The sequence below is a fragment of the Ambystoma mexicanum genome, chromosome 13, assembly GCF_040938575.1.
Source record: "Ambystoma mexicanum isolate Mex_15411 chromosome 13, UKY_AmexF1_1, whole genome shotgun sequence".
NCBI classification, from domain to species: Eukaryota; Metazoa; Chordata; class Amphibia; order Caudata; family Ambystomatidae; genus Ambystoma; species Ambystoma mexicanum.
The window spans coordinates 635,445,121-635,589,299 of record NC_090938.1 but is presented as its reverse complement, the minus strand read 5'-3'; the positions used below and the strand labels follow the sequence as shown (position 1 = coordinate 635,589,299).

At 48.6% G+C, this 144,179-nt stretch overlaps 1 long non-coding RNA gene across 2 annotated transcripts; it reads left to right on the top strand.

Annotated features, from left to right (window-relative positions):
* The first annotated feature begins 38,034 nt into the window (after positions 1–38,034).
* On the top strand, positions 38,035–139,214 carry LOC138520651 (uncharacterized). 2 transcript variants are annotated; one of them, XR_011282838.1, is made up of 4 exons: positions 38,035–38,346; positions 76,816–76,909; positions 86,162–86,394; positions 138,978–139,214. It is a non-coding gene; the product is annotated as an uncharacterized lncRNA (long non-coding RNA). The 2 variants fall into 2 exon arrangements; XR_011282837.1 differs by lacking the exon at positions 76,816–76,909 and having other exon boundaries at positions 38,042–38,346.
* Positions 139,215–144,179: the final 4,965 nt, after the last annotated feature.

The window sequence follows — 144,179 nt, the reverse complement described above, 5'->3', positions numbered from 1 at the left end:
AACAGTATGAAAATTGATGTCCTCAGTAACAAAGTCTTTGCTTCGGGGAGCATGGCCCTCAAGGGTAGCCATGCCGCCTACGCGTTAGCGAGGTACTGGCACATCTTAAGGTCTCTTATTTCAGAAGCCTCAGTGTATCAGCTGGAGGGGAACATTAATAATGGTTTCATGGAGTTGATTGCCAACAGTAAGGGAGCGGCGTCCCAATCACTAGAAACTGGTTTGTGTGCAGCTGACTGTGGCAGTAGATCTATGGGACCGGCATCTGTGCTACAAAGGATTTTGAGGATGAAACTACCATGGTTTACCTTGGATGTGCAGTCCAAGGTACTAGACATGCTATGTGTTGGGATCAATCTGTTATGTGCCATTGGCCTATGAATTCCCCAAAATCTTCACCGAGTCCAAGGTCACAGCCAAATTGCTAGGCTTGGTGGTTCTGAAAACGTCCTGCCTCGCTTCACCCTTAGCCTCCAGTGCCAGAAGTCGAGAACTCAGATATTTTACATCCTTTGTTTACAAAGATAGGAGGCAATTTGCCTCAGGAAACCCATATCAGAGGAGGTACATCCGCCATGGCATGAGTAGGGGGCACCCAGAAGAGCCATACCGTGACGCATCAGTGACTTTCACACCATCTTCGTCCAAACCTCTTGTGAGGTTTCCTCCCCTCATTCTGGTCCCCCTGGAAGTCGTATATCGCCAGGTTTGTCAAGCAGTAGCAAGCCATTTCTCCCTACACCTGGGTGCTTCTCTTGGTTCTGGAGAGTTATTGCCTTCCTTTTATCATAAAAACCTCCAAATTGTCCTCTTTTGATTTCTGATTGGGGCCTGGAGCACGCACTCATAGTGGAGCTGGCTTCCCTCCTAGCCAAGGCAAAAGCTGAAGCGGATTCCCTGTTTGGAGGTGGGGACGGGATGGTACACTTGATACTTCCACGTTCAATAAAAGGTGTAGGATTGTGTCCCATCCTGAACCTCAACGTCTTGAACAGGTTCCTGATGAAGGACACATTCAGGATGGTAACACTGAAGGAGATACTCCGGGCTCTGCAGAGCCAGGACTGGCTGGTGTCGATAGTCCTTCAGGATGGTTATGTCCAGGTGTTAAAGTGGAGAATGTATTATAAAGCTTCCGGTTTGCTTTTCTCACTCTTAATAAATGTTACACGTCCATTCTTTTTATGTTCAACACATTTTTGATCCACTGTTTGGATCCATTCTGTTCTAAATGAAAGAACCCCCTACCCCCCAAAAATCTGGACTTGCTTGTACTGTGAAAAGTAGGGCCACTTTGAAAAACATTTCCAGGGCCAATGTAATTCCCCGCCCAACCCTGGTTACGAGCATGAGATACAGGGACTGGGAGCTAACTGATGAGGTCCTCGAGCTGCTGCTGTCTGTAAGGCCTTGGCGCGAAGTCGAGCTATGCCTACAGCTCGGGGAAATTGGAAGGCTGGGGCAGCAGTAGGAGTCTGTACCATTGTCAGGCCCTATTTCTTTTGTTGGAATGTTTGCTGTCTTTGGCTAAGCAATGGCTGCCAATGGGTACGGTTAAGCGACTTCTGACTGACATTTCTGTTTTTAAGAGAACTCATTAACAAGGTTAGTTTTTTCTATTCATTTGGTGGCCCATTTGTTGACGGGGTTGATGACTATGTTTCCGCCCAGAAGGTTTGGGGTTCTGCCTTGAGACCTTAACCTGGTCCTGACATTTATTATGGGTTCCCCGTTCGAGTCCATGCAGTCATGATCTTGGGCTACTTACCTTGAGATGTCCGCTTTAGAGGCCATTACGTCGGCTGGACGTGTCAGTGAGATGCAGGCGCTCTCTTCTGAGCCCCCTTATGTACATCATTCAAAATGATGCAAAGGAAAATGTCACTCTTAGAGTGAGGTCTTTTGGTTTAAATGCAAGTATTGTTGGAATTCCAGGTTAACTAGAAAACTCAGTTGCCAGGCATCTTCCCCCTCCTCATCCTTCTAAGGAGTAGGAAAGGCTGCAGAGGTACGACCAGACGTCCCGCTTTTCCCGGGACAGTCCGGGGAAATCACCCGACGTCCCGGGAGTTTTTTTATTTTATAAACCCTGTCCGGGTTTTCGGCTATGGTCCCTTTTTTTTGCCAGGACCCGATTTTGAAATCCCGAAACACTTCCCCTCCCTGTGCTCTACTCCAATGAGAGGAGTGTGCATGTTAGCACAACGCCTCCCCACCCCCAGCAACAGGCCAACGACATAGAAGTAGGACTAATGTCGTATGTGTATTTACCTTAGTCCTACTTCTGTTTCGATGGCCCGTTTGGGTTTCTTTCTTTTTTTTTTTTAATCTGGTCACCTTATGCAGAGGTGAGAGCAAAAGATGACTTCCTTCCATTGAGATTAACCCATTGTTGTGACCTTTGCTTAGGCCTAGTTGTGGGCCGCTGTAAGTAAGCAGACCATCTTGAGCTGGCTAGTGCTTTGCATTTCTGAATGCTATGAGAACGCGGGCAAAGCGATACCTCAAGAGCTCAGGGCACACTCTAATAGAGGACTGGCAGCCATCTTGGCCTTGCAGAGAGGGGTGCCATTGATAGAGAAATATCAGCAGCAAAATGGTTCTCCATGCATGCATTTTTTCAAACATTAGTGCTTTGAATCGCTGGCTGGTCAGGATGCCCGTTTTGGGAGAGCTTTTCTTCAGAATATTCTTTGGTAAAGGTTTCTGCTCCCTACACTCCTCGCGTTGTCTGGTATTGCTTTGGGAGTCTGACATTGAGCGTTAGCTATGCTGGCTGGCCCCATGTGAGGTGTGTAAGTTATGTTAGCTATGTTGGCTTGGCACATGTGAGGAGTGTAAGCTATGTTGGCTTGGCACATGTGAGGAGTGTAAGCTATGTTGGCTTAGCACATGTGAGGAGTGTAAGCTATGTTGGCTTGGCACATGTGAGGAGTGTAAGCTATGTTGGCTTGGCACATGTGAGGTGTGTAAGCTATGTTGGCTTGGCACATGTGAGGAGTGTAAGCTATGTTGGCTTGGCACATGTGAGGAGTGTAAGCTATGTTGGCTGGCCCCATGTGAGGAGTGTAAGCTATGCTGGCTTGGCACATGTGAGGAGTGTAAGCTATGTTGGCTTTGCACATGTGAGGAGTGTAAGCTATGTTGGCTTGGCACATGTGAGGAGTGTAAGCTATGTTGGCTTAGCGCATGTGAGGAGTGTAAGCTATGTTGGCTTGGCACATGTGAGGAGTGTAAGCTATGTTGGCTTGGCACATGGGAGGTGTGTAAGCTATGTTGGCTTGGCACATGTGAGGAGTGTAAGCTATGTTGGCTTGGCACATGTGAGGAGTATAAGCTATGTTGGCTGGCCCCATGTGAGGAGTGTAAGCTATGCTGGCTTGGCACATGTGAGGAGTGTAAGCTATGTTGGCTTTGCACATGTGAGGAGTGTAAGCTATGTTGGCTTGGCACATGTGAGGAGTGTAAGCTATGTTGGCGTGCTCTGTCACTTTTGGCCTCTCACCCTTTCCTTCTCCAGACTCCCTTGTCCTGATCTTCTGCCTCTCTCTCTCTCTATGTCTCGCTCCTCGGCCCTGTCTCCCGCCCTCTACGTCCATTCCGTCCCTTCCTACTACTGTTGTGCTTCTCCCTGCCTCGCTGTCGTGCTCTCTCTCCTCCCTCTCCCTTTTTTCTCTCAATCTCACCCCTTGATTCCAACGCCCCTTGTTTCACTTCCTCTCTGTCCATTCCTTCTCCCTCTCTCTCTGGGTTTTTCCTGTTCTGTCTCTCCCTCACTCTGTCTGCCTCTCCTTGGTTCCGGCGCCCCTGTCTCCCTCACTCTCTGTCCATTCCTTCTCCCTCTTTGGTTCCATTGTCCCCTGTCTCCCCCTCTCTGCCCATTCCTTCTCCCTCTTTCTCTTTCTTTAGTTCCATTGCCCCTTGTCTCCCTCCCTCTCTGTCCATTCCTTCTCCCTCTTTCTCTGGCTTTTTCCTGTTCTGTCTCTCCCTGTCTCCCTCTTTCTCTCTCCTTGGTTCCATTGTCCCCTGTCTCCCCCCTCTCTGCCCATTCCTTCTCCCTCTTTCTCTCTCTTTGGTTCCATTGTCCCCTGTCTCCCCCCTCTCTGTCCATTCCTTCTCCCTCTTTCTCTGGCTTTTTCCTGTTCTGTCTCTCCTTTCCTCAGTCTCCCCCACCCCGCTCTCTCCTTGTTTCTATTGTCCCCCATTTTTTCTCTCTTCTCTCTCTCTCTCTCTCTCTCTCTCTCTCTCTCTCTCTCTCTCTCTCTCTCTCTCTCTCTCTCTCTCTCTCTCTCTCTCTCTCTCTCTCTCTCTCTCTCTCTCTCTCTCTCTCTCTCTCTCTCTCTCTCTCTCTCTCTCTCTCTCTCTCTCTCTCTCTCTCTCTCTCTCTCTCTCTCTCTCTCTCTCTCTCTCTCTCTCTCTCTCTCTCTCTCTCTCTCTCTCTCTCTCTCTCTCTCTCTCTCTCTCTCTCTCTCTCTCTCTCTCTCTCTCTCTCTCTCTCTCTCTCTCTCTCTCTCTCTCTCTCTCTCTCTCTCTCTCTCTCTCTCTCTCTCTCTCTCTCTCTCTCTCTCTCTCTCTCTCTCTCTCTCTCCTTGGTACCATCGGCCCCTGTCTCCCTCCCTCTCTGTCCATTCCTTCTCTGGCTTTTTCCTTTTCTGTCTCTCCATGTCTCTCTCTCTCTTTCTTGGTTCCAGCGCCCGGCTCCCTCCTTCTCTGTTCATTTCTTCGCCCTCTTTTCCTGTCTTTCCTGTTCCCTCTCGGTGTCTCCCTCCCTCGCTGCTTGATTCTCTCCCCCTCCCTGTCCTTTCTCTTCGCCCCCCTCCCTCTGCCCTCCTTGTTTTTGTCCTGCCTGCCCCCACCCTCCGCCCCCTCTTGTACAGTAACATGTAAGCCCCGTGTCTCTCAGCGCTGACCTTTTGCCAAGTTGGCTGGAAGTTTGAGGGCGGGGAGGATTTTGCGTTCCGCAGGGACTGGCCCTAAAAATATGCTTGCTTAGTATCCCTGAGCTAGGCAGAAGGACTTCGTTACAGGGGCTTATCTCTTCCCGAACCAACACTTGATCTTTCAATATGAGATACATATTTTCAGCCTTGGCTGGCTGGGAGGAGAGGCCGTGCTGCTGCAGGAGGGGGCTGCGCCGCTGCGGCTGCCGTACCTGCCCCCTGACACCCTCCTCTCCCCGCCTTGTTGGGGGACCCTCTGTTTACAATCCCGTTTTCCGTGACAGGCTGGAAACGGGAGTTTGGAGGTGCGTGTGCTAGAGTTCCACGGGGACTTGCTGTGCCAGCTGCCGGGCAGCAGCCCTCTGGACCCTGCCTTACTTCTCCATAGGTTTACAAGAAGAGCCAAAGCACGTGACTCCAGCCTCCCAGGCACAGCCGGAAGCACACCCTGCACACCGGAAGGAGCGGGATATTAATTCTACAAGGGGTATCCTCCTGTCTGCCATTGCCCCGTGAATGGATCCCCATAGCTGGCATGGTAGACATTCCCGGCTGCCCGCTGTGTCTCAGGAACGACCCTCCGGAGTGGAGTGGTCTGGGGAATTCACTTCCCCTGTTCCCCCTAACAGTGCTGCTGAAACCCCCGCTCATGTGATGTACCCTACCTGTTCTCTTGATGGTTACCGTTACTTGGAAAGCCAAGCGTTGGAGGACGATGTGATGGGCACCTACAAGTGCACAGCCCCTCCTAATTCTGGGTACTCTGAGGGCTTCTGGGAGGAGAAAGACTAGGGGCAGAGAGCGAGTCAGTCACCTGCCCGTCCCTGGTTTGCTCTCAGACAGGGCCCTCTTTTAAAAGCAGGCAGCGTGGCCTAAGATTCCAGATGCCAATGGCCGGCCCTAGGCTGCTTGAGTGTTCGCTGTCCACTGGCCCCAATGGGCTGCTCTTACTCATGAGATTGAGGAAGCCTCGAGCTAGTTTGTGTGTAGGCCTATGTACAGCAGCTGCTGCAACAAGCATTTGCTGTATGTCTACATCGGTGCCTGCTATAGGTGGCTCAGTGCATGGTGGGACCATCCCCTACTATGCCCCCCCCCATATCCCCCACACATAGATACAATGATTACCTTCCCAATCATAATAACCACGGAAACCATGTATATTTTTTGGAAACAAAAGATCACATTTATTGGAGTAAGGCAAACAAATCGGGGGCTGTCCCAACCCCAACACCATAAGCAAAGCAATGCCCTACAGCACCTTCCAAGGTAGCCCTTCAGATTTCCCAGGCTTGCGGCAAGATTTATTGTCCATGGGTGACATTTGTCTCTTCCGGTCTGCAAAGTAGCCGACTTCCTCCTCTGGTTAGCAACTGCCAGGCAGTAGTAGACCTGGGCCCACTGCATTCAGTTGACGAGGAGTCTCAAATGTCTGTAAGTGAGTCAGTGCTTGTCGAGCCCGAAACTGGCTGGAGTGCGGCCATCGGGTACCACTCACAGCCAGAACCGCAGCGTCAAAGCTCCTCCCCGGCTAGGACCGCCCCGTAACTCTGTCACGCTTTGGGGGTGGCTGCCCCAAAAACAGTAAGTCATACTCGCCAGTATTACTGTGAGGAAGATGTCCAGCCCCTTTGTTGGATGGGTACACACCATCGCCCTCAAAAAGGGACGGGAGCTGACCAAAACAAAAATGCCTAATAAATCCCATGCCCTCAGATTTTGCAAATTATTCTATGCTCCTGTTTAATCTTCGTCTAGATTTTTCCATTCCAGCGATGGAGGAGGCTCCATGCCACTGCTGGCGGGGGCGTAATTTCAGGCCAAATTATTTCTCTGCCCGGCAACTCTTGTGCTAAGATCTGCAGTGTCACCTACATCGGTGCCAACAGGCGACCCCTTGCTAATGTGGCAAGGTCATTCCCATCCAAGTGCAAGACCATAATTCGGGGTGCTGCCCTCCATCGCAGCTGCCTGTGCACTGCGGGCAACAATGAATGCCACCCCATGACCAATGTGCTCAGCCAAACCGCTTTCGTCTTGCTCAATCCCAAATTGGGACCGCTATTCCATTGTTGTGCTTTTTTCTCAGCCCAAACAACAAACAAATACCCCATAAACCATAATGCGTCATCTGTCGATATAAGAAAATGGTGTCACAAACTATCAAACAACAAGGATAACAAATAGCAGCATGTCGTCAGTGATCCTCAACATTATTTACAAATTCAGATGTCCCTCCCTCTGTTCCTTTTAACAAGGGAGGTTAGGGTTACCCTCTGGCGTCACATATTTTTGGTAGTGGTCAGAATCCCATCTGCCTCTCCTCTTAATTGCAGGTGCGGTCATCCCTTGTAAGAACGCCATGGTGGCAACCCCTATCCTAAAGCTGTGTGAGGACCAGCCCTTGCCGTGTATTCCCACTTTCCCCGGGAGACTGACAGATTTTCCCAAACTGGAAAATGGTCAGAGATGTTCCGCTGCCATGTATTAGCAAAGGCCTCCTTCTGGGGGGCCCGATTGCCAGGAAAAACTTCAATAGCTGGACAGGGTAGCTGTCCTTGTCAGGGGACCCGTACAAATTGACCCACTTTCCATTTCCCTCCTGATCGGTCTTATATTTTCTCAACGTAATCCTTAACTCCTCTCCTGTGCCGTTGGTGACTTTGCAAACATCTCCCACTGAGAGGGCTTTCCCTGACTGATCCTCTTTGCTGGCTGCGACTAATTCGCGGACTCGGAAAGCCTAAAGAAATTCCAGCACAAAAGCAACTGTAAAAAATGACACCTCATAGGCATCGGAGCATACCTTGGGCAGGGCATCGAGTAGTGTCTGCAATAACTCAAAATCAATTGGCTTGCACGTGTATGTGTGTTTATAACTTTATTCGGAAGGCAGGCCTCCATCAAGGTACAGTTTACAATACAAAACATAAAAACACAATATTGCATTGATATCTACATTTATCTCAATAGATAAGAACATTTTGTTTAAAATAGGCATGTGATAATAAAACCAATGTCCATTTGTAAAAACCACAGCGTGGGCACGTCCCACCCGGCCTACTGCTTTCCCATTTGTGCGCTCATAATAGACCCCAGCGTTCTCTTCTTAAGTGCGGATCTTAAAGGTTTTGAGACTAATAACACATGTTCAGGCAGGGTACAACATTTCAGGACTAGGATGGTTAAAGGAGCTGGAAAGTGCACTAGGTGGGTCCAGACCGGGGCGAGCCAACGCCTCCGTGCCAGAGAGTGGGCTTTGCAAAAAAAGAAAAGATGCGCCTCATCTTCACGCCCTCCTTGGCAAAGGGGGCATGCGGGTGAGGAACTAGGCCCACTCTTCCACTTAGAAGACTCATGGGTCAATGGGAGTATGCCTAATCGGGACTTGGCAAACCAGGATTTTAATTTTGCGGACATCGCGAGGTCCAAGTATACCTCCGACCCCCACACATCCTTAAGCAGCAGGTAAAACCTCTCTTTTTTCCCCTTTAGGCAGTTATCAATAATCATACTTCATGCCCATTGTTAGGAAAGATTTCGTATTTGTAGGTAATTTTCCTTCCATGTGGCAACCCCTAAACTTTTTGCTGTTGTTTTTCACCTTGTTCTTGACTTTGCCAGAGAAGTGCAGCCTTCTGCCGCACTCCTCTGGGCTTTCGCTCCTTTCTTACGGGGAAACTGACATGCCCTTAAGACAGTCAGTACCGGGGAACGCTGTTTCCCGTAGTTTCTTTTATCATGTTGCGGCTTTCGTGCAACATGACACAAGAGGGCACTGTAAGCTAAGTTACAGCTCTCTTGGGTCTCTAGCCTTCTACGGGCCCTAGATACTTGTTTAGGATTGTATCTGATCGGTGCAAGTGATTCAGGGACGGGAATGGTGGCAGCGATCGTTTCTTGTGTTTTGAGCTCCTTTTGGCGTTCTAAGAGCGTTTCTCGCGCTTAACCCAAAATGGTGGCCTGGCTCCCAAAATGGCCAGACCACGAGGCTCCTTTGTCCTGTCCGCTGACCGTCTTGCTCCCTTCACCTTCCCCAGGTCGAGCCGACCCGGGGCCTTCCTTATTTGGGCATGTACTTTCCCGCGAAACACGGATGCTTTCGCGGGCTTCTACACGTCTTGTGTGTGCCTCCAGGATGTGGGCTGGGATGTCTGGTCCCAATACACATCCTGGGTGCCAGAGAGTCTAGGGTGGTGTGAATGCCTGGGACCACCGTGGTCCGTGATTGGTCCACGAATGGTGTGAGTGTTGATGAGCGGATCTCCCATTGGGTCCCCTCCGTTTTGGCGCGAAGGGAACCGTGGATAAGAGGGGGCTGGAAACACCACTACCATGTCGATCTCCTGAGTTCTCACGAACGAAGGAATACAGGAGCCATGTATCCTGCAACCAAGAGGCTGGACCGAGGAATCGCTGGTGACCCGCTGAAGGACTTCTCCTCTGCAATGCTTTCGCCTTGGAAACCCTTTTCACCTTTGATCGAACCAGAAGGCCTGTACTGGTACTTCGACCCTTGGAATAGCAGGAACAGCTATTCTCGGCATCTTCACCATCTCCTGCCAGTAAGCCTTCGGAAGCGTCTCTGGGCCATCCAGCTGACTGACCAGCTTACACGGGAGTCTTGCTCTGTAACCGCCGCCAGGTTGTGTAGTATTTCGAGCCCTTGTCACTCTCACACGCTTTGTACACTTGGCGCTCCCAGGTCTGAAGTGAATAGTGTACATTTGGCTCAGATACACACGGCCGCTCCGTTGCCCTGCTGTGGTAACAAATTGTGCGAGTTTCTTCGATTGGGACGTCTTTTTACTCAACACGACGACGAGGCGCTCCCTGCTCTTCTGAACCTGCCAGCTACTGAAACGGACGCGGAGAAGCCTGGGTCTGCTTGCATCGGGGACCAGTGAGTAGCATAGCTAGGATCTGGTCGCCCTCCTGCAGGAGCCCATTGCTTTTCCCCGCTGTGTCAAACAGCACCCTTTTCCGTACTCGCGCTCTGCTTCTGCCCACTGTGGAGGCTGCGCTTGAGTCGCGGAACTTGTTCTTCTTCTTTTGTGCACTAAACTGAACTGCCTGATTTCCCTTGAAGAGCTTCTCCTTTTGCCCGTTGGCACCAGCGCGTGCAGGTACTTTTGAGCACAAGGCTCCACTCTTCGCAGGGCTCGGACTTCCATCTAGTTAGGTGCCTCTGAAGGCGAACTGGGTCTAAGCGTTATTTCGCACCGCCTGTCTTCCTTCCCTTTTAGGTGGACTACCCATTTCGTGCATCTAACGCTTGAGATTGTCGTATTTGTATATATATTGTGTTGATATGGTATGTGTTGGTTTACTATCGTTATATTGTGATTTTCTCGCTACGGTCATTGTTTTAAAGGCCTTGAAATAAATGTGTATATATTTTTAATATAACAACTGTTTGGAGTAGTTTGTAAGTGATCTTGCTTTGTGTGCTCATTGCGGGCTTTCAGTCACCCTCACCCTTCTTGAGACCTAGTCTTGACCGCCGCGATCGCTACCTTGATTGGTCTGGCTCGTCCAGAGGTTACCCTGTTCCAAGTAATTAGGTTGGCCTTCTGAACTTCTGCGCCACCAGGACAGAGTTCAGAAATCCGTCTTAACAAATTGGTGTACAGCGGTGGGATACGACTGAAGGTATCCAGTGTTGCGCACGAACTAAGGCATTTCAGGTTATTCCAACCAGGACACGTAGTGAATTGTCATAGTATAACTTTAAAAAGGCCATAGTCCTATCTAACAGTATGGAAACAAATACCTTGTTAACTTTAAATGCTTCCAAATCAGAAACATTGAAAAAGATGTGTGCGGAGAGAGGTGTTTCCTCTCAAGGCACGAAATTGGAAATGATCCAAAGAATCGTGGCGTGGCAAGAAGCGCAGCTTGACGCTATAACTTCTGAGGACAGTGCGGAAGGAGGTGGGGCTGCTCTCACTGGTAGAACCGACGGTTCTGCCGCTGCACTGATCCATCGCAACCACGAGGACAGGGAGGACGAGATGTCTAATGTTTCCTCTGCAAGTGCTGATGGGGAGGCTATGCTTGAATTCAAGAAGCAAGAGCTGCGGTTTAGGCAGCAGGAGCTTGAATTCAGCATAGCCAAACTAAAAATCGAACAGGCAGAAAAACAAAACGACAGGGATCACCAGTTGGAACTGGCCAAGCTTCAGTTTGCAAATGGGTCCAAGGGGCCTGGACATGGGTCTGGGGCCTCCTCTCATCCACGGTTTCCGAAAGATCTGCTCAGTGTGTATGAAGAAAGGAATGACATTATGGACTGGCTGAATGCGTTTGAGTATGCATGCGAAGTTCAACAAGTTGACAATGCTGATAAGATTGCCTGGTTACTCAGCAGACTGCCCCATTCTGGCTGTAGTGCCATTATGGAAATGTCGAAGGCTGAGCGAGCTGATTTCGCAATGTTAAAGCAAACTCTCATTTTAAAGTTTGGGAAGACTCCGGCCCAATATTTGAAACGTTTAGGAGAGTATAAGAAAAAGGAAGGTGGTACTTGGGTATCTTATGTCACTGAATCCTTGAAAAACTTAACTGGCTGGGTCGAAGGTTATAAGGTTTCTACCTTCGAAGGCATGATAAATCTTGTCATGCTGGAACACATTTTTGCATCTTCTTCCCCGGAGCTTAAGCAGCATTTGGCCGATTCGAAGGAGATAGATCCTAAGAAGCTGGCCATTGCAGCCGACTTATGGGTGTCACATCGAGTGTCCCATAAGGACAAAACTCATCCTGGTAAGCAGGAGGAAGGGAAAAAGTCCAAAGATATGGAGGGTGGAGAATCTGATAAATCTTCTTCTCATAAGGGCCACAAAAAGAAAAATAAGGGTAAGACACAAGAGAACTCACACGGTAGTGGAGGTCATCCTCCGAAACAGAACTCTGGTTACAATAAGCCTCCCTATGTAAACAGACCCAATGGATCTTGTTTTGCTTGTGGAGCAACTGACCACGTGAAGGGGGATCCCCGGTGTAAGGTTAGACCTTTGGGGGTCCACTCCGCTAATCTGGCCTTCTCCTCCTACGAGGAAGAAGAGATTACAGGAGCATCCTTCTCCTCAGACTCATTTCCCAGCGGGATAGAGGCCGAGGTAGTTTTAGTGTCCCTGGGTTCCTGGGAGCCTAAAGTCGCAGAGGCTTATGCTAGGATTCCGGATAATACCAAGCACTACTTTAAAGACAGTGTGCTGATCAATGGAGTAGATACTCTAGCTCTTAGGGATAGTGGGTGCAGTCGCACTATAGTGGATTCTACGTTGGTAGACTCAGAGGAAGTTGCCAGAGCTACTCTGATGCCCACTAAGTTGGCTGACGGCCCACTCCGTATGTTCCCAGTAATACCTGTAAATCTTACTTTAAATGGTACAGCAGTTAGGATTCCAGTGAGCATTCAGAGAAACGTCCCGGGAAAGGTCTTGTTAGGTAATGATCTCAGAGCTTTAGGGCTCGTAGGAGACACTGCCGAAAGACCCTACACACGGTCTCAAGCACGGGCAGCATTGGCCAAGACCAATACGCCGCCCCAGCCGAAGGGGAAACCCAAGGCAAAAGGAGTCGACAAGTCAAGACGAGGGAAAGAGAATATTCCCCCGAGCTCACCTACCACTGCGGTGGAGGAAGTTGGTCAATCGCCCGGGCCTGACGAGGAGGTGGCGATGCCTGAAGTATTTGACCCCAACGATCATCCTGAACTAAAAGACTTGTTAGTTGAAGGAGGTCCTGATAGGGACGAATTCAGTAAAGGCCAACGTGAGTGCCCATCTCTGGAAGGCCTAAGGAGACAGGCCTGCTCCCAGCTTGAGGGTGAACCTCCTGGGACGCATAGGATTTATTGGGAAGGTGGACTCCTGTATAGTGAGCCCACAGAGTCTACAGAAGGAGACCATAGGAGGTTGGTGGTTCCCCTTGCTGTTAGGCCCTTCCTCCTGCAGTTGGCGCATGAAGTTCCCCTTGCTGGTCACCTTGGTATGAAGAGGACCAAGCAAAGGTTATCCATGCACTTCTACTGGCCCAAGATGGGGGTGCAAGTAGAAAGTCACTGCAGGAGTTGTGCCTCCTGCCAGTTGTCTGGTAAGGTTGGTGCGACAATCCAAGCTCCGTTGGTACCGCTCCCAGTTGTGGGGGTACCATTTGAAAGGGTAGGGATCGACATCGTTGGTCCCCTTGACCCGCAAACATCCTCGGGCAATAGGTTTATCCTGGTGCTGGTCGACCATGCAACCAGATATCCTGAGGCCATCCCATTGAAAACTGTAACTGCCAAGTCAGTTGCAAAAGCTTTACTTGGCATATTTACTAGGGTTGGCTTCCCTAAAGAAGTTGTGTCGGATCGTGGCAGCAACTTTATGTCGAAGTATATGCAGGCTATGTGGAAAGAATGTGGGGTCACCTACAAGTTCTCTTCTGCATACCACCCCCAGACCAATGGTCTGGTGGAACGTTTCAACAGAACGTTAAAAAGCATGATTGGGGCTCTGGAGGAACCTCAGAGAAGAAAATGGGATCTTCTTTTACCATGCTTACTGTTTGCCTACCGAGAGGTACCACAGGAGGGTGTTGGCTTCAGCCCCTTCGAACTTCTGTTCGGTCATCCCATACAGGGACCCTTAGCCATCGTCAAAGAGGGATGGGAGATGCCCACTCCCCCTGTTACTACCAACGTAGTTGATTATATGCTAGGGCTCAGAAAACAGATGGTACTTCTGATGGGTTTGGCTAGTGATAAATTGAAGGCAGGACAAGCGCTGGTGAAACATTGGTACGACCAGAAAGCTTCCCTCATCAACTTTACACCTGGTCAGCAAGTCCTGATCATGAATCCCATAAGGCCTTGAGCTTTACAGGACAAATGGTCAGGCCCTTACACAGTGGTGGAGCTCCTGGGTGAGGTTAACTATTTAGTGGACCTTGGAAGGCCTGGACAGGCTCCAAAAGTGTTTCACGTGAATAGGCTGAAGGCTTTCGTCCCAAGAGTCGAAATCGCAGCACTGCTACTGGCTTCAGATGTTGAGGAAGATGAGTCTGAACCTCTCCCCGACCTGTTCCAAAGCGGTCCTTCAGATAGCTCCTTTGAGGGTGTCCGAGTGGCCCCTCACCTGACTTCTGATCAGCAGGCTGAGGTGAAAAGTTTGCTTAGGCAGTTTTCCCCCCTGTTTTCACAGTCGCCTGGTTTGACACCTTGGTGCAAACATAACATTGACACAGGAGACAGTGTACCTACCAAAAGTAGGGGATACAGGATGTCAGACAAAGTACGGTCTTATATTAAGACTGAGGTCAACAAGATGTTAGACCTTGGGGTGATTGAACCCTCTAGTAGTCCTTGGTCCAGCCCTGTGGTTTTGGTTCCAAAGGCAGGCACTTCTGAATTGAGGTTCTGCGTGGATTACAGGGCTCTGAATGCTGTCACCAAGACAGATGCACACCCCTTGCCTCGAATAGATGAGCTGGTGGATACTTTGGGTGCCTCCAAGTACATCAGCACGTTTGACCTCACTGCTGGCTATTGGCAAATAGCTTTAGCAGAACATGCCAAGGAGAAGACAGCATTTTCTACTCCAGACGGCCTTTACCAATTCCGGGTAATGCCGTTCGGGTTGAAGAATGCACCTGCCACTTTCCAGAGGCTTGTGAATCATGTGTTGAATGGGTTGGACGAATTCTGTCTTGCATATCTGCACGATATAGCAGTTTTCAGTGCCACCTGAGAAGACCATGTGAAACACCTCAGGATTGTGCTCCAGGCACTTCAGAAAGCACACCTGACCATAAAGGCTAGTAAATGCCAGATTGGACAAGGCTCAGGGGTTTACCTTGGACATGAAGTAGGTGGAGGGAGGATACAGCCTCTTCCCAGTAAAGTACAAGCAGTACAAGACTGGCCTACCCCCACTACGCAAACCCAAGTGAGAGCCTTCTTAGGACTCACGGGGTATTACCGCAATTTTGTGGCAGACTATGGCACGATAGCTGCCCCTCTGACTGCCCTCACAACTCCGAAGAAACCCAAGAAGGTAACTTGGACCGACGAGTGTGAGAAGGCCTTCAATGGCTTAAAAGACTCCTTGTGCCAGGCCCCTGTCCTCAGGGCCCCTGATTATCAAAGACCTTTTATCGTGCAGACGGACGCCTCTGACACTGGGATAGGAGCTGTACTATCCCAAGTAGATGAGAAGGGTAAGGAACACCCTATTGGTTTTATTAGCCGCCAGCTTAAGGACAGAGAGCTCAGATGGTCCACGGTAGAGAAAGAATGTTTCTCTGTCGTGTGGGCCCTAAGGAAGCTGAGGCCCTACCTCTATGGGACCCACTTCACTGTGCAAACTGACCATAAGCCCTTAAAGTGGCTAATGAACATGAAGGGGGAGAATCCAAAGTTGCTTAGGTGGTCCATAAGTCTACAAGGCTTCGACTTCACTATTGAGCATAGGCCAGGTGTCCAACATAGCAATGCTGATGGGTTGTCCAGAATGTTTAACCGACCTGAACAAGAGACTCATCCAGGGGTGGATTAGTTCCCCCTGTCCATAGTCTGGGAGGGGCGAGTGTTAGGAAAGATTTCGTAATTGTAGGTAATGTTCCTTCCATGTGGCAACCCCTAAACTTTTTGCTGTTGTTTTTCACCTTGTTCTTGACTTTGCCAGAGAAGTGCAGCCTTCTGCCGCACTCCTCTGGGCTTTCGCTCCTTTCTTACGGGGAAACTGACATGCCCTTAAGACAGTCAGTACCGGGGAACGCTGTTTCCCGTAGTTTTTTTTATCATGTTGTGGCTTTCGTGCAACATGACACAAGAGGGCACTGTAAGCTAAGTTACAGCTCTCTTGGGTCTCTAGCCTTCTACGGGCCCTAGATACTTGTTTAGGATTGTATCTGATCGGTGCAAGTGATTCAGGGACGGGAATGGTAGCAGCGATCGTTTCTTGTGTTTTGAGCTCCTTTTGGCGTTCTAAGCGCGTTTCTCGCGCTTAACTCAAAATGGTGGCCTGGCTCCCAAAATAGCGAGACCACGAGGCTCCTTTGTCCTGTCCGCTGACCGTCTTGCTCCCTTCACCTTCCCCAGGTCGAGCCGACCCGGGGCCTTCCTTATTTGGGCATGTACTTTCCCGCGAAACACGGATGCTTTCGCGGGCTTCTACACGTCTTGTGTGTGCCTCCAGGATGTGGGCTGGGATGTCTGGTCCCAATACACATCCTGGGTGCCAGAGAGTCTAGGGTGGTGTGAATGCCTGGGACCACCGTGGTCCGTGATTGGTCCACGAATGGTGTGAGTGTTGATGAGCGGATCTCCCATTGGGTCCCCTCCGTTTTGGCGTGAAGGGAACCGTGGATAAGAGGGGGCTGGAAACACCACTACCATGTCGATCTCCTGAGTTCTCACGAACGAAGGAATACAGGAGCCAAGTATCCTGCAACCAAGAGGCTGGACCGAGGAATCGCTGGTGACCCGCTGAAGGACTTCTCCTCTGCACTGCTTTCGCCTTGTGAAACCCTTTTCACCTTTGATCGAACCAGAAGGCCTGTACTGGTACTTCGACCCTTGGAATAGCGGGAACAGCTATTCTCGGCATCTTCACCATCTCCTGCAAGTAAGCCTTTGGAAGCGTCTCTGGGCCATCCAGCTGACTGACCAGCTTACACGGGAGTCTTGCTCTGTAACCGCCGCCAGGTTGTGTAGTATTTCGAGCCCTTGTCACTCTCACATGCTTTGTACACTTGGCGTTCCCAGGTCTGAAGTGAGTAGTGTACATTTGGCTCAGATACACACGGCCGCTCCGTTGCCCTGCTGTGGTAACAAACTGTGCGGGTTTCTTCGATTGGGACGTCTTTTTACTCAACACGACGACGAGGCGTTCCCTGCTCTTCTGAACCTGCCAGCTACTGAAACGGACGCGAGAAGCCTGGGTCTGCTTGCATCGGGGTCCGGTGAGTAGCATAGCTAGGATCTGGTCACCCTCCTGCAGGAGCCCATTGCTTTTCCCCGCTGTGTCAAACAGCACCCTTTTCCGTACTCGCGCTCTGATTCTGCCCACTGTGGAGGCTGCGCTTGAGTCGCGGAACTTATTCTTCTTCTTTTGTGCACTAAACTGAACTGCCTGATTTCCCTCGAAGAGCTTCTCCTTTTGCCCGTTGGCACCAGCGCGTGCAGGTACTTTTGAGCACAAGGCTCCACTCTTCGCAGGGCTCGGACTTCTATCTAGTTAGGTGCCTCTGAAGGCGAACTGGGTCTAAGCGTTATTTCGCACCGCCTGTCTTCCTTCCCTTTTAGGTGGACTACCCATTTCGTGCATCTAATGCTTGAGACTGTCGTATTTGTATATATATTGTGTTGATATGGTATGCGTTGGTTTACTATCGTTATATTGTGATTTTCTCGCTACGGTCATTGTTTTAAAGGCCTTGAAATAAATGTGTATATATTTTTAATATAACAACTGTTTGGAGTAGTTTGTAAGTGATCTTGCTTTGTGTGCTCATTGCAGGCTTTCAGTCACCCTCACCCCTCTTGAGACCTAGTCTTGACCGCCGCGATCGCTACCTTGATTGGTCTGGCTCGTCCAGAGGTTACCCTGTTCCAAGTAATTAGGTTGGCCTTCTGAACTTCTGCGCCACAAGGACAGAGTTCAGAAATCCGTCTTAACACCCATTCTCTAAAATTGTTCTTAAGTACCACCTTGTAGGCACAACCCAGCCTTGTGGGGTCATTCCAATGATCCCCAGTCCGATGTTAAAGAGCATAGTTCTTACATGCTTAAAGCAAGGAAGTTTCCTACCACCTGGCGTCGCAAGAACCTTCACCAAGCCCTCCCTAAACAAAGCCAAGGCTTCATTATTCCAAATACGCAGACAGTAAAACACTGGCTGCATCATAATGGCATATTGGATCTCAATCAGGACAAATTTGCATCTTATCACTGGTGTTGATGGCGCATTGTAGGGTAGGCCCGGCAATGCTTTCAAAATTGTATTTTCTGCTGTCTAAATTGTAGTGCAATCATTCGCTCCCCATCAATCAGCACCATATATTATCCCTGGGATTGTCTGGGCCTGATAAATCTTTAGGGGCACCGAGAGAGCCTCGCCTGCCAATCTTGTCACCAGATTTCTAAGTAGGCCACACTGACGCAAATGCAAAAGTGAGGACCTTGCTATCTGTTCTTGCCATTTCAAATTGTTTGAGAAGATCAGCCCCAGGTATGTGTATGAGTCCACAGACTCCAGGGGCTGGCCACTCAGGTTAAAGTCTGCCCATGCTCGGGCCTTTTTCCCAAGCACCCTCCACCTACATGGTTTTAGTTTTGGAAGAATTCATTCTTAGGCCCTTTGCAGAACAAAGCTTGTGAAAAACGCCCAATTGATTTTGTAGGCCAACCCGAGTGTTTCACAGTAATACTGCATCGTCCGCAAACAATAGCAGGATCCATTTTCTGTTGGCCAACATTGGGGCGTCTCTCGCAGCTTCTAGGAAACTAGGGACCAGACTATTGATGTATAATAGAAATAGCAGAAGCGCTAAAATGCAGCCCTGCCTAACCCCTACGTCTATAGATACTGGATTAGATATCCAGACCCCCAGCTTATACGTGCTGTGTTCCCAGAGTACAATGTCTTGATAGCATTACTCAGGGAAGGTGGAATGCCTAATCCCTCTAACACAGCCCAAAGAGAATCCCTCAGGACTGTGTCAAAGGCCGCCTGTAGGTCCACAAATGCCAGGTGTAGACATTTCTGACATAGGAGGTTCAACCTCATAGTATGATCTACTGTGGAAATCCAGGCTCTAAATCCTGCTTGCACTTCAGAAAGGATACCTTCTCTGGCAACCCAGTCCTCCAGGTGGTGCAAGAGCACCCTGGAGTAAAGTTTTGCCAGTGAGTTGATCAACGAAATTGGCCTATAGTTGCTTGGGAGATCCCGGTCACCCTTCTTGTGTATTGGGACAATGATTGCCTCCCTCCAGTTGTCTGGTAAGTAATTACTAACAAAAATATCATGAAAAAATGTTGTTAAAAAAGGAACACAGAGCATCGGTTCACTTTTAAAAGATCGACAGGAATGCAACCCGGGCCATGGGCCTTGCCCTTTTTCGCTTCAGACAGAGCCTGTGCGACCTCAAAAGTTGAAAACGCAATGACCCTATCTTCATTGGTGGAAAAAAGGGATGCCCAAACCTGCCCAGACAGCTCCCTACTGCCCTGGTCAGACCGGCCTACAGTGTATAGCTCTCTAAAGTGGTCATGCCAGGCCTCCGGGATAATATTACTTGTCGGTCCCGATTGGTCCATTTTAAGTTTTATTTTCACCAAGAGTCAAAATTCTTTAGAATCATTCGACCCGGCCGTCCTTTGAATAGCTGACTACGTACGTTTGCCTTGTTCCCTCTTTTTTACAATAAGCAAAGATTTATAATCATGCCTATGTTTTTTGATCACCCCCGGGGGAGTACGTACCCCGGACTTGAGTGTTTTAATTAAGGCGGACTTGGACTCCCGGCAGTCATGGTCATACCAACCCACAGATTTGAACGTATCTTTCCTGGGCTCTTCCACCCGGCCCATCCTTTTAATGCAGTTTGTACTATAAAACCTTTCGTAGGGTCCCCTTCACCCAGTAACTTGCTGTAGAAGGCTGTTGCTGCCAGGTGCCCCACAGCCCAGCCCCTGGACTTTCCCTCGCTGTGTGCCCACACTACAAACGAGCACACCTGCTCTTCCAGTGCACTTTCTGGGTCACCCAATGCACCTGACACACTCAGACACTTACCGTAGCACTGCTGGTACCTGGACCTTACGCCTGGTGTGAGCGATCACTCCCTTAAGTCCCAGGGCCTAGCATCAGCTGCCACCACTCACTCTTGAACTGTGCCCCCTTTTCCCTGGCGGCAGGATGGGTTTTCCGGAACTTGTTCCACTGAAAACGAGAAAGAACGACAGCAGCAATAATAACAAAACCCTGTACATGGTGAGCACTGAACTGTATATTCAGGTACAAGCAGATCGCTACCAACTTTCTCAAGAGGCTCAGCACAGCAGGGCAAGATGTTGATTGTAAGTTCATGGCCTGAAGCTCTGCCTTATTGTTAGACCAAAAGCATAGCCTTCTGTTCCCCAATTCCTTTGGCCAAAACAACATGAGTGCTACCACAATAGGGAAGAGCTCTAGAGCCATGCTATTCTTGGTCCTACCCTTCTTGCACCAATGGATCTGAAATTTCTGCGTACACCATTCCTGCCCCAGGATGACCCCAAAACCTTAATTTCCTGATGCGTCGGAATACTTCTGTAGCTCCCCACTTGTTTCCCACGGGTTTCTCCATAACTGCACCCCATTTAACCCTAGCAGGATTGACAGCCACATTTGCAAGTCTTCTTTTCGAGCAGAACCGAGCCGGATATGATGGTGCTTCTGCGTAACCCCTGCTGTTGCCCTTGCCAACTGGCGTGCAAACGCCCTGCCCGCAGGATAGCCTTGGAGACAGAATTCAACTTGCCGGGCAGCTGTTGGACCTTTTCCAAAGTGGTCTTGTCTTTCGATATGTTGCTCTCTTTTATCTCGGAAATCAGTCCCTGTACTTTATCAGGGGCGCAACCTGCAGATGCCCTCTGTTGTATCGATTTTGATACCCAAAAATGTTATCAGCTCTGTGGGGTCCTGTGTTTTTTCAGGTGCCAGCGGGATTCACATACTGGCCATCAGGTTCTGGAAAGAAGACAGCGCATGAGCACAGTCAGCTGACCTTTTCCTTCCTATGAAAAGGAAATCATCCAGGTAGTGGATGATGCTTCCCCGCTGTTCCTCCCTGCGCGCATCCCATTCCAGGAAAGTACTGAAAGCTTCACATAGTGCGCGAGACACAGAGCAGCCCATGGGCATACATTTGTCAATGTACAACCTGCCCTCCCACTGGAATCCTAACAGGTGGAAACTGTCTGGGTACACTGGCAGTAGCCAAAATGTAGCTTCTATGTCTACTTTGGCCAGGTGTGCCCCCCTGCACATACTGGCCACCAAAACCATGGCTTGGTCAGTGGAGGCGCAGTGCACTGAGCAGTGCTCAGGGTCGAGCCAGTCATTGACAGAAACACCTTTTGGGTATGACATGTGGTGGATCCATATGAACTTGCCCTGTTCCTTCTTGGGCACAATGAAATTGGGTGGGGAGGGGGGTGCCATGTGGCCTGCCACGCTGCCCGGTACTAATTCCTTTTTTATTTTTTAGCTGACTACTTTTGGCTGTTTAAGGGCAGAGGGTATGTTTTTTGCAACCCGGACCGTCAGCGGACCCACATAAGGAATCTGGAAACCATCACTAAAGCCTTTAAATATTAGATCACGCTTTCTCTGTCTTTTGGACACTCATTTAAATATTCCTGCAGCACCAGTCTGTCAACCGGGGAGAGTCCTTTTTCCCACTTGGATCTACGCAGCACCTCTGTGTTGTCCTCTAACCCTGCCCCACCCCCCTCGGATTTGTAACAATTTGCAGCTGGGTGTCCCCCACCACATTTGGAGAATGCGTGGGTAAATTGTCACTTTGTACCCTTGCTGCACGACCCGCTGTTAAACAATCTGCAGGTGTGCTCAAGAGCTTCTGTTCCATCTGTGGCTCTTGCCCCCTGACCTGGACCATTATTCTTGTGTGCCTGTTCATTTCCCCTCGGTAATGAGGGGACTTGACGAAAGGGCCTCCAGTTTGTTTTTTGGTTTGGCTCATACTTACCATACCACGGTTTCTGTGTGACACTTACCATTTCACCAGTTGCCTGACTGGCCCAGTCTTTCCCATCGATGTAGGACACCCAGACCTCCATGTCCTTCAGATCCCATGTCATTTGAGGAACCATTGACATCTTGGATCTAAAATACTGGTCATAATCTATGCATCCTGTGGACCCACAAGGGCTATGTGTCTCTCTCTCTCTCTCTTTTCTCAAGGCCTGTCTCCCCCCTCCTACCTCTTTTGCACCCTCTATGGTGCTTGCTGTTTCTCCCATCTTTTCTAACTGCTACTCTGTCACCTATCCTATCCTTCTCACTAAGTCTGGTAGGAAGAGGTTCAAAAGGGACATCCTGGTCTCCAACACAGGCCTCCTTATCACTGATATCTACACCAGCGCTTCCTCCAGACAGACCCTTACCAACATCCTCTTTGTTGTTCCGTCTCCAGGTCTATGGACCCTCCATATGGTCTCTGTTCTCTCCCCTTTTTCCTCCTCACACATTAATGGTACACTCAGTGGGAGGTCCTCCTGGCGCCCTTCCACTCCTCCAAGACCATCATTAGTGTCTATCTGAATGGCACCGTCTTGGTCCAGGGCCCCAGCCCAATCTCCCCCTTTTCAATAGGTGTTTCCCACGTCTTATCAACTTCCTTCCTTCTCCTGCTACTCTCACCTACACCCATCTGGCTACTTTTCCACCTTCTTCCTTCACCACCTCCCTGGCACCCTCTCCGTTCTCTCTGTCTACACTGCCATCTCCTTCTTCCTCCTCTGCTTACTCACGGGCCCCTCTACCACCTCAGTAGGGCGTATCTCTTGCCTGTACCCCTCCACGGAAGTCTTTCAAATGCAGCAATCTGCTCCACGTTGCTACTCTCAACTCTCGCTGTGCTGCCAAAACTCCTCTGACATCTGCCGACTCATCAAAGAACTTGATCTGGATGTCCACCTCTCAACTTCTCCTCCTTGAAGATCTCAACATCCTTCTGGATGCCTCTTATCCCTCCTCAGGACTCATTCGCAATATCTGCGACTCTCTCTCTTGTTCTATTTTAACCTCGTGCCCGACACACTCCACCGGGTACACCCTGGATGTTCTCATCTCCTCTGACATCCTGCTCTCAGACCCTCTCACCACTCCTCTCTCTAGGACTGACCACTTCCTTCTCTCTTCCCACATCACACTCTCTGTCCCACAGGTGAAGCCGACCCAAGCACTGCCATCTACCTTCTCGTCCATCCGGCCCATGAAGTGTATGTCAGTGGAGGCTTTTGCCACTACTTTCTCGTCCTCTTCATACGCCTGCGGCTGACTCACACTCTGACACAGCCCCCTTTAACATGCATCACTCTATCACTAACACTCTTGATGTCCTCGCCCCTGTCATGAGGATTTGCTTAAAAGCTCACTTCTTTGGGCAACTCTTGGTATGACTCCGATCTTGCCATCCTCAAACGCAAGTGCCGGGTGGCCGAGAGAAAGTGGAGGGCATCAAGCGCATCCTCTGACTAACTGGCCTGTCGCCTGCTCCAAAGGCAATACAGACACTCTGTCCTTTCCAAGAAGAGAGCCTACATCCAAGCCTGCATCTCTGCGGCCTCTAAAAACATGGCCAAACACTTCAAACTCTGCACGGTGTTGGCCAATCCAGCTGCAGTCTCTACCTCTCCTGTTCCCTCCCAGGCCCTCTGCACAGCACTGGCTTCTCACTTCACCACTAAAACTCAGCACATTCTATCCTCTCTTTCCTCTTCCTTCCCATCTACCTCTCTCGGCCCCTCTCCGGCCACCTCTCCCTCTTCTCCTCAATTCTCCTCTTTCCCCATTTTCACTCCTGATGATGTTTCTAGCCAAGTCTGATCTATGAAAGTATCACCCAAACAGGTGCTCCCCTGCTCCTGCAGAACCATCAAGGACCACATCGATACCCTTGCTCCAGCCTTGGCCGATTTCTGCAATCACTTTTTTGCCACTGGAACTTTCCCCTCCCCCTAAAGCACTCCCTTGTGCACCCTCTCCTGAAAAAGCCTTCTGGCGATCCTTCTTCTCTGGCAAACTTCCACCCAATCTCTATCACTCCTATCCAGGGCAAATTCCTGGAAAAACTGGCCATCTCCCAGCATACTCTCCATACCAAATCTGTTCGTTGTCTCCATGACTATCAGTCTGGATTTAGAGCAGCCAGAAGCATGGAAACTGCTCTCCTGAACACCTGTGAAGGCCTGCTATCAAATCTTGACTCTAGCCTTCCTTCTGTCCTCATCCTTCTTGGTCTTTCCTCTGCTTTTGACACGGTCAACCATGCCATACTGAACAACTGTTTCTGTGACAACCTGGGCAACGCGGGCCAGGCCGTAGCGTGGTTGACCTCCTTCCTCTCTGATAGACACTCCTAGGTCCAACTTGGGTCCTTTCTCTCAACCACCTCTCTCTACATGTGGTGGGTGTTCCCCAGGTTTCTAACCTCTCTCCCTGGCTCTTCAACCATTACTTGGCACCTCTGGCCCACCTCATCTCACCCTTTTCTCCTAACTTTCAGTGTTATGCGGATGACACTGAGCTCTCCTTCAGGTTCCCCTCAGCCTCCTCTCCTCTCTCGCTTCTTCTGATTGTCTATCCGTGATTCAGTAATGGTGTGTCTCTAATGATCTCTGCCTGAATGCCAGTAAGACTGAGATCCTTCTCATTGGGACCCCTGCTCCCGCTTTTCCTCTTGCCGCCCTCCTTGGGCTCTCTTCCTGTGCCTTCCTGCTAGCCCAAAAACCTTGGTGTAATTTTCGACTTCGCCCTCTCTTCTCTCCTCACATCACGAACGTCTCTAAGAAGTCCCACTACCAGCTGCACATCCTCAGAGGTATTCTTCATTTGATCACTTTCCCCAGCAGCTCACTGTCTCCAGTGCCCTGGTTCTCTTCTAGGCTGGAATACTGCAACAGCCTATTTCTAAATCTGCCTGCCTCTACTCTTCACCCTCTGCAACTAATCCAGAACAGGACTGCAAGATTTGTCCTTGGCCTCAAGCCCAGCGATCGTATCTCTCCAGCTCTGAAATCTCTCCATTGACTCCGGATGGCTGCAGGGATAAAGTTCAAGATCCTCTGCATTGTCCACAAGGCGTTCTGGGGCTGGGGACCACAGTACATCCAACTCTCTCTTCCTAAGCACTTTCATTTGTGAGGCCTCCGCTCATCAAGCTCCAACTCTCTGAGGGGCAGATGCTTCTCCAGGCAGAGAGTGGGGGGTAGATCTCTCTCCTCGGATGGTGCCTCCCTCTGGAACAGCCTCCCTGCCTCTCTCAAACTTGACCAGGACCACCTCAGGTTCTGTAAGCAAGTCAAGACCTTCCTTTTCGTTCGGCTTTCTCTCTCTCTCCCCCCTGCTGACATTCTTGTCTGCTACACTAACTTGTTACCTGGCCTACCTCTGAACCTTATGGAGATCAGGCTACTTCACGACCAGTAGCACCATTCACTGCCTCTGGGCCTATTGCGCACTAGGGACTGTTTCTGCAACGCTACAGTCCCCTGCCTCATTGCACTTACTTAGAACCGGCCACCCCTGCAGCACTTACTTGAGCTTTGCTTTGATTATTGCACTCTCCCTTTCCCTCCCCCAGGACATCATTTAGGGGGTCACCAGTGGTCGCAACTGCGACCCCTGAGGTTTCCCTTGCTACCCCTGTGGTCTCCCTTGCTACGCCTAAAAAGAAAAAAAGAAAAAAAGAAAAAATAAAAAAAAATAATAAAATATATATATATATATATATATATATATATATATATATATATATATATATATATATTTTTTTTTTTTTTTACATTGAAGCTCCTGGGCTGTGGCCAGTGTCATGTGGCTCTTTGTTTTTGGAGAGGCTGGAATTTATGTTGCAGCCTCTTTAAAAAAAAAAAAAAACAGGGGGTTCCACAAGTGTAACACTTTGAGCAATCACCCTAAATAAGAAAGAATAGGAAAAACAAATGCTTTGTCTTTCTGGAATTCTATACCATAATTTCTAGACTCATTAAAGGGGTGAAAGGTCATGTTCTGTCACTTCCCATGAGGTCACTTCGGGGTGGGATCAAATGACATCACTTCCTGTGATGTGGTCAAGGGTCATGTGATGTCACTTCCGCTACCCCAGGCAATTTGGTGAAATGAAGTCCCTGTCCCTCCCCCTGGCCCTTCTCCTCTCGCTTGCACTTGCACAATCTGAATGACACAAAGCCTAGTAAGATTGTTTGTTCTGATCCCCTTTGTCTTCCCCTTCCTTGTCTAGAAACACTTTTGTACAGGGGCGTTATAAATGACTTATATCATATCATACCTCTTTTGCTCATTAACAATAGTGTCCCTGTACTTCCACAACAGAGCCCTCTGCTCTGGAAACGTTTCCATCATTACTGCTGCAAAGAGAATGCCTTGTTCCAATTACTTATGTACTCTTCAGCCATACTTCTCTTCTGACTCTTCTTATCCTCCTCTTTGCTCACAGTAATATCTGGTTCAGCCGTCACTCTACCGACAGTAATGAAAATAAGTCGAAATACTCCCTCGCCCATATACGCTCCTTAGTCTTCCTGGGAATGTGCTATGCTAGGGTGGACCTGCCAGACAGCAGCTGCACGATGCTCACTAAACGGGTGCCACCCACATCAGATCCACCCTCCCTAGTCACTGTGGGTCCTAGCCCCCTACCAATGCATCTGACTAATGTGGTGTGGGCACCCCTGGGAATAATGTGGCTGCTACCCCTTCCTCCCCTTGTCCCTGCGCACCTAAGTCGCCCAGCCCTGTGGATCCTTGTTGCTGCAATGGTGCCGCCGTGACCTCTGTTGTGCCTGACAGCCCTACTGCAGAAAGAGAGGTTGGTGCCCCCATAATCCCCACGATCGTTGCAGGTTTTGAGAGGCCTTCCCAAACTCTCTTTGCGGTCTCAATGGTGGCCCCCTCCATAGGTGGCTGCACCACTCCCCGCATATAACCTCAGCATTTCCTCCAATGCCATACCAATTTTCCCATTACCCAACTCATTACCTGTTGGAAGCTCCAGTGCCCCACTTACTGCCCCATTGCCCAACTGGTTACCTGTTGGTGGCATCAGTGCTCCACATATTGCCCCTTGCCATAAATCGTGAACTGCTGGCAGCTCGGCCAGCTGCCCTACAACAGGAGTCTGTGCGGGATCAGCCGCAACCTGCAACAACACTTCTTCCTGTAACCAGCCGCAGCTGCCTTACCCCTCGGTTGACGCATTGACCTCTTTCTTTATGGTCGATTTTCGACAGGCATCTCGGTTGGCGGCGGTGTGTCTATCGAGATGGGTGGGCAGACCTGGGAAAGAATTACCCGCTCCTGCATGGGCACCTCGTGCTCCTCCTCCAGCATCTTTTAAGCCCAATTTCTTCACTTCCTGCTCATTTTCTCTTGAAAAAGTGCCCATAACTTGGCCTCATCCTCAATCTCGTGACCACTAAGGCCATTGGAGCAACTCTCGCTGCCAGCGAACTTGTCTGGTGACCCTTCTCCTGACATTCCAAACAGACCTACGATAATAGGTAAGTAAGTAAGTAAATTCTTTATTTCGGATTGAGTAAAAAATCCGTAAAAGATACATCAAACACAACCATTAGACACAAACTATGTCACAATTAGAAAATACCACAATAATTCATTAATTACAATATCATTTACATAGCACAATTTTATACTAACATTACAAACATTACACAACCTTTTTCCCCAACCTAAAACATAAAAACGACTGTTCATTTGTAAAATCACATGTACAATACAGTTTAACATTGTGTGAGTCCCAAAGCGCCTTGACAATCATGGGGTGTATAAAGTCGTGTAATCTAATTTTATCATTACTTCTTACAATTGTATCTAGTCTTTGTCCTCTTTCTCGTGTTCACCAGGCTTTTCATGTGCATAGAGATCAATTCCAGGTTACAGCTGGCGAGGCTGCATTCAGCAGATAATAAAGTGCTGGCCTATGCTGGGCAAAGCCTCTTCCTATGAACAGCGGTAGCAAATACTTTTTCCTTAGATCACAATAAGCTGGACAAAAGAATAAGAAATGTACTAAATCCGTATGCCCAACTTGACACATGGGGCATTTGGATTCAAATTCCCAGCCCGATCTCCGACTTCGAACCTGTAATGGGTGCCCTTTAGTACTTCCAGTTTGACCATGCAAGATATTCCTTTATGTTATTTGACGATATTCTCATCAGTTCTCATTCGTTGGTTTCAATAGCTCCTGTGTCTCTCTGGCCTCATTTAGCCAATCCATTAATTTCTTCGTTAGTAGACGGCACCTACCATTGCCAAATAATAGAGGTTCAATAGTCATACTACTAGCACTCACTTTCCCCAGCATTTTATTCACATTTTCTAACCATCCGATTTTATTGGCACCCTTTTTTTCCCAACAGATCCTTTACCAGTTTCTGTGTAAGCCCAGTCTTTGGGTTAGACCATACATGCAACCATAACCTGCAAAACTTCAAGGCCAGTAGATCTTCTAGAAAGGCCATGCCTATCTCTTTATGTGAAGCAAAATTTGGTGCTGACATGGGTAAGCCCAACAGAGATTTCACAAAGCGATTTTCCTCTTTTTGCAACACTCCATAATCTTGATATCCTCAGATCGCAGCACCATATTTAATTGCCCCTATAATGCAAGCATTATAGATCTTTTCCACAATATAGAGTAGTTGCTGCTTGTGCTGCTTCATGAATCTATTTTTTCATCACTGGGACCTATTTCTGTTCATGTGCATGCCCATTAAAATTCTCATTAAATTGAACCCCGAGATAATCAAATTGGGTCACTCTTGGGATCGCTAACCCATCACACCATATTTTGGGAACTTGCATGCTCTTTTCTTTCCTGAACATACCATTACTGCTGATTTGGTAGTATTAACGTGCAGGTCCAAATCTCTCATTTAAGCGGAAAATGTGTTTACCAGATCCGGCAATGCTCTTCGGGTACTTGCAATAAGTACTGTATCGTCAGCATAAATTAGAGCTGGAATCAGCATATTTCCCAGTCTAGGTACATCAGCATTGAACTCCAGCAAGTTCTCCAAGAGCTTGTTGATGTACAGAGAGAAGAGCAGGGGTGCCAAGACACCCCCTTGTCTTACCCTTGATTCAATCGGAAACCAGGCTGTGCAATGTCCCTCACTACCAGAGCGGATACAAGCCTCATTATCCCTATGCAAAACCTCCAAGGTGTCCAGAATAACAGCTAGGCAATCATATGACCTGAGCACGTCCCGCAAATTGATCTGATTTACTTTATCGAAGGCAGTGCTCAGGTCCATAAATGCTAGGCATATTGGTTCATGTTTGATGCAGAGGGATTGGGCAATTGTCATGTAAACATTCAAGCACTGTTCCATTGTCCCTAGTTTTGGCCTAAAGTTCAATGGAATTGGAGATAGAATTTTGTTGCTTGTAACCCACTCTTCTAATTTGGAGAGTAGGCACTTCCCAAACATTTAGAAGCTGGTGTTCAAAAGGGATATAGGCCAGTATGATTGTGGTCTTTTTCTGCAACCTTTTTTTATAATTTGGAAGAATGATTGCTCTTCGCTATTCCCTTGGTATAGAGTTTGTACTCAGTATCGCATTAAACAATGTTGTTAAAATTGGACCCCACACTTCATGATAAAACTCAGCCGGTATTCCGTCACTACCAGGGCCACACCTTCCTTTTGCATTTTGGATGGCTTTTATCACCTGTGAAAGTGATAGGTTAACTTCACCCTTTACATTGTCCACTTGCCTCTGGTTTTTCAGTGCATCCTGTCTCACATTATTTTCCCCTCCCTGTGCTTGGTAATAGGAACACGATGCAGCTGTTATAGCGTGTATATCGGCATACAGTGATTATATCAAATATAAAATAACTAATGAAATTACAACGAATACAAAAACAATGAAAACGAAAATAACTAATTTGGGAAAACAATAGAAATGTGGTTGGGAGTGGGAATAGTGGTTTTGGGGGTGGGAGAAAAGTATTAGTAAAAAAGGGGGGGCTATGGAGGGGTAACCCCCCCAAAAAGAAAAAAGAAATGTGTTATTTTGATATTAGTTGTTTTGTATTCGTTGAAATTTCCTTAGTTGTTTTTGGATTCGATTAAATCACATGTAACCGTGTATATCATGCACTTCCCCGAAAGGACCAAATGCTCCCGTACTCTACGGTATTATATTACTAGGACGTTACCCAGAGGGCACCTTCTTTACTTTAATCAGTTATGCAGCCACCTCTTTCTGCATGAGTTGCGCACAGAACAATCTTACCAAGATCTTCCAGCTCTTTCCTTGTGTTGTGTATTACCGTGACCCATCTGCCAATGGTCCTCTGCCCTTGTAACATATCCTTCAACCTGTGATAGCACATAAAACATACGTTATCACAAGAATAATTACAATTGTCCTCCACCTGTTAACCCCCCTAGCACTTATCGTGCAACATCGTGTATAGGCGCATTATAAATACCCAATGAATATGTAAATACGTAGCCGCCCGGGTCCTGCCCTTTTCCGGCTAGCAAACTGCACCATTGCACTTTTTGAAGGAACAGTACTTTGCAATGGAAGCTTTTCCTACTGGAGGCGGCCCAGGCACCCACGGCCCCCCAAATGCATATTTTGTAACAACCCAATGGCCTTTACTATGGGCTAGCGGGACAAAGGTTTCCTGATCTACACCCACGTGGAAACTCTCTTTAATGCTGCTTTGGTGTGGCCATACCAAAAGTTGCGGTGTGCTAGGTTTTATTGCCCAAAATTGCATTGATGGGTTGAAACGCATTGGTTGCCCTAAACCTGCAGCGCCTGTTGCTAAAATCTAATCCAATTCGACAAAGTCGGCATGGAACGTGGGCCGCAAAAGCATTGAATATCACCGTAAACCCCAGGAACGCGTGGGGTATTCGGCCACCCGAAATTCCCCGACACGCTGCACATGCAGCGACTGTGCTGCCCCAGCAATGCATCTTTAGATTTTTTAGAATAAATCTGCAATCCGCCCTACAATGCCGCACCTCTATGTTGCGCTATTTACACAACATTGGGCCCAAAAGCCCACCTGTCACTATTACAAGTGCATGGATCTGCAAAAAGGAACTGTATTTTTTTTAATACAATTGGCCCGAAGGCGCCATGTTCCCTACCACAGAACACAGAATATACTGCGCGTTTGGCAATGCACCGTTGCGCCGGCCGCCTTCCTTCTGTAATCACCACTGGTGTTCTACCCTAAATACTGTGTCTACTGCATGCACTGCCCCCCGTAAAGAAGTAATAGTTTTTGTGCGAAACCACTGCCCCTCCCGATCTTTGTGGAAACCACGTGCGTGTGAAAGTCACCACACGGCGTGACCTTCAACCCGATTGTATTCATCCAATGCATGCCAGTTGGATACAGGGATGGTCTTAGCAGCAGCAACGCCCTGGGCGAATTGGCACCCCCCCCTCCCTGCGTGCCCTTGTCAAGAGGAGGGGCGCCACATTTTTTTTCAACTCACCTCTCGGGCACCTGGCAGGCATTTAATCACTAGAACAGGACCCTCATTCTAATGCATGAGTGCCCTATTCCAATGAAAACCGCCTTGCTCCTGCGTCGGAGCGGAGAGGTAATCATCTGAACACGGTGCTGATGCAAAGCATCAGCACCCTATTGTTATTAAATGCACCCACCGCAGCGGGAGGATTTAATAACAAAATGCCTTCTCACCCTACGCCAGCTCGGGTGAGCCCTTGAAAGACTCCCCCGAGCTGGCGTGGCAGGGGGCTAATGGTGCCCTGGGGGGAATGGCGCCCCGGGCGGTCATCCGGCCCACCCTGCCCTGCCCTAAGGCCGGCCCGGACAGCATAGTAAAAAGCTGCACATGATAAAAACAACCCAGGCATGTGCCGACCGCTCTGGGAGCAAAAGCACAGGCGGCAACCAGCTACAAAGGCCTTGTAGGGACATACGACTGCCACCAGTGCCCCAAAAGTAAAACAAGCCGGCCAGTGACCGCCCTGCCCACAACATTAAAATATTACACGCCCCACCAAGGGGACAACACATAGTACCCGTATTTCTGAACTGCCGAGCAGCAGCTCGCTGGATGTTGCCTTTCTTCTCCATAGTTTCACATTAAAAGAAGGCACCTGACTCCAGCCTCCCAGGCACAGAACTGAAGCACACCATGCACACCAGAAGGGGAGGGATATTCATTCTACAAGTGGTATCTTCGTGTCTGCCATGGCCCCGCGAATGGTTCCCCATAACTGGCATGGCACTAGTCGGCATTCCCGACTGCCCCCTGTGTCCTTCGGAGCGGAGTGATCTGGGCAATTCACTTTTGGCTTCCTGCACAAAAACCCAGACTCATTTAAAAGTGGAAAAGGTTGCTTTAATGTGACAGGCCAAAGCTTACAATCAAACGCTTAACTGGCTCCATGGCCTAACAAACTAAAGAAATATTTTAACAACCAATTAAATAAATTAAACATTTTCATTTTTCATTTTCCCCCAACACTTAAATAATTAAATAACCCATTTCCTCCCTAATGATCCCTTGGATCCTACCGTCTCCTTGCCCCTTTTCCAGGCGTCCCGCTTTCTCCCCGGGGCCATGCCCCTCCAGGCTCAATACCTGTTCCCCCGGGGTGACCTGCTTGTGCAAACAGCGCCACCCCCTCCTTTCCCGTGTCATTCCTCCATTTTGCTTCCCTCCCCCCACATCAAAAGGGGCCATGCCCCCGGCACCAGAAAAAACCCTCCCCTGAGGAGTTCTTTCTGCCCCAACCGCCCCCCCCCCAAATTTTTCTACCTCAAACTTTTTATCCAGTCTCCCAGCCAAGAACCCAAGTCCGCCAAGTAGTGATTATTCCCATACACAGACAAGTGTACCCCATCCTCTCTAAAGATAAGAAGACCCTCATATGTTATTTCCTTATGGTCCATGACCTGCACCGCCACCGAGGCACAACATTTTTCCAGTTCCCTGTTTATCCCCTTCCTGGCCCGCTCTATTGCTCCTTCACTTCTCGCTCCCCTCCAAACTCTTCGCGGCAACAACTTAGTCCACACCACCACCGCTTGCGCTTGAGGCCACATTTCCCGCACCCACACTAAGTCCCTCTTCATTTTCTTTAGCAGAGCCACCCCCGTATCTCTCACCAGGTCGTTCTCCCCCGCATGCATCATCACCACCTCTGGAACCCCATAGCGTTCCCTCATCCCTGCCAATATGGGCAGCAGCTGATCCCACCGCAGGCCCCCCAAACCGTGCCATCTCACCACCACTTCCTTGTAACTGCACCCCAACTGCCTTCCAAACACCCTTTTCTCCGCCTCTTTCCCAGCCCACTTCACAATTGAATGGCCAACAATCCAAACTTGCGCCAACTTCCCCTTCTTTCGCGCAGCATCTGAAACAGAAATTACAAAAATCACTGACAAGACAAAAATATTTCAACAACAACAGTTGGCCCAAAAAATCCTCCTCCACCTTTCTTCAACATTCCCCCTTTTCAAAATCCCTGACGTACCCCTTGTATTTCCCAGACCTCCAACGCCCCAGTCCTTTTACCTTGTCTTCTGAAAAACCCAGCCTGGTACCCTCAGATGCTGCGCCCATCCTTAAAGAATGAGTCCCAAAATCCTCTGCCTTTTCTCCCACCGCCACCAGCGCCTTCCGCAATACCCCAAGCACCTGGGCCGCTGAAACCGGCGATCCCTCCGCATGCTGAAAAACCAAGCCTGACTTACCCCCACAGCGCTCTTTCCACACCTTGCCCGCCTGAACTGGGCATAAAACCTCGCTCCCTCGACCCAGCAGATCCCAAGAGCCCCTTCCCTTCTGATCCGTCTTGGACCTTTTAATCTTAATATCTAAACCTTCTTCTGTAATTCGAACATCTTCCCATTGCAGTCCCCCTACCCCCCCTTTCACCCCAACCAACTCAGAAACCCTGAAAGCCCCAAAGAATAACCATGTAAAACAAGTCGCAAACAGTTCCCCTTCCCATACCGACCAGCAAACTCCCCCCACCACCTCAATCAACCTCTGCAGCAATTCCGCCGATATCGGCCTCCTCTTATCCTTGTCCCTCTTACTCTCCCTTGCCCATCCTTCCAACATCCTAATCGCCATCTCCCCCCACTTGGTTGAAAACCCCAAAACCATTTCCCATAAAAGGCAATCCCTGCTAGCTTTCCTGCTATCGTTGCCCTTGACCAGCCCCTGTCCATGCACCTCAGGAGGAAATTCATGACATCATCCCTCCTCCGCTCTTCCGCATCCCATCTACCCTTCCAACTACAAGCTCCTCCTCTAATAAAATCCTCCCAGGCCCTCCTGTATGACTTCTTAGATGCCGCGGCCAATGAACCCTCCACCAGAGCACGCGCTCTCAGCTTCCTATCTTCCACAGCTCCTCCGGAATCTGCTGCCCCTCCTGATCTGCATCTGGAGCAAATCCACGGAATCTCTGCCATTGAAAACAAGATAATGCATCAGCGATGCCATTATCCTTCCCTGGCACACGTGTTGCCTTAAACACCACATTCCATTCCATGCAACGCAGGACAAATTCTCTCATCAGTCTTGCCACCCTCTGATCCCTAGCTGACTGTCTGTTCACCACATGGACCACGCATTCGTTGTCGACATTGAAGTTCACCTTCTTGTTTTGCAACTCCTTCCCCCACAACTCCAATGCCACTAGTAATGGAAAAAATTCAAGAAATGCTATACTCCTTCCTTCCTTCAACCACCTCGCTGGCCACTTTTCCGCACACCATTTTCACCCCCAAAACACTCCAAAACCTCCGGCCCCTGCTGCATCTGAGAGTATCTGAACTTCCCATGTCACCGGGTCTCCCTGCAACCACATTGACACTCCATTGAAACTCTCCAAGAAACGTAGCCAAATTCTGCAATCCTCCCTCACTGCCCCCGATACTCTTATCCGATGATGTGGGCACTTTGCTCCCGCCATGGCCCTTGCCATGTTCCTGCAAAACGTCCGCCCTGGGGCCACCACCTTACATGCAAAATTCAGATGCCCAACCAATCTCTGCATCTCCACCAGCATCATTTTCTTGGCCCCCACCGCTTTTTTCAACAGTACCACCAATTTGCTCACCTTGTCGTGCGGCAAGCGTAAGGTCATGGCCACTGAATCCAGTTCAATTCCTAGAAATGTTAACACCACTGCCGGCCCTTCAGTTTTGTCTTCGGCTAAAGGTACACCCAGCTCCTCCATCAATTCCTGAAACAACCTTAGCATTTCTTTGCAGTCCTCTTCTCTTTCTGCCCCGCTAATGAACAGAAAATCATCCAGATAGTGCAGCACACTCTCCCAACCCGAGCTAAATGAGAAAACCCACTGTAAAAAGGAGCTGAACCGTTCAAACAAAGCACAGGAAATTGCGCACCCCATTGGCAAGGCTTTGTCTATAAAAATGCGGTCCTCAAACTGCAAACCCAACAACCAAAAATCCTCCGGGTGCACTGGCAATAACCTGAAAGCCGCCTTGATATCGCACTTGGCCATGAAGGCCCCTCGCCCTTCCTTCCTTATCAGCTCAACCGCCTGGTCAACACTCGCATACACAACCCCACATTCTTCCGGGGCAATGAAGTCATTAACTGACATACCCTCCGGCCAGGACAAGTGATGAATCAGTCTGAACTCCCCCGGAGCTTTCTTGGGCACAACCCCCAACGGGGATATCACCAAATCACCCGGCATGTCATCAAATGGGCCCACTATCTTTCCTAACTCTATTTCCTTGTTCAGTTTTTGTCTTACCACCTCAACATTCTCTCTCGCCGACTTCAAATTTTCAGCCCACCAACGCACCCTTGGGCCCTGGTACCCTAATCTGAACCCCTGACCAAACCCCTCACTCAAAATCTTAGCCCCCTCCCTATCCGGATAAAATTGCAACCATTTTTCCAACACCCCCACTTTAATTGGAGTAAAAGCCTTTTCCCACAACCCCTTTTCCTGAACCTCTCCCCCTCCCCGTCTCCCTGTTGGAAACATTGGGTGAGAGGGTGTTTTCCACCACACTTGCTACACTCGTGCCTGAACCTACACAGGGACCTTGTGCAGCCGTCCTTATTATACCCCCAGCATGCTGCTGAGGACTGACCCCTGCCTCCTCCCCCACCCCCTCATGGGCGGGGCGACCAAGAAAGGGCCGGAAAGGCACGGGCAGCCCACTTGCTGTGTGCAGTGTCGGGGCAGGCCTCGTTGGGGCCATCCATTGCAGCCAGAGATCCATGTCTATCTCCCCCCAGACCGCCTGACTGTCCTCTGCCATTCTCGCTCTGAATTCCTCATCATACCTTACCCAGGAAAAACCCCCAAAACTTGTGAAAGCCTTCCTTATTACGTCCATATATTTAAGCAGTGCCACACAGCGCTCCGGAAATTTTTCGCAATACACACTGGCATAAATGATAAACGCCGACGTCCAATTCTCGATAGTCACCGGGACCCTTGGGCGTGAGGCCAGTTCCCTCTCTTCCTCCTTAGACCCCTCCTTTGCTCTCACTTCCCTATGGAGCAATTTAAAGACATCCACGAATTCCCCAGCCTGAATCTTCTCCCTGGTTGCTGCCATCAAATGCGCCCCCAATGGCTTTGTTATCCCCATGTATGGCAATTTTACCTCCTTTCCTTTCACTTCAACCTCCTTATCTTTTCCTGCTTGCACTTCGAGCATCAATGGCTCCACCACCTTGTCTGTTTGGACCTCCACTGAGCAAATGCTCTTCTCAACCCTTGCGGCTCCAATGGCCTGCACACCAACTTCTTTCCTTACACCTTGCAGTCCAAACCCTTCCTCCCTTGTCCCCCTTCTTGTGACCCCTCTCTGCCATGCAGATGACCATTCCCTTTCCCGCTCACCTCTTTCCACCTCTGCTGCCTGTGTTCTGGCGTCCACACCGATGCTCCTCATCTCCTTTCTTAGAGGGCTCCTACTGCGGGGACAAAACATGTCAGCACACTCCCCCAGCCAATAGTTCCCCTGACCCCTTACCCCCCGTCCACCCTGCACTTCCCTTTCCAAATCCCACCTCAAACTTCTTCTCTCCTCCCCCTTCCGCCCTATAATCTTCCACTTCCCATTGCCCCACATATTCCTCCCACCCAACTTCATCACCCCTTAAATACCATTGCGGATGCGAGCTCATGCCCGAGTTCAGTTGATGATCTTCTTGCGAGCCCGGGGCGTCCGCCCCGCCACTCCTTTGACGTCTTCTCGGCGGGGTTGTGGAAACCCCTGCCTGGTCCTCTTCTCTCGGGCGACGCGTTCCGTCCTCCACCCTGGAATCCTCATTGCTAGGGGCTGTGCTGCACCCTCTAGGCTCTCCTTGCGCTGACCGAGGAGGGGTCGTACTGAAACCCTCTACCTCCACCTGACCAGCGGGGACTGCGCAGCGCCCTCCGCCCTCACTCCTCCTACCCGAGGGGGCCGTTCCGCGCCCCACTCTAACCTCCTCAAATGCCGGGGACCTCTCCCTCCTTCTCCCACCTGCACTCTTCCGCAGGTATTTACCCCTCTTCCCCTCTGCCCTAACACGCCCCTCTGCGCCCCATCACCCCCCCCACCTTCATTCCCTTGAGCCACCTCCTTTGGAGCACTCCTAGCTTCCCTAGGGCTATCCCTTACTACCTCCTTCACTGGCTGCCCACCCGAACTCAATTCCCCCCCAGACGCCCTCCTGTCTATCTCCCTCCTCATCTTCCTGCCCCTGCATTCCCAAACCTCCCCTCTCGCCGCCACGGGGGTGCAGGCCACCACTGCCGCGAGGGCCCCATCTGCTGCCGCTCTCCGCTGCGGCCTGCCCCCACCCAGCTCCATCTCACCTGTGACCTCCACCACTGCCCCTTCCAGCTGGGCCTTAGACGCCCTGCTGATAATTTCCAGGGCCTCCCTCAGAGCCCTAGCATCCACCAGACCCTTCTTGCCCGCTCTGGGCTATCAAAAATTCCCTAGCACCCAAAGCGTTAATCCAAATCTATACTTACTATATATTTAAATACCGACAACTTATTCTAGGGGGAACAGAATTTTTTTTTTTTTTTTTTTATTTTAACCCCCCCCTTCTTCATAAAACCCTGGCCCTAACAAAGCCCTTCCCCTAAAACTAACCTAAACAAGAGAAAAACCGACACAGAACTGGCCCCAGTTCAAATTGGGCCCAGAAAGACAGTATCACACTGCCCCCCGGTGGCTCAGAGGCCACACCGCGCTTGCCCAGTAAATTGAATGCTGTCCCTTTAAGGGACTGCAGAGCCCTCTATCCCTACCTAACGCTACCGCGTGCAAAAAACAAAACGGTCCCTTTAAATGGACCGCACTGCCTCCCCTGACCAGAAAGAGCTACCGCGTAGCTCGAGCCTGAATGCTCCTGCCCGGGAAACCCCGGCCCACGCACCCCTTCCCCTCGCCTTAACTGCAACAGGGGATTCCACCGAAAGCGAGGAAAAAAGAAAACATCTGACTCCTCCACACGCCGCCGGCCCTCACAAGACGGAGGGAAGTGCCAGAACACGAACTCCCCCCACAGCACCCCCCGCACCGTACCCCCCGCACCAGCCGCAACTGGACCCGCCGGTAAGCAGGCCAGGGGTGTCTTATCTATGGCACCCCTGCTACACGTTCCCCCCTAATTAATAAATATATAAATATTATTATTATTATTATTTTTTTTTTTAATATATCTTACTAACCACTACCTACCCGCCCCACTCTACAAACAATCCCCTATCTCACCTCACTACTCGCACACCTAGGCCCAGCTAATACCAGGGAAGGCTCGGGAGCAGGCAACAGGACAGGACAATCACCAAGTCCTAACCGTCGCCTGGCTCCCGAACCTTCCCTGAGCCCTTAAATACCCCCCAGGAGGCGCTCTGCCCCCCACGGCCACTCGCTGGCCGTGTGCAGCGCCAAAAAACTCCCCGGGGGGAAACGCTTGGCGTTCCCCCCGTGCCCCCCTTTCCCCAGTTCCCCCTCAAAGTGCAGCTGAAACCCCTGCTCACGACTGTTCTCTTCATGGTTACGGTTAGTTGGAAAATCAAGCGTTGGAGAACGATGTGATGGCCCCCTACAGGTAAAAACAGCCCCTCGTCATTCTGGGTATTCGGAGGGTTTCTGGGAGGAGAAAGACTAGGGGCAGAGACGAGTCAGTCACCTGCCTGTCCCTGGTTTGCTCTCAGGCAGTGGCCTCTTCTGAAATCAGGCAGCGTGGCCTAAGATTACAGATGCCAAAGGCCGGTCTTCTTAGGCTGCTTGAGTGTCCGACCTCCACTGGCCCCCAGTGGTGCGCTGGGAACCAAAAGAGGCCATGGAAAAAATGTTCAAAGTGCCATTTTCAGCAAGCCCAACCCTTTCCCTATGAGAACATGTGGAAATAAAATAGGTTACCGCACAAAAGAGGCCTAAGCCGCAGTTATATATGCATTCCGGTGCCAAGGCATCCAGGCAGTGAGCTTTGGGATTTCTGTACCCGCATGGCATGACCTCACCCATATGATGGACCTGTCAGGGGCCGGTGTATGGGCATCCGAAGACTTGCAGCTTCGCTTTTAAAAACTTTTGTCTTCGTTGTTTTTATTTTTGGTCGTGCCCCGTCGGCGCCGCCGAGGCGTATCTCTAGATCTCGCCTCTCTTGTTTTTTTTGTTCCTTTCTCGGACGTGACGCTTTGAAAGCTTGAATGCGTCGCTTTTCTTTTCTGCCTTCTGCCTCTTTGTCAGTCACTCTCGCGCACCTTTGTCCCAAGTGACAGGCGGAAGCGGCCCCGACAGCTCTACCAAGGCAGGGTGCTGGCGCCGCCGCGTCGGGGCACGCTGCCTGACACGGGGAGCGTGCGTCTGCGTGGCGCGTGTCTGTGTAGGAGAGCTAGAGAGAGAGAGAGAGAGCCAACAGGTGTGTGCGGGGGGAGGGGTCTACAATTTAAAGGAAGTTACCACAGCAGCGAAGTCTGCGAGAGATCCTCATGTTCTGCCTTATGCTATGTTGTCTTGCATTTTTGTAGCAGCCCTTGCCGTAGGTTATGGAGTCGAATCACTTTTTATTTTCCTGTCTTCACCCAAGCATACGCCGCAGCCCCCCCATGTGTTCTAAGGTATAACACAGCCCGACGAAGAAAGGCTGAATTTGACAAGCAAGGGCCCTGGCCGCTTCACAGCCATTGACTGGCTACACGGTAATGAGGTATACACGTGCCAGAAGGGTCTCCAATGTGGGGCGCTGCTACAGTGTACCCCAGAACCGGCGGGCGAATGCGCCGCGGGACGCGGCATGGCAGGCGCCGCCCCTTAGTGGGGGCTGCCGGGCCAGAGACCTGCCCCCCCCCCCCCCCCGAGCCTCAGCTTCCTGGCGGCCCACGGGGGGCGAGGGGCCAATTCACGAAGGCAGGGAGGGGGGGGGGGCCGAGGGGGGGGTGGCCGCCCCGGAAGTGGCTGGGGGTACCGGGGATTGTTTGGGGGGGGGGACAGGAAGCCGGGGGGGAAGACCCTACAAAAGGGTAGGATCGTCGTAGGAACGATCTCTTCCTCCGGCTTCCTGCCCCCCCTCCCACGTGTAGCACCAGAAGGATTTTTTGTCGGAGCGGAATTGGTTCCAGCGTTCCTGTGGCAGGGGTGCCCGTGTTCCAGAGGAGAGGATCTCGGCGTGCCCGTGGCAGGACTGGTCGTGTTCCGGAGGAGAAGATCGCGGTTGCAGGAGGGGGGAGCATCGTGGCTACAGTGGCGAGCAATGGTCGAGCGGGTATTGCGAGGTAGGAGGGTGGAGTGATTTTGGCGGTGGGCGTCCGAGGTGGGGAGGGCTGGTGGTGCGGGTGGCCATGATGGGGTCGCGGCGTTTCTGTCCCTGATGTGAGGCTTTCAGGGCGAGGTTCATTGTCGGGAGTGGTTGAGAGACTTTTAGAATTAAGAATTTAAATGCAATTATTTCAACCATGATGGGGTCGCGGCGTTTCTGTCCCTGAGGTGAGGCTTTCAGGGCGAGGTTCATTGTCGGGAGTGGTTGAGAGACTTTTAGAATTAAGAATTTAAATGCAATTATTTCAACCAGGTGTTTTGCATAACACACGATTCAGCACATGGGAGTCGGCAAGTGGCTGCATGTTTTGTTGTGTATGTACAGACGCATCATATGTTTCGACATGATAAACATGCGGGGCTCAGCCAATGACAAAGCCTATGCGGGGGTCGTTAACATTCAAGGCACGTGAACCACTGCGCCGAATGCTCAACCCGAGACACGCAGCGTACAAGTTTCCTTCTAAAACAAAAGCCTTTAAATATTAATAGCGCAGAGGGGCCCTCGTGTACACAGCGGGGTCCGCACGACCAGAACAAAGGTTCCCAGCGACACTAAAAAAGCAGCCCCCTCACCCCGAAATACAACGTTTTAATGGCCAGCGCCTTCTAGGGGGCTCATTACGACGTGGGCATTATCTATTCATTTGAAGAAGGAGGGAGAAGGAAAGGACCCTGACAGGGGAACCTTGGCATAGCCCAGAGGGCAGCAGCCAGGGGACAGGTATCAGCCGAGCACAGGTTTTCAGTGCCGGATGGGAATCGCTTGGAATGGGGTTCCATAGTCAGGGGCATTTGGACAACATGCCGAGGCATGTGTGTCTGGGTTTCTGGTGCGGAGCGGAGGCATGAGACGGGGGTGGTTTGCGAGGAGGCTGCCGTGCTGGGACGCTGGGAGACTACAAGGACCAGGATGCAATTGGCCAGAACAGCATTGGGGGCAGGGACGTTGTGCAGGGAGAGTATAACACGGGCATAAGCCCCCTGAGGACGGTACACTGGCTATGGCTTGGACGCTCAAGTGGCGTAGCCGCACGGGTCATTGGGTGTCTAGGCCGGGGTAGCGTGGTACGAAATGTAGGCATGGCAGGAATGTAGTGGCTTCATGCGTTCACGAGCCTCGGACTCCGGCGACAGTCGCAGGGTTGTTTGGAACGGCATTTGTGTAGGCGGTATTCCAGAGGATAGCACAGGTGGAGCAGCGGCCTGCTACGGGGCAGAGCACTCCCAGCGAGCATATATGAGGTGAAATGTGCATGGCTGATGGGGCGCTGTGTGGTTTCGGTGGGGCCCACCCTTGCATGCCTTTTGCCCGGCGCTCTTGCCAGTGGCGTTTGCTCTGTGCTAATTCTGCATTGTTGGGTGTCGGTTGTTTACCACCACGGTGGTAGTAGCAGGGCGAGTGACACGTGTGAGGGCAGGGGCATGGATTGCGTCCGGGGGAATGCAAGGCCTTCGATGGCCGACGTGGATAATAGTTTGTGTCGAGTACGGGTAGCGGCAGAGAAGGTTTTGTGATCGGGTAGGTTGTTGCGACTTGTCCGCACGCAGCACCATTGGCCACCGCTGCAAGTGCACCCCGCTCTGGTTGGCGGGTCCTGCTGCAGGTGGTAAAAAAAAAAAAAAAAAAAAAAAAAGCTTGTAATATGTCCTCTTTCACCCATGGACGTCCGTCGCGTTGTTCCGGCTGTTTTCTTTATCATTGTGTGGGGGATGGATACACCCATGGACGGCTGCCGCGCTGCATGGGCCGTCTTTCCTTCATGGTGAAATCCTCCGTTACAGCATTGGAGTTATGTAGAGTTAATCACCCATGGACGGTCGCCATCCTGCATGGGGACGCTTTTTCTGTATGCTCATCATTAAGGTTACGTGGATGTAGGCATCCAGGGACGGTTGCCGGGCCACGTGGGCTATGTTTTTAAAGGCTACTCTGTTTAGCAGCCACGGGGATGTGACGTGCATCACCAATATGCACAGTTAAGAAGAAAAGGCATTTCAGTTCGACAAATGGGTTTTACCGATTTATTAACGTGCCATCCTGTAATACCACGGTCACCCGCTGTACAGCTTGCGCGTTTGTAAGGGATGGAGGCAGTGATCTATCTTAACGGCCGCAGGTGTTCTTCTGTACGCGCCCACCTTTTTGGGGATTTCCTTAATGTGCATAACAAATGGCTTCCGGGAGGGTTCACCGGGGACCGGTAGCAGACAAATGCTCGGATACAAAGTATGGGGGATTAATTGTAAACAGTTTTTGTGCCGATCTTGGAAACAGGATGACGCAGAGCAATGAGGGGTTTTGTTTTAGGATGCACCAATTTTTAACCTGGCATTGGTAAACATGTGTATGCTCGTTATTGGCTGGTTATTGTTAAAATAAGGGGAAGTACGGCGGGCGAATGCGCCGCGGGACGCGGCATGGCAGGCGCCGCCCCCTTAGTGGGGGCTGCCGGGCCAGAGACTCGCCCTCCCACGCCCCCCCCCCCGAGCCTCAGCATCCTGGCGGTATACGGGGGCGCGGGGGGGAGGGGCTAATCGCCTGCGGTAGAAAACTGTATGGAACCTACAGGCCATGTGGGGGTGGGACGCAACTCAGACTCCCATCCTTGTGAAATGCCAGATTACTCCTCAGATGGGCACTAGTAGGTTGGTATGTATTTACTTATTTATATGTTCACTGCACGCAAACAGCCCATGTGAGTCGCTTACATGCGAGGAGCTTAGTTACAGGGGCGCCAGGGACACCTTGGAATCAGTACAGGTTAGTTACATACATATATAGTGCATTTTGGCAAGCAGGGTATGTGACAGATGTTATCAAGTGAAGGTGATTAGATGGATAGTAGCGCATTGGCCGCTTTGCGCTCTGGGGCGATAATGCGCCCGTGGCCTGTTTGCTTCGCAAGAGGGGCGCGGAATGTACCGGTCGCCCGGCATTACGAACGCACCGTGTGTTATGAACGCTCTAAAGCGTTGGTGATTTGCATTGACCCCTGCTGCTGTGGTGCGTGGAGCGCGACTGTGATTGTTGAGCATCTTTGAGAGTTGCTCGTGTCTGAGTGACGCATCTATTAATGTGACAATGAGTCTAGATGTTTGTGGGGCCCTCATGTTGCGCAGCTGAACACCTTTTGGGGTAAGGCTGAGTGTGTGGTCATTTAGACCGAACAGTCTGTTGGTATATGTAATGGTGCTGGTCGAGGTTAGTCGTGAGGTGTTTATATGGCCAAATGCAATTTTGATTGTTTGGCAGACACAAAAGCCCGTTTGCTGGGAACTTTTATATTTAACTCCTGGATCAGGCCTAGAAGAGCCGGGTACCGTTCCGCCAGGAGCGAAAGTTGGGATACCTACATGGAGGATGTCGATGGGGCTACTTTGGCATCGATAATGGCTTGTTCATTGAAATGAGTTATATCGAGCTCGTACACAAGTGTTGCAGAGCGGGACCAGGCGAAAAGGGAGGGGGAACAAGCAAACGGAACCAGTGATCTTACTAGGTCCAGTGACATTTAAGAAAGCACAAGTGCATGGGAAAGGAAAATGGGCAGGGGGGGAGGAGAGGAAACATAATTATTAAATAGAATAAGGGCTTAAAAACATGGTAGTGCAGCCAGCAAGTGGCAGGTGGAAGTTAGTCAGCAATGTACATCTGATAAGTGAGGGTGGCCATGATGAGGGTGAAGTAAATTAACGTCTCATGACTTACACTGACACAATTTGTCTTGGTTTTCAAGGTGGACACGTGGGGGAACAACATAAGGTAAAGGCGTGCCCACAGTTACCAGACAACGGTCCTGGTTACAGAAGGGCAAATGCACTGGCGTTTAAGTGAGTTAATGTGGGGTTTAGGCAATAGGGCGCCTATAGGTAGAAAGACGAAGAGACGCAACAGCCCGAAAACAGGTAAAGTAAAACAGGAAATGCCGGCAGTACCGTGGGCGAAAAAAAAAAAAAAAAAAAAAAAAAAAAAAAAATGCGGAGGGGGATTTCCACAAGGAGATGGTCCACAAAGGGGGGGGGGGTGGGTTAAGGGGGGCCGATCCCACACGGTGCGTCCCCCCTCCCACAAACATTGACTCGCTAGGGTATGTGTCAGTCTCCTCTATCGATACTCAAACATGTCTGCATTCGGCGAGCACTGGCCACGATGGCACGGGTGAGGGTAGGAGATGCAGGAAGGAAAAATGGGGGAACTCTCTGCCGCCGGCAGCCCGCAGAGAGTCTTGGAGGAGTTACATTGCGATCCCTGTAGCAAAGCGCTGTCAGGCCCATAGGGGAATGCACAGCCAACAGATTAGACCTTACGGCGCCCCAGGAGTACTAGACTCAGGGGAGGCCCTGGGAAAAGGGGAGGGAGATAGGGGTCTTGGAAACTATTCCGAACCCAAAAGAGAGGGCCGGGGGGGGGATCAAAAGAACGAAGCTCAAAATACAACAAAGGTATACAAGGGGAAGCCCCCCGGGGGGAAGGAATTGGGGGATGAGGGTCTCGAGTAGAGGCTGTGTTAAAGAAGAAGTTGGGACTGTGAGTCTAAGTAGTATGGGACACTAGTACATATGGACATCGCAGGACGATGACTTTTTAGGCAGGGAGAAAGTGGTGGTGGGTCGGCACCGGAGGGCGGGGCCGGCCCGGTGTATGTATGTGATGTGGGGACACTGTCGGTGGTGTCTGTATAGGAACTTGCCAGGCGCCAAGGGGCGGCCTGCGTTAGATAGAAGGGGAACTGGGGGACGCAGAGAGGGGAGGGGGCGGGCAGAGCTGCAGTTTGGGTCAATGGACCAAAGTTAAGAGGAGAAACAAACGACATGGATGGGGGCAAGCGGCAATCAACGACAGATGAACACGGGGTAGAGAGAAGATAGACAGGGCCGGGGTACCCCAGAGGCGTCTGCACGACGCCGACGGGGAGGGGGTGGGGGGCGACCCTAGGTAACCTCACACGGAGTAGAAGAACCTGTGGTGTGGTGAATTACGGATCACATGTAAGATAACTCCAAGACTTTATGCAAAATAAAGCTGCCGTGGCATTAACATTTCCAACTGTACAACTTGTCTCCGTCTATTATTGAGTGCACAGGGAATGTGAAGGAGGGTAGGCCGGCACGGGAGAGAGGGTGGGGTGCGGGACCGGGGAGGGGCGGCTGGGGGGAGGTGCCGGCCTACACAATACCGGGGCTACTGGTTGGTTGGGTGGTGGGCGTGCAGTGGGGGGAGGCGAATGGCGTTAGGATGCCCCCGCTACGGCGGGCGAATGCGCCGCGGGACGCGGCATGGCAGGCGCCGCCCCTTAGTGGGGGCTGCCGGGCCAGAGACCTGCCCCCCCCCCCCCCCCGAGCCTCAGCTTCCTGGCGGCCCACGGGGGGCGAGGGGCCAATTCACGAAGGCAGGGAGGGGGGGGGGCCGAGGGGGAGGGGGCCGCCCCGGAAGTGGCTGGGGGTACCGGGGATTGTTTGGGGGGGGGGACAGGAAGCCGGGGGGGAAGACCCTACAAAAGGGTAGGATCGTCGTAGGAACGATCTCTTCCTCCGGCTTCCTGCCCCCCCTCCCACGTGTAGCACCAGAAGGATTTTCCCACCCGCCCTCCCTTTATGAAGAAATGTGTTGTAATGAATCTGCTTCCTTTTCAGGTCGCCCGGCGGAGTTACATTGCGATCCCTGTAGCAAAGCGCTGTCAGGCCCATAGGGGAATGCACAGCCAACAGATTAGACCTTACGGCGCCCCAGGAGTACTAGACTCAGGGGAGGCCCTGGGAAAAGGGGAGGGAGATAGGGGTCTTGGAAACTATTCCGAACCCAAAAGAGAGGGCCGGGGGGGGGATCAAAAGAACGAAGCTCAAAATACAACAAAGGTATACAAGGGGAAGCCCCCCGGGGGGAAGGAATTGGGGGATGAGGGTCTCGAGTAGAGGCTGTGTTAAAGAAGAAGTTGGGACTGTGAGTCTAAGTAGTATGGGACACTAGTACATATGGACATCGCAGGACGATGACTTTTTAGGCAGGGAGAAAGTGGTGGTGGGTCGGCACCGGAGGGCGGGGCCGGCCCGGTGTATGTATGTGATGTGGGGACACTGTCGGTGGTGTCTGTATAGGAACTTGCCAGGCGCCAAGGGGCGGCCTGCGTTAGATAGAAGGGGAACTGGGGGACGCAGAGAGGGGAGGGGGCGGGCAGAGCTGCAGTTTGGGTCAATGGACCAAAGTTAAGAGGAGAAACAAACGACATGGATGGGGGCAAGCGGCAATCAACGACAGATGAACACGGGGTAGAGAGAAGATAGACAGGGCCGGGGTACCCCAGAGGCGTCTGCACGACGCCGACGGGGAGGGGGTGGGGGGCGACCCTAGGTAACCTCACACGGAGTAGAAGAACCTGTGGTGTGGTGAATTACGGATCACATGTAAGATAACTCCAAGACTTTATGCAAAATAAAGCTGCCGTGGCATTAACATTTCCAACTGTACAACTTGTCTCCGTCTATTATTGAGTGCACAGGGAATGTGAAGGAGGGTAGGCCGGCACGGGAGAGAGGGTGGGGTGCGGGACCGGGGAGGGGCGGCTGGGGGGAGGTGCCGGCCTACACAATACCGGGGCTACTGGTTGGTTGGGTGGTGGGCGTGCAGTGGGGGGAGGCGAATGGCGTTAGGATGCCCCCGCTAAGCCCCGGGTGCAGACTGTAGCCAGTGCTGCATTGCCACGGCAGAACCCCAGAGTCATGGGCCTCATTGTGAGTTGGCCACTACATGTTAAAAGAGGCAGTAATAACGCTTACCAGCACTTTTCCCGGACTGGGCAACTACAACTTGGCCGGTAGGGATGGAGGATTGGTAGATCTGACTACTACCAGCAAAAAACGGACGTTATTATCAGCATGGTAATACTGTTGCCAGTAACACCGGCAAAATCCCCCAATGGAGTTGACTGGGGATTTACCAGCGTTTAAGCCACTTGCAATCTGATGGTAACTGCGGCGGACCAAGTGGCGGAAACAGTAATTCCATTTTATGGTATCCCTCTGGTGGATTCCACCAAACTTGGAATGAGGGCCATAGTGGGGGAGGTAATGGGCCAAAATGTCCCCCTCAGAATTCTGACCTCCGAAATTCCAAATGTTGTTTTCCGACCCCCCTTACACCACACATATATATGTGGAGGGGTATGGGATATAATAGTAGTATGGGAGGCTGCGGGGGTCTCCCCCCGCATATGTATGTGATGCAAAGGGGGGTTTGAAAAAAAAGAAAAAAGTCGTAATTTTTGTCCGTCAGAATTCTGGGGGTCGTAGTGATCACATAGATCGGCGAAGCGCTTTGAAACACCTTGTGTATAGGCACTATATAAATAAACAATCATATCATACAGAGGTTGTTGCACATGGTCAGATTAACACCTCGGTGCTAAACTGTCTGTGCTTGGCACATGCACCTTACCAGTTTGGCTATTGGTGGCATCTGGTTCAATGGAAGGAAAATTAGAGTACCCAGAATTATATAAATATTCTGCATTTTTCTCAACCAAGTGAAGTGCAAGAATACACAATTCTGGGAAATCCTCTACTGACAACAAACACGGCCAAATGACTTGTTGTAGGGCCGGTGAAATGTACAATGAGCTAAAACATGTTTGTTCTTGTTTGAGGGGTGCCCAGACCTTGGTATAAATGTTTAGGGACTTGGGGTCTCACCATAAATTACCCAGCATAATCCAGACGTGGACCCCTTTCTCACTGTGCCTTAGGGAGGCTCAGCTTCACCTCACTGATGAGAACCAAACCGCGTGTTTGGAATTTCTGATGGTACTAGTGCTTTAAGTGGGATGAGAAATGAGAAATCAGGGGGGAGGGGGCTGTAACGAGGGTGTGTGGCCTAAATGATGACCATGTCCTGAAGTGTCCTAGCACAGGACAGTACAAATAAAGTGTCTTTCCTTGCTTTTGGGTTGCTCTTGTTTTTTATTGTCCTGTGCTGGGGATTTGAGCCCTACCAGTGATGAGACAGTGTAGCATTGACTGTGCTATTTCATAGGTGCTCAATTTCTTTTGTTTCATTCAATAGGCTGCTTGACACATAAAGCCTGTGTGAAGCAGTCTATTGAATGAAACTAGAGAAATCCAGCATCTACGATATAGCGCAGTGTGATGTGACACTGGCTTGTAAACTGCCAGGTTGCTGGTGGGGTGGTGGGAGGCGAGGGAGCCCCGGCTGTGCCCCAGCGCGATCAAAGTATGTTTCTGGAGACTTCCTGGGCTCGGCCCTGGCTAGCCCCAGCCCACATAAAGCCCTAGATGGTACTCTTGTTCAGCGAAGAAGTAACAAGCATTTTGGTCCTGGACTGCCCTTGTCGGTGGTACCAGCCTGATATGCAAATGGACATTTCTCCTCAGTAAAGAGTACAGTGAACTAAACCAGGGTTGTAGACCCTCCTGAGTGGGAAACTACCCGTAGAATAGGTTATTCTGGCATGTTCGTTCTCAGTAGAGGGGCTCCTAGACCTTTTTATAAAAAATTGAAATGCAACTTATGAGCCCAAATAGAAAAGATGCATACTATTTTCAATTGCCTGTCAGAGAAATCATGGGAAGCGATGGAACAAGATCTTTCACCCACTTGACAAAACAGGAAGTGGCATCACATAGGCTTGTTCCTAAGCACACTACGAAAAATATGGTTACGATATCACTATAATGTGACATGCATTTCATACAAGAATGGATCACCATATGTATCGTTAATATCAGTGCGTGTACGCCCATATTACCAAATTACTGTGAATGCAAGCAGACGTCCAAGGCCAAATGATAATGATGTGCTATTATATAGCACTGATGCTTAAGCACTTTATATATAACAAATATACATACAGCACCACCCAACCTGTGTTGGTACCCATTTATCTACCTCAGAAGGATGAAAGGCTGAGTTGAGGTGTTTAAGAATGGACTAAATCACTGACTCGCACCTTGAAGTGTGCCTGAAATAAATCTTTAATGTTAATGTTAATGTTTTTTTTATTTTTTTTGTAAAATTTCTTTATTGTTTTCTTTTAACAACAACAAAACACATAACATACAAACAACCATAACATAAATGGCTTATTGGCACTTTGTACGGATCTCGCCCTGTCATTTCATAATTTTCTCCAACGGCCTTGTTAGTTCAGTCCGGACCTCCCGTGGGGCAGTACACCAGGTCTGGTACACATAATGTTCTATTCTTGGGCTTCGTGCTCAGTCTTTCTATTTCGTCTATAAACCCTCTGTTTCCGTGGGATCTTCGCATTGTCCCTCCTCTCCGTGGCCAAAGAGGTCTTGTATTAGCGTGTTCCATGCAGTCAACTTGTGCGCAGTTTCTCCTTCCCCTCTAGTCACTGCTCTCACCCACACCACCGTCTCTGCCTGCGTCCACTTCTGAAAGTCTGACCACCATGCTTCTACGCGCGGGCCCTCCCTTGACTTCCATGTCATTGCTATCCTTCTCTTGGCCAATATACTTATTAAATCTTTCATCTTCGCTAGATGCGATTGGTGTTTACCCCCTCTCGAAAAGAGGCCCAGTAGGTACTTTTCGGGGTGTTCCGCCTGGATTTGCAGTTCGCTTCTTGCTATCTTAAGTCTGATCCCGTCCCAGAACTTCTGTATCACTGGGCAGGACCAGAACATGTGTACCATGTCCACTTCTTCTGATGAGCAGCGGGGGCACCCGTTCCGGCCTCCCATCTGGACTTTATTCATCTTTTTGGGTGTGAGATACGCTCTATGCATTACATATAGCTGCGCCTGCCTAAATCTTGCATTTCTGGATATTTTTTTTGGGTATCGTAAGGCCCTGGTCCATTCTTGGTCGCTGAGGGGTCTCCCCAACTCCTCCTCCCATTGCTGCCTCGTGTGTTGCTCTTGTGGGTTTTTAACTTTCAGTAGCTGTTCATATAACCTGGAGGTTATAGGCGTTCCCTCCGCAATGTCATACCATACATCTAATGTTGTCTCTTCATCCTGGTCTTCCCAATCTGGCCATCTTTTCGTAATGTTTCTTATCATGCCGGTATATAGGATGAATTGACCCACATGTATTTCATATTTGTCTACCATTTCGTGGAAGTCCGCCCACCTTCCCTCCCTTCTCAGGCCTCCAATTTGTGCTACACCTTTAGCCTCCCAATGTGCTCGATATGTTGCAATGTGTTTTTGCGTCCCCCCCAGGAGGCCTGCTAGAGGGATTTGTGCAGACTGCGGATCTTTTGCCCCTTGGAGTTTCCACGCTCTTTTCCATAAATCCACTGCCATGTTGAGCATGTTTGGCAGGGTTCCGAGCAGGGGTCTGTCAAGCCATAGTATTTCCCTTAAATAATATTGTTTCAGTGCTGGATGGAAAATGCGTGTGTCAATTGTTTCGTCTTCCCCCAGCCATTTTACTGCAAATTGCAGCTGCCCTGCTAAGTAGTACCTCTCGAAGTCCGGTAGTCTAATACCCCCTTCTTCGTAGTCCTTCTGCAACGTCCTTATTGCGATCCTATTTCTCCCTCCCCCCATAGGAATGAACGTGTTATCGTGTTTAGTTTAGTAAAAAAGGCCCTAGGTATGCTGTACGGGATGTTTGTGAGGAAGTATAATAGGCGGGGCAGTACCACCATTTTCAGGAGGGCTGCTCTTCCCATCATTCCAGTGGGAGTGCCCCCAGAAGGTCATCGACTGCTGTATTTTTTCTAAGGCACCGCTGATATGTGTGGGTATATCAGCGGTGTCATGATGTATCCCTATACCCAAATATTTGAAGGTGCGGGGCACCCATGTCAGGCCCAGGTCCGGCAGGCAATGTGGGGGGACGTGTTTTAGACCTGCCAAGGGGAAGAGGAGGGAGTTCTCTTTATTAATCGCTATGCCCGAGAGCCTGGTGTACGCCCCGATCGCTTCTAGGAGGCAGGGTAGGTTTGTGGTTGGCTTGCTTACGAACAGGAGCATATCATCCGCGTATAGCGAGATTTGGTGGAGTACCCCATCTATGTCTAGTACGGTGTCTTTATATTCTGCTCTAAGGAATACTGCAAATGGCTATAAGGCCAGGGTATATAGCATTGGCGATAGCGGGCACCCCTGCTTGGTTCCTCTATGTATCATCCACTCTTTGGAAATGAATCGCCCATTTTTCACCCTTGCTCTGGGTTCCTATATAGTAATCTGATCCTTCGGAGGTACCCTCCCCAATACCAAAATGGGCGAGTACACTCACCAGCCATTCCCAGCGCACAGAGTCGAAAGCTTTGACAGCGTCCAGCGACACTATTATGCTCTCGTCTTGTAGTCGATTTGTCTCATCTATTACGTGATGAAGTCTGCGGAGGTTCCAAGACGTGTTCCTTCCCGGAACATAGCCCGTTTGGTCCGGTTGAATCAGCGTGGGTATTACCTATTTCAGGCGGTTGGCTAGGACTGCCGTTAGTATTTTAGCGTCCTGATTGATAAGGGATATCGGCCTATAGGAGGCGCATTTCCTAGGGGACTTCCCTGGTTTAAAGATCGGGACGATTCTTGATTCCGACAGGCTTGTCGGGAGACGCATGCTCTCATATGCGTCTTGCAATGTCTCTAGTAGTTTCGGGGCAATGGCCCTCTTGTACGTCTTATAGCACTCTCCCCGAAGTCCAACCGGGCCCGGGGTTTTGCCGGTGGGAAGTTCCGTGATCACAGTCTCTATTTCTTCCACCGTGAGGGGTGCGTCCAATAGCTGGACATGTTCTTCTGCTAGCCTCGGCAACCCTATTTCTACCAGTGCATCTGCTATGTCCTCTGGGTCTATTTCCGGATTCGGGGCATACAGTTGCTCGTAGAAATGTGCAAACAGAGCGTCAATGTGCTCTTGGTCCCTGATCTCTGTCCCAGTGTGGTCTTCTAGCACCGTTATGGGATCTTTTTTACTCTCCTCTCTAGTGAGCCAGGCCAGGAGCCTACTAGGTTTATCCCCTTCCGCGTGTAACCGCTGTAGGTACCTCCCATAGCTTAGTCTCCCTAGTTTTTCCCAGAGCAACATACATTTAGTCCGCAGCCCTATCAGCTCTCCCCCTCTATCCCGGCTCGTTGTTCTCTCAATTCAATCTCTCTCTCGAGTTCATTCAACTCCCTCATGGCCGCTCCCATCAATCCTCCCGTTTTGCCTATTGCCGCTCCCCTTATTACTACCTTAAATGTGTCCCATAATATGGCGCCACTCTCAACAGTGCCCTCGTTCTGCTCGAAATAATCCTCAATCACCTCCTGGAGGTGTTCCTAAACTCACCCTCTCTCAGGGCCTCTGCTCGAAGTCGCCATGTTGGAATCGGGGCTTTCCTATTGGTGTGTGCCCATGTCGCCACTATTGGGGCATGATCAGAAAGTGTATGTGCTTTGATGGTGATTCCCGTGATATCTTGTAATGATTCCCTGCCCGCAAATATATAGTCTATACGTGTGAATGTTCCATGTGGTGCGCTGTAGTGTGTATAACCCCTCCCCTCTCCATGTACCTGCCTCCATACGTCCGCTAGCTTTAGCTGCTCCAGGGTCCTATGCAGTTCTTTGGCCGGGGGTGCCGGCTTCTTGTGTTTATTATCAGACCTGTCGAGAAGGGGGTTCAAGGTGCAGTTGAAGTCGCCGGCCCAGAGGAACGTTGCCTCCCTATATTGCGCTAACTTGGGTGCCAGCTTTTTGAAGAAGTCCGTTGCATCATTATTTGGAGCGTAGGTGTTAACCAGGCACACTTCTTTGTTTTCTAGCATGCCATGCACTAATACCAGCCGTCCTTCTTTGTTGGTCTCCTGCTTGAGTAGCCGGAACGGGACCCCCGAGGCAATCCATATTTGTACTCCTCGTGCGTAGTTTGAGTATGTGGCGCTGTATATCTGTCCTCCCCATTTCTTATCCACCTTGGCCTGTCTGTCTCTTGTGAGGTGCGTCTCCTGTAACATCGCTATCTTGATTTTCATCCGGTTTAGCCAGGCATAAACCCTAAGTCTCTTAACGTACGCATTGAGTCCTCTCACATTCCAGGTAGCTATTGTTAATTTGTCTGGTCCCATGATCTTCTCTGTTTGCCTGGCTTCATTATCCTACTGCCGTGTCCATGCACCCTGCCCTTTGATCTCCTCATACCCATCTCCCTCGATATTCTGGTCCTGGATCGTTGCTTCTTGGTGCAGCCACTGCTGCTGTCGCAGGATTACTGCCCCATGTTACTCCGATCGCTTATTGTCTGTATTATTTTAATGTCCTTTGCGGTAGTGCTTCCATAGTTTGTGCCATGTGCCACCCATTCACTCCATTCAACATCCTTAACCTTAACAAAAACTGGAAAACTAATGCCCAGCCACCCTCCCCCTGCTCGGGCTCCGCCGCTTTTCTCGTCATGCTCCTTTGGGAGGGGCAGACTCACCGCAGCGTGATGCCTTCGAACTGACATCCAAACTAGTAGCTCATTCTTCCCGGGGGCGCCGCTTCTCTCAGCCAACATAGCTAAAGTGGGGCTGATTGCTCCACTGTGCTTCCTTCTAGCTTCTTTTTTACTTATGTAATGCCTATTTTCTTTGTTCCAGGTTGCCTTTGTCACTCCTCATCAGGGTCTATTTCCGACATTGCTAGTATTTCTCTGCCTCAGCTGAGGGATACCTTGTGAGTCCATCCAAGTGTGGGCCTCTTCGGTGGAGTCGAAGAAACATGTTTGCCTTGGTGTATCACCTTGAGTTTTGCGGGGAATAGGAGCATGTATTTCACCCCGTGACCCTGAGGCGTTCTTTTGTTGGGCCGAACTGTGCCCGTTGCCTCTGAACCATAGCCATATAGTCCGGATACATTGTGATCTTGGAAGAGTTTCTGGTGATTTCCCCCCCTCCTTGAGAACACTAGTATTTTCTCCCTGTCCTTGTAGTTCATGATCCTAGCAATCATCGCCCTCGGGGGGGGCACCCGGCTGGGGTCTTCCGGTCAGGGCTCTGTGTGCCCTTTCTACCACAAAGCCCTGGGATAGTGTACCTGCTCCGACCTCCTGGAGGAGCATGTTTTCCACGTACTCGATGGGATCTTTGCCTTCCTCACCTTCCGGAATTCCAATTATGCAGATGTTGTTCCTCCGCGCTCTCCCCTCTGCATCTTCCGCTCTCCTTTCCAGAACCTTGATTCTCTGTAATACCTCTGACATCTGTGCCTGCGTTACAGCATCCCCTGCCGTGTTTTGCTGCACCTGCTGTTCCGTTGCTGTCACTCTCTCTGTTAAGTTCCTTGCGCCTTGGCCCACGTCTACCATTACTGCATCCAGTTTATTTTCTAGAGACGCTTTCAGAGCCCCTATTGCTGTGTCCATCTTGTTTTCGAGGGATGCTTTCATGGAGGCAATTGCCTCCAGTATCGGGCCTTCGTTAGCGGCTTCCACTTGGTGTGGGGTGTTATCTACGGCTGCTGCCTTGTCCGCTGGCGCCGACTGTTTGTGTCCAGATGCCTTAGTAAAGGTTTCCATGCTTACTTGCTTGGTTTCCCTTCTATTTTCCTGTTTGGCATCGCGGGGGGTACTGTCCTTGGCCTGTGTTGCCAAAATCGGTCTTGGCTGTGCCCCACGTGCCGTGGCCCCTGCTTCTTCCTCTGCCCTGTTCTCCTTACTTCTCGGTGTTTGCGGGTCTCTCAGGCGTTTATTTCTCGGGCACCTTCCACCTTGTGATAAGGTTGTTACCCTTTTCTGGCAGGTATATATATTGGACCTTCGTATCCTTGATGCCCTCGTCGCGGATGTCGCCTCGGGCTCGGGCCTTTCCTATGACTGCTGCGTGTGTCTTCCAGGTATGTAACTGGAAACAAGGATCTTCGTGTTGCCTGCGTTGCATATGTCGGTGTTCGCCGGCTGCACGTACACTGGGTTCGGCCTCAATATTTGTATACAGGGGTTCTCTCTCCTCCAGCCTCACCTCCAGTGCCCGCCTTCTCTGCGGTGCGGCTCTGTGTGCCTCTGATCCCCTCGCTGGGCTTCACGGGCGGGGTTGGCCCTCCGGAGACTGTATGCTTCGATCCCTGTCTGAGTCCTTGGGTCTCCTCTGTTTTGCCGTCCTTCTTCCTCCGGCGGCGCTGGTCTCCACATCGCGGGGTTGACACAGGCTCCCCGTAGGTTGTGTACTGCAGTCCCCGTCTACGCCTTCGGGCCTCCCCCACTTCGGCGTCCCACCGCCTCCAGTCGCGGGGTTGACTCAGGCTCTCTGAAGGCTGTGCGCTGCAGTCCCCGTCTGTGTCCTTGGGTCTTCCCTGCACTGGTTTCTGTGTTATGCGCAGCCGGTGTCCTTCTCACCGATTGTGTAGATTCTCCGGCTCACTTTGTATTACGCGGCCGGGGTCCTCCAACAGCTCGCGCGTCTGCCATTTTGATTTCGCAGGACGATTCCTATTTGGCGGTCTATCTTGCTTTCTGCCACCCAATTCTCTCCGGGGGCTTTGCCGGGTGGGCAGCAGGTGTTCCGGTCTCTGTGGAGAGACTTTGGCGGTCTTCTGGAACCAATTTATACTAGTTTTGTCGGATCTTGTCAGGATCGCTCCGGAGCTCCTCAGCAGCATGTCTCACTACATCGGCTGCTTAGCCACCAATGTTAATGTTAAAGGACATTTGTACCGTGCACTATCACCTCCGCAGTGGTCCCCTGGCGCTCTGGCGGCTCTGAAAGAGGAGGGGAGGTTGAGTTAGTGGGAGGAGGCAGGAAAAGTGAAGAGAGCAGTGATGTGCTGTTGGCGGCCTCAGCCCGGTGGGTCCGTTGGCTGGGCCTGGGGTGTTTGCAGCCGGTAGTTGTTGTGTAATGTTGTGCAAGACTATGCGTGTTTTTGTTTTGTTGTTGCAATGTAGTGAAGTTTGTGCGGCTTGTTGTGCTGTAGATTTTGGTTGTGTTTGGTTTGGAGTTTGAGAGGTGTATGCAGAAAGGGAAATTGTTAGTAGGGTTGGTTAGTTTGCGTCTCTATCCTGAATTCAGGCGAATGAGTCTAGCAATTATCGTATATAATTCCAGAAAGACACATTATTTGTTATTCCTATTCTTTCTTATTTAGGGTAACTGCTCAAAGTGTTACACTTGTGGAACCTCCTCTTCTTTTTTAAAGAGGCCCGCACGAGGAAGCCAGCCACTCCAGAAACAAATAGCCACATGGTGCTGCCCACAGCCCAGGAGCTTACATCTAAAGAAATACATATTTTTAAACTTTTATTTTACAATTTCTTTTTAGGGGTAGCAAGGGAGACCACATGGGTAGCAAGGGAGACCTCACGGGTCACAACCCCTGTCGACTACCAAATGACGTCCCTGCAGCATGTTTGTGTGCTTGGTCTGGAAAAGGCCCGCCAAGTAGCTGCAGTTCTCTGGGAAACCCAGACCTTCGACCATTTGCCATGCCGATCATAGCTTAATGACTTGGCTGATAGTAGAGGAGATGGTTTTTCTTTGTCTGGGCTAGTCTAGAAATCTCACCAATCACCTTGCTGGATTTCCATACTTAATGCCAAGCTCGAGCGCCATCATTTTGAAACCCCTGGATGGTGGGTGCCCCCCTGAAGATCCTTAGATGCTCCCTGCCAAGAAACAATGCTGTGCTTGCTTTGCTTCCTATGCAATAGGAAGACAGCCCCCAGATCCTGCATGCAGGGTCAGAGAGACATTTTGCACGGTCAGTGGCTGCTGTTAAGCTCACTGTAGAGTCTTTGGACTACGTTTCCTGGCTCGTCCCTAGAAGGCTGCCCAAGAAACGATTTAAGAGCGGGACCAGTGGGCAGGGCACAAGTCGAGGGTACATGCAGGTGGACAGAGTCCCCCACTTTTTTCAGGAGTCCCCACACTTTTTTTCAGAGAGCACCTTGATATGCTAATTTCTAGTGACGCCACATTGATTTGGTATGTTAATGAGTGCCCCCACTTTTTTTTTTTAGGACTTGACCCCTGCCAGTGGGTTGCATGCCGTGCAGTGAAGTGGATCGTAGGGTCGGGGATCGGGGAAGGTGGTGGCAGCCTGAAGGCAGTGTTGGAGGAAGGGGCTTAACCTGCAGAGGTTTGGGTCGGGTGGGGAAGTTGGGTGAGGACTTGAGTCGCAAAAGGCATGGCAGAGGAGGAATGGAGGGGGCGGGGCAGGGCGAACATAGGATAAAGGATAGTTTATTTATTTATTTCATTTGTATAGCGCGCATACAACCCGGAGGCATTGAGGCATTGGTGGTGGAACCTCCAGATGGAGCTATAATTCCGGTGGATCTAAGTGATTATTGCACCTCGTTTACTCCGACCCGGAAAATGGCAAAATTTCTATTTTGACCCCTTTTTCACCACATATATATGAGGGGGAGACCCCCGCAACCCCTCCTTCATCCATTGTACACTGTACTCATCCCCCACATATATATGGGGTGAAAAGCTGGTTGACATTTTGAAAAAGTCCTCATTTTCGGTGGTCGCAGTAAACGGGGCGCAGTTATTGTATAATCCCAATTCCCTTTACTGAATACAGCTCTGAGGGAACCATAAAAAGTCAGTCTTTTGGAGGAGCGGTATCCAATGGGCGAGCAAATGACATAGAACCATTGAGCTCAGCACCTCCGAAAGCCTGAGAAGCAAAGCTTAGTGTCAGTGCACCCTGCCCCTCAAGATGATGCAGGCATAAGAATTCAACAGCCACATTTACAGCATCTCTTGGGGAGAGCAACAGAATAGTTATTTGCTGTCAACAGCTGTGGCTTTGTTGCCCCAGGACAATAACACAGTGGGATCTAGACCTTGGTCCAAAGCAAGTTTTTCTATATGCCCCATCCTCTGTTATTGGGGACTGAAAACATTGTGATGTGTGGCAAATTCACAGTCTGGACCACACACTACTTAATGAACACTAACTCACTTCTAACCTCCACCAGAGTCTTGTCTAGTTCCCCAAGAGGCCCTGTCCCTAATCCCATAGATCCTCACAAAAGCCCTAACAGCTCCACTTCTCTCTCCTGCTCCCTTTATCTTCTAGATCTGGGGTAGCAACCTTTGGGTTACAAGGTGTTTTGGACTACAGCTCCCATCATCCCTAGCCAGCATGTTCAATGGTGAGGAATCATGGGAATCCTAGTCATCTGGAGAGCCACATATAGCAGACCCGGTTCTAGATCATCCTAACCACTTGGAAGTGGCTTTAGGGCAGCCAAAAACACCACACATGTAAGCGACATTGCATAACATATAATATCAGATATGAGGGTGAGAGAAAACCAGCAGGAAAGGGATAATAAGCTGATAAGATAGCTCTGTGAGTTTAGCGTTCGCCTCAGCCGTCTGTTTCCAGAGTGCTGTCATGGGTTTGGGTCCTGGCAGGGTCGGCTCAGCCCATCGTCCTTCAGAGGTCAATAAACTGTGTCCTGTGCTCTAGCACCTTGAAGCATCTCATGTGCTAGATGGAATTACCAGTAACGATCTCAGACCCAAATACCCAGACAGACCCAAAGAATAGGGCAAAGTACTACTTTATTATCACCATAAAATAAAGTAGGGCAATATGACGAACAACCAGTTGTAGACCACACATTCACACTCAAACTTGATTATACTAAGCATTTATACTTCAATGTACGTCAGCTATGACGTCATTCTACGTGGCAACTGTAAAACCTATTGAAGGGAGGGATTGTTAAGGGAACATATGTACCCATAGCATGTACAAGTGTTAATAACATCATTGGCTGCCCCTTATCTGCTAGGCACGTCTCAAACCACCTCTTAATAATGTATAATACTGATTATAGTGAAAGAATGGCAGCGGGTTGGTCTTTGCCAAATTGTATAGCATGTTGCCTCATAGACCCTCTGATTGGTTGGCATGCTTTCCCAAAGTTGGACTTTCAGTTTGTTAGCAGCACATAAGAAAACTGGACCCAGGGTGCCAAAAGTAACGTCAGACTGGGTCGAGCCGCTGGGCAGGAAATGGAATTTGTTGGGGGCGGCAGGGGTGATACAGAAAGGGCAGGGTTAGGGAGGGCCTATATAGGGGTCACTGCAGGAACTGATCCTCTTTTCGGTGGTGTAAGACTGAGAGGAATGATGAACAAAGCACACTCGTGGAAGGTGTCAAAACCCAGCCACCTGGAGGGAACCGCCCCCACGTGGACAAACCACACTCCGGAGTCGTGGAAGGTGGCAAAACCCAGCCACCTGGAGGGAACTGGCCCACATAGACAAACCACACTCAGGATTCGTGGAAGGTGGCAAAACTCACCCAGCCTGAGGGAACCGGCCCATATGAATGACCCATACTCAGAAGCTATGGGATTTGGCAAAACCACCCACTTTGACGGTACATGTTCACATGGTCAAACCACACCCAGTTGTTGTGAAAGGTGGCAAACCCACACACCCTCAGAAGAACGGACCACGTGCATAAATCACACTCAGGAGTCGTGGTAGTGTCAAAACCCACTCACCTGGATGAACCGGCCCACATGGACATTCCACACACAGGAGTCATGCAAGGTGGCAAAATCCAACGACCCTCAGAAAAGTGGCCCACGTGGACAATTCACACTCCAGAGTCATGGAAGGTGACAAATGTCCCATTCACCTCGAGGGAACCGGCCCACGGGGATAAACCAGCGAGGAGCCACTTTGAATGAACAGGCCCGGAAGCCTACAGAGCCTGACTCTCAGCGTGGTCAGGGGAGACCCGCATGTGGCTGATCGGAATCTAGCTTACCCAGACAGCCAAAAGCGCCAAGATGCCATGAGATGAAACACACGGCGCTTACAATGACTGTGTAGCATAAAATAGCACTCGGGTCTTGAGCCAACATATTCCTTTTTCTTCTGGGCAGCAGGAGGTCCCCCTCCTTCCCGCGGAGGACTATCCCGTGCCGCCGCTCCCGCCCCCTTTCTCGGCCTTTTCCTTTTTTTACATTCAAGCGTTGGCTCCTGACAGGTCGCTGGAGTCGACATCTGCAGAGGCCGCCACGTAATACCTGATAAATCTGCCTCTTTGGACAGGAGATGGTAGGGCAAGATAGGAGCCTTCCAGCAGTGACTCAGCCCGCAAGTATCTCCCTGGCAAAGGGCAAGTGTGTGTCTTGGAGCTGTTGCCTGCCTCTGACAGGCCGAGACGCCCCCCACAGGAAAACACAAAAGAAAACAGCCATGCACACGCTACACGCAAAGAACGGTACGCGTCCCATGACAAGGGCACATGAGTCACCCTTCCTTCGGGTCGAAGGGGGGCTCTGGTGGTGTGACCAGATTTTCAAAATAGAAAACAGGAAAAGGGCACCAACATGAAAGTAGGACTGACGTTTGTCAGTGGCGGCAGGATCTACACTTTAGTAATGCGTAGGGGCTTCCAGCCCCCTCACATGAAGTGGGAATTTACCACTGACTCTAAGCATTATATCCATTAATGATATTCTTTGACTGATATTTCAGGACTATGTGTGAAACTGTTTCCAAAACATTCTCTTTGTCACACTAGATTAGTGCTACGGCTAGTATGAAAGGTCGTTGATTCAAGCCCACCGAGGGATGGCTGATGTTAAGTAGTACAAAATAATAGCACTGACAGTAGCATTTATTTAGTGTATCATTATGACGAATCATCTTCTGGGGCACCAGTGGCCCAGGGATGAATATCGGTTTCTGAACCTTCAATCAGCCACACACCTCTAGTACACCAGAAGGGATCCGAACAGATGGAAACACAAGAAAATTATAAACCTCCTTGTCCAATTTTGGTAACGTGGAAGGAACGGCAGGCTTATGTCGGAAAGTTTGTGGATCGTTGGTTAGTTGCAACACAGAGAAAATCCAATTATTACCCAATGATAAAAGGGACTGTCCAGTCAAGGTTGTAAAAAAATATTGACTGTATTATTATTCAACAGACAGTTCTAGCTCACTCCAAAATACAACCCACCCTTTAAAGGAATGCAGAGGACAGACATTTTCACAAGGAAAGGGGATGCACTCTGGATACTGACAGGAAGATAGTAAAGTAATTCATCTCAATGGGAGCAATGGATCATAGAATGTCACTAGGGGCCTTCGGGGAAGGAACATGGGAGCAGACCCACAATGTACCTTGTGCTTGTAGAAGTTGCTCGACAGGGTCGAGTAGGCTTCAGGGTGCTTTGCAGCTCCTGCAACAGAGTTCAAAACGGGAGACTGCTGCGGCCATCAGGAGGCAGGTAGTATGGATAGCGAGGGTGGATAGATGCTGCAGGCTGGCCTACACGACGACTCGGGGTCAGGAATCGTCCGAGTGCTGGTTGGAGGGTCTGAAGCACTGGTCGAGACATCTCGGATGATGTTAGCAATTGCGGCGTGACAGCAGTCAGCGTTGCAGTCGGTTGCAGCTAGAGGGGCTTGACTGGCTCAAAAATTTCCTCTAAGGCGGAGCCTGGTGGATGCACTCTGCCTAGCTTCTTCACTTTGCGTGTGTTGTCCTTTAAGGCGGATGGCTCAAAGTGGAGGAGAGTCTTGCAGGCAACGGCCTTGTCCTTGGTTTAGTTCAGAGGCTCTCTGGCACTTCTCACCTAGGAAGCTTGCATGCTGAGCTGTGCTGGCTGGGTACCGATTTTGGAGCTGCTGGAGAATCCTCTGGATTCAGTATCTCCCTCTGTTCCATGGGAGATGTTCAGGGGAGGGATCTTGCTTCCCTCTTTGGAATTCTTGGCCTTCCTTCACTGGCAGAACCTTTAAGGTAGACTGTAACTTCAGCCAGGGTCCAAATTAGTTCTTATTTCCTGCTTCTGGTGAAGTAGTCAGATGATCTGCCAAAAGAGGGGCTCAACACTCTTTTAAAGCCAAATGGGCCACAGTGATTGGTGTAGGCTAAGCCTACCTTAATGAACCAATCCTGGTTCCCACCAACAACCTTCTGTAATGTGTGAGGTCATAACCAGAGTGCTTTGCAACAGGAAAGGTAAAGGGGTGAAAACATGTACTATATAGGCACTATATAAATAAACTATCATATCATATCATATCATATAATACTAAGTCCTACTCATTTTCCTGTCTGTTGTGGATCAAAGGGTTTCTCTGCTTAATGGAGCTCTCTGTGGTTCCTGGTTAAAGGCAGGTCTCTCTTGAAGTTGTGGTGAGAACAGACTTTCTGTCCCCATCAAATCACATACTCCTATCCTCTGAATGGGCGTCCCCCTGCGGGGTTTGCCTACTGTAAACACATGTAGCACACATGACACTTCACTGCCCTTGATTCTGAGGGGTAGGAGCTGACTTCAGGTTGACACAGATGCATTTCAAAAAGGTGTTGTGGTTTCCTGCCCTTTGTTAGCTCTGCGACCAGGCCTCTTGCAGGCCTGCTTCATTTAACTCTCATCAGTATGTGTTGCCACCAGCAGGACTAGCAATGGGCAGAGAGGATTCATGATGCCTTTGATAGTTAATTAGGCTGGCCATGGCCGAAGGAAGGTTTTGCCCTCCTCCTGTTGAGATGCCTTCCTGCACTCCTGGCTGTCACAGTTTAACAAAATGTTACAGGGGACAGCACCTGTAGGCTTTGTCCACCCAGAGTACACAGATCTACGTGTTCGTTTGCGGTGAGCATAGGAAAATGTGTGCGGCTTAGCCCCACACATTTTCCGAGGTTGATCTCCCATCATTCAAGTGTGCACACCTATCGTGCGGATGGTCGAATTCCTCACACACCTCTGTGCACATGCACACACTTAAGGACCAATAGCAAAGGTGAACATGTGCGTATCTACAAACAGGTTCAGTGTACTAATACCTCGCAGGCACACATGTTAGGACCGGTCCCACAGGTGAGCATACAGCCAACCCTGAGAGACTTCAAAATAGCACCTTTGCGTACGTACACAGCTAAATCTGGAGGTCCATTATCACCTTATGCTTTCTGTGTACCAGCAGTTTGAGAAGGGTTCTTAGCTGCCTCTAAGTTCTCAATCAGAGGGTATGCAGCTGGGTCATGCTTAGTGTGAGGGGTGGAGTTCAAAATGCAGGTGGTTGGCATGAAATAATCCACTCTTCTTCCTCGACAAAACCCCCCCTTCAACTCAACTCCCATTATTTGCACCAGGAGCTCATTTGAAGCGATTGGCCCCTCCCTGATGTCATGACGTCTTCTTAGCCAATCAAATTGGCAATGCAACTTAGAATTTCCTTCACTTGATTGACCACCTGGACTAATTGGATCGGTTGTGAACTTTTACACATTTAAGGTGTGCTGTTTTCTTCAGTGCCTTTAGTGGGGGTGCTAGCCAAATAGGACTGTCGGTTTTTTACCAAAAGTGCCAAACCTGGGGTTCCAAGCCAATGGAACATGGGCAGAAAGTCTGCCTGGGCAAAGTGTTTCATGCCAACCTCTGTTTTCTTGCTTCAACTTCAACTGAAATACAGACTGTGGGATATGATATGATATGGCATTTATAACACGCCTATACACAAGTGTTTCAAGGCGCGACGAGGCAAGGGAGGGGAACAAAGGGAGGACGTACAACGATGCTACTAGGCCAGGTGTCATTCAGATTGCGCAAGTGCATGGAAAGGGGGCAGGGACAAGTGCTGTTCATGGGAAAATAGTAGTAACGGCCAACAAGTGGCAAGTGCCAGGTAAGTGCATACATCAGGAGTCAAGGGCTGGTAGGGGAACTGTAGGGATACAGAAACAGTCCCCAAGTGCAGGGGTGTGACGCTGGCAGGGGAGGGTCCTGGGCCCGAGATCAAAGGGTGTCCAGGTAGTCAGTGCAGTTCCGGTTACAGCCAGGAGGTCAGCAGAGGATAGAAGGAGAAAAGGCAGCAGCAAAGAGAAAGGTTTTGAGGTGCTTCCGGATCCTCCTCTACCTCCCAGCAACCACATTCTGGACTGCTCTCCCCAAACACCCCCATACAGAGGAAGCCAGCTAACATTCAGAAAACAGCTAAAAACCTGGCTATTCAACTAAGCACGGGACAGTACCTGCACCCTTCCACTTCGACAACACTCGCCTCAACATTGCTCAATTTAAGGCAGCCTTTAAACTAAAGAAAATTCTGGGAACCCGTATGCAACTGGCCGGCAAATATCCTTGTTTTAAATGCGGCTGACTGTTAAATGGTGTGTTAAAGCGAGGTGTAATGCTTTCACACCTTCCTGAAACCACCCTGCCTCATTTTCAAGCACGCACGATCTCCCCCGTACATTCCTGCCTGGTCTCGGTGTATTTTGTTGTACGCATGCGTGACATTTTCATAGAGGCCTCCAGTGAATGGATTCCTATGGAATCTGCCTGTATTTTGCACCTGGTCAAGACCAGGTCGAATTCCATAGGAATCCCTCAATAAACTGCTTGCAAAGCGTATTTGCAGGCAGCACTTACATATCCACGAGACGAGCGGAAAATGAAAGAGGAAAAGCGAGTTTGCCTCGGGTTAACTCTGTCCTTGCCCACTCCGCCTCCTGGCATCTAGAATTGCATGGAGGAGACCCCGCAGCACTTAAGGTCTTGCGTTGGTGGCCGGCTGCAAGTAATTACAAATAACCCTAAAAGACTAACTAACAACCGACTCACTGGACCTCAACAGAAACAGAACGAAATTAATCCTGCCCCAAACAAACAACGAAAAATCTCTTTCACTCCGCCAGGTGGTGCATACTAACTACCCACTCCTAGAGAGTGCCCAACATTTTCTGCTCCTCCCCCCACACCTGTAAATCCTCTAATCTGCCCCATCAGATTACTGTTAGCAACTTGCCCAAGACCTTGCATCTTTATATCAAAAGGCTATAGAGAAGCAAATAATATTAGTCTTTATTTTAAACCTCGTATTGAACCAATTCTAAAAATATGAAAGACTCGCTCTTCATGCTGGCCTAGTGATTTCTACTAACTGCCCTTCCTCTTTGCCAATACGTGTTTCCAGCGCGGACTCTTCTTCAGGGCAAGCTTTCTCAGCGTGACCAAGAATATTTACATGCCCACGGGCTGTTTGTGCGCTTTATAAATGCAATAAATAAATATATACGCATGCTACTGTCAGACCATTTGCCAATGTTTCTGATGTCAGTAGCATGACTTCTCCATCCTTAATGTGGGTACTTTTATATTCCATGAGAATGTTGTGGTGCTTATTCACTGAGCTCTCTTGCTTCAGTGTATAGCTTATTAGCATAGTAGTGCCATATCTTTAGGAGAGAAGGAGAAGGAGAAGGAGAGAGAGAGAGAGAGAGAGAGAGAGAGAGAGAGAGAGAGAGAGAGAGAGAGAGAGAGAGAGAGAGAGAGAGAGAGACATTCCAAGACTGCGCTTGCATCTGACCGCAACACCTGAGCATGTAAGGCTGCATCGTTACAACAAAAACCTTGGTGTCGCCACACACACAGGATTCAATTCAAAAGCCAAATCGTACGGCTTTTACATGTTCTCCCTGCATTTATCTGGGCCTCTCACAGGCTCTTTCTTAATCCTTTTAGCTGCACCTGCCTATCCCTGCATGACTGTGATAGAGCTGGTTTTATTTATTTGTATTTATTTTAATAGTTGTTTCGTAACGTGGTAGGTTCGGTTTCTAAGCCCGGATCCGGGATTCGAACCTCTGTTGCTCTGCGTGGTCTTGCTTATTTGCGACCTTCCGCCTTCATCCTGAAGCCGAACTGGATGGGGACTTTAATGCAGCTCATATGTTCAGCAAGTGCTGAACTCTGGAGGCAGTCGCCTTATTAGCTCCATGGCGTGGTGGCAGTGCCGAGCAGAGCTGAGGTCGCAGGCCGCAATACATGGTTTGCACTAATAGCCCGTGGGTCATATGAATACCCCTGACCTGCAAGGTTGCCTGGGCTTTCTCTATCCCATCTTCACTGGAGGGGTATTGCCCTGGTTCATAGTTGCCTTATCCATCATACTATATGCTTCCCGCCTCCCCAGGCCACAGCCAATGGCATGTGTCTACCTGGTCACTTAGCTCTTGCTCTGGTTAACCACCAAAAAAACCACAACGAATGGGAAACTCTGAATTAATAATAGTTGCTGTGAGTTCCTCTGAGCAGGTTGCCCTCCCCCATTGGGTAGCCTGTCTGAAGAGGACTACCCAACGTCAAATGAGCCTTGGCCCTGCCACCTTCGGCATCAGGCAAGCTTTAGCTGCTGGGGCACGTATTCTCTGCCAGGGAACACAAGAAGCTCCAGCTGGGTGTTGGACTAGTTGGGCCTTGTTGTTAGGTGCAACCCGAAAGAATACCATCCCCCACCCTGCGAGTTGTATATGGTGGAAATTTGAATGGGCATTTTCTGCACAGCAGTACAAGACATTTACTACCGTGCCCCGGGCTGAGCTTGGCACTTTCTTGCAAGCACTGAGTGGCAGGAGTTCGGTTCTTAGGTTGGCACCACAAACAGATGCAGTAACCAGGAAACATGATAGATAAAAGCCACCAGCATCCGGCAGTCTACCAAGCTGGCTTTCGTGGCATAGGCGGCGCAGTTTCTGTTTCCGGACCCTTGACTCATCGCCGGCAGAGTGGCGCAAGGTTGGTGAGTCACCCCGTGGCACCTGCTATAGGGAAGGGGCAAGAGAGCGGGCCCTTGGAGGGGGTGTGGGAAAAAAGCCTACTCTGATGTCTCACCCGATCAACAGGGGGGGCGGGGGACTGCATCACCACCGCATTTCGCCTCCTTCTGCACTTCTGCTTTGCAAACCCAACCGCAGTGACAACCCAGAAAAGAAAAGGGAAGGCCGGGAGTCCCCCATCGCCACCTCGGCTCGTCTGCAGCAAGTGGATCTTGAAGGACCTCATAAATTACCCCAGGGGTGGAAGAGGAAGGAAGAGCAGGACAAGGCAAGACTGTGGTTTGGGGGACCCCCCCGCCCCACAACCACCCACAAAGACCCATTCAGCCTTCCCAGCCCTCGTAGCGATCGTACTCAGAGACAATAGGTCATATTCTCTCCTCATTCGTGAGGGCCAGGCTTGCAACAAAGCCTCAAACCTGTCAGCAGATGCACAGCAGCCCCCCCCTACATGTTTCTTCTCCAAGTGCATTCACCTTCCTCAGGGTCTGCTCTAGAGCGGGCCTCATCTGGTCGCCAGGCTTGGCGTTCCCAAATTACTTTGTTAGAGTTTTCCTTGAGGAACATTTTTCAAAGGTCACCCCGGTTAAAAAAAAAAAAAGGCATTTCGGTTCAACTGGGCAGCCGGAGCACCAGGGGCGTTGCTGGGGGGGGGGGGGGCTAAGGGGGCTATAGCCCCTGATCTTTTGGTTGTAGCCCCGGATAGAATCTCAGGAGCTACAGCCAAAAGGCTAGCTAGCCCCCAGTCCCAACAGTTCCGACATCGGCTTAGCCCCGGGTCTTTTCCAGACCTAGCAACTCCCCTGCAGAGCACACCTGGGGCCAGTCATGCAGCTAGGCATTAGGGTTTGACAGTAGTCTGAAAACATTGGGTAATTCTAAATAATAATAAGTAGTTACTTCCACCCAAAAGCAGTAAGGCATGCAGTACTTACCACGCGCAGTAATTACCACATGCCGTGAATGCGGGACCCTCAGGAAATCCTAGGGGAATCCGAAATGGTGGATAACAGAAAGGGCTGCTGGACTTGGTTTCATGCAGACCTCTTCTGGGTACCAGGCATTTCCTGCCTGCGGTGAAGGTACTTGAGTTTGGCGGTTCTACCAAAGCCAATACTGCAAACTCCTAATTAGGCCCTATGTGTTCTTCGGTATTCTTCTGGCGAACATTTCTGCGGATACCCTCTGAGACCACCACGGTGGTGATTGGATGCAGTATGCAAGCCTTGTAACGTAACATAAAATGCCACCACCCGCTCTATGCACAGCGGAAATAGATGCTCTTCAGAGAGACTAGGACGGCAAAATTGTACCTAGCGTCTTAGAGGAGATGGTTAACTAACTTTATACATTTTTGTTAGCTCTCTTTGGACTTTTCTTTATTTTCTTACTATCCCTCTCGTCACCTCTATCCTGTTCCTTTTGATTTATAGTTCTCATTTTCTACTCCTTAATTTGAATGTTTAATTGATTTTTATTTTCGTTGCTGTTTCTTTTTTTGGCCTCGATTGTGCCTTCGCAGAGGATCCCTGGGGAATCCAGTGAGCGCTTCCGCATTCAGGCTCAGTGCAATCCCCAGGGATTCTCTGGTGGATTCTGCACCTCATGGAGGCGAATCATTGGAAGTCCAGGCCCGCTGACGTGTTCCTTCTGCTTTCCTGCATAGCTGCACACCATGGGGGAACACACAAGTCTTCCTTTGCTTCATTCCCACTCCCAGGAGATCATGTACCCCTACCACCAAGGGGGGGGGGGGGCTGTGTTAGGTATGGGGTGGCCAAGGATCTCCCAGGGACACCGAACAATCAAGAAGGACCCACTCAGGGCCGAATCCGATACCGTAGATTTAACCGAATGAAATTTTACCTAATGAGAAGTGACCGCATTTATTTGACCGAAAATGGTAGGTAATATTGTATATGTGTAGTGCATAATAGGTGGGGTGTGGGTAAGGGTAAAAGTTAGGGTAGGGAGGGGGTAAGGGGGCTGTGGGGGGTATCCCCCATATATAAAAGTGTTTTAAAAGTAAAAACTTCTTCATTAGGTCAAAACGTTTTGATCAAATCTACCCCATCCGGCAGAATCACCAGCATTGGCTGGTCTGTGTGGTCTGCCAGCAGTATTTTCACTACCCACCATGAATCCACAGCATGGTGATGCACCAGTGGTAGAACCCACCCTCAGGAGAGTCGGTGAGGGCGGGAAGAGTATGTGGACAACCCTTTTCCTTGCTTTTTACCCTGCATCCACCATCACTAGAATTCAGAATCCAAGTCTCTTTTTAGCTTTTTCAACCTCTTTGTAGTTCATCAATCAAATTGTTACGGCTATCCACCAACCATTGAACTCCTGGCTCAGGGGCGCTATCCACCAACCATTGAACTCCTGGCTCAGGGGCGCTATCCACCAACCATTGAACTCCTGGCTCAGGGGCGCTATCCACCAACCATTGAACTCCTGGCTCAGGGGCGCTATCCACCATCCATTGAACACCTGGCTCAGGGGTGCTCTCCACCATCCATTGAACTCCTGGCTCAGGGGCGCTATCCACCATCCATTGAACTCCTGGCTCAGGGGCGCTATCCACCATCCATTGAACTCCTGGCTCAGGGGCGCCATCCACCATCCATTGAGCTCCTGGCTCAGGGGCTCTATCCACCATCCATTTAACTCCTGGCTCAGGCGCGCTATCCACCATCCATTGAATTCCTGGCTCAGGGGCGCTATCCACCAACCATTAAACTCCTGGCTCAGGGGCGCTATCCACCATCCATTGAACACCTGGCTCAGGGGTGCTCTCCACCATCCATTGAACTCCTGGCTCAGGGGCAAGTCTTGTGGCTGCAGAGCTTCTGCGATCCTAGGGAAACAGAATGTTTCCCTCACCTTCGAGGAGCAAGCAACATGTCCTGCTTATAGAGGCTCCGCTACCTGCCTCGCAATGCTTGTGGTGGACTAGCAGCTCTACTCTTCTTTTGGCTTGCAAAAGACCCCTTATCTTAGAGCATATAGCCCAGTTGACCACTCCAAACTGCGTTAGGTCAACTGCTGGGATGGGTTGGAGCTTTGGTGACTCTGACGCCTACCCATCATGGCTCTTCAGGTTAGGCAGGCCGTGGCGAAACATAGTAAAACATCATCCACAGACCCCTTGTCAACAGTGGAGGTATAGATGTCACTGAAGAAGGCGTGGAAGCTCGAGGCCTATAGGAATTGGGTCTTAATGCTGATATTCTATTGCTTCTCCTTAAATCTGACTATTTTGGCATGCGATACTTGGAAATGTTGTGGGCACTGCCTTACATGAGCAGGGCACAGCAATATCCATAGATCCCCATAAACCGCCATTGGCACCTGCTGCAATCCTTGGATTGTGGCTGGATCATTAGTACGGGCACAACACCAATGGGTTCCAGTCCCCCCACCTGAAATTATCTGGCCATACCTGACGCGACATGCTGACCTTCAGAGCTGTCATGAGAAGGACTAAATGCAAACGATGAATGCAGTTCGCTTCTGTGCAGAAACGTTCCTTTTGTTCTGTCTTTCTCAGGGAGGAATCGTTAGGCAATTGGCAACACAATGGGGCATTTGCAACTGAAAGAACCTCCCTTTCAGCTCCAGTTAAATAGCAAATATGTGTCGCTTCAAGGCATGGTCCAGATTCTCATAAAATAGCGCAAATTAAAGGATGCTATGTCAGGTGGCACTATACCATGGCATAAATTCGGGGGCCACAGGATTTATTTATTGCATTTGTTATACGCCCAAACCCTGAGTTATCACGGCGTAGGTTACAGAAAACTTGAAAGTCTCTGGTTACAGTGGGACAAACATAGGTACTATACATGCATAGATAGTTCAGACATTATAGGTTACAGGATCTAGTCAGTTTCCTGGGACCTCCATTCTAACTGCCCACTGATCCATCATAGACACCCAGTCTTGCATTGGAGTATGGTGCAATGCAGCAGGATCTACCACCATCAACTACCAAATGACAAATCCAGCCATGCACCAGAGCACAACCACAGCACTATGCAGCTGGCAGCTACCATACAGATGTGCATTTTATATTTAAAATATATCATGTTTTGGGCAATGTCACTGACAACCGCACCATTGGTTTTTAATTTGACACTAGTGCCAAAAAACATTCCTTTGGTTAAAAGGCAGTGGGGCACCATGCAAGTAAATTTGCCAAACCCGCACAAAGGCTCTGAAGGGAGCCCCCTTAGCATTTGATGTGCTAGCTCCCTCACCCAGCCCCTGAAGTTAAGATCTTGTTGCACCACTGATTATGGGTACTCAATCTATCCAGGTTTTCTGCATTTTATTCTGTCCCACTTATAGTTCATGCAAAAGGCTGCTGGATGTTTTCTCGCATGGGCCCATTGGTACTACACTATCTACGTGACATACAGTAGACTGATCAAGCAGAATGGGATGTGTGGGGTGGGACGGAGCTACCTCCCATCCCTCCCACCCCGCCGAGGCCATTGGAAGGCTTCTTCTTATTCTTTTTGGGACGACTCGTTAAGGGCTAGATCTGTTGATTTCCATCTGGCGAGGTGATGTTCACCGTTAGTCACCCATGTCAGCCGCAGACCTCCGCTAACGCTCCTCCCAGTCTCCCTAACATACTGAAGGAGGAACCTGCACTGCTTATCATCTGACCCTGTTTTGAGGTGAATCAAGTCAGATATACTCTTCACTGACCCCCGATGCTACCCATCCTGGCTATTAGCAATTCCCTCTGAAGTCAGAACTTTTCACATCCCATCATATGGTGATCCACTATTTCTCGGCTTCTGCACGCCTCACAATTCGCAGAAGTGTCTCTATCCATCTTAAACTTCCATCCTTTCAACCCTGCATGGCCCACCCTTAGCAGATAGATTCAAGATAGTTTCCTCTCTGTGTGCCATTGGAAGGCAGTGGTACATAATGTGCATCATCCGGTAGGGGCACGCCTCCCTGGGATTGGTTGGCAGGAACGTCATGTGGGCGTGATGTGAGCCGTGGAACATTGCCCAACACAGATATGTTGTAATGGGGCAGTGCTCGATGAACAATCTTGAAAGTGCAGGGACTGTGAGACAGGCATGGTATCAAGAGAGATGACACAGACAGCAGAACTCAAGTTCCAACAAACTTTATTAAAATGTCAGGATGGTGAAAGGCCTAACTTGCCCTATAACTAACCTATGTATTTCTCTTCCTAAAGAAAACTAAGAAAACTAAGGAAAGTCTGTAAATCCAAATCAAAGTTCTGTCTGTGTCCAAAACCTATGCTTGCCCTCGCATCTAGAAATAAATAAAGTGTGGGATTCTTCTCAACTAAAACTGTGTTAAAAAATAAAGTCTCAGCTGCTCTCAGCTCAAGTTCTTTTTGGGCCTTCTGTTTCAGCCTCAATACAGTTCCAATCGTTGCTGGTCTAACCAATGTTCTGCCAAATCTTTTCCCAAGTTCAATTCAGCACAGTTCACAAAAAGTTTTTTTTAAAGTTCTCAGGATTCCCTTCCCCAAGATTACACGATAGTACTCATATGACTTGCCACAAAGTCTTGTGCATTTCACTATTTAGGGCCCCCTGGTCCTGGCAGAGTTGTCAGACCACACGGTCCACCCATCACAGGTCACACAACCAGGAGCCGTGTGCTCCTCCTTGACTTGATTTGCACTGTGTGTGAACTTCACATTGGGGAACTCCCAGGTCTAAGCGCAGCTGTCAGACCACGCGGTCCACCCATCACATGTCACACAAACAGGAGCCGTGTGCTCCTCCTTGATTTGATTTGCACTGTGTGTGAACTTCACAGCGGGGAACTCCCAGGTCTAAGCGCAGCTGTCAGACCACACGGACCGCCCATCACAGGTCTCGCAACCATAAACTCCCCCCTCTTGGCCTCTGTTGCAACACTCTTGTCTTTTGAAACTCTTCTCCACATGGGTTTGTTAACCTCTTTGCTTTAGTTCTATTCACAATGCTACTTTCACTCAATCTGACCTTCCTTGTCAGTTTATTTTCCCATGTTCGTTCAGTGTTTAATATGGTAGTATTGAATATGCCTTGGTTTTAACTCAACAATGCTTTCCATTCTGCTCAGCATTTAATATTGCATATTTTCATTCACTCTGTATCTCTCATTCAGTTCTGTATTCAAGATTGCCTAATTGAATTCAAGCAGTGCTTTTCATTCAGCTCGGTATTCAAGATTGAGTAATTGCATACAAATAGTGCTTTTCATTCAGTTCGGTATTCAAGATTGAGTAATTGCATTCAGTTCCATGAACCGCTACTTGCTTGCGGTTCACTGGGAGTGCTCCGGTGCTTCCGAGTCCCCTGACCCTCACCAGCTATACACGCCTTCACCGTTGCAGTCCCTGCTGCTCCCGCTCTCCATCTTGCCAGACGGGATGCAGCCTGCCTTGCCTTGGCTTCCTCGCCGGGCACTTCTCTGCACATGGCAGCAATCATAGCGGCTGCAACTTTCAGCCGTTCTGCTCTTCAGTTGTTTGACAGCTCCAGCTGTCCTTCACTCTCAAGGGCTCCCGGTCCTCCACCCACCACGTGACTTGCTTGCTCCGGGTCTTGTGGGTCCTCCGGGATTGTTCCTCTTGGCCTCCCTCCACCTGGGCATCTCTATCTTCTTCCACCAAGATGTCTGTCTCTCTTTCCACCAAGGCGTCTCTCTCTCTCTTTATACACCTGAGCTGGGTTAATGAGCCCCAGGTGCGTATTGTTAGCTGACATTACCTGACCATAACAAATCCAATTACTGGGACATGCCTGACATTCAGCACTGGATGTCTGCATACTCCTCTTCTTCACCCCAGTACTATAGTGGTGTTTCACATAGGAAGTATGCATTACTCCTAGTTCCCTCTTCTTCGTCTCAGTACCAGGTAGGGGTGAATGGGGAATTATGGGCTGGGATTGTATATTCCCCATAAAGGCGGAGGAAGGATCAGATAGGTCAGTGTTAGGAAAGGGGGGATACCATGTCTCGCACTCAGGTCGCCCTCAGGTCCTCTCTCCCCAATCGCCAAGGACCCTCCACCCAGGTGATCCTCCCCCGATTGGCCACCCCCAGGGTTGGGATCCAAAAGCGAAGATCCCTGGGGAGTAGATGTGAGAGTACCATCAGGTTTCTCATAGGACACTGCCTTTCATTAGGACAGTTGCAAGAGAGAATTTTCTGGCTGGTGTGTTGTGGTCACGAAGGGCAATGGGCGTAATGTCTCAATAGAGTAGTCACACCACATTGCTCGCCACATCACATGTCAGATGAGGACATTACACCCAATGAGCTATTACAACCTGATGAATACATCCTTATGCCAGACCAGACTTCGTCAGAATCCAGAAGGAAATGAGCAATGAGAAAACCTGTCAGGTGGATTGAAGAAATGAACTAGTGATATTATAGGTACAGTTTGGGGGAGATTGTATTGTCTCAATAGTGTAGTCACACCACCTCATTATGTGGTAAGTGTGGGTCAGGAGGAAAGGAAGTGACACAAGGGTAAGAAGGAAAACACAGGCAGACGGGGTTGAAGAAAAATGAATGACATCTACTCTTGGTCTCTGTGTCACTTGTATACTACATACAGTGATCAGAAATTAAGATTTGATAAGCAGGAGCTAAAAGCAGCTCCGTGGGGATCCAGCATTAACCAGTGACCAAGAGCTACCACTGAGGAACCAGGAGCTAGTGCATAGCATTCTGCAAATCTAACTTCCACATAAGATGGAAACCTATGACTTTGCCCATTATGTTTGACCCATTTTTTTTCAATGTTGTATAGATGTGTTGAAATATTTATTTATAGATTGCCTCAAATGCACATACCTAAATTCACATAGGTGTTTTTGTTCAGCATTAGCTGGCATGGGGAGCCAAAAGTAGCTCCTAGTAGCTGTTGGTGTCAAGATAATCAGGCTCTTCTAGGCCACAAGCAGGAGCTAAATCGCTTGTAGCTTCCCTCGATTTTGAACCTTTATATAGTAATTGCAAGTGCATGACACAGGTTTTAACATGGGGGAGTGGGTTTGAGAGAGTACAGGGAGAAGATACTCTGATAGCGAGTAGGAGGGAAAGGTAAGATTGAGGGTCACTGTGGGAGGCACAAGAGGGGTACCTAGTATTGTCGCTAGCGGGTCCTCTCCAGATTCTCCTGTCTCCATTGAAGGATCAAATGTGAGGAGCAGGTAGGTCTTGGCTGTGAGCTGATGCAGAGCAGCCTGCGGGTGCGGCTCATTCAGGTGATGTAGTGTCACAGGGCCCAGGGGCTGACAAAGGTTAGTGTTAGGGCAATGCTGCCGGGCTAAGCAATTCAGATGTTATGAATGTTATGGCATGTGGGTCCCAGAGGGACAAACATGGGGTAAAAGCAGGAAAACGTTCTCGTGGTGCCAAGTGCCTGCTAAGGGCATGTGCTGCCTGTGACCCAAAGGCAGGGAAAACGGTGCCCATGCCACTCAAATTGGCATGGGGCCACCTGGGAGAGGACAAGGTGTATGATTGGCCCCTTAACGAGGGCTCTGCCCCCCAACCCCTCCCTTGCCAAGGGCTCTTTTCAGCAGTCCTTAAGCTGCAGTTTCTTTTGTTAGCTTAGCCTATGGTTTCTTCTGGCCTGTATGGGCCTTGAATGCTATTGGGGGGGGTCCATCTATTTTAAAAGCAGGCTCCCCACATGCAGGGAACGCTTTTGTTTGCTAAATGCGCGCATGTAATTCAATATGAAAAAACACCACATTTCCAAAGTGAAATACGGTTCTAAATTTAAAGCCACTGGTTAATTTCTTTAATTTGTGTTTGGGCTTTTTGTGTGCAGCTACTATATAGGGATCTGTATGCTAGTGTTCTCACTAATGGCCTAATCTCAGATGCTTTTAAACTTCACAGAGGCACAAGACAGGGCTGCCCGCTCTCTCCTCTGTTATTCATCCTGGCTATGGAACCTACGCCAATTAGTCTGGGAGCGGATGTAAATCTCCGACCTATAATTGGACGCGATCGAAATAATTTAATATGGTTATATATACATCGATGATTTGTTGTTTGCCCTCCAAGATCTGGCTAGGGGTATACCCAATTTGATGCAAGACATTGAGCAGTTTCAGGTTATAAAATCAATTGGAGTAAGTCTGAAATGGTACCACTCAACAACCTGTGCCAACAAAACTCTTGTGCTCAATTTCGGTTCAGATGGTGTGTGGAAAGGATGAAACACTTGGGCATCTGGATTGAAGCTGAGGTGGTACAATTCCCAGCGATGAATCACAGAATACTGATCCCTAAACTGAGATCTGACCTTGAGGGATGGGTCTCCTAAAATTGTCCATGTGGGGGAAGATAAATTGTATAAAGATGAACTTGGCTCCACGGTAAATTATGTTTTGTTGATGTTACCAATTAAGATACCTAATAATTTCTTCAAGATCATAGACAGATTTATGCCAAATTTCATCTGGGACGGAAAACCCCCAAGGCTTGCACTTTGGAAATTACAACTTCCATTGAAACAGGGTGGGATGAACTTACCTAACTTCAGTGATTATCAATTGTCCTTTTCTACTCGCCATCTGTGTAAGATCATAGACTCCAACAATGAGAGGTCACATTCTCTGACATGGGAGTGTGGTGCCGTGTCCCAGTTGGATCTGTAGGCGCAACTGACTACAAAAAAAAAAGAAGTCGGGAGAAGCAAACCCTTTAACCATTTTTTTACAGGATTGCTGGGGTGAAATTTCAAAATGCATGGATGCGGACCCCTACTTACACGTAGATGCCTCCATCTGGCTTAATCCGGCCCTGAAATATCAAGGTAGGGTTCTTTTTTGGCCTGAATGGTTCTTGGTGGGTATAAAATACTTTTATGATTTGATAGATGGAGGTAATTGGATCTCCTACGCACAACTAATTCAGACACATAACTTGGCTGGTTGTATGTATGCTGAATGTAGGAAATTGAAGGCTATTGTTATTACATGTCTTAAGATGCCTCAATTGCCAACTCAGAGTGTAGCTTGGTCCGCCCGGCAAACATCTATGAGTGCCTGTCATTCTGCAGCTACTATGTATAGTTTCTTAAGATCTTGCCATAAGGGTGATCCACGGCTGCCAATCATTTGGGCGGAAGAACTTGGATAGGTCATTGATCCATTTTGCTGGTGACATTGTTGTGAGAACACTCGTTTGGTGAGCCTTGACTGGGGCCTTAGAGCTTCTCGAACAAAAATGCTCTTTAGAGCTTACTGGACACCTGTAAAGTTGTATAAGAGACAACTCATGCAGAATGAACTCTGCTGGAAATGCAACAGAACTCGAGGATCCCTCAGTCACCTAATATGGTTCTGCAGAAAGACAAGGCAGTTTTGGGAGAGTATTTGTGAAAGATTAGGATTGGTCTTAAACTGTACTGTTCCCCTATCAGCCTCTTTATTGATTCTAGAAATCATATCTGTGTTGGATGAAATTCCCTTTAGTAGGATAACTTGGTTACTCCATGCCTGTATGATCGCCAAGAAAATGATTCTAAGATCTTGGAATACAAGCAACTCCTTCAGTATAGATGAATGGATAGAGGAACTTCTTACTGTCTCAACTTATGAAAAAACCATCTACAAGAATGCAGGAGACATTGAAAAGTTTTGGGCCATTTGGGGAAGTTTTCTTGAGGTTTGTGGTTGATGTGGATTCTATGTTTGAGTTCTAGGGTCTCTGGGGAAAAATCTGTAGTATGGCTAATATGTTGATATTTTTATAGTTTGGTGTTGTCATATGCTACCTTTTAATCTAAATTCTAGGAATCATATCTGTGTTGGATGAAATTCCCTTTAGTAGGATAACTTGGTTACTCCATGCCTGTATGATCGCCAAGAAAATGATTCTAAGATCTTGGAATACATATGCTACCTTTTAATCTAAATGATTGATTATCAATTGGATTGCTTATTGCTTCTCTACCCTATCTTTATCTTCACTCTTTTCTTTACTTTCTGCTTCCTTTTCTGAACATCTTCTTTATGAACTCATTGATTGGTTACAGTTTGTTAGTTAATTTTAATTGTTATGTATTTGGTTCCACTTTAATGTAAAATCTGATTAGTTGATTATGTATTATAGTTTCATGCAATTCAAATTTGAAAATGAATTCCCTCACACATACCCTTGCCTTTTCTGTTGAGTATTTTATTCCAGGGTACATATTTTATTGACTTGTCATATTACTCAATTAAAATGAAATGCTTCTGTTGTCCTGATAATTTCCAGAGGTTAAGATTAATCCTAAACCTTCCAGCAATCACCTCTTTTGTCTGTTTGTTGTTTATTTATTTCTAATGTACACCAGACACGGGGATATCAGGGCATGGCAGTGGAAGCAAGTGCAAGGCTTAGGTTACAGAAATACAAGATAAGAGCAAGAATAAAGCATATATGTAGGTCATAAGCAGGTGAGATACAAATACAAATACAAATACAAATATGCAGCAAACATTTGTCAAGAAATATTTTGAGGGAATGTGCAGAAGCATTCCGAGGGTAAAGGTAACACAGCAGTCAAGCCTACAGATCGGTGGATTTGAGCAAGTTGGTGTAGTTGTGTCTAAATGTCAAGTAAGGTTGATCTTCTCTAAGAGGGTGTGGCAGGGAGTTCCATAGTTTGGCTGCTTTCACAGGAAAGCTACTACCACCAGCATTAGTGAGCCTAAATCTTGCCAAGTCTCAAAGGTCTGGTGGATGTTCTTCTATGGAATCTAGCCAGGAGATAACTAGGGGCAGCATTATTTAATGCTTTGTGAGTGAGGGATGCAGTTTTTAGAAGGATTTTATTATGAGTCGAGAGCCAGTTGTTTCGGCGCCTAGCTGCTGTGATATGCGATCTTCTGGTCACTCCTAGTGCGGCTCTTAAGGCGTTGTTTTGGAGGATTTGTATCCTCTGAATAATAGCTGTATTAGCACCGATGTAGAGGGCATTACAATAATCTAGCCTGTAGAGTATTAAAGCTCTGGCCAGAATCATGCAGTTATCATTTGACAAGAATGGTTTGCCAGACCTAATGAGCTTGCAAGTGTAGGCAGTGGCGGAGGCCATTGATTTCACTTGTTTGTCGAAAGAGAGGGCATGGTCAAGGTAAAAGCCCAGGGTCTTGACCTCCTTGGCTACCTTAATAAGGTTCCTGTCAATGTTGAATGATGAGTATTCCTGGCTTAATTTCTTAAGGTTGGTGTGGGTGCCCAAGATGATAAGCTTCGTTTTGTCATCATTCAGGCATAGACCATGCGTGGCCATCCATGGCTCGATGATGAGATACACTCTGTTCACCAAGGCCAAATCCTTGTCGTAATCCCCAGAAAGTAGGAGGAGAATCTGAGTATCATCTGCATAGTTAGTGCAGGTGATACCCAGAAGGTCCAGATCATCGCACAGGGGCTTGGTGAATATATTGTATAATGTAGGGGAGACACAAGAGCCCTGGGGGACACCACACATGATAGGAATAGGGTCAGCCGCTGCTGAGGTGGAGAAGACCCTCTGTCATGATCTCTGTTTCCAAAAGATCAGGACTTGCCCGACTCCCTTGGAAGCAGACCCATAACCCCGGTTCCGAGTGCCAGCCAGTCCCAATTGGGACCTTTTGGACCCTGTCCTGGAGCCAGTGGCACCAGGCTCATAAAGATGCCCAGTCCCAGCGCTGGAAGCGCCGGGCTCATAATGCTTGGGTGGACTTACCTGCAGCAGACCATGCTGCTTACTTACCTGCCAGTTGAACCCCTGATCCTCTTCTGTTTGGGACTACTTTTCCTGTTGGGTGGGGCAGGAGTCACTCCCTAGGTTCAGAACACTGGAACTCTTCTGGAAAGCAGGAACTCTTTTCTTACCTAGGCGTGGCTGTGGAAGGAGACATCTAAGCACTACAGGAGGCTATTTAAACCACACCCGATGGATGAATCTTGCTTTGTGTTATTCTGCATTCTCTGCAGCAGAACGCTCATCGTGTCTTCTGCTTCTGATCCTGGGCCTAAGGGAACAAAGGCTTACCATCCTGGAATCCAGTCTTCAGCAGCACCTGTAAAGACAAAGAAAGAACAGGTTAGCACTACGTTCTTCAGTGGCAGCACATCTCTTACCTGGTCCATCGGCTGTCACCAACGCCTCGCGCTGCATTCCGGCATCTGAAAGACAAAGGCTTACCTACTCTTCGCATGCTCCGGAGGTCTTTGCACTGCATTCCGGCATCTGAAAGACAAAAGCTTACCAGCTCTTCGCACACTCCGGAGGCCTTCGGCGCTGCATCCCGCATCTGAAAGACAAAAGAAGGTGCATTTAAAGACATTGGGCAACTTTATTACTCACGTGCCATTCCTCCTTCCCACGCTGAATCCAGTGGGTATTCCAGCACCCTTCAGCTTCTCTAAAGCTCCGAACTTGTACCTGCAAGATAAAAGGGACAGTTAGTGCGCATCGTGAAGCAGGCTACAAGCGCTTACTTACGTGCTTCCAGGCGCTTCTATTCCTCACGCGGGTTCGATCCTCAACTCTCATCAGCCCGCCATCCTCCATCGCCGGAACCCTGCAAAACAAGAGATATCATTACAAAAGACTTTTAAGACTTTTGAAGTGCCCAGAACTTACCGTTCGTGCAGTTAACGACGGACAGCAGTCCTCTGAGGTCAAGAGGCCTGTACCCTTATCCAGTGAAGAAACTGGTTACGGCACCCTGCCCCGAGGCAGATGGAGAGCTCGGCGTTCACTTACCTAAGGTGAGGGCGTTAACCTTTGGGGTTCTACAGGAGAAGAGAAAGGGAAGAGGAGAGAGGCACCCAATAACCCCAGTTCATCAATCCCATATTTTCTATCTGCAGACATCTTACTCTTCGAGTCAGACATACAGTGCACAGAGGTCCAGCCCAAAGAGCCAACCGTGTGTTACACATCACCTTTGAAGATACGGCATTCACCCAGTCAAGACCGGCGCCTCTGCGGGAATCAGGTGAGCGTTACACCCTCATGGTTCTGTCGCTCAGGAATGATTCAATCCATCTAATGGCCTCTGTAGAGAAGTGGCCCGCGGAATCCAGGTGGCCACATAAGACCTTGTGATCCACGAGGTCGAATGCAGCCGAGAGGTCTAGCAGTAAGAGGAGAGGAGTTTTGCCTTTGTCTCTTAGCTCATCAACCTGAGTTTTCAAGTCGATGAGGGCAGTTTCCATCCAATGTTGGGGGCGGAAACCTGATTGTCTTGCTCCCCGGAGTTTATGTTGTTCCAGATATCTTTGGATCTGAGTATAAGCAACCCTATCAAGTATTTTGAGCAGGAAGGGTACCGTCGTAGCACCCAGGATTGGTTCAGGTTGGTGGGTTGGTGCCAGAAGAAAATGAGGCGTTGATGAGTTTGGAAATAAAAGGGGCAAGATCTCTTGCTGCATTTTTTATAATCCAAGCTGGACATAGGTCACCTTGGCAGTTGGAAGGCTTGAGTGAGAGAATTACTTTTTCTACCTCAATTATGGAAGTTTTTGTAAAATGAAATATGGCAGGGCTGTCGGATGATGTTTTCACTGGTGGGGAGGTCTGAGTTGTTCGGTTGTGGTAGCTTGTTAAGGGGGCTTTTTTTGGCTATTTTGTTCTGGAGGATGGTTACTTTGTTGGAAAGTGCCTGTTGAATTTCTGAACACCATGTTTTATTTTTGATGCAGATATCAGGTGTAGGGATGGGAGATTCTAATTCTTTTAATATGGTAAATAATTCCTTCATGCTGGAATTGGTGTTAGAGATGCGTTCATTGTATGAATTGCGTTTAGCTAGGCAGATTTCATTTTTGTATTGGGAAGAGATTTTAGTTAGTTTGGATTTGTAATCCTCTGAGGGGAGTAGTCTCCAGGAGGTTTCACATCTCCTCTTCAGGAGTCTTAAGTCCCTTAGTTGAGGAGTAAACGACTTGTTTAGGTGAGATTTAGGTTTACTGGGTCTAGGTTTAAGTGGATCAATTTTGTCAAGTGCAGTTAGCATGGTTTTGTTGTACTCATTGACCAATATGCCTAGATCCAGGTTGTCAGCCAATGCATTAAGGGTCGGGAGAATGGCAAGGATCACTTTGTCCACTGTGATGTTCTTTTTGTTCCTTGTTAAACAAGGTGGGGCGATAGGTGTGGCTACCCGGAGTGATCTAGTACTAGACAGTGTGAAAGACACTAGGTAGTGGTCATTCCACAATTGCGGTGTGATGGAGGTGATATTGTCAGTACAAATGTAGTCAGCTACCCTATCTAGGGTTCTCCCTTTATTGTGGGTAGGCTTGTTAATTTTCTGGGATAGGCCGAGTTCGGATAGGATATTAGCTATATTTAAGGCATACTTCTCTGACAGGTCGCTAAATCCTAGATTGAAGTCGCCAAGTAGTAACAGTTGGGTGGTGGTTTTAAGGTTGTTGACAATAAGGTGTAGATGTCCTCCTCAAATGTTCCAAGTGGGCCAGGAGGTCTGTAAATTAAATGGATAGTGAGGGTCTGTGAGTTGATTAGGGGCAGATTAACGGTGAGGACTTTGCAGGAATGCATAATTTGTGGGGGAGCTGGTCTCAGAGAAAGGCTTGTTTTGGATATGATGGCAATACCTCCTCCTCGTACTTTATCTTTGTCCTCTCTGAATATAGTGTAACCATCAGGGACAGCTAGCAAGAGTAGTGGTCCTGCCGCATCATATAACCATTATTCAGATATGGCAAGGAAGTCGTTGTCTGCTAATATGAGGTCAGAAATGTCTGTTGCATGGGCAACCAGAGACCTAGCATTTATAAGGGCTCCTTTGAGTGGGTGGGCCACTGTTGTAGCTATGGCCTAAATGTGCGTAGTTGGTATTAAGTCAACTATCTTGGGTTTATACACAGTATGTTGCTTAGTGGTGGCATACGAATGAGGTGGGATAGTGACCTGGTTGGTATTGTTGAGCTTCTCACAGGTTTGGAAGTTTATTGTTTTATTTGACGAGGGCAGTGATCTCATGAGGGGTTCATACAGTTTAGGTAGTCTGGCACGGATTCTAGAGTTCCTAGATTTTAAATTGCAAGGGTTACTTGCGAAAGTATTCTATGTGGTCGAGTAGCTAGGTAGGCAGTTGATAGGAGGGATAATTACTGTAATTTTGGTCAGGTTAGGTAGGGCTTGTGCATCAAAGGGAGGGAGCCAGTCGCAGTACACTAAGAGACTAGTTATACATAGTGTACTGATAATGTAAAGGTTGTGGGTATTAGTCTGCATGTTGTGGCGGGAGATTTAATGATGGTTATGGCACTTCGAGCGGCACGCAGTAGATAGTAGGCTAGTTCAAGGGTATGCAATAAGCAGGGAGCCAGTTCAAAGGCACACCATGAGCATTAAGCTAGTTCAAAAGGCACACAGTGAGCAATCGGCTAGTTCAAAAGGCACACAATGAGCAATAGGCTAGTTCAGAAGGCACACCGTGACCAATAGGCTAGTTCAAGAGGCACACAATAAGCAATAGGCTAGTTCAAAAGGCACACAGTGAGCAATAGGCTAGTTCAAAAGTCACACATAAGGTCTAATGAGCATGACACAACTAATGCATTGGTGTTTAGCTACGATACATAACGAGCGTCAGTTGGACGCATATGACTAGAGAGGCAGCAAATGTGCAGGGGAGTGCAAGATAAGGCACGTAGATAGTATGGGACACAAGGTAGGTTACGATATGGTGCTAGCAGGAACGATAACTATGGCATGTGGTAGGTTTGGAAGGGCAGCAATTATGGCACGAGTGCGTAACACTATAGTACAAGCAGTAGAACAGAGCAGTAGAACACAGCTAATATAACACCCAGCAGGTACGTTTCAATATGGTGTGAAACAGAACAGTAGGTCATTCGAGTACAGTACACAGAAGCAATTGGTAACGGAACTACAAAAATCAGGTTAAACAAATGTTGCTGGAATCATTGATGTAGGGAATATCAAGTTCAGCGGGCGGTATTCGCCAATGTCTGGGAGAGGTCGCGCAGAGATGGCAGGCTGAGCGTGGGCCATGTACGTCATTAGGAGTGGGTAAAGGTGTATGCGTAATCGCTTTGCGGAGGGGTGCGGGTACAGTCATAGTGAGCGGGAAGGTTCAACTGATAATAATGGAGGTGCTCACCTTAGTAATAGTACAGGGCGGCTTGCGGCTCACGCCGGCGAACAAGGGCAAACAAGTTGCTAGGTTAGGCTAATTCAGTTTGCAAAGGGGCAGCACAGGTACAAATAATGCAGTTGCTAGGTTAGGCTAATTCCTTTTGCTCTGGGCAGCACAATCAGGACTAGTCTAGGTTGACGCTATCCCAGAGTAATGCTGGAGTTGGGATGGTCCAGTCAATACAAATATGGCATGAGCTAGCTTTGTGCTGTTATTTGAAATGAGTCAGTTACTGGGCAGTTGAAGGCAGGGCCTTTAGCATTTTCCAATATACCTGCTTCAAGATGGTTCATATCGGCTGTGCGTTGAAGTGCACTTCGGTGTGAGTCAGGACAAGGCCTGTGAAGTTAGGTGGTTTAGTTGTGTGCAGGGGCAATGCATAAAAGGCAGTGTTAAGCAATTCAATTGGGCACCAAGATGACATGAGCATGCAGGCAGTAGGTGTCTTTACAATTTACTGGTGGTATGAGTCAGGAGTGGCGATATGATATATCAGACTTAGCGGCCAGGGACTGAGCTGAACGGCAAGAGTTAGAGGGCGTCTTACCCCAGTGGAAAGGATTGTTTCTTTTGTTTCTCCCGGCACCGACAGGCACGGACAGGGGATGGCCTTCAACAGTAGTCCTTAGACTGGTAGGCCGGGTTCCGCCTCCGGTCTCCTGTGGTTGGGCAAATGCAGTCCGTGATGGTTGCTAGGCAACCCGAATAAACAAAAATGCGAGGACTCGGGAGGCGGCCATTTTAGGGAGCGGGTCGCTTCGTGCGGTGCTTGGCAAGGTGCAGCTGCTGTTGGGACACCCAAAGCAGCATCAGGGCTGGCTGTGCAAGCCCAGTTGTGCAGTTATGGCACATGATCACTGGTGCAGCTCACCTCGAGGAGATGCTGGCAGAGGAGGGAGCATGTGTCGTGCTGACCCTGCAGCTCAGGTGCTGCGTGGTCGGTCGTTGTGCCGTTCCTGGGTCCCAGGCTGTATCAGCAGTTGGATCTGGTGAAGGCGGGCTCCTGCCCAAATGGGGGGAAGAGGAGGAATGGGCACGGACCGGAGATGGCCTTCAACAGTAGGCCTTAGACTGGTAGGCCGGCTTCCGCCTCTGGTCTCCTGTGGTTGGGCAAATGCAGTCCGTGATGGTTGCTAGGCAACCTGAATAAAAAAAATGCGAGGATTCGGGTTGCGGCCATCTTAGGGAGTGCGTGGCTTTGTGCGGGGCTTGGCGAGGTGCAGCTGCTGTTGGGACACATAAAGCGGCATCAGGGCTGGCTGTGCAGGCCCAGTTGTGCAGTTATGGCACACGGTCACCGGTGCAGCTCACCTCGAGGAGACGCTGGCAGAGGAGGGAGCATGCGTCGTTGTTACCAAATGCAGTTAGGGATAGACCACACTTTAGACTTGTAAACTCAGAATTGCATTTATTATAGTCAAATAAGTATCTTCATCAGTACAAACATAAATAACAGTTAAAGAAAAAAGGAGGTTTCTGAGGGGCTCTTTGGGTCTGTTTGTTTGGTTCTCTTTCTTCACCAGAGTTGCACTCTTAAAAGGTATGTGGTAGCGTACTGACAAGCGGAGGGAAATCTTAGGAAAGTTCTGGGTTGATCTTCAGGAGAGATTAGGACTTGGGCTTAAGATTTCCACTCGCTCCATTTTATCTCCTTATTAATAATACAGTTCAGGTATAACACTTTTCCCAAAGTCTTTGATCACATTCATACTGCTTGGGGTCTGTGTATCTGTTTATGTCCAATGTTATTCCCCACTTGCTGAAACACACCACTCTGTTTCTGTGTCTCAATGGAAACTAAACATTCCCCAGGATACGTTTATCTTCAGCGTGCTTCTGAATGATTTTAGCATCGCTCACCTTCTTTCATTTCCTCGTTGTTTCAGCTCTGCTCGCCTCAGCACATCTCGTAACAGCTCTGGCCCCTCTGACATACACGCATCAATCCGAATCAGCTGTGCTCGTCCAGGCGGCCTCCTCGTACTGCATAGGCCATGCCGGTTGGGCTCTCTTCCTCAACGCTGGAGCTCAGGGATGTGCTTCACCGCGACTCCTCCCCCGTGAAGGTGGGGGCTAGGAGCGGCGTCACGGACACGGCCGCAGATGACCCAGGAGGCTGGTAAGGAGAATTGATTCGCCTCAGCTGGCTGTGTGCGATTGTTGCACGGAACTTCAACTTCAAACAAAATAACGCATCAACTTGGCCGCACACTCGACCACCAGGAACCTTCTTATTACGCACAAGGGATGCGTTTTTGCTTCAGTTTCACAGCCTTGAACTCATTAATAGGCCCATTCATATACACCTTCCTCCTCAGTACCACCGGTCTTCCGGCCCCTTATCAAAACAAAAACACACAAAATCCAGTATTAGAAAAGAGCACCTCACACGGGACAGCATTATCTCTCATTGGCTCATCCTAGTGTCTTTCATGATACTGTAGATCCTCCCTTTATGACTTTCTTCTTTAACTCTCCCTGCTTTGCTGTTCCACTAAAAGAGACTTCTTTTGGCTCTGATTTCCCTTCTCTTCCTCCGCTTTACCACAGTCGTGCTGACCCTGCAGCTCAGGTGCTGCTCGGTCGGTTGTCGCGCCCTTCCTGGGTCCCAGGCTGTATGAGCAGTTGGATCTGGTGAAGGGGGGCTCCTGCCCAGATTCGGGGAAGAGGAGGAATGGGCACGGACAGGGGATGGCTGATGTGTCTAAGTCACCCTGGTAGGGACCGCTATGCCCACACATGGGTCCAGAGCCTGCTATGCCTAGAGACCTAAGCTACTCCTCACTAATGATGCCCAGTGAGGCTGTAACATGTCAGGGGATGCTCGTGGTCTCGTGTAGAAGGGATGTGACCAAGCAGTTTGGGCTGGCCTGCCCCTTTTGAGGTGGGACGAAGCCTGATTTACATATGGTCTTTCCCTTTCTGTAATGGCTTGGCAGGCAAAGAATGACGGTCAGTAGGGTAACCCAGAGCAATGCCAGAGGTTAAGATTAAGGTAAGCCTTTCCGTCATCACATCTTTTGTTTTGCTGTAGTGAACCAGAGTAGGACAGGTATGTCCAGGCGTGGGTCCTAAACCTGCTGGGCCTAAATATTCATGCTACACCTCACTGATGACCCCCATTGAGGCTGAAAGCTGTCTGGGGATGTTTGTGGTCTCGTGCAGAAGGGATGTGACCAAGCAGTGTTGTTAGAATTCTGTGCCTTCACTCTACTTTTGTGGCTGGACCTGCAGTGGTAATGTCCCAGCTCAATGTAACCAGCGGTTCTCAGGCTGTAAACATATGCTGATGAAGATTTTGTGACAGCGAGTTGTGGGCTGCGTTTGCACCCTGGCAGCACACACGCCCATGAATCTGTGAACACAACAGCATTTGTACGCCTTGTTGGGGACTTTATTCACATCGCATGCAGAGCAAAGCAAGAGCGAAAAAACCCTTTGGGATCCACAAATGTATCTGCCGTTTCTGGGTCGACATCAACCAGAGGGTGGCCTTCTCTGGCCCTTACAGTGTCCTGGATCCCCCGTCCTGGCCCTAACCATGTCACATTTCCCAATCCACACCAATTGCTGCAGATGTGCCAGAAACCTGCCATGGTCAATGGTGTCTAAGGCCGGTTAAAGCTCCAACATTACATGGACCAAAATACATCCCCTGTCCATGGTCGATAGAAAATGATCTGCCGCGTAAGAGGGCGGGTTCTGTGCTGTGATTGGCTCTTAAGCCAGACTGGGGGACACTGAAGAAGTCACCCATCTCCCAGCAATTTTTCAGCTCGGGGAAAAAATATCTTCTTGAAATGTTTCTCCCTTTCACGGGGAACAAAAAAGATAGGGCAGTACTGGGTGACGACATCGACATCAAGGCCAGACTTTTTAAGGAGGGGCTGAACCATTCCCCTTTTATAACAGGCTAGGAAAACTGCTGTCAAAACACCAGCAATGTCATTTGGGGGTCGCCACGGGTTGCAGTGGCGTACCCCGTTTTCTACGTTGCAAGCCCTGTTTTCTCTGTTGCAACTCCTGCTTTCTCCGTTGCTACCCCAGTAATCTCCCTTGATACCCCTGTAAAAAAAAAGCAACAATGTTTTTTTTTAAACTGAAGTACCTGCATTAGTGGGGGCGCCGTCAGCACCTGCGGTGCATGGGTGCCCCCACACCAGGGCCGGGGCTTGCAACGCGAAAAGGATGCGCTCAGTAAGGGTTGGAGCTGACTGTGACACATGGCACGTGTCACATGCCATGTTTAGCTCCAACCCTTTCTCCCCCGGCTTCCCCGCAGCTCATATACAAGAACCAGTAAGCTCTCCCAGCTTCCTGGTTCCTGTTTGTGAGCAGCATGGAGGAGCCAACGGTGGCCTGGAGTGACGGACAAAAGCTGGCAAAACAAGTAAGAAGGCTTTTTTTAAATGTGATGTGTATTTTGCATGTGTGAAGTGCATGTGATATGTATGTATGTGCTATGGGTCAGTGAGTGGTGGGTGAATGAGATGAAATGTAGTGTGTGTGTTTGAATGTTCTGGGTGTGTGTATGTGTGTGTGTGCCTCTGTAGATAATGCAGTGAGAGTGGGTGTAAGAGAAGGTGTATGAGTGAGTTACTAGTGGGTCACTGACTAGGAATGTGATAGTGTGTTTCAATGTTCTGGATAGGTACGTGTCTGTGTGGAGAATCAGTGTGAGTGGACGTGAGAGAAGGAGTATGAGTCAGTGAGTGGTGGTTGAATGAGTAGGAATGTGATAGTGTGCTCTGGGTGGGTGGGTGCATTCTGGCGTGGAGAATGCAGTGCAAGTGGACGTGAGAGGTTTATGGGTGAGTGAATGGTGGGTGAGTGAATATGAATGTGAGTGTAAGTGTGTGTGTAAATGTTCTGGGTGGGAGGATGCCATTGTAAGCGTATGTGAGAGAAGGTATATGGGTGAGTGGCTGGTGGGCGAATGGGTATGAATGTGATTGTGTGTGTGAATGTTCTGGGTGGGCGGGTGCATGCCTGTGTGGTGAATGCAGTGTGAATTAATGTAAGAGGAGATGTATGGGTAGGTGAAAGGGGATTCCTGCGTGTATGTGTGTGTCTGTGTAAGGTCCTGGGAGAATGAGCATCACTGGAGAATTTTTTACACATCCTTTATTGACTTTGCATGTTTTACTGGTATTTTCAGGCAAAACCAAGTTCATGTGTGTTATTACCTGTCTGGATTGGCATTTTGATACAGCCAGTCTAGCCATTGCTTACTGTGACATGACATGTATTACTTGTCTTCTTTGATAAAGCAAGCATGATGAGTACTATTACCTCGCTAGACTCACATTTTGGTGTAGCGTCCTGTATATTTCTTACTGTAGCATGACATTTTATTAACTGAGCATCTATGATGAAGCAAGGATGATGTATTCTTATGCGTCTAGACTGGCTTACATTGGAACCAGTTTGGACATGTTTTCTTATAGTGACATGTCACTTTTAATGGCCAAACCAATGGGAGCATTTTCTTACATAGGAGTACTGGCATATATTGACAGCCAGCTTTCTGCCTAGTGCCTGTAATGATACTATAAAAAGAATTTCAACGCGAACATGAATATGTTCTTATATGGGAATACTAGCATATGGTGGCGGAGCCAGCATGGAAATGTAGGGGCACAGCCAGCAGGAAAATGTTTTTCATACTGGCATATATTGAAGGGACCGGCATGACAATGCATTGGGAAATGCACCTTTGCACTTTTGGTGACTTGCATCTATTGTACTTATGTTCCAATAGTTACCCTGCACTCTACAAAACCGGTCGCAAACTGTCTTGCCTTCTACACCATTTTAACCCATTATTAAAAACATTTTCTCATAGGAAGGGGAAGAATCCCCCTGACTTCCCCAAACCTGTTCTTGTTAGTTCAGGCCGCCTCGCTATGCTCGGTCGCAATCGCATATTTGTGGCAAATTTTTACACCCTCCAATAAAACAACTCACCAGCCGTTACTGGCGGCTGGTATATTTGGGGACCAGGCACCACCTGTTTCATTTAACGCTAGGTGAAACATTAAAGCTTTGATTAAACAACATGTTTACTTCTTTCACTTTGAGTAGTGCATGCCCCTGCAGCAGCATAATCATCATGGACATTGCGCACCTGTGATTGTCTGGGCTGACCAGGGTGTGGCGTACCCTGTGCTTTGTTAAGGAACTTGGGGGTGCCACCTTAGAATGGCTCTCAGGGTGCCCCCCAAATTGTGTATTAGGCCACTGATTGGGCTCTGCTCACCTTGAACACATTCAAGTTTGATATGAATGGTTGAGAGGGGCCGCAACTTGACAAGGACCCGGCTCAGGTACAACACTGTTTAAGAAAATAAGCGTTGGACATGGAGTCTCAGAAGTGAGAAAGCCATGGAGTGACCCACCCCTCCCCACTCAAATTCGTTCTTGGAAAGGGCTTTGTGGAAGCTTCATTCACTGGCCAGTCCTGGGGTGGGGGGTCATTGAACAATGCATTTCACACATAGAGCTCTGAAAAGCATAGATGCATGGATACCCATTCTTGATGGAAGTGCAGCCCTCCCACTGCCCACACCTCACCCCGTTAAAAACAGATTGAAGAAGAGTCATGCATCAAAGCCTAGGACATTAAGTTATTATGTTCGGGTCTGGGTTGTGGGGACATAAATGCGCACGGAGACAGATGGCCTCAGCTTACACCCGCACAATGGGTTTCTTCTAGCATAGTGGTAGCTGGTTCATAGATACATTTATCACTAGGGAATTTTGTTGATTCTAAATCCTGGTCAATGATTTAATTTTCAGGCCTTGCTCAGGCAGCATTTTGCTCCTAGGTAAACAGACAGCGCACGCCTCCCCAGGTCAGTGTTTTTTTGCCTTGTTTAACGCATCAATACCACAGATAACGAGTACTTCTGTGTCCATTGATCTATAGATGTTTCATACACTAGCTGTAGCCTGCGTTAGAGATTTTGGCTATCTTGTTAAAAGTACTGCCTTATATATGTTTTACATATAGGTTCCCAGCTGAATCTGGAAAATGACATTCCCAAATGTCTGATCATGGACAAATTTCGCCTCCCTCTATGCCTTGGTCCTTATATCTGGCTGAAATGAGAGTGCTTGGAAACACGGGTGTTAGACGCATCTGAAGTTACTGTGCCATCCCTTTCTGTGATGTCACATGGGGGCAGGTTCCAATGACATGAATTCCTGTGATGTCATTGGAGGCCACTGGTCGTGTAATGTCACTTCCGCTACCCCTGGCATTTTGTTGAAATGACGTACTTGCAAAAGTCATCTACTAGTGAGCACCGCTTCCCGGGGCACCACTCTTCCCATGCTGGACTTCAGAAGGCGTGATGGACAGGGATCCAAATCGCAGGTAGTCTAATGCAAACCAGCGGTTAATTAACACTAGGTTAATGCTGGTTTGGATTCGCATGATCCTGTCTTCCAAGGATTCGTGACTCTCACTGCAGTGATCTTATGAATGGGCTTGACGGTAGACTTTTGAAGGGGCGTACAATGGTTCCAAAAATATATAAATATATATGGACATGTTTGTTGTTGTAGTGCCATCTCATGGGCAGCTGAAGGTCAAGATGCAATTTTTCTGCAGCGAGAATTGCCCAACCCTGCATTGTGGCATGCCATCCTGGATTTGTATGCGCGTAGAATCATAAGCTAAACTTGTGTTCTCTATATTCCTTTTTTGCGGTTATTCACAGCAAACTCTGAAGTGGTCGAAGGTGGTTTGTGGTACGCGATAGAGATTTTCTAGCGCAAGCGTACTGAAATATCAGGGTCAGGAATGGGGTGCATTAGCAGAATGTGTGGGGTTCCATTGATGGAACAACAGCAGGCTTGCATTGGGGATACACATTAGGACCCCCTGTTAGCTGACTGATGTATACGTCTATTGGGCCATAGAATTCTGGGCAGAGTAGAATGTCAGCTGGCAGCCTATGGATAGCCCATTCTTTGCTAGGATTAGTTATGTTGCTTATGCTAAGGCAGTTGCTTGTAACACACACACTATGAACCCGCTCGCTTATTTTGGACTGATTGTGGTGCAAAACACATGGGCAAACAATGGCTCCTTTTGGGTCTTCGCTAGCTTGCACAGTTGTACTTGGGCATGCAGTTTTGAAGTATATGTCTCACTGTGAACTAAAATAAAGTCTAGCATGACATAACATGGAACAAAGCCCTAATAATGACCTTTTTGACATCAGGGGGACATGCCTTTTTCATTCGACTACTCTTTTCCCTTTACTTCCATTACCAACAATCTGTACGTTTATGCACAGTCTATCCTTGACTATGCAACTCTGGGCTGAGGCTCAAGTCACAGAATTAATGTCCTGGAATCTGACCTGTGGTGCAACATATAGGGACTCCCAGGCTCATAATGCACCAAACTTCCAGGATTGTTCAAACACACTCTTGAGCCGCTCATACATCCAACATTACATTGTGTGCTAAGAAACAATTCTCCAAATTTACCTTGGAAACACAACCCAAGTATCACAACACTTTGGGACATATACGCTCCCTCTCTTTGGCAAACCCATGGCCCACCTAACAGGACTGACACACACCCATACTATCACAAATCAGTCTTCTAACCCTGCAACACTCCCTCCCTTCCTGCTTTCCCATCCCATTATCTTCCCCTTGGTCATTTTCTTTCTTCCCGAAGACTAAGGTCTTGATTCCACCGTGGGTGCACAGTACGCCGCTCCATGTATAAACCTGGGTGCTTTTATACCACTACGGTAGTAATATGGCACAGTATAGAAGCATATTAACGTAAAATGATGCAGGTGTAGGGTCAATGGCCTGCCACTAACACAGTTTAGCAGCGCTTATGCGCTGCCTGGGAAAATGATCAGGGGTGCAGTAAGGAAGCAAATGCGCCCGATTGCTAACGTGCGTATTTTGTTTCAAGAGTGTGTTCAAATTGTAGCGCAGTATTTATTCCATGTCATTGTCGAGGTGAAGGTGGCATAACAATATGAGCTTCAGCTGACTTGGAACAGTAGCTCAGTACATGGTGCGATAAGTATTAATAATGTCCTAATTTCCCTGGATTGGACCAGCAGGACGTGGCACCCAGACCTTCTGGTCATGTCCATCTGCCCTCCAATACGTCCTCCACAAAGAGAGGACCTTCTCTCGCGAGAGGAGAGTCAGGTTCTCCATCCAGAGGTCAAGACACTCAGCCTTCAGGCATGGTAACACTTTTAAGCATTAATAAATTGATCGTATAGAAAATGTCATATAAAATATTGTAGTAATTGAGAATAATACTTGATAGCAAGTTTAACTTTGAAACACACAATAATATTCCAATTTAAAGCTATCCAAATTGAAGATATTAGAAATATGAGTTGAGACTCACGGGGGGAGGGGATGGGTGGGCGGGGGCGGGGAACACACAAGACAAACTAAAGGACACAAAAGGGAGGGAGGGGTAGAAGGGAACAGCATAATCAGAAATGAAGTAAAACACTACCTTAAATATGTGGTAAAAATATTCCATTTGTTGTTAAATGTAGGTAAATTCGTACAGGACTGAGCTTGCATTTTTTCAATTCTATGAAACGACCAAATGGAGTTCCACCAAAGATCGTACGACAACTTTTTTGTGGTTTTACAGTTTGTGGCAATAAAATGAAAAGCAACACCAATCAAAAAACAGATTGGCCCGTGTTTGATGGGTATTTATCCCCTCAATGAAACTTAGGGAGGTACTGTAAATAGCATGTGCTTTTTTCACTAATAAATTTTTGGGAATATGGAAACACAATCATTCGTCTACCGTACGCCTAAAGTGCAGGGAGAGCGTATAGATGTGTACTACCAAAATAATAGGCCGCTTCCAGTTCTAAAATGGCCGACGGTGCATCAAAGCTAAACTGAAATGCATTGACAGAGCATTGTGCAGTGGGTCTCAATAGAGCTTGCGCAGGGGATGCTGCATTTCTGGAGCGAAGCCAATTACTCAGGTCCCCAGATGGAGTGTCCGGGCCTGGCACACCATTCAGTCCCCTGGAAGCTGGCACATGCGCTGTCTCCAAGTGCCAGTGGGATGCGCCCACCTTTCAGAATGCCATGTTCCAGAGTGATGTTTGTTATGGAATGCACTCTCTGATCTCTGAGTTTGCGACAATCTCGGATGCCCAGGAGAGGAGGCAGGAAAGGACACGGAAGCGGGGAGGAGTTGAGTGAGACGCTTGGCGCAGCTGCCCCAGGGGCTCACGGGCACTGCCACGCTGCTGGCATCGAACAGGAAGCGACCTTTTCCTCTTCGTCTATCTCTCAAATGTCACTGTGGTTTGCTTGAAAGTCAAGCCGTTGGCATTAATTGAAGAAAAAGCTGCGAGAGTGTTAACTCTTAAAGGAACGCGGATAAGCCTGAGATGCCAGCGCCTGGGTACCAAAGTGGGCTAGAGGCCCGCACAAAAGGGAACTTTCAAAGGGGTTCAGGCTCCTCCTGCCATTGTAAGTCTGTCGCCCGTACTGGTGCAGTCTGCAGGCCCGTGTCTATTAACAGCAAACAAAACCTGTTTGCAACAATATTGCTGCCAGGACTGAGCAAGTACCCCCCAATTTTAGTCTGAAGCAGAAATGAACTGGGCTATATTGGACCAGAAAATCTCCATACGTCCCTCAGCATGGGGAAAATGACATTATGCTCTCATCTGCTGCCTGGATGCAAGGTAACTCTGCTTGCTCTGGAGAGGCAATCCATCTGTAGCTTAGATGCAAGGAATCTGTGATTTCTCTGGTGAAAGAATCTATCTGTAATTTAAATGCAAGGAATCTGTGCTGTCTCCAGTGAAGGAATCCATTTGTAGTTTAGATGCAAGGAATCTGAATGCTCTGGTGAAGGAATCCATCTGTAGTTTAGATGCAAGGAATCTGTGCTGGCTCCAGTGAGGCAATCCATCTGTAGTTTAGCTGCAAGGAATCTGTGCTTGCTCTGGTGACATAATTCATTTGTAGTTTAGATGCAAAGAGTCTGTGCTTGCCCTGGTGAGGGAATCCATCTGTAGTTTATATGCAAGGAATCTGTGCTTGCTCTGGTGAGGGAATCCGTCTGCAGTTTAGATGCAATGAATCTCTGCTTGCTCTGGTGAGGGAATCCATCTGTAGGTTAAATGCAAGGAATCAGTGCTTGTTCTGGTGAGGGAATCCATCTGTAGTTTAGATGCAAGGAATCTGTACTTGCTCCAGTGAGGGAATCCATCTGTAATTTAGATGCAAGGAATCTGTGCTTGCTCTGGTGAGGCAATCCATCTGCAGTTTAGGTGCAAGGAATCTGTGTTTGCTCTGGTGAGGGAATCCATTTGTAGTTTAGATGCAAGGGATCTGTGAATGCTCTGGTGAAGGAATCCATCTGTAGTTTAGATGCAAGGAATCTGTGCTTGCTATGGTGAGTGAATCCATCTGTAATTTAGATGCAAGTAATCTGTGCTTGCTCTGGTGAGGCAATCCATCTGCAGTTTAGGTGCAAGGACTCTGTAAATGCCCCGTTGATGCAATCCAGTATAGGCTCAATCCGTTCACAGCTCAGGGCCAATGCCTTTCATCGGTTCTCCTACGGGTTTTGCAGTCCCTCTCTCCTGAGTGGTTAGTGAGTCCTTGCATTCTAACCAATCCCAAGACTCAATTATTTCTGGTATGGGGGATTGATGAGTGGGCTTGGTCCCATGTTCCCGTGTCTATACCGGAACCTGGCAGGACCCTATTCTCTTCTGGGCACCCAGGGATTTATTATGGCTTCCTAGAGCCGGCAGGCAGTAGGAGCCACCCTCTGCACAGGGCACAGCTCAAGCAGGACTCCTTGAAGGCAGATATCCTCTGGTGGCAGCTCATCCTACCCACCATGCAGCTGGGCCGGAAACCCTTATTTCAGCTTCCACTGGGAAACGGCAATACGTTCCCAGTTATGGGCGGGGGTGGGGAGGGATCGAAGTTTACATGATCAGATTACTAAGATTGGGTGGGCACAGCCTCGACATGTCAACTCTACATTCCAGCTCCTTCTCAGTTGTATCTTCTTATGTATGGGTGTTTGTATTTATTAAGGTCATAGATTTACGAAATGCAATAGTCGGGGCAGCCCCGCGTGGAGGAGGCGCCTTATACTCTCATTTTGATCAATGGACAATGAGGAGGGAGATTGTAGCCAGGGTTAAATCATTAAATAAAAGTGGGGGGACTCATTAACATAAGCAATGGGATGGGACGTCACCAGAAATTAGCATATCATGGTGAAATATGCACATTTTCTTCAATTGGCTTTGCAAACCCATACACATTGCACAGGACCAATGGCATTTGCCGTTCATAAAATCAACACACACAAAAAACCAAGAGAGGATATTTTCTTCTAATGGTTTTTTGAAAACGCTAAAATGTGTGCATGTTTTAAACTTCAAGATTCAATAACCATGTTTTCCTTGGAACATGCAGTCAAGAAATGTGACATTTTACCTTTAGTTGTTTGCTATTTTTCAACAACTTTTCTGCTGTGGGGGTGAAGTGCCGGTACTTAGTCTGCAAACCTGGCGACTGCAGTCCCAAGGACTGCGTGAATTCAGAAGTGGATAAAAAGACATTGGGCCTCATTACAAGGGTGGCACTCCCGTAATGAAGGGTGCCGGTACGGGACCGGCCCACTTCATTACGGAAGCGCCTATTACGAGGTTCCCTTTGCGGGACACAGAACAGACGTCCTTTCTGGGCCCCGCGAGGGGATGAGGGAGCAAATAACAGGCCATTTGTAATGTGCCCGTTATTACCTCCCTCCCCATTCCCATTGAGCCCTATGGGGGCTCGAATGGGGATGGGTTCCTGCAAGGAGGAATGACCGGGTCCTCCAATGTCGGAATGACCCGGTATGTCCTCATTGCAGGAACCCGGTATTGGAGCCCGGTATGGAGGCAGCCATGGCGCTAATAGCACCATGGCTACCTCCATACTCGTAATGAGGCCCATTGGGCCTCATTATGAGTGCGGCGGTAAGGGGTTAATGGCACCGGTAAGGATTCCGGTGCCGTTAACCCCCTACCACTGCATTCCAAGGTCCCTTAGCGGGTCCCACTAAGGCCGGCTGGTTTTACCAGCCGCCCTTAGCGGGAGCTGCTAAGGGACCAGGGAGCTAATAACGTGCCAGCCATTTGCGGCCCGTTAATAGCTCCTTCCCCATTCCCATTAAGCCCTATGCGGGCTCGAATGAGAATGGGGAATGGTTTTCAGAATGGGGATTTACCGGGTCCTCCAAGGTTGGAATGTCCCGGTAAGTCCCCATTCCGACTACCCGGACACAACTTTGGAGGCAGCCATGGTGCTAATAGCTCATTATGACCCTGCCAGTCCGGAAACAACAGTGGCAGTAAACCCGCCGCCACTGTTGTTTCCGGACTGGCAGTTTAAGAGTTCTGCAGGCGGGTGGTGTCACTCCTGCCAGGTCTGACCTGGCGGGAGTAACGCCACCCGCCTGCAGACGGAAATGGAAACACTGGCACCGTTAATTAGGGTGCCGGTGTTGCCATGGTCCCCCATCCCCATGGAGTTCTATGGGACTCCATGGGAATGGGGAGTAACGTTATTCTGCCTCCGGAATTACCGGATCACCGGGGCTGTAATGCCCGGTAAATCCGGCAAGTCCGCAGGTGGAAATTCATTCCAGGTCCGGCGGCAGTCTGCCGGTTTTTCCGGCACGGCTACCGCCGGACTCGTAATGAGGCCCATTGACTGTTTCTCATTTTACACATGGCCTCTAAAATATCCAGGGGGGCGGCGACTGTCCTTTGAAAAAAGTGGGTGGATGCCGTCCACTCTCGTGTACTTTCGACTTGAGCCTTGAAAGGGTAAACCATGAACGGGGACAGAAACCAGCCAGGCAAGGGAGAGGCGTGTGTACAGGGAGACACCATCATATGCACAGTGACGTCCGGGATAGCATGCAACCCAATTGTTAAGGTAGTTTTAAGCAATCGTGGAACCTGCCGGTGAAGGTTATGTTTAATAGTGGGTTGTGAATGTGCACACCTGCACATGTGCAGGGAGATGTGGAACTTGGATTCCATGCGCCTATTGGAAGGAGGAGCATTTCTGATGGAGGTGCAGCACCGTTGGTGGTTTAACCAATGGACGCTGGAGTAGGAAGAGTGCTATGCATGTGGAGTAGGGTGACCAGACGTCTCGGTTTTGCCGGGACAGTCGCTTAATTAGGCTGTCTGCCCCCCCCGTCCCGAGGGTGTTTTTAATTTAAAAACCACGTCCCAGTTTTTGCAAAAGGGAGAGTCCCTGTCTTTGGATAAAGGGAAGGTTATCTGTATGATATGATTGAATGCTGATGGTGGGCAACAATTATAAACCAAGCAAACATCAGAATAATTAGCATTAACATTGTGTTCCTCTGACATCCCAGGCTGGGCGTGAACCTCCAACCTGTCAATACCCACCATATGCATTACCAGTTTAAGCTACACAGACTGACTGGGAAACAAAACCGATAGGAAAACATGTAATATTAATCAGAGCAAAAGCCCCTTTGTTAAGACGCTTACATTAAAAATCAAAACCGCACGGTTTATTTGCAGGATAGCAGTTCAGTCCTGGAAAAATGACGTGCATATAAGGGAAGGAGGGTCTGCCATGGTAGTCCTTCTTTTATGTTTGTGCCTGTTTTTTTGTGTGCAAATCTGGTCACCCTAGAGCACAGGGAAGGGCTGTGAGTAAGGAAAGTACAGTATCATGCTATCTCGTACGGTTTTACCATAGTCACACAATGTTGTTCTTTTTCTTAACTTGTCACAAGTGCATTAAGTAGTAGACACAGGGCCTCATTACGAGTTTGGAGGCAGCCATGGTGCTATTAGCACCATGGCTGCCTCCAAACCGGGCTCCATTACCGGGTTCCTTCAATGAGGAATAACCGGGTCATTCCAACATTGGAGGACCAGGTAATTCCTCCTTGAAGGAACCCTTCCCCATACCCATTTGAGCCCCCATAGGGCTCAATGGGAATGGGGAGGGAGGTAATAACGGGCACATTATAAAGGGCCCGTTATTACCTCCCTCTTCCCCTCGCGGGACCCGGAAAGGACGTCTGGTTTTACCAGACGTCTGTTCCGAGTCCCGCAAAGGGAACCTCGTAATCAGCAATCCCGTAATGAAGGGTGCCGGTCCCGTCCCGGCACCCTTCATTACGGGACCACAAGGGTCGTAATGAGGCCCACAGTGTTATGGGAGCACGAGCAGACTTGGGGCGATCTCCTTGCACACGTGGTGGCACACTCCTTGAAAATTTGCTTCATACCTAGAAAACACCATGCAAAATTGAAACGTGGTTCTGCTGAGTTAATCCTTCCTGTGGACAATGACTTTGTGGATGTAACTTTGTTTTGGTTCTAACGGGCACTGATGCCTGGATGAAGGCTGGTGCTTTGCTTGCATATTTTGTGAAGTATTCTGCCCATCTCGAGGGCTTATTTTTTCTGGCAGTCAACTGGATCCTGTGGCGCTTTAGACTCCTGTCAGTTTTCTGAAATCTTGCATGTAGTGTTTCCTCTTTATCCGTATGCATGACTTGTGTTTAGTATTCTTGCTTTAAGATCAAGTTAGTAACAGCCTTTCCATGTTTGTAGCGAGTGTTCAAATGGATTGTGTCCTCCCACGTATTCCTTATCTTTGATATTCAATATCCAACTTCACCTGCTTTGGAAAGAATTTTCAGCAGAGGGCTCTGTGCATTGATGCAGTCGACTCGATGTCCCCCGTGGGCCTCCGACTCGAGGATGATGTCATCGAAGGCATAAATAGCATGCACAGCGCCTGTTGGCTTCAGTTCTGTTTTTCCAAGTAAGCTTACTCTTCGAGAACTACAGCGTGCTTCAGTATTTCCTTGCGAAATATACGAAAATGGGCCTCATTACGACCCAGGCGGTAAGTTACCGCCTGGGCCGTGACTTTACCACCATGGCGTAAACTACGTTTACGCCATGGTGGTTGGCGGACTTACCGCCCCATTCCGAGGTCGGCGGGGCGGTAAGTCCCCAATCCCCATTTACCCTTCCCCATTCCCATTTTTGCCCCATAGGGCATAATGGGAGTGGGGAAGGCGTTAATTACGCCACCGTAAATTACGGTGGCGTAATTAACTCCATGGTACCTTAGCGCCATGGATTTTAACACCTGCTAAAAGCAGGTGTTAAAAGCGCCATGGCGCTAAGGGACCTCGTAGTTGGCGGTAAGGGGTCGGCGCAGCTAACGCTGGCGTTAACCCCTTACCGCCAGGGTCGTAATGAGGCCCAATGTCTTTTGTCTTCGACACTGACTACACCAAAAGACCGGGTTTAAAAAGTGTCAAGACTGTGATGCCAAGATGTCGCTGACCAATCCGCATTGAGCATGCTTGTGGTGTCTCGGTGCGGAGCACAAGATCTCGGCCTGCTCAAAATGTCAATTGATGACCGGAAAAGCTCTGAAGGAGCGTAAGGGGAAATTGGCGGTAGGTAGATTCCCTCAGAAATCTCCATCAACTACCCTGTCAAAGAAACCTTCTTCTGATGATGTGAGAGGTGACTCTCCTCGAAGAAAGAAGGCAAAAAGTTCCAGTTCAAGGAGTGGCTCCGACCATTCCTCATTGTCGTCGAGGAAGTCGAAGAAGAGGCACTATAAGTCGCCTACTTCGACGTCCTTGTCCGACTCCTCTATTGAGAGAGCTATATTCTGTCCCACAAAGGCCTGCACTCATGCCGAATAGGAAGCATTCAGGCTAGAAATGCTTAAAATATGCGAGAGCTAAAAACCCTTGACAAGCCATGCTCCTACCGCGCCTTCTAAAGCCGATAAGGAAAGAGCTGGAGGGAAATCATGCGCGCCCTCAAGCCCGCGAAAAAGTCCAGATCCACATTGAGGGCTGTTGAGGCCTCGACACGATGAGAAATTATCGAGGGATTCTTCGAGCCATAAGTCGAAAGACAAGTTGAGGTCAAGGTCGTTGATCCCATCGATGCCAGCTGCGCCATCGACGCCAGCTGCACCATCTATGCCATTTGCACCATCGATGCCAGCGGGTCCATCAAAATCAGTGGCGCCTTCGACGCCATTGAAGCCTTCGGTGCCATCGAATTCAAAAATGTCTTCCTCAAAAGCATCAACGACTCCTCGGGCATTGGGTTCAAAATTTTCGAAGCCATCAATGCCTTTACCTGAAAAAACATTCACTGCTTTACCAACAAAAGATTTCTTTATATCTCTGACTGGTATTTGTGAAGACAATGGGCCATCTGATAATGATGGGCCCTTTGGTTTGCAGAATGGCACCAAATAGCTTAAATTCAGAGGAGTCCAGACTCAAAGATCTTTATGAAAATTTGCAAACAGCCAGTGGAGTGGACACTTCATCAGAATTAGAATTTGTAAAACCTGAGTAAGATGAACATGCAGTTGCCACATACAGGCAGTTGATGACCAGGGTAGTCGATTACCTGGGATGGAGCAGACCTACCCTCCCTTTCGAACCAAATGACCTTACAGACATCCTTAATAAAGGTCCTCAAAAGAATCCCATTTTACCTTTCAACATTGCTCTTCAGAAGAGAGTAAGTGCCAATTGGGAAGCACGGGAGTCAAGTCCGACCATTAATAAGAACTTGCCAAGAAAATACCGTCCATCAAGTAGTGACCTCAGCTACTTATTGAAACACCCTACCCCAGAATGTCTGTTGGTTCAGACGGCAACCGCTACCTCAAAACAGGCAGCCTATCCAACCATCCCATCGGACAGGGATGATAAAAGGGTAGATGCCTTGTCCAGAAAGGCATTTTACGCTGGGAGCAGGGCCCTTAAATCAGCCAACTCCACATGTGCCTTGGCAAAGTTTTCATACACTCTATGGGACTGCATTTCTGTGGTGGTTAAGCATATTCCCAAAGGGGAGGAAAGAGGCGGTTTCTTAGCCATTGTTAAGGGTGGCAAGGAAGCCATGTGCGAGTCTCTTTAATCAGGTCTGGATTCTGCTGACAGCATCAGCAGAGCCATGGTGGCATACACCATAATTCACAGATTTACATGGTTATGGAAGTCTGGATTTGCACCAGATGTGCAATCTAGACTCCTTAACATGCCCTTTGACGGGTCGTACCTTTTTGGCAGCAAGGCTGATGAAAGCCTTGAGATGGTGCAGACCTCGAAGGCGGCAGCCAAATCTTTGGGTGCCGCTATTAGGCAGCCTCAGCCTTTTCACCCCTGTGGACCATCTTGGAGGGGTACATCCTTTCGCTACTACTCCTCAGTTGGAAGAGCAAGAGGAATGGCTGGTCAAAGAGGCAAAAGAATATTTCCTTATGGTGGACGAGGGAGAGGTGCAAAGCCGCTCAAGCAGGGGCATCTTTACCAACAGACACTGCTTTAGCTGACTCAAAACCTCTCTGAGGTCTTGAACCATGACACCCCAGTGGAAGGCAGCCTATCTCAGCATTTGAAAGAATGGCGAGACATTACTTCGGATGCTTGGGCGTTAGAAACCATAGCCCAAGGTTACTGCCTCCCCTTCATTCAGAGACCTCAGAACCATCCACCGGGGAGCCATTCTTTGAAGTTTCAAGATCTGTTCCTTGTGCAGGAAATGTTGACCCTGCTAGAGAAAGGTGCTATAGAGCCGGTACCTGTAGCAGAAAGGAACAAAGGATGGTATTCCCCATATTTCCTGATCCCCAAGAAAAACAGGGGACTGAGACCCATCTTGGACTTGAGATACTTGAACAACTTCCTCAGGAGGGACAAGTTGAAGATGGTCACACTTTCTCAGATCGTTCAGGTCCCTCCAACTCCAGGATTGGATGGTGTCATTGGACCTGCAGGATGCTTATTTTAATGTGCCAATCCATCTCAATGGCAGAATGTACCTGAGGTTCGCCGTTGGCAGTTCTCATTATTAGTTTTTTTGACATGACACCGATTGGGCTCCAAAGAAAGATAATGGCTTTGTCAACATTTGCTGAACAAAACAATCTAGAAATAAATGCAAAAAAGTTGGATGTTTTAATATTTAATCATGTTAATGAAAGATCCAAAAATAGATTTTATTGGGTTCTTGCCAAACAATCTCTGGTACACACAAGCTCGTATAAATATCTTGGAGTTAATGTTAACACCCATTACTTTGAGAAATCATATAAGGAGGAATTGGTACTAAGAATGAGAATGCTGGCAATCCAAGCTAAGGCTCTCCAGAGAAAATATGGAAAATTCTCCTTGTTGCCTGCTCGAAAATACTATTTACTAAAAGCGGTTCCTATCATTACGTACGGAGCCCAGACTAAAATAATGGATAAAAATGTGAAATGGGATATTTTAGAAGGAATTTACTGGAAAATGATTTTACCAGTTCCTGCAAGTACGCCAATTTCACTAATCCGCTACGAAATGGGATTGATATCCTTAGAAGTAGCAGTGCATTGGTCTATGTTAGTCCTCTATAGGAAAATTCATCTACCCACTACTTTATCTAAAAACTTGTTCCTGGTTTTAAAAAATCTTTTAAAAAGTAGCGATAACACTCCTTTGACAAAGTGGGAAGCTCAGTGTGAATCACTTCTAAATGCTGCTTATACTAAAATAGACTTACTAATTCAATTTCCAGACAAAGCTAAATTAAACCTATATAGGAATGATTGGATCATGATTGGAAATAGATGCTCAAGATATAATGCGTATAAAGCTGGCTCCTTCCTATGTAAAACACTGAATGTGATTCCACTGTATATTCAACACTTCCCAGATAGATCCTATGCAGACACATTCCTACATTTTCGTTTTAATCTTTTAGCAACAAAATCTAGACTGCCAAGGTGTTGTCGACCGAATGCAGATTCTGTAAAAGTGATAACGAGCCTGAGACTACTGCTCATTTAATTACTGAATGTGTTGGGTTGATCGACTTGAGAACACAGCATTATATGAAACAGTTTAAAGAAAGACCATTGGTAACTAAAGAACATTTGTGGCATAAGGTTTTTAATGCTTCATCAGTTTTTTTGGCAATTGCGACAGTACATTTTATTTTAAAACTGAATCTATGAGCAGTTATAAATGCTATGGTCATGTGAATGAATCTTAATGGTATTTTAAGATTAAGGTTCTATGTTTTTATATGATCTTTAAGGTTAAAAAATTGTATTTAAAATTGCCTAGATCAGATCTGATGAATTGCTAGATAAGGATAATCAGTGTGTAATTTTAATGAGTTTATGAGGATTTTTATCTCTACAAATCTTAAGTGGTGCTTCCACTTTGTTTAAATGGTTGTAGCTAGATTTATTTTATAATTTTATAATTGAATAGGTGGAACTGAAATATTTATAACCCGGAACTCATGAATTTTCTTATTTTTTATTTTATTGTGCTTTTATTAATTTTTAAGCTTTGTATGAATTGTTTCTTGATGATGTTGATAACTTGGAACTTTGGCATTTTCTGATATTTGATTGTCTTTTGCTTATCTTATTAAGCTGCTTATGAATTGTCTTGTGATGATGTAATAATTCTGTTATTGTAAAGTTTTATATTGAAAAAGTTGATTTATCAACTAAAACAATGGTTCAATAAACTAACTAGCAATGCAAAAAAAATAATTAATTATCAGTTTTGAGTTCTGCCATTCGGGCTGACCTCCGCCGAAAGGGTTTTCACCAAGCTGATGGCAGGGGTGGCAGTGAATCTACCCTTACCAGGACGATTGGCTGATCAGGGCGTGTTCTCCCGAACAAGTCCTGGATCATCTCAACATCACCTGCCACTCCCATATGGGATGGCATCACCTGAAGTCCCATATGATACCACCCCAAAAGCTCCAGTTCTTTGGGACTGTAATGGATACATCCTTGGGAAAAAGCTTGCCGCCACCCAAGGTGATGGCTCAAGACATTCTGCAGATGGTCCCCAAGTTTCAGAGTGCCAGGCTCCTCCCGGCATTTGCCTTTTTGAGGTTGCTCGGGTCATGGGATCCTCCATTTTTCTGGTGCCAGATGCTCGCCTGAGAAAGAGGTCCCTTCAATGGGCTCTCAGGACACAATGGTCTCAGTTCTCGGGCAACATGTCAGACCTACTTCAGGTTCCAAGCAGGGTCGCACAGGATCTTTTGTTGTGGGCCTGCAAGGAAAATATTCTGAAGAGAGAACCCTTTTGGCAACCATGGCAGGAGATAACAGTAGTGACGGACGCCTCACTCACGGGGTGTGGATCCCACACCAACAATCTGACAATCAGCAGTCATTGGTCTCCATCGGTGTCCAAACTACATCTTTTGGAGCTGAGGGCTATCAGACTTGTGCTGAAGGCCTTTCTGCCCTCTGTACTCTAGGAGACGTGTTTGTGGTGGACTGGAGCATCCACTCCTGTACGCATTTCCTCCTGTGATCAGGAGGTTGAGAAAGTTTGGGAAACACATGAACCTAATTGCCCCGGATTGGCCTAGGTGAACGTGGTACCCAGACCTTCTGGACATGTCCATCTGCCCACCAATATGTCTTCCACAAAGAGAGGACCTTATCTCATGAGAAGAGAGTCAGGTTCTCCATCCAGAGGTCAAGACACTCAGACTTCACGCATGATTTCTGAGAGGCTAAACTACAAGGATTGGGACCTTCCGGATGACTTAATGGAGATTTTGCTTTCACCCAGAAGGCCAGCAACAAAGTCTTTGTACCGCTGCCGCTGGAACAAATTCTGCTGCTGGTGTGGGGACAAGAAGGTTGATGCTTTGCCATGCAAAACAATGTCAGTGTTATCCTTTCTACTGTAGCCAATCTGGGGCTCCAGGTTGGGACCATTAAAGGATATTTGGTGGCCCTATCCAGCTTCAAGTGCTCATCTGAGGAAACTGTTGAGGACGAACTCCAGGTATGCCAGAGGGACACTGGAAGACGGTGGACTTGGAGGGCCCAACACCCTCCACTAGGATACATGAAGGACTCAGTCGCCGGAAAGTTCAAACTGCGGTTTTTTACAGACAAAACCAACAGGGATCAGCACAGGAACAGGAAAAATCGATGCAAATCTCGCTCTTCCTCAGCTCGCAGGCTGGTTTTACTACTCAATGGCATCAGCATTTCATCACAACTTGGGCCCCTCTCCAGAAAACCTATTGGGCCAAGTGATTGGGTATTGAGTATTCTATTACCTCTGTAGGACATTATAGATGTTATTTGACAGGCCGTCGCATGTCATGTGGCTGGCCTGATCCATCCCCAGGTCACTAATTATAAGATTGTTGTAGTGTGGTGGACTTACCATTGGGTCTTGCCTGTTGCTATCCAACCCAACCCTAGGGTACTAAACTGTCATTGACTAGAGCTGATGTCCCCAGGCCTGGGATCTGCAAAGATTCTCAGCTCACTGTGCACCTCTTTAAGGTAATAAGAATGATTATGTGTCTGTATTGTAACTTGTGTGTACCACCTTAGTTTATGAGAGTGCTCTCCTGACTGGTGCAACACTTGCTGCATACTGTTGCATATTTGTTGCCATCTGTGTCTGGCGGCCTGGGACCAGCTCTCCTTTCCCACCGCTGATCACTGTCCATTGTCTGCTTCGGCCACGTCATGTGTTTAGAGACCATGAATTCGAGCTGTGCAGCTCTGAATTATGAGGATTTATTAGTGTTTTTTGCAGCCGGTCCCTTTGTTGTCTGGGGATTGGAATGTCATCCGTATCTCTTGACCTTGGCTGTGGGTCCTGTCTCACACGTCTGGATCTCTGCCCAGCCTGAATCCTCTCAGCTCATCTCTTGCTCAGGGGCCTGAGATCTCCTGATATTTCCTAAACCTTACAATGAGGTTTATACAGTGTCCATGCTATGCTACATTTCCATAGGTTAGTCACACTTGGCTCTGTCAGGTCCCATAGATGCTCCTGCAGTTCCATAGGGTTATTTGCACGTAAGCATCTGCAAGCTCTGCTCAGGATCTCTTGTCTCTTGCAGTTTCTACGTTGCTGCGTTTGGCTGATGGCAAAAATAATGAAGGAATGACAGTATGTATATGTATCTGTCCTCTAACTATAGAACTGTACGCTCTTGTTCTTCATGTATTCGAGTGCATGTTTGTGTCTCGAAGTGCGGGTGGCACGTGTGCTTCATGTCTAATGGTGCTATGTCGTGGTGTCTCTTATGATGTCAGCAACATGGCTTCTTGATGTTTAGTCCAAGCTGTCCATATAGGTGTCTTTGATCAAGGCCTGTGGCTCTTCATCCACACATGGATAGATCTGTGTGTCCTTTGGTTGGAATGGCTGGCTGCGGGGATACCTCTCAACGTACTTGTCAATCATAGGTCCGTTTGGAATTCGTCCAAAATAGAATGGGTGATTGCGGTGCTTCTTGGGCTACTTCCTTGTAATGAATTTAATAGGAAGGGGGTGGTGCCAGGCTTCCCCATCACTCTTCAGTCCCCCCTCTGGTCGACCTGTCAACCACATCTTTATATGACAGTCCTTTTTCTCTTGACTGCCATATCTTTGTTATTCCTCCGAAGGTGCCCATAGTTGTTGGTGTGGTCATTGGATGACCAGTTCATGTAACAGCACACTCCTTCGGAGTTACACCAAACCCACTTCCCTTCATAGTACCTTGCATCAAATGGGTTGTCTAGCTTCATTGCTCCAAGTGGGAATAGTTTGCATTGTACAATTCATTTTCTTATCTTGTACCTTTCTGCCACAATCGTGTCCTTTGCTCCTCCTATCTTCACATCCATCAGGACCTGCATGCCGATAGCTTCCTCCACTGTTTTCTTGCACCTGGCCTTGCAGATTTTGATCCCACACATTGATGTTGCTGCTAGCACAAGTGCTCCCATTATCACCTTTAGCCCATCTGACAGCCACAGTGGCATCCATGACCATATGTACGCTCTCCAGCTCTGGTCCTTTCCTGTCCATCTTGCTTCTTCTTCCATTTTGGCATGCATTCATGCCAGCTGCGCCACTACATCTAGAAGAGTTCCATTATCCTCATTTTTGGCAGGGTGAACGTGCAACAGGAACTCCCTATCTTGGTGCAAACTCCTCCTTCAATAGCTGTGAGGAGGTCCAGAACATATCTTTTATAGAGCGCCACCAACCTTATCGCTCTGAGCTCTTCCTTTATGGCATTTAACCCATTCACTGTGGAATTAATAGTCACCATCAGCTCCCAGCGGGTGATCTGTAACCACTTTGCGTTTGTATACGTCTGTACAGATGGTATTATTGATGCAAAGAACATTTGTGTCCTGCTGAACAGCTTGTGTTCTGCTTGAAATTCATTGAGTGCTTTCTCTGATGCTTCTGAGAAGTAATTTCCTCCTCTCTTTACTCTGCTCAATCCTGCTGGCTTCTCTGCCTTCTCTGCTTTGGCTGTTGGTGCCACCTCAATTGATCTTTTCTTTCTTTTATTATTCTCCATTTTCAGGAATTCATCGAGCTTCACATCCTTCTTTGGTACGACCAATGAAGGCATGTTGATGTGTACCAATGAGCAAACTCCTCCCCAATCGGGTGGTAGCCTTCTTGTATGCTTTTGATCCGCAAGCCCAATAGTGATCCATCAGTACTGCTGTTCCTGCCTTCATAGCTGCGTGTTGTTCAATGTTTCTGCATCCAACATTCTTGGCAACTTTAACCCTGCCATTATTCTCATAGCATAGTGCTGGTGTCTTCAGAGGTATTATTGGCATCAGACGAGCTTCATTTTCCACCCATGTCAGTAACTTGGTGCTCGCTTCCCATTCTTTCAGGAATTGTTGGTTTCTTCCTGTACCTTGTGCACAGGCGACTGTGCTAGTGTCAGTGATTTGCTTCCCACCACTCCATCCTTCCATACATCTTCTGTGTATACTTGGCCATACACTAGTAACTGTGGTCTTTCCCATCGAGCTTCTACATTTCTACATTGTCAAAACCTTGCATAGATGACCAACTATTCATGGGTTATACAGGTCATAGACTGGGTCAGGCTGTGACAAAGCAAACCGTATCCAGATGGATTATTCTAGCGATTTCAGAAAGCTACAGGCTGGTGGGTAAGGATCCTCCAGAAGGCTTGAGGGCGGAATCCACTAGGGGCATGCCTACTTCTTCTTCTTTGCAAAGAGATGTTCCTATTAAGAATATTTGTGAGGCAGCTAGGTGGTCCACAATACACACTTTCACCAAGCATTAATGCCTTGATTCTACCCTAAATCAGGATGGAAAATCTGTCCTCTATTCTGTTCATGGAAACCATTGATGACAAAATTCCTACTTCCTCCACCACAACTAACACTGGTTTGGGAGTGTATCAAAGATGAGGAATATGTGGGAGGATATAATACATTTGTAGAACAAGTTACTTACCCCCTGGTAACGTTCTTTTGACTGGATGTTCCTCCCACATATTCCTTATCGCCCACCCAGCCTTCCCCTTAGTAGAATTTCCCATGCTATTACAGCTTTCGCTCCTTCAAAGCCTCGTACGTTCAAACCCGTGTTGATGCGGGTAGTTATACTTGAGATGACACGAAATAATAGAACTAAAGCCAACGGTTGCTGCACATGCTATTTATGCCTTTGATGATATCATCCTCGAGATGGAGGCCCTCGATGGAGATCGAGTCGACTGCATCGACGCATAGCACACTCTGCTAAGTTCTTTTCCCGAAGCAGCTGAAGCTGGCTATTGAATATCAAAGATGAGGAATACGCGGGAGGAACATCCAGCCGAAAGAACATTACCAGGGGTAAGTAACTTGTTCAACTAGAGATGATATCGACCGGAAAACTGGTAAAGCAGTGCCGTCAGCCAGTGGTCCGGTTATGTTTTGGAGGCACCTTGGTTGGTCAAGACACCCACCAGCTTCTGTATTTATCTGAACCTTGGACCCCTGCCACATGCCAAAAATTTAATTTTGGCTGCCAGCCAGGAGAAGAGCAGCAATGCCATCCAAGGCCTACAAGAACTGGGTAGGTGGCCCTTCCTCTGTTCTAGAAGCCTGCGATGGCAGTCATCAGCAGAGCAATACAGGCATTATCCACCAACAAGACTGCAACATGTCTTAGCCGCTTGATACTGTTTATGCTGTGGACAGAGCCATGAATGGGACCAGGCTCTATGCCCCCTGGTCTCCCAGGATCGGGAAGATCCACCGCATCAGCCACAGGGATTTCATAATTAAATTGAGTATGGCACGGCAACCCTCCATTCCCCCCCGCCCCCCTCAGAGGTGTGTTTTATGGAGAGGTTCTGGCCTGCCCTGCCAGCTAATTTCCCAATGCTCCTCTTTGTCTGCTTGGGAATGCCTTTGTGAAGGGCCCACTTCATGTAACCATTGACAAGCAGAGGTGGCACTGAAAATGGGGCATTCTCTGAAGAGCCTCATGTAAATGGGGTAACCCTTGCTGTGAAATGGGGAGCATCTTGAGCATCTTTTTATTGGGAGGGGAGCGGGCCTTCTCATGGACTCTCTGGTGGGAAGGGCTGGGGAGGAACAGAATAGATGCTCCCCCGTTCTGTGAGGTGGAAGGACCCCATGTAAGGCTGAAAGGGCAAACTTTACAAGTGAACATTCCACTAGTCACTTTGTTTCACAGAACACACCCTCTACATTGCCCCAATTATTTGGCCCTCTCTGGGAAAGACATTCTGAATGGGAGACGTTGTAATCTTATGTTATTTTCTATTAGCATGGTTTCAGCAGCCATCATCATTTGGCTTCTTGGCGCTAGGGTGTAGCTGTATGCATAGAATAACTGCTCCGTCCTTGGGAAATCAGTCATCATGTATTTTCTAAAGGTGTTGAGCTCATGACTGAAGTGTTGGTGACAGGGAAAGCCATCGATGGATGTGGCATGTCTTATGGCCAAGCTGGGTGAGCGAGCTGCCATCGCACAAGATCTGACCCACCGAATGGACACCAGCGAGGAATCCACCACCAGCTGCAGCCACCACAGCGAGCCTGATTCTTTATTCTGGTGTTCTTTCATCATTAATGGCTTTTTAGGACGTTGGCTATGACTCTATGACTCTATGACGTACTGGACGCTAATGGTGATACTGGTTGTCCCCTTTTGTCCCGTACAGAGTTTGCTTTTTTGTGAATCGGACAGTTGGTTAACATTTTGTCCTTGAAGAAAGCCACTAAGGGTACTGTGCTTTGTGCTTTGTTCCTGAGCGGTGGAACCATACCACTAACCACTTGTGACCTTAGACTTCGCACAGGGATTCTTCAATGGATGGACCACTGATAGAAACGATCAATGTCTGAATGAGTGGATGTGACCAACAACGAGGATCAAGCTGGTCAAAATGGAGCAACTATTCATTTATTTATGTATTTATCTTATTGTTTTTTTTTTTATAATGCGCTTAATATCGTACCTGAGTTTGGTTTCTAAGCACAGATCTGGGATTCAAACCTCGGTTGCTCTGCGTGGTCTTGCTTCCAAGACCAGCGCGTTGCCCCTGTGTTATCCTCCGCCCTAGAGTAGTTTGAAGGAGAAGATGCCCCAGTGAAGACTGTTTTGCTGCGACATGGCCTTTTCTGCCTGCAGACAGATTGTGGATGGGCCGCTTGGTGCCTGATCCCCAAAGTTTGAAGTACCAACGCCGACCACTCCTGCCGGCTGCACCATCGGAAATAAAGGGACTTATCCATGGGCAGGCATTGTTCTCTGCAGAAGTCGATGGGCCTGATTCACAAACATTTGCACTGGGGTAGATCAGAAGCTAATGAGCATCTCAGGTGTTTATCTGCTCTCCTTTACCTCATTCACAAAGCCTAGAACTGGATCTTTCTGGAAATGCCTGGAGCCTTCTGGACCTTGTTGGTACAGGAGCATCTCACAGATGCTCCCTGCATCTCCAGATTTTCTCCGGTTTCAGGCTTTGTGAATCAGGGATAAGGAAGCAGGTGCAAATCCGAGAGGCCCACGGGCATCTCCTGAAACTGGCACTGAAGTACTTCAGAATTTCTTTTGGTTATTCCTCAACTCTAGATTTATTCAATTTCATAAATCATTTGCAATCTTCCTCTTATGTAATAAGATCCAAATCATAATTACAATTTTTAAGTAGAGTGAAACTATTAATACTGAGGTGTAAATTCTACACCATTCGCGGGACTACAAACTATCACTTAATCTCAGCAGGCTCATTCCTAAATTCGAGCAATCCGCTCGAACGTCGTCTTCATGGAATTTAGCATAATTTAAAGATCTTGCGGTCCCAACGCATAATTAGGTGGTATTTTGAAAATGAGGTATTTAAAATGCTAATAATGTGGCTCTATCTGCGGTCCCTTCCTTTCCTGTGTTCATTGACACTACAGAGATATGTAATTGACACCTACTTTCGCAGTAATCCACAGGTGGCAACATCTCACAGCCCGAGTTAGCAGTCCAGAGCAGCGTGAGGGCCTTTATCAAGACCTATGGGCAGTAAGCACGAAGTATTGCCCACTAGACTGTGGATTATTGCTATTAGCACCCAGGAGCAGAGTGGTACTATGCCCAGACCTGTCTAGCCTCTGGGTTTAGACTCTGGGTTTTTACGCTTTTCTCCGGATCTCTGGGGAAGAGCGTGGAGTGTCCGAGATTTCCAGCCCTTCGAATAACTCTGCCACCACCTCAATGTGATTGGCTACAACAGACCAATAGTGGCCAATCACATCGAGGTGTGGGCAGAGACAACGTAAATCTCGTTCAGATTGGCCTCATTTGACATTGAATTTTGTTTTTTGTAAAGGAATGTGGGCGGTGCAGGTGGGCGGAGTCTCAGAGAAAAAGGGATCGGGCGTCCGATGACATCATCCTGTGGGTTTTTCTTTTGGAAACGTGGGAGGGTCTATGCCCCTGGGCTCTTTTTGTTTCATGAAAACACGCTCGAGCGTGAATGTGTTTTTATGAAGGAAAAGTAAATTAAAGAAAAATAGCTGCTGGCCCAAATAGAAAGGGAGCTCAAAATATGAGCCCCCTTTTTACTTCTAAGGCACGCTGTTGGTGGCAGAGGAGTTATGGGGGATTAGGATGCAAGAGTACAGCAGCGCCACCCAGAAAAAAAGGTAAGTGTTTTTAATTTTTAAAGAAAAAAAGGGGTTTGGAGGTTGAGCCTGCAGTTAGCTTGGAGTGGGGACTTTTAATTTTGGATCAAGACTGCGAACCAAGAAACCCAATTGGCTGCTCCCCTTCGCCTAAGGTGCAACCTATTGTCACTCAGTAGAATTTTACGCACACAGGTGCTCATAGAGATATTTTCCAACACTTTTTTTACTTTGCAGAGTTCATAGGTTTCCCAGCACTTCAGTGACATGGCAACAGTATTTGTGGCCAGTCACCTGTATTCAGCTCCTAAGCAGGTATTTCATTGTTTGGCTCTTCTGCCCGCTCACATCTGCTTCTCGGGTTCAGGGGGGTGTCTTCCAGCAGGCCCTCATGCTCGTCTCCTGGATGCTAGCAGGCCATGGCAGGGAGGTAAGTATCCATTTGAGAGAACAGCCATCGTCACTGAAGAATTTAAACCTTGGAAGTTGTCCTGGCATTTCTCAAATGAGATCTACAACTCTTCCCACCCACTCCATTGGAGTCTAGTGGTTGCTTTTCAAATTCTAAAGATAGGGAAAAAAAGGGGGATCCAGCGAAAATGCCGCGGTTTAATAGTAAACAGTTTGATCGAGTTTCGTTCGACAAGACACTCCTTCCCGAAGATTATCTATGTGTCACCTTCAACGTGACAGGCAACATCCATGTAATGCACCAAAGTCAAATCTAAAACATGCACAATTCTTTCACATTCATCTAGAGAAAGGTTTACTTTTACATCATTGCATGCTCGTGGTAAAACAGTCCCAGGTCAACTAAGATTCAAATTAAAATGATTATCATTTGAAGACAACCTATTCATGTATATACTACAAAATAGAACCACATTTAATTTAATAACACATTTGGTCCATTTACTTTGCTATATAATAAAGTAACATTGTGTCTTCATCTCCATAACACCAAAACCTATATTGGCCACTATGTGCTAATAGCCTTGTAGATTTTGAGAGGATATCTGCACAACACAAGATTGTCAGGCCGATTCGTGGAATTAATGTGCGACGAAAATCTCAGCGCAAGCGTGCGAATCGCAGTGCAAGTGCGAAAATCGCAGAGATTCATGGAAGTCCGTGCACGTATAAATCCATGGATGTGCGTTAAAATCCTGCGTGGCGCACGCAGGCGCACACGGCATCAAACAGCGTGCCCTACGCACACAGCGTAAGCGCACATAGCGCGGCGCACACAACAAAAGTAAGCGTAACACGTGGAATGGGGAACAACGAGTGAAAATGTGGGCGTTGCAAGGGAAGTACAGGAGGCAAATGTGCAGAACGCCCACACGCGCGCCTACAACACGTATTCATGGAATCAAACAGGGCTAACGCGTGCGCCAAAAAAGATGCGCTAATCCGGAAGCAGGCATACGCGGACCCACGCAGCATAAAAGTGCACGCAAACAACAAACAAGCTCAGACGCTACGATGAATATACCGTTCCTCGCAGCAGTGGTCGTGGGATACCGCAGGAGGAGGAGGAGAAGGATAGTCAGGGCCAGAATTTTTACACCCAGTACCAGCCTTTTTGGGATGCCTGATGACCAGGTGTATGGAGATACAGGTTTCCACCTCACATAATACTCTACCTGGTGAGTGAGTGGGAGGATGACCTCACATCACCCACCCTGTGCTCCCAAGCACTGAGCCCCTTGGAAAAGGTGCTCAATGTACTGCACTTCTTGGCTACTGGTTCATTTCAGTGGACAAGTGCCATAGTGGGGGGGTGTCACAGGCCACGCAGTCACGCTGCCTACACCAGGCGTTGGCCATCATGACTGCACGCCCATCAGTCCGCAGGCACATATACCTGGCCAGAACACCTGCCGAAAGGCAAGCTGCCGTCCAGGATTTTTAAGGGGTGGCACACTTCCCCAAAGTGCTAGGTGCCATTGATTGCACCCATGTGGCTCTACGTCCTCCCAGGGCAACTGAGCACATCTATAGAAACCGCAAGCACTGGCATTCCATCAACGTGCAGGTAGTATGTGATGCCAAGGGAATCATCACCTCAGTATATGCCAACTATCCAGGGTCCACCCATGACAGTTTCATTTACAGAATGTCAACCCTAAACCGGGACCTAGAAGCTGGGCGGCATGGAGATACATGGCTGCTTGGTGAGTATAAATGCCACTGCACATGCATGCATGTCAGATACTGAGTAATGTCACAACCCCACCAATGATATCCATCATCACCTCCCCAGGGGACAGTGCCTACCCTCTGAGCACCCACATGATGACGCCAATTCGGAACCCCACCACACCACCCGAGGTAAGATACAACACAGCCCATATTGCAACCCGGGGCATAGTGGAGCGCACATTCGGAGTGCTCAAGTCACGCTTTCGCTCCCTTGACCGCTCTGGTGGGCAGCTGCTATCCGCTCCCCCAGTAGTGTGCAGGATCATAGTGGCAGCATGTGTCCTGCACAATGTTGCAACACGCCAGGGCCTGCCGGTGGACATGGTGGTGCCCCCACATCCCCAACCACATGCACGGCTGCTGCGCATGGGAGGGGAAAGGACACGTGGTGAGGCAGCCCGTACGCAGCTGGTGGCTAATTACTTCACCTAAAATCACACCCCTGTGCAGTGCACACAGCCCTGGCACATACCAGCTGACAATCAATGATGATGACATAAGGGACAGTCAACTGTCACAACCATACCGGCCTGAGATTGGTCACCTGGAAGTGTCACGTTGTGTGCATTCCTACCTACCGAAAGACAACCAATGCTGTGTCACAAAAAGAGACACATTTATGCAGCATGAATGACCACCCCCTTGCAGAATACAACATGAATATAGCGCCATGTCACCCAACCCCTCCCCATCGCCGCCATCCAACACACCATGGCATGTCATGCAATGTGAAAGCAAACAAAGGAATGCACAACACCTGACACAAGTGTCACAAAGTGCACTGTCCCAAATGGAAACAGGCCACAGACAATATGCTCCCAGTAATCAATAACAAACAGCACACATGACCAAATACTTACCAGCAACACAATACAGCATGAAACATTGCCAAAATATGACAGTACAAACTCAAAGTAGTGCAAGTCTTACAACCTGAATAAGCCAGCACATCGACCCCTTCCAACTGCAGAGTGTTGCTGTCAGGCAAATGTGTCAGTGTACTGCATACAACATGAACTGCATCTGCAAAGGATACGGCCTTGTGAAGACATGAAGAAGGTACCTGCGAATAAAGAGGAAGACATGGATGCACAAGCACATATCAATACACCATGCAGTGTTCAATACAACAACAATACCCACTAGGGATGTCCACACAGTATTGACTACAGACTGCCCACACAGCTCATGGGAGCCCAATGTCACTGTGTAAGTCACTGTCACTTGGTCACACCCTTTGCAAGCCCATGGAAACGGAAAGCAGGAGGGGTGTGTGTGAGGAACCCAAGCATCTAATCTAAACACAGTACAAGCCTGCATGTGCCCAGCCGGTATACACAGTGGATGCCCACGGGAGCCACAGAAGGCAACACACTGTAAAAAATAAATTAAAAAAATGGCCTTGTGGGGGTTGGGAGGGAGGCCACCCACCCAGGAGGTTCGATGACAGGGTGCACACCAACACCCACCTGCGTGGATGTTGCGAAAAAAAAAATACCTCCATGGGCTCATGGCCTGCACGGCTATGCCATTGTGGGAGAACTGCTGTCGCTCTCTTCACCCTCTGCTGCTGCATCAGGAGGTGGTGGTGCTATGGGAGGCAGCCCACGAAAAAAGCCCTGGTATGTTCCTCCATGGCAGCAAGCATGCAGGTGGGGATGGTCTGATTCTGGAGGATGATAGTGCAGAGATCCCCATGCAGCACCTCACGGGTTGCCTGCATTTCTGCACGCATGGCCTCGCGTGATGCCCGGATTTCCTCACGGGTAGCCTGCAGCTCTGCTGAGAGCGAACGTGTGAGCTGCTCCAGCTGCTGTTGTGCCCTAAAATTTCGGGAAGCCTCAAGTTCACCCAGAGTCTCCCTGAGGTTATGGAGTTCTAACCTCAGGGCTTCCCTGTGCCCCTGTGACTCTATTGATATGGCTTTGCGCAGAGTCTCCAGTGCCGCCCGTCGGTCCCTGTTGGACGCCAACATGTCTTCCCTGTGTGATTGGCAAATGGAACCTGTTGCCTGCTGTTGTTGCTCCATCTGCCTTTCAGGGGGGAGAATGGAAGTGGCCACCCTCTCCATTGCCTGAGCCATCATTTCAACCGATGCTCCCTGTTGTGCTGCTATACTGTAAATGGTGTTTTCCCATACAGTATTGCCTGTTGGCGTACAGCCACCGCGTCAGCGGGCACCACACCTGTTTGGGGCAAGGCGATCTGCACCTTGCTGTGCCGGCACTGCCTGAGGCTGCAGGACTGTATTCCCCCTCTGATCTGCTGGCCCAGGAACAGGATCAGATGCTGTGGAGTGTGACCCTGCATCCGTAACCGCCAAAGGCGGACCTACTAACACTGACATCCCCATAGAAGGTTCTACCCCTGGTGCAGGTGGGTTGGACAGAACAGAATCCCTGCCATAAACACTCATCTGTGACAGCACATAAGTCTCATCATCCGATTCAGCACCTGAATAGAGGTCTGGGGAGGTGCACCCAGAGACACCCCTGGACAGTATGGTCTGCAGTAAGAAAGGGCTTTCACCCACCACCACACCACGTCTTCCACTGGTGCCCGGTCGTGGCTGAGATTCCTCCTGGGTCTGCACCATCTCCTCAACCTCAACAGCATCAAGTGCGTCATCACCTGCAAAAACATGAAAGACAACAAATGGAAACAGGCATGAGCACCATAGCACACACAGAGGCCTGACAAGCCAGAGATCCAGTACATGATTTACACATGTCCCACATGACAATAACCCTGGCTTACATGCACTGTCAATGAGTTGGAAGGGGAGGCAAAAAGCGGACACTGAGGACACCAAGATGGAAAAGCAACACATTTGCTGCATGCTGGGTAGCACTGGCATCACACATTAGCCTGTGAGTGGCATGTCCAATACACATACATGACACATGCCAGCACACAGATTGCATGTAGCATAGCCATAGTACATTTGACAAGTACAGCCATATGTCAGTGAATGAGTACTGTCACCCATCCATGTGAGATGGACATGATGAGATGAAAAATGCCAACTAGTGTGACAAAATATGCATGTGCCACACACTGCAACACATCCAGTGTACAATGATACAGTTATTGCAGGCAGATGTACACATCAATGGTTGGTCACTTCAACATGACACGAAACAACTATCATGTTCCACATTCCAACAGGCCCCAAACATTAATGTGAGCAAGCCAATACTCAATCAGCCTGAATGGCCTAATCATTCACATAACAAGGTAACAAATGTGGGCCAATGTGGGGTGTAATCAATGACAGAAGCATGTTACATATGCAGCATTAGGGCTGAAAAATGCGTTGCAAAAATGGGAGAATTGAAACAATCAGCCTGAATGAACACTGAAAAATTCAGAACAATGTTGTTGCAAGATGACAGTTCAAGGGCAACTGCAGTAATGTGGCGCTAATTGGCTACTGTGGTCAGAAGGGATACTGTCATTCCCAAATCCAGGGCCGGTTAATGTTTTGGAGGAAGCACATGGGCGACCCATACCACTCAGGAGTACACACCCTCACCTGGCACTCATTCAGAACCCATCACCCAAGCAACATACACATGGATTAGACACACATGCATGGGCACTCACCGGACAATGCGTCGTAATCTGGTAGGTCTCCCACGCCTTGGATCTGTTCCTCTGTGACGAAGGTTCCAGCAACAGACTCATGTTCAGTGAGTTGGTTGTCCTCTGGTGGAGACCCACAGCCAGTCACCAGAGTCGAGGCATGATTTGAGGCCAGCTTGTTCTTTGCTCTGCGTTTCAGGTCATTCCACCGCTTGTAGCAATCATCAGCTGTGCGCCTCACAAATCCAAGGGCACTAATGATGTCCGCGATGGTCTGCCAGTGTGCCCTACGTTGACCAGGTGTGGTCTTGCACCCTGCAGTCACCACCATTTCGCGGCTATGTACCGACACATAGGCCACAAGTGCATCAAGTTCGGCGTCATTAAAGCTAGGCTTCCTTGATGTGCGGGAGTGTGTAGCCGTGTCTGGGGTCTCAGCCTGTAGTGCCAGAGCACCCTTCTTCTTTTTCAAAGGTGGTGCGGATCCTGAGTGGCTTACGCCGCTCTGGTCAGTAGGGGCAGAAGTGCAGGTGGACTGGGTACTAGAAGTGTGCGAAGGCACAATGACCATAGGTCTTGGAGCAGGCATTGGCTGCAGGGTGATGTTGGCAGGGCCAACGTCGGTTTAATGGACCTGGACTGACACTGTCCCGGCTGGGAGACTCAGAGCTGGTGTGGATTTAGCTGCAGCTGCCCCTGCAGCATCCCCACCCTGCCTACTGGGGGCAGCAGATGACATTGTTGCCCCAGATCCACGTGGCCTGGTGACAGCAACCTTCCCCGCCACATGTGGCTTAGACTTGCTGACCAGGTGCCAAAATGGGCCGGTCCAACAAGGGCTGAGCTGGGATGGTGTCAGATACGTTTCCACAACCATTGTGGGGGGCATGGGTGTCCCTGATTGGTCCTCCACACATGGGGGTCTAGGGGCACCCTGCAAATCCTGGCCACGTCCCCTACCGCACCCACCGCGCCCACCTTTTGGAGGTTGGCTTTGCCTCCCTTACTGCTTGGTGGCCTCCCAACCATGGCACTGATGTTGTTGTGCGTATGGGAGTAGCAGTAAACAATTGTCCTGGTCAAAGGGGTAGGGTACTAGATGGAATTCGTACCCTAGTGCTCTGGCAAGGCTGTATGTGACCCCTCGGGGAAGATGACGGGTCACGCAACGCACAGGCACCCCAAAAACAAAAGCACCCAGAAACACAAAAATAAGCATACACGTGTTACACACAGCCTACAATGACCTCTGAAGGGGTACGTGACACACGGGGGCAACCACAGTTGGAAAATACATGCGCGACTCACCGTCTGCCTTGAAAAAGAATGTGAACAAGACGCGCCACACCCCCTTCAAAAGAAGAAAAGAACGCAGTCTGAGGAAACAGGGAGTACGAACTGGAAACGTTGTGAAGTAATCGCGTGTGAACCGACAAGAAGTACAAGATACACCCACTCGCTCTCCACAAAAAGCACGTACAAGGAAATAGCGTGATACTCGTACCTTTTAAGCCAGCCCACACGTGAAACGTCAATTAGGCGCTTACGCACTAAGGCGCTTTCCTCCAATAGCACGGTGACGTGCAGTTTTCACACGTGCTGATTCACTATGCACCTGCGTTGTGGGCAACACGCGCGTAACATCACTGACGAGCTTACGCACTAAGGGCCTTTCCTCTGATTTCACGCTGACATGCAATTTTTTCATGTGCCAAATCACTCCGTATCAAGATGGCCACGCGTAAACACACGGAAGACCACGCTCCTGCCCAAAAGGCCATTTTTCTGCCCCCAAGAGCCCCAAGCACGCTCCCACCTGCCATCTGCTGCTGCCTGTCTGCCTGCCGCCCACGTGCCCTGCTATTTGCTGCCTGCACGTCAGCCAGGGGTGCATTTGCTATGACCACCCCTGCTGGAACAGAAGACTCCCGTCTGGGATACCATCGCACCACAGCCCAGCCCCAGGACCAAGTTGCCCACCCACACCTGCCTCTGGGGTTGCCATGTCGGGCACAACTCCATCTGAAACCACTGCCAACCCCCAGCCAGAGAAGCAGAGGGCCACCAGCTTCAGTGCCAGGGAAGTTGGTGTCCTGGTGGAGCAAGTCCTGTGGCAGTATGATGCCCTCTTTGTAAGTTTGCGCACGGACTATGAAGGACGGATGAGGATCTGGATGGACATCGTGACTGCCATCAACGAGGAGGGGGTGGCAGTCCGCGACATCAAACATGTCAAGAAGCGCTGGGAGGACTTCAGGTCCAGGACACTCGACAAGGCCCGGCTCCTCTTGAAGGCAGTGGATGCCAAGGGGTGCCGGGTCCGTCTGAACAACAACCAATGGAGGGTCCTCGAATGTATATGCCCAGCGCTCCACGTCCAGGTCCTTGAGAGGCAGACCCGTCTGGAGTCGAGTGGTAAGTGTACATGCGTACTGATTGGACGCTGTGCATGTTGTGGTGTGCCAGGAGTGTGCAGGTTGCACTTATGTCTTTGTAGGGACATGACCCTGCCACATGTGATTCCTCCCATGTGTGAGACACATCGATGGTGTATGTGTTGGTAAGCATGCTGTGTTAAAGCATGTGTAGGTGCACACATGTAAAAAAATTATGTGTACGTACTGCGTCATGGTTATGGTGTCACACATGGATGCTGGTTCCTGCTGCATGTTTCTGCAGTATGTACATGTGCATGTGTGTGTATTTGACAAGTGTGCAACTGTGATTCAACATGGATGCAAGTGCACTGACATGTAGGAGGATGATTGCCAGATGTGACATGGATGGGCATGTTATCACTGTGACAGGTGGTGGAGATGTACAGTTGCATGTAAGTCTGGTGGCGTGTGTGCATGTGTTCTGCACTCCCCGTGTTGCATGTGACGTCAGGCTCACCTTCGGCTGCTCATGCTGTTGTTTGTGTATGGATGGTGCTGCCTGGTGCAACATTCCTGTTGATTTGCTCATGTGTGTGAGTTGAAATGACATGTGTGTTGGGGAGTGTGATGCCATGTCTGAAGTTTGACACTGCCACTCATGTACTACTGTCATGTGTATATCAGTCCATTGTACAGTGCCCTGATGCCTGTGTTCTATCTCTCCCTGTCTGCAGCATCAACTGATGAAGAGGGCAGAGAGGGTGCTGTGGAGCAAACCGGCAGGGATCGCACCACCAGCCGGAGACGCAAGGCCCAGCTCCCCTCCCGTGTTGTCATCTCGTCGGGGAGTGAGGAGTCTGGTGCCGCATCCCAGGCCGCAGATGCCGAGGGTAGATCCAAGAGGCGGAGGTTGGAGGTGGACTCCTCGGCAGCAGAAGAGGCAGCTGGGACCCCACAGGGTCCGACGGAGGAAGATGGCACGGAGTCATCCAGGTTGGTGGGGGGTTTGGTGGAGGAGGAGACCGTGGAATGGACACGCACGGGGTCTGGAGTTGGGGATTCCACTGGTGCTAGTGGTGCAGTGCAAGGGCAGGGACAGGAGGCAGCACAGGCTGCCGCAGAGGTGCCTGTGTGTAATCCTGTCCCTGATTCTGTGCGTGCATCATCCGGCACCAGCAGGGATGCCTAGGCCAAGACCCGTTTTCAGGGAGGGGATGCGCTTACAACAACTGGCCTTCCGCTCCCTGCGGACGTGGCTATCCGGGACCAGGTTGAGCCTGTCCTGAGTAGGATGACATTGCGTCAACGGGGCATGCGAGGTGGCCTGCAGTGTTTTAGTGAAAACACTGCACGTCATCTCAAATGCCTCATTGACCGCGTTGACCTACTGGGACTGGTCACCAGGGCTGGATTCCTCCGTATGCTGGAACTTTTTCCCTACCCCCTCCTCACCTGAACACCCTACGCGCCAGTCGTCCTCCATACCATCTTCCCACCCATGTATCACCTGGGTACCCTGTGGAGCTGCCTCTGACCCAGCGGCCAAGCTGGTGGTGGACACATCCCTGCCACAGTCGGGAGTCAGACGTCCAGCAGAGGTGGCCACCACAACAACTGCACCCCAGCCGGAGGAGGACGTGCAGGCAGCAAGAGCCAGGGCACAGGCACAGGTGCAGCAGCAGCAGGCACAAGGTGGGAGCAATGATGGCTCGGGGCCATCAACATCCGAGGGGCAGGCATCGGCCAGAGGGCAGGAGGACCCAGGATTGGGGGTGTCTTCAATGCGGCAGCAGTTGGGCCACGCCATAGATGCGGAGCGGCAGCGGGCGGAAGAGGCACTGCTCACAATGGTCAGGGCAGAGAACTCCATGCGGAGGTCACTGAGGCGGGCCGAGTGCCTCGAGGCAATTCGCAGGGACTTGGAGTTGAACATGGCATCGTCCCTGCGAACCCTCGGGGCCATGGAAGAGGACCGCCTCCGGGACATTGAGCAGGAGTTCAATGATGCCTTGGCCCGGCACATCGGGAAGTGAGCCGTCAGACTAGCCCACTGCCAATGTAAATAGTTTTCAGTGTTCGGTTTCATTTTGGTTTACATTTGATTTGGGGTGATTGGACTATGCCCCACAAATTTGTATATAGTATTTTTTTAGGTAGTTTCTTAGGTAGGTTTCATTTCTTTTGTTGGGCTCATAAACCCTTTAACATTGCTTGTACATTGTTGGACATTGGATTTATGTGGACTTATTATTTGGATTTCACCATGGAGCAATGGATTTTACTTTTTACGTTTCCTTTGGATTTGATTTGGTGGACGGAGAGTTTGGACAATGGATCATTTGGATATTTTTGGATTGCTTATACTTTTCTTTTTCTTCTTTTTTTGACATGCTTTTCATTTCATGTTTGACATTTTTTTATGCTTTCATTTCATTACATTGATTTTGGTCATAGTACATTTTAATATTTTACTTTCATGTGTGTGATTTGCTCATTGGGTTCATGCATGTCAAAATGTGGGTTTACACTATCAATGGCAACCGGTGTGTGTGTGTGATGGACATGTGTTGATGTACATAGTTGACTTCTGTCTTGAGATGGCCAAGTCAGTGTGGGGTGGATTGGGAAGATCATTGCGTGTCAAGACTGGGGTGGCGTGCTGTGGTATTTTGGTGGACATGAGGCCCATGATTGTGCATCTTCATGTCATGTTGGGGTGGACATGTGTCGGGGCCTGCTGGCAGGTGCCCCTCACTGATGGGTGGTTGTGGGTGCTGGGCGACATGAGTGGGGGCCTGCTGGCAGGTGCCCATCACTGATGGGTGGTTGGGGGTGCAGGGGGACATGAGTGGGGGCCTGCTGGCAGGTGCCCCTCACTGATGGGTGGTTGAGGGTGCTGGGGGACATGAGTGGGGGCCTGCTGGCAGGTGCCCCTCACTGCTGGGTGGTTGGGGGTCCTGGGGGACATGAGTGGGGGCCTGCTGGCAGGTGCCCCTCACTGCTGGGTGGTTGGGGGTGCTGGTGGACATGAGTGGGGGCCTGCTGGCAGGTGCCCCTCACTGCTGGGTGGTTGGGGGTGCTGGGGGATGTGAGTCAGTGCTCACTTGTGTGTGGTGACAGCTGGGCTGGCTGGGGAGCTTCGCCAGTGTGGATGGGCTGCCTGTGGGGCATGGGCAGGGGTGCAGTGTGGTCCCCTGTGTTGTGGTCTGCCTGCAGGCCCTGGGGAGGGGTGAGAGGGAACACCTGGGAGGACACACATTGCCAATTCGTTGGGGCACCCCCAAAATGCAGGTACCCCACTCGCACAGGGCCTATCATGTAGGAAAGTTCCCGCGCACCCCCGAAATACATGTACCCCGCTCGGCCAAGGCCTATCCCGTGTGAAAATTCCCGCGCACCCCCGAAATGCACATACCCCGCTCGCACAAGGCCTATCGTGTGTGAAAGTTCCTGCGCCCCCCCGAAATACACGTACCCCGCTCTGCCAAGACCTATCGCGTGTGAAAGTTCCCACGCACCCCCGAAATGCACATACCCCACTCGCACAGGGCCTACCGCGTGTGATTCTCCTCGCGCACCCCCGAAATACACGTACCCCGCTCGCACAGGGCCTATCGCGTGTGAATCTCCTCGCGCACCCCCGAAATACACGTACCCCGCTCGCACAGGGCCGATCGCGTGTGAAAGTTCCCACGCACTCCCGAAATTCACGTACCCCGCTCGCACAGGGCCTATCGCATGTGAAAGTTCCTGCGCACCCCCAAAATGCATCTACCCCGCTCGCACAGGGCCTATCACATGTGAAAGTTCCCGCGTACCCCCGAAATACACATACCCCGCTCGGCCAAGGCCTATCGCGTGTGATACTCCACGCGTACCCCACAAATACACGTATCCCGCTCGCACAGGGCCTACCGCGTGTGAATCTCCTCGCGCACCCCACAAATACACGTACCCCGCTCGCACAGGGCCTACCGCGTGTGAAACTCCCCGCGATCCCCCCAAATACACATAGCCTGCTCGCACAGGGCCTACCGCATGTGATAATTCCAGCGCACCCCAGGAATACACGTTCCCCGCTCGGCGTTTGCTGTGTAGCGGCCTTGTAAGCTGGTCCAGGGTTACCGCAGCCCTTTGCGCTGGATTGGGGATTTTGATGGCTTTTCCTTGCGCGAGGTGCGTTCTTGGAGGCGTAACTGGAGCTGCGGGATGTTCTCTGCGCCAGGGCTAATTTTTCCATGGGAATTCCATGAATACGCGGTGCGCCAGAATGCTGTTTAGCGCACACGGCTGGCGCATGCTGGCGCACGATCCCTCTCTGCGCTGCCTCTGCGCTGAAATCTATGAATTACCCTCTGCATCTGCTGCCACTTGAGGGATGAGGGTACATTGGCTCCAGGAAGGTGTCCTTCTCTCTACTCTAGTAGCAGAGGGCTGAGGGCCCCAGCATTCTCTAAAGGAGCATAAATGAACACAGTCATGAATCAATAAGCAGTGGTCAGACGATCCAACAAATAGAGTGGGCCTTTATTAAAGTCTGATCACTAAAAATACAGGGACAGTCCAGCCAGTATAATTTAAAAGGATGTATCCATTTAATATATCTTCACTGTGTCTGTCTTGTACTTGCTTTGTAACAACTGTAACCTCTACACTCTGTAAGAAATCGCCAAGATGCCTTTGGGCTTGGCGCGTTATATAAGCGTAATACATAAATAAATATATAAATAAAATAAAATATCCTCAAACAACCGGAGAAAAACCGCAAGCAGGATATTCAGGCTTCGAATGACTCAGGTGGAAATGTGAGCAGGCTTGAATGGGACCCAGTATACATTGTCATTTTATTCTTTGTAACAATATTCGTAGTGCTTTTTTTTAATAGCTGACAAGACAAAAGGGAAGTAACATATATCAACTGAAGCAGGCAGTCCTTCCTCATTTTCCAGCTTGTTTTGTTAGGCAATGTCACAGAATAAGAATTCTCCTTTGTGTGCAAAATTACACCTATGGGGAGACCGGCAGGGACATGGGGGGAATGGAGGAGTCTGACAGGCTCAAAGAGTAGTTAGCTGCAACGCCAATCAGGTGCCATATAGAGCAATGGCATGATGTCACACATTTCCATTTGTATTTATTTGATGACCATGGATGTCAATTTTGTTCATAAATGACTCACAGTAACATGTTTGCAAATGGCGGAAACATCCCTGTAGGGGTGATAGTACAACATTTATAATGGGGATATCCAGGACCCCATGTGCCAGAACATATAGTTAAAACCAGGATTGGACTAGCGTCTGCTGAGTGGAATGGATAACGTTGCACTTATGCCTAAGGCACTGCACTCCGAGAGCTGCCTACAAGTTGTAGGGCGCACTCATTTAACAGTGTCTTCAGGGTCAACCATCTATCGCTCTTAGAGAACAGTGTTTCAAAGGTTTCAAGGACCCAGCGAAGACCCTCACGTGGACCCATGCTATAACAAAACGCAAAAAAACCTATGACAGATGAAGTGTGTGCAGCAAAGAAAGTACTTTGCTCTGCCCCAGATAAGAGCATTTAGAAGGATCTAGCGGGTAAGTTAATCTGGTTTCTGAACATAGAGTATAGCTAGATTGCAAACTAACTTTCTTTGATTTCATTTGCGGTATCTATGTAGCACAGCCATGGCCCCACAGGGCAGGGGAACGCTTCACATGGTACAATAAGGAGGTGTTGGTTACAGATATACAATAGGTTATTAATAACGCGCTTAATACCCAGAGGTTTCTACGCGTGGACCCGGGGATCGAATCTGTGTTGCTCCACATCATCTTGCTTCCGAGCGCATTGCCCCTGAGCTATCCTCCCGAGATGCATGCTGTAGTGTTTGGAGGGGGTTGCATGCAATAGGGGGATACAAGCATAGATTGAAGCAGTGGTACTAGGTGATGGATTGGTGGGAAGCCAGAGTGCAATGGAGCGTGTGCTGAGTTTGTTCCTGAACATTAGTAAAGAGGGAACGTGTACCAGGTCTGATGGCCGCGTGTTCCAGCGTATGGGAGATTCCGTTGAGACAGCCCGGCTTTTCTGGTTTTCCTTTCCATGTCTTTGGGCACTCCAGGAGGATTCCATGCTTATCCAGTGGTTTGCAGCCTTTCGCCCCCATAGTCAGGGTTCCCGCTGTCTGGGGCTTTACAGATGATGCCCAGCGACGTGTATTGATCCTGAGCCGGAGTGGTGGCGGAAACAATGGAAGTCTATGAGCGTGGAATTGATATGATGGAATTGACACTGATCAGGGAATAGGCATGCTGAGGCATGAATCACACCTTGAGCAGGAAGATTGGTGGAGTTAGGGAGCCAGTAAGGAGGGCATTGCCATTCTCATTATAGGACAGTACTAGGGTTTGCACGGTAGAGTGAAAGTTGCTTGGGGTGCTGGGGGAGTTGGACTCTCTGGATTAGGGAGAGCTGACACAAAGCAGTCTCGAGTTCAATCTTCTACATTTTTCAGAAGGCTAATTCATTGCTTTAATGCTGCTGAGCAATTGTTTTTATTAAATAATGCAGAAGTTGACTAGTGTGCAATTAGGCCCAGTCTTGCATTGGCCCCCTTGTGGCTCCTGGTAAAACTTCAGCTGAATTTATCAGCCTTTCCCCCACTTGGCTGAAGGAGGCGCTGGCCTGATCCACCTGTCAGTCGTTTATTCAGGAGCTCCATATACATTTAAAGAGGTGGTGCCCCTGGGCTGCCAGAATGTGTGGGGTGTGAAGCGATTGCTGCAGAGGGAAGGAGGTATTTGAAGTTATTTCCCATATCATGTTAGGCCCAGCGGAATTCTTTGCTAACAGCAGTTCCTGATTTGCTCTGTTTTATTTAAGCGATGGAGGCTGCAGAGGGATTTTTTTGATTTGGAGATGTGTGTGCCGAGAAGACCGCCAACTCGGTGCACGCATATCGACACCGCAAAAGGCTTAGAATTCATATTTCAGCCATTGGGCCCTTGGACGGCAGTCAGACATCTGGGGTTGGTTCAGGTTACACAGAACCTTCCCCTTCCCTGACTTCATGTGAAAAGACGGACCAAAAAAATGTTTTTGCAGGAAGGCAGGCCAACAGGTGAAAACAATTTTGATGTCAAAGTAGGAGATGGCAATGCTTCACACATGCCAGCCATGCCAAGAGCCTGAAGTGCCGTCCACTCAGCTGTGAAACCGTGGGGCGCTGCATGGAGATTGCTGAGCAGCTGGATTTCAATGTTTCCTTCTGTTTAGGTTTCTAATCCATCTGTCAATGAGTCTCTGTCACTTTCTGTTAGGCAGTCAGCCCATCAGCCTCTCTCCCTTGTCTTTGCTCCATACTCTGGTCTAGTCCTGTTTTGCTCTCTACACTATTCGGTGGTTCTCTGGTTAATACTCTGCTTATGCCCTTTAGCTAATCAGATACCTCTAAAAATGGGCTTCATCTGCCAATACATTCCTGTATTCTAAACTGTCTGTTGCCTGGACCCTCCTGCTCCGCTCCTCCCATCTCTCCTTTTGTCTAATGGACTCTTTTTGGCTAGCCTTGCACCTTATCCAACCTTCTCGCCTCAGCCGCTGCTCCCCTTCTTCCGGGCTGTGCCTTATCTGTGGTGTAAATGTAAAAGGGGCACTTTTCCATGGCGGCCATCTTGTTTTCTTTCTGGTAGACACGAACAAGCTTACCAAAAGGAAAAAACGCACCTGCTCTATCCTTGGGTGCCAATAGCAAAACACCTGCAACTGAGGATTGTACTGTCTGGGAATGGCAGTGTAGTCGCCTTACTCTGGCCTATTAACTCAGTCAAGCAGGCCGCTGACAGCCCTCTTTCATTCGCCACCAGAGCTCTGGGTGTTTTTGCATGATGAGTTGTGAAGGGCGCCGCCATTTTGGTTTTCTGACAATGAAGTTTCAGAGAGTGGGCTGAGGCCGAAAGCCGTGTGGAGAAATGTAAACAGTTACTGACAGACTGGCGGCTCGAAACGATTCAAGGGCTGGAGTAGAGGCCTAAACAATTACCAACTCTTCTCCAGGACTGGGCTTTTCGAGGCATCGGCCTGTCCTGACGGAGCAGCCTGCATCAAAGCACTGACATGTACCTGTAGCTGCAGTTATGCGCCTGCAGAGAAGATGGCGCGGGATGAGCTGGTGTTGACCTATCGTGATAAAGCAGGAACGAAACGTCAGGCATCAGTGAGGGCAAAGGTCATGTGCCCTTAGCCTGGCAACATGCTATGGAAACCTTTGCAATTGCAACATGGACTCAGCTCACCCTCTATGGGTTGATCGCAAAGAAGCAGGAACTCTGACGTACTGTTGGAGAGAGGCTATTTGAAACACAAAAAGGTGACTCTAACTTACTACCGGAAGGAGATCCGTAAGTCAGGAGAAGGTCAGAGCTACTAGCAGGGACCTCTGTAAAGATCACCACCCTAGTGTGCAGAGAAACAGCCACCACGCAAGAATGTAAAGCTCCCTACGAATGCGTACAAGGCTGTTCCCATTTAATTTGGAGGGATGAATGTAGGACCAAGAGCTGAGGATCCCTCCTCTGCTGTACACTGCACACAGCAGTGGGGGGTCAGTCAGAGGGTTCATACCATCTTTGTCACGGGAGGATAGCTCAGGGGAAACGTGCTTGCCTTGGAAGCAAGACGACATTAAGCACCACAGGTTCGATCCTTGGGATAGCTCAGGGGCAACATGCTCGCCTTGGAAGCAAGACGACATGGAGCAACACAGGTTCAATCCCTGGGATAGCTCAGGGGCAACGTGCTCGCCTTGGAAGCAAGACGACACGGAGCAACACAGGTTCGATTCCCTGGTCCGTGCTTAGAAATCTCTGGGTATTAAGCGCATTATAAATAACCTAACATATCATATCATCTTTCCCTAGTGTTCCATTCTTGACTGCTTAACAAACTACAGTCTTGAAAAGTGTGCGAGCAAATGCTGAAAAACACGTGTGTGGGTGTAGTTCATTAGGTTGCATATTAGTCCATGGTGTGTGCTCAGCAGCCTAGAGGCCTTGGTAGGATGCGGTGTGCACCTATCCATCCCTCTCACGCAGTGCTTAATTTGTTAAAGAAATCAGTGCCAGGGCCGCAAATATTTCCTAGCACTCCTGTGACTCTGCGGGTGGGCACCACTGCTGCTGCTGCCACCACACATAAGCCGCTCCCCGCCTTGTGGACATATTTGGGGTTACACTACAGCTCAGACCCATTGTGGTTGATGAATGCACTATCACCACTACTATCACGACTTCATAATTAAAGTGAGTCTGAGACAATGAGTGCCAGGGCTGTGCCCTGGCAAACCCCCACAAATTAAGCACTGATCTTGCAAACTCCTTGAACTACCACCCATCAAACAATCCACTTACTCTGCCTGCTGCTGCCTCCTCCCACCCACTCGTACATTACTTTGTCTGTTTCCAAGCCTCCCTCCTACCTGCTATTGCATATGCAGGTAAGATTAATCAAGCGCACATATACCTAAGAACTCAGCTTCAAGGCTCTAGGTCAGCAACACCAATATAAAAAAGTCAACATATACGAGGCAAAGCCCTACAGCTACAAACAGTAACACAATCATCATCACATTTCAGTTGGAAAGGGGTGACTGTATTAATGACACAGGAGGTGAAACCAGACGTGTAGTTGTCTGCAGCCTTGGGAAGTATTGGTCTTGGGTTGATTAAGCTATTTATAAAGTAGCACTGATCTGTAAGACAAAGTCAATTTTCTGGAACAAAGGGCTTGCATTTCAGCTAATTTTCATACCCACAATGCTTTACTAACGTGGCTCTTAACTGGAGGTGAACTTCAAGTGATGGTTACTAGGTGGCAATGGGGCATGTGTGATTTGGCTCTCTCACACACACATATATATATATATATATATATATATATATATATATATATATATATTCTCTCTCTCTCTCTCTCTCTCTCTCTCTCTCTCTCTCTCTCTATGAACTTCCAGCGATGGCTACTAGGTGACATTGTGGAATGTGTGACTTGGCTTAAATGGGCTACCTTACTTATATCAGGTGCAGTTAAGTTGCGCAGATTTAATGCAACAAAACCCTTGAAATTCAGCTGATGTGGGAAGTCATGACCAGCTTAATTCGGTGCGTTCCCGTTGATGTCCCCCATATTGCCATTTGGTATGTCATTGTGAATCCCTTCTTATAATATCTATCTGCTCAGTAACTTTGCAACGGGAATGTGCCGAGTTAAGATGGTCATTACTTCCCACATCCTCTGAATTTCAAGGGTTTTGTTGCGTTAAATCTGTGCAATTTAACTGCATCTCTACTGAGTTTTTTTTCAGTGAATCTCTAGGGTTTTGTTATACCGTCGTTTTTTTATGGGCCACTAGCCACGGCCTTCTGTACATGTTCCCCCAATATGTTTCTTTTGGACCCTCTAGATGGCCACAGCCTTACATGTCTTTCGGGGCTACTAGCCAGGGCCTTCAGCCTTGGCCGTGCCAACTGTATACTTTAAAATACTATTGCCCATGGCCAGGGGCCACAGCCTTTGGCCATGTCCACTGTACATGTTCCTCCCTATGTTTCTTTTGGAACCAACAGGTGGCCACTATACATGTGTTTCGGGCCCACTAGTCAGGACCTTTGGCCCTGGACAAAGAACACGCCCAAAGGCTGTTCCAACTGCATATTTTAAAACACTACCGAGCCACTAGCCATGACCTTTGGCCGTGTCCACTGTACATGTCCCATGTCTTTTTTAAAAACGTTTTCCCTATTGCCGCTGTTATTTTATAAATGGACGAAAAATAACCCTGAATTTGCAAACAATAACCCGGAATATGCGAAAATCTTCGAGATCTGAACTCTGTCCCCAGCCCCCCCAACTCTCCAATATCACATGGTGTCCTCTTTCCACCCCCACCTCTAGCCTGATATTTCGTCCTTTTCCTCATTCAAAAGGCATAACCCTGAATATTGCCCCAAATATTTGTAAATATCTCGCGCATCGAACAAAAGAAAATGGCAGCGTTTTCATTTCTGAAAATCCTCTCTGCTGCCAAGTATCATGGGAGATATCCCTATAATTGTGGGAGAAGGGGGCTCCCTTTTGTCCATCAAATATTTAAAAAACTACTGGACGCAGTAACCCTAGACCCCCTTGGAAATTGAGTCAATGCTTCTTGCCCAAGTTGTTTCATACCCGGTCCAATTCGGTCCAGTGGTTTGGGCTGTGCGCTTGAACAACCATTGGACCTTTTCCTCTATGGAAAAATGTATGGGGACTAGGCCAAAACTACATTTTTGTTGTTTTTACAATAACTTCTTAATTTTTTAACAGATCTTTCCCAAAATCTCCAGTTGCGGGTGGGTGGGTCTGGAGGAAGGGGGTGGTGTGCGGGTGGTAGTGAAAACAATTTTGTTTGCAAAATTTGACCCAAATCCGTCATACGAGTCAAAGGTTATTAGCAATTCATTTCTCGGGTTTCCTACGGAACTTGATACTCAACTGTAGTGCGGCGACCGCCGCACTATAACATATTATCTTTTTGTCCTGCTAGATCTCTCAGAAGCATTCAACACACTACAAAACCAGATTTTTATTCCAAGACTGAGTATGGTGCTAGGGTGTCTGACACTTTTCCAACACAGTTTGAATCCCTCCTTTCTGTCCACTACTACTTTCTTGATGGTATCCAGTCTGTATTTGATATTTTTTTTAATTTTTTATTTAAAATGCATGTGGTTTATATCTTTAAACCTTACATTTGTACCTTTCTCATATTCATTGAAATCATTAGTAAAGCTTATACATTCATTATTAAGAGCGGAAAACAAGACTTACCAGTTCATTACTTGTGACTGAATTGCCAACCAAAAGCGGATGACTGCCGTTATCATCGATTTGTTGTTATCAGTTAGTAAGAGCGACCAGTGCTCCTCGGGGTCCAGTGTTTTGGTGGTTCTCAGGTATATTTGTCCAATTGCTATGCGTTTTTCTGCAAGTGCTGTACAATGCATCAAAATATGATGAAGGGTCTCAATGGTTTCCGTCTGCATATTTGCTATATCCAAATATGGTGGACCCCAATTTTCTACTCTCTCCCCTCTGTTGTTTAACCCCGATAAAAAGCTCTTTCATGGCCTGTTAGTCAATATTGATCTCAACTTTCTCTGCTACGCTGATGACACCCAGGTGTTTTCAAATTCTCTGGTGTACCATCTAGGGATCTCCATCAGCTCCAGACTGTCGTCACCCAAATCGAAACCTGCATGAGTTCCAAATCTCTTGCTCTAAACACCAGCAACACTGAGCTCATTGTCACCTCTCCCGGTTTCTCACACCAGTCCTTACCCTCTTCGTATTTTGTTGACATGTGCTCTTCAGCAGTTCCCCATCAAGATAAAAACCAATGAGGTTTTTATTCGATCTTTATCTTGACACGTCGACTCAAGTCAAATCGATTACTAGCTATGAGCCCTACTGCCTCCAGTTACTTAAGAATGCCCCATCTTTTCCGAGCATGGACCATCTGCATCGCCGATGCAATGGTGGGCTCCAAACTGGATCCAGTTAACTTCCTTCTCATGGGTCCCCCTAAATTCTTAATACACAAACCTCAGCTGCTTCAGCGGCTTCCCCTGCTCTACTTAGAACACACCTTAGCGCTGTGTTCCACTATCTCCACCTGCTGCCTCTTTCTGCCAGGATTGGGTTTAAGGTATATGCTCTGGTTTATAAATGTAACTACGCCCTTGATCCCGTTTATCACTCCAACAGATTGACTCTACACATTCCTAATCAATCTCTTTGCTTGGCTACAGAGGCGTTTCTAGGGGGGGCTAAGGGGGCTATAGCCCCATGTTTTTTGGTTGTAGCCCTGGATAGAATCTCAGGAGCTACAGCCAAAAGGGTAGCTAGCCCCCAGTCCCAACAGTTCTGACATCAGCGTAGCCCCAGGTCTTTTCCAGACCTAGCAACACCCCTGCTTGGCTACCACTAAACTTCTTTTCATCCCATGCTTCAAACTCCTTGTTAGCCTTATTTCTGTTTTCGGGCCCAACATTTGGAATAAACTTCCCATTGAGATCAAAAACGAACCTAACTTTCAGCAATTCAAAAACATCTGAATACCTATCTTTTTCCTGCAAGGTTTTGAAGATGTGATCTGTCGAGCATCCATCAGCCTTATAATGGCCGGGGGTTCTTAGCGCTATATAAAATATATTAACTTAAAATAACAACAGAACATGTAAATCTGCCAAAATACCACCAAACGGATTTACCGTTACCACCACTTGGTTCTGCCGGATTGCAAGTGGTGGTAGGTGGTGTTAGTCCCCATTTATTGGAGTCCATACGACTCCACTGGGATTACTGTTGGCAGTAATTCTGCCGATTTGGCAATTCTTGGGCTCTGGGGGAGGAATTACCTCCAGTATTTTGCATTGCTTTGGCTGGGGCCCAGACCACCCTGGCCATGTCGGATTTACACAATAGCTGTAAATAGTTGCGTTGAAAACTGTGACTTGAGCTGATTAAATCTGTGTCATGTGACATTTTGGCTGACTGGATGGCCTGCTTTATTGTGGACATTGCAGGCATCCTTATAACTTATAGTATGGGATACCAGCTGCCTGGTCATTAAGCTTTACACTAGGTTTCCATGCTGCCTAGTGCAAGGGTATATCACTGATAGACCTGTTTGTCCACCCTCTAGCATTTTAAAAGTCAAGTCTCAGCCAGTGTTGCAGTAATGGCTGACATTAGGGAGGACACGTTGATTAGTGCTTATCTGCGGAGAAATTCCTCGCACTGAAATGCTCTCCATTCATTCCTCCTTGTCCCCGCCTGAATCCCACTGAGATGCTACTCACCACAGCAGTGGCTTCGTTAGGGGAGGTCTGGGGGGTGCCCAAGCGCCTCCTATGAAATCCTGCCCCCACCCCCCGCACCCCTATATCTCAGCTGGCTACTTTCTCTGCACTATCTGCAGTGCTGTGTCCGCCCGCACAGCACACACAAAGGGCCGCAATCAATGCTGCCTCACAACAATGAAGAGCTGTTAAGTTACCCCTGCAGCCAAGAGCAGCCACTCCAATCAGAATGTAGCGCACAAAACCGCTAATGATGGGTCATTAGTGAATTCATTGTTTAGGTCCTACATTCTAATGGGAGGGGAGCTGCAGTGGGGTGTGGTAGTTGGTGTGCAGGAAAGATTCTCTGCAGGTGTGCTTCTGATGTCACACATTGCTACTTTTGTCTGTGGCCCACCTATTTTATTGTGTGGGCCACCCTTTGCGCCTCCTAAATTTGCTTCCTGGCGACGCCACTGCACCACAGGCCTGCTTCATTGCTATCTTTCCCTTCTATACATGTGAACATGTTGTTCTCCAGATACTTGTCGAGTCTTCAGGTTTCCTTTGGATTCTGGGACTTGTACTGCTGGCTTGAAAGAGGAAAAATGAATTGGAAAACATCTTCTGTATGTTGGCATGTATGACTCTTCCACCGCCACCCAACCTCCCCCTATCTGAGCATCACCATAGCTTGGACATTTCAATGGGTGCTGAATTCAGCCAACAGAACGTCCTAGCTTCCAAGCCCTTCTTTTTCAGACATTCGTTGCCTGCCACAACACAGCAACTTGGCACCGTCTATGTCTTGCAAATGCCCTTAGCTGTGGCCTTTTCCCTTTTATCCTCCACACATCCACCAACTACTTGTGTCTCCTGATGCATCGGACAGGTTGTATGGGATGGTTGGTGTTGCGGGAATAATCGGGGGCATTGTCATCTCTTAATGCCCCCTTCCGTTAACCATCTTCCCATCTCTTCCCTCCAGTAATATATTCCCTTCTATCCCCACAATCAACAGCTATGAGATGAAGACCTCGCTCCTGACATTATGGGACTTTGATAAAGGCCATGTTAGGCGTCTGCCTTCAGTGCTTCATACTAAAAGGGCGTGTCTTCGTAGTGAGTTATGGAGCCGTACGGTTGTGTAGGCAGAGACTGTGCAGTGCACCTGACTCTGCTTGGCCCACCAGGTTGGATGTGCATCTATGGAATGTTGAATGGGATGTCACAAAATGGCCACCCGATCACTCGCGTCTTATGGTTTCTCCTGCGCATCCACTATTGAGCCACATGCTGTCTTGCATTTATAGGTCAGCGATTTAATCACATATATATCAATTGTTGTTGGTGAAAGCCCATCATGTGTGGGAACATCCCCAGATGCAGGTAGGCGCCCTGGTCTAAAAGGATGACCAGAGAGATCATTCTGGAGTCATCTGTAATTGTAAATTGTGTTTGTACTGCTTTCTGGTTTAATTCAATTGTTATGTAATGCTTGCTGTATATTGTTGGTTCCGCTTGTAAAGCGTTTTGGATTAAAATGCTAGATAAATTCAATAAAATACAAATACAAATACAAAATCTGATGATCATCGAACTACATTAGAAGTCATTCCCACATCATCCGAAGTCATTAGGCTGTTAAAGTCATCAGCAAATGTCTCAGAATGGTGGGTGATGATTTGGGGATGAGCTTAGGATGCCAGCATCATCCCAAATTTAGAAAACTCTTTGTTCCTGATGATTTTAGGATGACTTGCTGATTACTTCAAGAGATTGCAGGTTTGTCCCTGATGATTTGGGGATGATTCTGGGATGACCTGCTGATTACTTCAAGAGCATTGCCATGAAACATGTTTGTTCTTGATGATTTGGGGATGACTTACTGATTACTTCAGAACATCAGAGTTTGTAGGATGATATGCAGACTAATACAGATTGTCATTCCCCTTTTGCTTAGTTGCACTTATGCTGAATGACCCCCCCACTGTGGCAAGGGTAAAGCTTGAGACTATATTGGGCCAACGTGGAGGCCAGAGGCCTAGACAGTGCATGCATTCCCCAGTATCGCCCACGTCTAGTATCCCCACCTAATAAAACACTCATTTTGGCTTTACCTTTAAAAATGCCATGTCACAGTGAGAAAACATGTCCAAATTGGATGTACGAGATAGGCCAGTCTAGACACGTGATAACACTCATCATCGGGCCTGGTTGAAGCGGTATGGGGGCCTATTTCAGCATGATGATTGGGTGACTCCTTGCTTAGAGTGGAATACAGTCTGAGGCACCTGTGGGGGTGCCTACATTATAATGGAGAGAAAGAAATACAGCCAGGAGTTAAGAGCCACCAATTTTCACAAGATGGCCAGCCAGAGGGAGCTGAAACACTAAATCCCCACTGAAAAGCTACACATCCTGCTTTGTTAGCAAGTGGTTGATGTGGAGAAACCTGTGTTAAAGGGCAATGAGGTAATAAGAACACTTCTGTATACCCCAAGGGAAGTGATGAACAGAAGGGCTCCAGCAAACGCAGCCTGTAAGGCAAGCGCTGAGAAGCACACATTTAAAGCCACAGAATGAAAGTGATATAAAAAGGAATATATTCATGTGTTATAAGACTGCAGACTAGCAACATGGGAGCAGCTGGGTCTCCTCATCCCCTTTACTCCCTCAAATTCTTTTGTGCTCTCCCCTCTCTGACTCTCTTGCTGCATGGGCCGGTATCCCTCCCCTTTGCACCCTGGGTTGGGTGTGCGTTTTCCCTTTCCTCTGCTCCCTAGGCTAATCGTAGGTCACCCCCTCACTCATTTGCTCCCTGGGATGGGTCTACATCCCCCTCTCCTTTACTCTCTGGGCTGGGTCTGTGGCCCCAACTACCCCTTGCTCCCTGGAATGGGTCTGTTGCCCCCCCCCCCTGGCTCCATGGGCTGGTTCTGGGTTCCCATCTGACTTCCATGCTCCCCGGCTGGGTACCCATCTGGTTGTCTGGGCTGGTTCTATGTCCCTACTTCACTCTTGCTCCCTGTTGGCTCCCCACCTGACTCCCTTGCTCTCTAGGCTTGCATGGTTTTCAAGCAGGAGGCATTGGGTCACCCATCTAAGCAGGGTGTGCTTTGGAATGTCTGTGGTCATGTGTTTCCGGACCTAATGATTATGTTCATTAGCAAAGGGTTTAAAATACTATTTCCCCTTATCTGCTTATGCCTTCTTTTTCTAACTGAGTGATAGTTTCTAATGTACAAATCAAACAGTTGTATCTGCACAATTAATCTGGCAATCCTGTTTCTGCATAATTGCCTTGTCTCCCACCCCCACCGACTCACTGCCGGGCTCCACATCTCCGCAAAGACATATTAACCCCATTGACGAATAAAAACCATAAATCTTCTAAATGCAGCCACAGAAAACCATGATTCATTTTCAGTTCAAATCTATCTTTTAAGCCTGTTTCATCCTTTGTGTAAAAATGTGTCACTCGATTTGTAAATTGACATTTTAACATTAGTTAATCCTGTATTTATTCGACAACAAGGAATTTAACAATGCATATTCAGATGTCCATTTATATTCATATATCCTTTCTTTTTTTGTAGAATTGTTTTGGATCTGTCTACAAGGCCAACAGTTGGCCTTCTATGGACTGCCGGGTGATAAGAAGGAAGCTTGCCACCAAAATTTGCAATGCCAGAAGAGGCCTAAAGAAGACTCCGCCTTTTGAAACGCAGAATGGATGATTTTTACCTGTTTGTATTTTTGCAAACGTATCGATTCTTATGAAATACAGCTATGCCGTTAAACTGCATTTGTTAAATAAAAAACGTTGAACACTTTCTGAGCATATGTTTGATTGAAGACATCTTATAGCCACATCAATACAATTTATACCTGCAGTATTTTGCATCATAATATATACTAGGTAATTGTTAGCTACTCTTAGTGATATTGGGTGAAGTGACTGTCGGCATTCTGTCATGCAGGTAGACCGTTAACAGATTCTGTTTGGGTCGCTGAAAGTGTGCATTTTAGTGCAGTGCTTTGTAATTGTGGGAGCTTATTGGGTGTTATGATGTGTTAGCTAGAGGTGACATGGGGGAGGGGAGGAGTTGAAATGTTGTGCACTAAATAGGCCAACTTAGTAACAACATTTTGATGCTCTAGCATAGGAGGAAAAGATGGAAGGTGACAGCTGCAACATTCCCTTGAGGTTTTTCAGTACACTATTCATAAGTCTAACTAGACTGATCCTAAAGTAATACCACCAGCCTTTCTCAAAAGGCATACATCATGGGGTAATCAAAACCCTTTTCATAAATCTTTTGGAAGCATCTTGAAATAATTGAAACTCATCCTCGATTTGTCCGCAATAATCATTCACAATTCCAAACCCATCCTAAAGTTCTCATGGAACCATCCTGGAGTAATCCCCACCCATCCTGAAGTTGTCATGGGGTCATCCTGGAGTAATCCCTACTCATCCTAAAGTTGTCATGAAGTCATCCTGGAGTAATCCTGAAGTTGTCATGGAGTAATTCTGGAGTAATTCTGAAGTTGTCATGGAGTCATCCTGGAGTAATCCGAAGTCATACTGGAGTAATCCGAAGTCATCCTCAATTTATTGTGGAGTCATCCTGGAGTAATACAAGATCATCACTGGAAGCAATCAGAACTCATCCTGGAGTAGTTTCTGTGATAACTCTAGGGTCATCTCATTTAAAAATGTTAACGTTTACACATACTTCAGGATGATTTCGGATGATCTTCCTCAACTATTCATGGATGACTCTAGGATGGAGTAATCGGATGACTCCAGAATCCAGAATGATTCCAGGATGACCTTCCTTTTTGACTGGGGCAATTGGGAAGTTGCCTCATGGCGCAGTGCCTATAGTGGACGGGCCCTCTGTGAAATCAACGGATTTCCCATTACATAGTACTCGTAACATGTAAAGTAAAATGTCCATACCCTTATTATCTGACATGCTTTGCATCGAAAATTGTGTTTGAGTGATGGGGATTTGAGCCACTCTGCACAGCTGGTCTAGCGCTGTGTCACAAAAGGAAGGGGGGCTGCAAAGCACGGTGAGGACCCTCGGATAGCCCCGTCTCTTAGACACAGACTGGCACAGTATAAAAATCTATTAACATAACATGGACTGGCCATGGGTCAGTCTGAGTGCAATAGGTCTATTGATGGAAACCCGGAAGGGTTAGTAAAACACATCTGACTTCTCCATATCCTAACTTCAAAAACTATGCATTGGGGTGGAGCACTGATGAGATGCCTTTTTAGTGTTGGGTATTAAGGATGGCACCTAAGCACCATCTATAAGCCAAAACGATGTCTTTGGCGTACTGCTAGGAAGGAGATGGCTAATATGTGAATAGTGTCACACAGCTTGTGGATGTTGTTTAGTTATTTACCTTTGACTGTCCATGGCCATCCTAATCCCTATGCCTATTCCCACCAACCACACAAAACACATCCACCTGGGACCGATTTAAGCTAGCTGTCTCCAGCAGTGACATCAAACTTTGACCTGCCAGTGTTATTTCTGAGTACATTTCTTAGATTTAGGGCCCGATTCTGAAGTAGGTGCAGTGAGCATGCTAAAAAGCATGCTTCACTGCACCTTTTCCTGATGCCCAGGCAGCACGACTATTCTGAAGTGGGCCTTCCTGAGAAAGCTCCACAAAAGCGTCCCGAAGGCACCAAAGTGGTACCGTATATGGGTTCCACTTTTTTGCTTATGCAAAAGTGGAGGAGTGCCATAGGAATCAACATGTAAAATGGCAGCTACTGAAAGTGCCGGTTGCCAGGTTGGTTTATCGGCCTTCCTAGCAACCGGCACATATGTTCCCGAAAGTGACGCGTTAATTCCGACTTTGGAACAAAGTGCCACTTCCAGATTATGTGTTAAGTACAGAAAAAAGTCTGAAATGCTTTATACAACATTTTCAGTAAAATAGTTATAATTGGTTGTTTATAACGCACTTAATAACCAGAGAGCGCGGACCTAGGGATCAAAGCTGTGTTGCTCTGACGAGCGCGTTGCCCCTGAGCTATCCTCCCGAGACTTTAACACTATGCTGAAAATCAGGCCCTTAATGGCGTAATTGCAGCTGTAAATGAGCTACTGGTGTAATAGAAATATCTTAACCAAGTGTGTCATCCACCACTTGATGTATATCGGTTCCTGGCACTTAAATACTGTTAACAATACGCATTGACAAAGCCAGCCATTTTGGCTTGTGTTACCATTAGAAAAGCATTTGCCAGTCACTGCCCTCAAATGTCCAGTTGAACACACCATTTCCTAGCTGTTATCATGTTATAGCCAGGTGGTAAAATTATGGCAGTGCCCAGCGAATGCCTATTCCGTGCCTACATAAAAGCCCAAACTGTTGGCTTTGCCAATGCTTGTTTAGACAGGGCAGGGTGACTGTGGGCTTATCCTGTGCCACCTCTTGGGAACTGTGTTTGCTCAAGACTTGCTATCATCATTTGTGTAATGGTTTCCTAGTGGGGTATGGTGATTGCAACAGGAAGCAGTCAGTTGGCCTCTTCTAGCGAGAAGCCGCTGGGCAGGTCCCTGTGCAGCCTGGCGACTACACATGCGCATTTATGTCTACTTAGCCAAGAGGAACATCCCTGGGGGGTGAGGGGGCAGTGAAGAGTTGGATAATAGTAATAGTACATACAAGGGAAGAAATCAGAGTTTCAGACAGCAAACGATGTCCCAAAGACCAAGTAGAGTAAAATGACTGCTTCTGCATTTTCTAAATATTGAAGACTTTTTGGGCTACAAACTGAAGCTATTTTAGTTAAGGTCCCTCTAAGTTCAATCTTCCTCAAGTCACCTCGATTGCAAAGAACCGACTCTTGCTAAGTTCGTGTTCTTTGATTTATTGAGGTGTCCTGTGGGGCGCTACCTGTTGCCCTTGTCCGCCTCGTGGGTGGTGCCTGTGAGGCCATTTGGGACTATAGTTGGCCGGCTGCCGTTATGCCATACATCGTCTTGGAGTCAACATGTTACGCCAGAGGTTGGACCCATTGTTAGTACGTAGCATTCCTTGTCTATGTTGTGTTTGGGTTTTGCAAAACGATTTTGTTATGGAAAAACCGGGATGATGGCTATGTTGTTTGAGTGGTATTTATTACCTATACGTGTCACACAATGTTTGCCAGGAAGCGCTAGGAAAGAAGCAGCTCTAGAAAGGCATTACTGCTGCCTGTTTGCCTGTCATGACATCTTCAATCTAAACTGACAGAGTCAGAGAGGGCAATGGGGTTGGGTGTGAGGCCTATGATATGATATGATATGATATGTCTATTTATATAGCGCCTATACACAATGTGTTTCAAAGCGCTTCAAGGCAAGGGAGGGAACAAGGGAAAATACAATGAGATTCTTACAGGCCATGAACGGTAAGGATGTGAAATTAACTAACGTACTCGGCCTGATGACATTTCAGATAGTGCAAGAGCTAAGACATAGATAAGGAAGGGAGGGGGAGAGTGGGAAGGAAATGGAGACAGACAGGCAACTACTGCACTAGGCCTGACGACATTTCTGGTAGGGACGGAGAAAAACAAGAGGTGTGGGCGAGCGGTGCAGAAAGGTAGGGGAGGAACAAAACAAGTGACTATCATACTAGGCCTGATGACATTTCAGATAGTGCTGGGGGGGAGGACAAGTAAGGGACGGGGAGGAGACAGGCGAGGTTGCTATCGTACTAGGTCCAGGGACAATTCTGATACAGTAAGTGCATAGAGGGGAGGAGGGGAGGAGATAGAAAAGGGAGAAAGGGAGAGGAGGAGAGAACAGGGAGTAAGCAGTCAAAAAGAGTGGAGAAGCAACAGGGCAGAGCAAATACAATTGCAGAAGTCAGTAGTAACACATAATGTTGCAAGCCAGGATACAAGATGAAGATGGGAACAGCATGATTCATGGCCACCATGAATACAAGATGCAAAGGAATTCCTGCATGAGAGTTGAGTAAGGGTGACGCACCGTGAATCAACTAAGTCCATAAAAGTCTAATCCAGCATTTGCCACAAGACGGTGATGGTGAAACCAGAATTTATCAGGACAGACTCCTGCAGAAGTAGGCTAGAGGGTGGTGAGGGGGGAGCAGGGTAGAAGAATCAAGCAAAACAGGCAACACCTGTGTGCAAGAAGGGCATCTTGGCTAGTAAAGAGGGCAATGGGTTGGGTGTGAAGTCTATCACCTTGGCTAGTAAAGAGGGCAATGGGGTTGGGTGTGAGGCCTATCACCTTGGCTAGTAAAGAGGGCAATGGGGTTTGGTTTGAGGCCTATCACCTTGGCTAGTAAAGAGGGCAATGGGGTTGGGTGTGAAGCCTATCACCTTGGCTAGTAAAGAGAGCAATGTGTTTGGTTGTGAGGCCCATCACATTGGCTAGTAAAGAGGGCAATGGGATTGGGTGTGAGGCCTATCATCTTGGCTAGTAAAGATGAATAGCACCTTGGAAACACGTGCTTATTTCATGTGGCAGCCTAGTACTGTACCTGGCAGCAAGACCATTCAATTGATTGAGTACTGTATGCAAGATGTACGGTCTGGATTGTGGAATGAGTCCCAATACTAGGGGCAGGCAGGGGAGTAGACTTTTGATTTTCCCAGGGGGTGGGCGATGTCAACGGTCAACATTATTGGACGCCCCGTTATAAGTATAGGGACTATCACAGTAGATGGCCTTCCCCGGGGGGGGGAGGTGCCAGGGGCCCCAGAGCACCCACGTACTCAATGCCCTAATGCCCTGGGGTGGGAGTAC